The sequence below is a fragment of the Phyllobates terribilis genome, unplaced genomic scaffold (assembly GCF_046119375.1).
Source record: "Phyllobates terribilis strain yellow unplaced genomic scaffold, ASM4611937v1 Scaffold_10__3_contigs__length_209671492, whole genome shotgun sequence".
NCBI lineage: Eukaryota > Metazoa > Chordata > Amphibia > Anura > Dendrobatidae > Phyllobates > Phyllobates terribilis.
This window is the reverse complement of record NW_027362770.1, coordinates 193,358,687-193,502,865: the sequence shown is the minus strand read 5'-3', so window position 1 is coordinate 193,502,865 and position 144,179 is coordinate 193,358,687. Positions and strand designations below refer to the sequence as shown.

The 144,179-nt window shown below is 41.4% G+C and overlaps 3 protein-coding genes and 1 long non-coding RNA gene across 5 annotated transcripts; 2 read left to right on the top strand and 2 right to left on the bottom strand.

Moving 5' to 3' along the window:
* The first annotated feature begins 5,739 nt into the window (after positions 1 to 5,739).
* On the top strand, positions 5,740 to 10,896 carry ATP6V1E1 (ATPase H+ transporting V1 subunit E1). Its single transcript, XM_073650413.1, has 9 exons — positions 5,740 to 5,920; positions 8,602 to 8,667; positions 8,873 to 8,982; positions 9,255 to 9,321; positions 9,393 to 9,482; positions 9,560 to 9,628; positions 10,093 to 10,187; positions 10,255 to 10,342; positions 10,513 to 10,896. Exons 1-9 carry the CDS (start codon positions 5,888 to 5,890, stop codon positions 10,573 to 10,575), a joined length of 681 nt encoding a protein of 226 aa, XP_073506514.1. The 5' UTR covers positions 5,740 to 5,887; the 3' UTR covers positions 10,576 to 10,896.
* Positions 10,897 to 11,038: 142 nt separating this feature from the next.
* SLC25A18 (solute carrier family 25 member 18) lies at positions 11,039 to 27,494 on the bottom strand. The gene is made up of 11 exons (XM_073650412.1): positions 27,344 to 27,494; positions 27,142 to 27,205; positions 22,995 to 23,037; positions 22,781 to 22,903; positions 21,920 to 21,975; positions 19,452 to 19,542; positions 19,055 to 19,173; positions 12,694 to 12,823; positions 12,451 to 12,605; positions 12,223 to 12,298; positions 11,039 to 12,137 (listed from the first exon to the last, which is right to left on the bottom strand). The coding sequence occupies exons 3-11, from the start codon at positions 23,009 to 23,011 to the stop codon at positions 11,996 to 11,998; spliced, it is 909 nt and encodes a 302-aa protein (XP_073506513.1). The 5' UTR covers positions 23,012 to 23,037; positions 27,142 to 27,205; positions 27,344 to 27,494; the 3' UTR covers positions 11,039 to 11,995.
* Positions 27,495 to 33,884: 6,390 nt separating this feature from the next.
* Positions 33,885 to 95,133, bottom strand: CECR2 (CECR2 histone acetyl-lysine reader). Its single transcript, XM_073650410.1, has 19 exons — positions 94,941 to 95,133; positions 83,699 to 83,793; positions 83,434 to 83,617; positions 83,218 to 83,351; positions 46,873 to 46,959; positions 46,690 to 46,742; positions 46,002 to 46,168; positions 45,713 to 45,796; positions 45,116 to 45,242; positions 44,775 to 44,904; positions 44,645 to 44,688; positions 44,343 to 44,434; positions 44,105 to 44,231; positions 43,678 to 44,027; positions 40,626 to 40,751; positions 39,923 to 40,547; positions 38,377 to 39,370; positions 38,028 to 38,124; positions 33,885 to 34,972 (listed from the first exon to the last, which is right to left on the bottom strand). The coding sequence occupies exons 1-19, from the start codon at positions 95,052 to 95,054 to the stop codon at positions 34,967 to 34,969; spliced, it is 3,636 nt and encodes a 1,211-aa protein (XP_073506511.1). The 5' UTR covers positions 95,055 to 95,133; the 3' UTR covers positions 33,885 to 34,966.
* Positions 45,222 to 46,457, top strand: LOC141164822 (uncharacterized). 2 transcript variants are annotated; one of them, XR_012250948.1, is made up of 3 exons: positions 45,222 to 45,338; positions 45,438 to 45,512; positions 45,695 to 46,457. It is a non-coding gene; the product is annotated as an uncharacterized lncRNA (long non-coding RNA). The 2 variants fall into 2 exon arrangements; XR_012250949.1 differs by having other exon boundaries at positions 45,435 to 45,512.
* Positions 95,134 to 144,179: the final 49,046 nt, after the last annotated feature.

Here is a 144,179-nt window from a genome sequence, read left to right as displayed (position 1 = left end):
ACACAGGTGATAGATGTATATGGGGCTCCTCCTCTTATAAGGACACAGGTGATAGATGTATATGGGGCTCCTCCTCCTATAAGGACACAGGTGATAGATGTATATGGGGCTCCTCCTCCTATAAGGACACAGGTGATAGATGTATATGGGGCTCCTCCTCTTATAAGGACACAGGTGATAGATGTATATGGGGCTCCTCCTCCTATAAGGACACAGGTGATAGATGTATATGGGGCTCCTCCTCCTATAAGGACACAGGTGATAGATGTATATGAGGCTCCTCCTACTATAAGGATACAGGTGATAGATGTATATGGGGCTCCTCCTCCTATAAGGACACAGGTGATAGATGTATATGGGGCCCCTCCTCCTATAAGGACACAGGTGATAGATGTATATGGGGCTCCTCCTCCTATAAGGACACAGGTGATAGATGTATATGGGGCCCCTCCTCCTATAAGGACACAGGTGATAGATGTATATGGGGCTCCTCCTCTTATAAGGACACAGGTGATAGATGTATATGGGGCTCCTCCTCCTATAAGGACACAGGTGATAGATGTATATGGGGCTCCTCCTCCTATAAGAACACAGGTGATAGATGTATATGGGGCTTCTCCTCCTATAAGGACACAGGTGATAGATATATATGGGGCCTCCTATAAGGACACAGGTGATAGATGTATATGGAGCTCCTCCTCCTATAAGGACACAGGTGATAGATGTATATGGGGCTCCTCCTCCTATAAGGACACAGGTGATAGATGTATATGGGGCCTCCTATAAGGACACAGGTGATAGATGTATATGGAGCTCCTCCTCCTATAAGGACACAGGTGATAGATGTATATGGAGCTCCTCCTCCTATAAGGACACAGGTGATAGATGTATATGGGGCTCCTCCTCCTATAAGGACACAGGTGATAGATGTATATGGGGCCTCCTATAAGGACACAGGTGATAGATGTATATGGGGCTCCTCCTCCTATAAGGACACAGGTGATAGATGTATATGGGGCTCCTCCTCCTATAAGGACACAGGTGATAGATGTATATGGGGCCTCCTATAAGGACACAGGTGATAGATGTATATTGGAGCTCCTCCTCCTATAAGGACACAGTTGATAGATGTATATGAGGCTCCTCCTCTTATAAGGACACAGGTGATAGATGTATATGGGGCCTCCTATAAGGACACAGGTGATAGATGTATATGGGGCTCCTCCTCCTATAAGGACACAGGTGATAGATGTATATGGGGCTCCCCCTCCTATAAGGACACAGGTGATAGATGTATATGGGGCTCCTCCTCCTATAAGGGCACAGGTGATAGATGTATATGGGGCTCCTCCTCCTATAAGGACACAGGTGATAGATGTATATGGGGCTCCTCCTCCTATAAGGGCACAGGTGATAGATGTATATGGGGCTCCTCCTCCTATAAGGGCACAGGTGATAGATGTATATGGGGCTCCTCCTCCTATAAGGACACAGGTGATAGATGTATATGGGGCTCCTCCTCCTATAAGGATACAGGTGATAGATGTATATGGGGCTCCTCCTCCTATAAGGGCACAGGTGATAGATGTATATGGGGCTCCCCCTCCTATAAGGACACAGGTGATAGATGTATATGGGGCTCCCCCTCCTATAAGGACACAGGTGATAGATGTATATGGGGCTCCTCATCCTATAAGGACACAGGTGATAGATGTATATGGGGCTCCTCCTCCTATAAGGACACAGGTGATAGATGTATATGGGGCTCCTCATCCTATAAGGATACAGGTGATAGATGTATATGAGGCTCCTCCTCCTATAAGGACACAGGTGATAGATGTATATGGGGCTCCTCCTCCTATAAGGACACAGGTGATAGATGTATATGAGGCTCCTCCTCCTATAAGGACACAGGTGATAGATGTATATGGGGCTCCTCCTCCTATAAGGATACAGGTGATAGATGTATATGAGGCTCCTCCTCCTATAAGGACACAGGTGATAGATGTATATGGGGCTCCTCCTCCTATAAGGATACAGGTGATAGATGTATATGAGGCTCCTCCTCCTATAAGGACACAGGTGATAGATGTATATGGGGCTCCTCCTCCTATAAGGACACAGGTGATAGATGTATATGGGGCTCCTCCTCCTATAAGGATACAGGTGATAGATGTATATGGGGCTCCTCATCCTATAAGGACACAGGTGATAGATGTATATGGGGCTCCTCATCCTATAAGGACACAGGTGATAGATGTATATGGGGCTCCTCCTCCTATAAGGATACAGGTGATAGATGTATATGAGGCTCCTCCTCCTATAAGGACACAGGTGATAGATGTATATGGGGCTCCTCATCCTATAAGGACACAGGTGATAGATGTATATGGGGCTCCTCCTCCTATAAGTATACAGGTGATAGATGTATATGGGGCTCCTCCTCCTATAAGGATACAGGTGATAGATGTATATGGGGCTCCTCCTCCTATAAGGACACAGGTGATAGATGTATATGGGGCTCCTCCTCCTATAAGGACACAGGTGATAGATGTATATGAGGCTCCTCCTCCTATAAGGATACAGGTGATAGATGTATATGGGGCTCCTCCTGCTATAAGGATACAGGTGATAGATGTATATGGGGCTCCTCCTCCTATAAGGACACAGGTGATAGATGTATATGGGGCTCCTCCTCCTATAAGGATACAGGTGATAGATGTATATGAGGCTCCTCCTCCTATAAGGACACAGGTGATAGATGTATATGAGGCTCCTCCTCCTATAAGGACACAGGTGATAGATGTATATGGGGCTCCTCCTCCTATAAGGACACAGGTGATAGATGTATATGGGGCTCCTCCTCCTATAAGGACACAGGTGATAGATGTATATGGGGCTCCTCCTCCTATAAGGACACAGGTGATAGATGTATATGGGGCTCCTCCTCCTATAAGGACACAGGTGATAGATGTATATGGGGCTCCTCCTCCTATAAGGACACAGGTGATAGATGTATATGGGGCTCCTCCTCCTATAAGGATACAGGTGATAGATGTATATGAGGCTCCTCCTCCTATAAGGACACAGGTGATAGATGTATATGGGGCTCCTCATCCTATAAGGACACAGGTGATAGATGTATATGAGGCTCCTCCTCCTATAAGGACACAGGTGATAGATGTATATGAGGCTCCTCCTCCTTTAAGGACACAGGTGATAGATGTATATGGGGCTCCTCCTCCTATAAGGACACAGGTGATAGATGTATATGGGGCTCCTCCTCCTATAAGGACACAGGTGATAGATGTATATGGGGCTCCTCCTCCTATAAGGACACAGGTGATAGATGTATATGGGGCTCCTCCTCCTATAAGGACACAGGTGATAGATGTATATGGGGCTCCTCCTCCTATAAGGACACAGGTGATAGATGTATATGGGGCTCCTCCTCCTATAAGGATACAGGTGATAGATGTATATGAGGCTCCTCCTCCTATAAGGACACAGGTGATAGATGTATATGAGGCTCCTCCTCCTATAAGGACACAGGTGATAGATGTATATGGGGCTCCCCCTCCTATAAGGACACAGGTGATAGATGTATATGGGGCTCCTCATCCTATAAGGACACAGGTGATAGATGTATATGAGGCTCCTCCTCCTATAAGGACACAGGTGATAGATGTATATGAGGCTCCTCCTCCTATAAGGACACAGGTGATAGATGTATATGGGGCTCCCCCTCCTATAAGGACACAGGTGATAGATGTATATGGGGCTCCCCCTCCTATAAGGACACAGGTGATAGATGTATATGGGGCTCCTCCTCCTATAAGGACACAGGTGATAGATGTATATGGGGCTCCTCCTCCTATAAGGACACAGGTGATAGATGTATATGAGGCTCCTCCTCCTATAAGGATACAGGTGATAGATGTATATGGGGCTCCTCCTGCTATAAGGATACAGGTGATAGATGTATATGGGGCTCCTCCTCCTATAAGGACACAGGTGATAGATGTATATGGGGCTCCTCCTCCTTTAAGGATACAGGTGATAGATGTATATGAGGCTCCTCCTCCTATAAGGACACAGGTGATAGATGTATATGAGGCTCCTCCTCCTATAAGGACACAGGTGATAGATGTATATGGGGCTCCTCCTCCTATAAGGACACAGGTGATAGATGTATATGGGGCTCCTCCTCCTATAAGGACACAGGTGATAGATGTATATGGGGTTCCCCCTCCTATAAGGACACAGGTGATAGATGTATATGAGGCTCCTCCTCCTATAAGGACACAGGTGATAGATGTATATGGGGCTCCTCATCCTATAAGGACACAGGTGATAGATGTATATGAGGCTCCTCCTCCTATAAGGACACAGGTGATAGATGTATATGAGGCTCCTCCTCCTATAAGGACACAGGTGATAGATGTATATGGGGCTCCTCCTCCTATAAGGACACAGGTGATAGATGTATATGGGGCTCCTCCTCCTATAAGGACACAGGTGATAGATGTATATGGGGCTCCTCCTCCTATAAGGACACAGGTGATAGATGTATATGGGGCTCCTCCTCCTATAAGGACACAGGTGATAGATGTATATGGGGCTCCTCCTCCTATAAGGACACAGGTGATAGATGTATATGGGGCTCCTCCTCCTATAAGGATACAGGTGATAGATGTATATGAGGCTCCTCCTCCTATAAGGACACAGGTGATAGATGTATATGAGGCTCCTCCTCCTATAAGGACACAGGTGATAGATGTATATGGGGCTCCTCATCCTATAAGGACACAGGTGATAGATGTATATGGGGCTCCTCATCCTATAAGGACACAGGTGATAGATGTATATGAGGCTCCTCCTCCTATAAGGACACAGGTGATAGATGTATATGGGGCTCCTCCTCCTATAAGGACACAGGTGATAGATGTATATGGGGCTCCTCCTCCTATAAGGACACAGGTGATAGATGTATATGGGGCTCCTCATCCTATAAGGACACAGGTGATAGATGTATATGGGGCTCCTCCTCCTATAAGGGCACAGGTGATAGATGTATATGAGGCTCCTCCTCCTATAAGGATACAGGTGATAGATGTATATGAGGCTCCTCCTCCTATAAGGGCACAGGTGATAGATGTATATGAGGCTCCTCCTCCTATAAGGACACAGGTGATAGATGTATATGGGGCTCCTCCTCCTATAAGGGCACAGGTGATAGATGTATATGGGGCTCCTCCTCCTATAAGGACACAGGTGATAGATGTATATGGGGCTCCTCCTCCTATAAGGGCACAGGTGATAGATGTATATGGGGCTCCTCCTCCTATAAGGACACAGGTGATAGATGTATATGAGGCTCCTCCTCCTATAAGGATACAGGTGATAGATGTATATGGGGCTCCTCCTCCTATAAGGACACAGGTGATAGATGTATATGAGGCTCCTCCTCCTATAAGGATACAGGTGATAGATGTATATGGGGCTCCTCCTCCTATAAGGACACAGGTGATAGATGTATATGGGGCTCCTCCTCCTATAAGGACACAGGTGATAGATGTATATGGGGCTCCTCATCCTATAAGGACACAGGTGATAGATGTATATGGGGCTCCTCCTCCTATAAGGACACAGGTGATAGATGTAGTGATGTGTGAGGTGGGGCGTGGTTTCCGTACAGGGGGCGTGGTTTCTAGTATTTTGGGCGTGTTTATCCCCTGAGCAACCGGTCAGCTGACACGGAAGTGGGCGGGGCGCTGCTGTAGTCAGGTGACCGCCGTATAAGAGGAAGCCGTCGGTGATCGCTGTCATTGTCGTCTCCTATCTTCAGTCTCTTCTTCTTCGGCTGCGGCACTAATATCCCGGCACTATGGCCCTGAGCGACGCCGACGTCCAGAAGCAGGTGAGCGGGCTCTGGGCTGCGGCGCTGGAGGATGGGGGTAGTTGTTCCTGTGGGGCTGTGTGCAGACAGGGGGGTCGTTGCGTCCTGTGGTGCGGTCCCGGGGGCGGAGGCCTCAGTGTCATCAGGGGGTGCGAGTGTTGCGTCCTGGCTCCGGGGGGCTCTTCTCTTCTTTGGGGCGGAGTCTCCGGTTTAGGTGGGTATTTCTTGTCTGCTGGTTATAGGGACCGGACTCCTTGTTGTTGGGGGTCTTATATTGACCCCGTGACCTGTTTCTGCAGGGTCAGTCTTCTGTGTTTTGGGGGGTGGCATTGGTGGGGGTCTCTCCTCCTTATTGTGGGAGTCTTCTTTCATCCTGGGGGTCTTTCCTCATCCTGGGGGGGGTCTCCTTTTTTGGGGGGGCTTCTCCTCCATAGTGTTTGTGTTGGGGGTGTTTCTCCTTATTGGTGTGTGTGGCCTTTTCTCCTCTTTATTGTGGGGGTCTTCTCTCATCCTGGGGGTCTTTTCTTTATTGTGGGGGGGTGTCTCTTCTTTATTGTGGGGGGGCTTCTCCTCCATAGTATGTGTGTGGTGGTGGGGGGGGGTCTTTTCTCCTCTTTATTGTGGGGGTCTTCCCTGTCCTTGGGGTCCTCCCTCATTGTGTTCCCCGGCTCCTGTTCTCTGGGGGCTGCGGCCCCCCATCTGTGGTAGGTCTCTGCCCCCGCGCTGATGAATGGGCGCCTTCTTCTTTCTGAGTCACCTGATGTCTCGATCACATGATGATCGGCTGCAATTACAGGAACTACAACCCCCATCGCCCTGTGTCCGCCGCTGTGTGGAAATCCTGAGTGCAGATCACATCGGGGACCCTCCCCTGTGATACACACATTCAGGAGTTGTAGGGATAATGATCTCGTTGTTGGGGTACAGAGAGACCCGCCCCCCTCACTGTGTCTCCCCACCGGACCCCCGGTGGCCGCGGTTTTCTCCGTCACTTGGAGTCGACGTCGGATCAGGACGAGTCAAGGACGGCGGCTGTTTACTGTAAACGGTGATGGCGGCCGGTGCAGGAAACTGCAGGATCGGACCGACCGTCTGTTTACATGAAAACGCTTCGTCTGCGGATCCCCTCCCCCACCAGGACACGGCTGTGCACCAGGCGGCTCTGGATGAGCAGATGATGGGAGGACGTGACATTTCTTATTTATCTGTGATTGTTCCTGTGTAGAAGAACTCGCGCGACTACAGCGGCCATTACATGATAAATTCCTCCGCTTAATATGGGGGGGGCAGGTTAGATGCTGGGGTGATACATTCCTCCGCTCGGTATGGGGGGGGGGGGGCAGGTTAGATGCTGGGGTGATACATTCCTCCGCTCGGTATGGGGGGGGGGGCAGGTTAGATGCAGCGGTGATACATTCCTCCGCTCGGTATGGGGTGGGGGGGAGGCAGGTTAGATGCAGGGGTGGTACATTCCTCCGCTCGGTATGGGGTGGGGGGGAGGCAGGTTAGATGCAGGGGTGGTACATTCCTCCGCTCGGTATGGGGTGGGGGGGGGGCAGGTTAGATGCAGGGGTGGTACATTCCTCCGCTCGGTATGGGGTGGGGGGGGGCAGGTTAGATGCAGGGGTGATGCATTCCTCCGCTCGGTATGGGGTGGGGGGGGGCAGGTTAGATGCAGGGGTGATGCATTCCTCCGCTCGGTATGGGGTGGGGGGGGGCAGGTTAGATGCAGGGGTGATGCATTCCTCCGCTCGGTATGGGGTGGGGGGGGGCAGGTTAGATGCAGGGGTGATGCATTCCTCCGCTCGGTATGGGGTGGGGGGGGGGGGGGCAGGTTAGATGCAGGGGTGGTACATTCCTCCGCTCGGTATGGGGGGGGGGCAGGTTAGATGCAGGGGTGATGCATTCCTCCGCTCGGTATGGGGGGGAGGGGGGCTGGTTAGATGCAGGGGTGGTACATTCCTCCGCTCGGTATGGGGGGGGGGGCTGGTTAGATGCAGGGGTGATACATTCCTCCGCTCGGTATGGGGGGGGGGGCAGGTTAGATGCAGCGGTGATACATTCCTCCGCTCGGTATGGGGGGGGGGGGCAGGTTAGATGCAGCGGTGATACATTCCTCCGCTCGGTATGGGGGGGAGGGGGGCTGGTTAGATGCAGGGGTGGTACATTCCTCCGCTCGGTATGGGGGGGAGGGGGGCTGGTTAGATGCAGGGGTGGTACATTCCTCCGCTCGGTATGGGGGGGGGGGGCTGGTTAGATGCAGGGGTGATACATTCCTCCGCTCGGTATGGGGGGGGGGGGGGCTGGTTAGATGCAGGGGTGATGCATTCCTCTGCTCGGTATGGGGGGGGCAGGTTAGATGCAGCGGTGATACATTCCTCCGCTCGGTATGGGGGGGAGGGGGGCTGGTTAGATGCAGGGGTGATGCATTCCTCCGCTCGGTATGGGGGGGGGGGCAGGTTAGATGCAGGGGTGATACATTCCTCCGCTCGGTATGGGGTGGGGGGCTGGTTAGATGCAGGGGTGATGCATTCCTCCGCTCGCTATGGGGGGGGAGAATGACCTATCTGGGGGTCTTCATAGAGATGGAGAAGAAGATGGAAATGTTCTTTTTGAGATTGTCCTCATTCACTGCCACTAGTGCTGCTGTCACACGGGGGACGTTGTGCCGTCTCTTCTCACCGCCGTCTTCTGTCCCGCAGATTAAGCACATGATGGCGTTCATCGAGCAAGAAGCCAACGAGAAAGCCGAGGAGATCGACGCCAAGGTAACAGGAGCGAGATGGTGGCAGGTCGTGCGCCCCCTATTGTCCACCGGATGCACTTAAAGGAGGACTCCACTTTCTAGTATATAAGCTACACTCATTGTTATCTGACTGTAGACAGATTAAATGCATAAACGTGGAGTTCCCCTTAAAGCCTCCCTTTTTCAGGTTTGCTCTGAGACCCTCATTTTGTCTGTTCTCCCGTCAGGCGGAGGAGGAGTTCAACATCGAGAAGGGTCGTCTGGTGCAGACGCAGAGGCTGAAGATCATGGAGTACTACGAGAAGAAGGAGAAGCAGATCGAGCAGCAGAAGAAGATGTAAGGGTGGGCTGTGGCTGGCGGGTGCACCGGCCGTGGCTGGCGGGTGCACCGGCCGTGGCTGGCGGGTGCACCGGCCGTGGCTGGCGGGTGCACCGGCCGTGGCTGGCGGGTGCACCGGCCGGGGCGGCCCGGCCGTGGCTGGCGGGTGCACCGGCCGGGGTGGCCCGGCCGTGGCTGGCGGGTGCACCGGCCGGGGCGGCCCGGCTGTGGCTGGCGGGTGCACCGGCCGGGGCGAGCTCTCTGATCCCTGCTTATTTTGCCCCCTACAGTCAGATGTCCAACCTGATGAATCAGGCCCGGCTAAAGGTCCTGAAGGCCCGGGACGACCTCATCTCTGTGAGTATCTGACCTGGCGGTGGGGGGCGCACTGTTTGGGGGTCTCCACTGATTATTTTCTCCTCTTTTAGGATTTACTGAACGAGGCAAAGCAGAGGTTGGCGCGTGTGGTGAAGGACACGGCGCGGTACCAGGCGCTGCTGGACGGCCTCATCCTGCAGGTGGGGATTATTGTCCGGATACACGGTAACGCCTCGGCCTGCCATCTTCTGATCGCCGTGTTCCCTTCACCCCACAGGGTTTCTACCAACTGCTGGAAGCAAAAGTCCTGATCCGATGTCGTAAGCAGGACCTGCCCCTCGTCAAGGTAAGGACCGCATCCTAAAAGACCCCTCATCTGTAGAGACGACATAGTGCTGGTACAAAGCTCCAAAGCCTCTGCATAGTCCTAGAGGTAATAACGTAACTACCGGTAGCCGCCACCAGGAGAAGCTCGCTGCACGGATGTTCTGATGTCAGTGGCAGCTGCAGAATCTTATCATGTATCTCTGTATACAGGGAGCTCCCCCTAGTGGTGGCTGCAGACAGGATCTTATCATGTATCTCTGTATACAGGGAGCTCCCCCTAGTGGTGGCTGCAGACAAATACAGTAGTGAGAATGTGTATTTTTCTTCTTAATAGTGAAGTGTTTGTTCTCTTTTCTCCCCTCCTGTGATGTACCGTAACACTCGCTCATCTTGTGCCTTTTCCTGTTCTGTGACGTTCCTGGGTTTGGCCGCCGTTGTTATTACATACCCATGATTGTTGGTTTCTGCTTCCCTTTATTCCAGGCCTCGGTACAGAAGAGCATCCCCATCTACAAGGCGGCCACAAAGCGAGAGATCGAGGTGATCATCGACCAGGACACCCACCTCGCCCCGGAGATGTAAGTGACGCTGCTTCTGCCCCTTCCTTGCAGTGAGCACAGTAATGACGGTTTCCTCCTCTCTCAGCGCCGGAGGCATCGAGCTCTATAACGGGGACGGGAAGATCAAGGTCGCAAATACTCTGGAGAGTAGACTGGACCTGATGGCTCAGCAGGTGAGGAGTGGGGGGCTCAGAGAGGAGCCATTACTGTCTATCCTGCCTGCAGCGTTACTGCCGTCTGCTCCCTACTATACAGGGAAAGTGTCTGCCCTGCTGCCCCCTGTGGTGGATTTGTAGAACTGCTGTGCCACTAATACCGTATATTATATGTTGTCCCCCTACAGATGATGCCTGAGATTCGAGTCGCTTTATTTGGGGCCAACACAAACCGCAAGTTCCTGGACTGAGCGGAGCGCGGCCGTCCCGCTGTACAGAGATCATGTCCTGAATGTTTTCCCATGTGTCGCCTTCTTTACGTGCTAGATGTGAGGCCGCCGGGGTCAGGGGTGGTGATGGAGGGGCAGCCGCCGCCGGGTTCAGGGGTGGTGATGAAGACGGAGGGGCAGCCGCCGCCGGGCCCATCTGATTTTACCACGACAGTAGACCAGGCCCCAATGTGCATCACCCACCACTACCCCCATCATCCTGCCCGGTACGAGTCTCCTGTATACTGATGGCAGCCATTGTGATGTTGGCTTTTATTTATTATAATTAAACCTGTGAATCTCGCCTGTTTCTTCTTGATTATGAAGTGGGATCAGGGTAAGATTCTCATCTGAGTCACAAACAGTATGGCTGACACAAATCAGAGCGGGGGAAGGGAGGGGAGCGGGTGCCTTTCCCTGGGCATACGAGGAGCCGGCTCATGGGAAGAGTTGTAAGTGATTTATTAACCTTTATCTGAGATTTACATCATTAATGGACAGTGTTCACACCAAATCAACACCTATACAGCTTCACTCCAGATTATTAAAGGCTTTGGGAGAACTACAAGTCCCAGCTGTGGGCAGATCAGATAGACATTATAGTCTCCACTCATCATTGCAGTTTCTGCACTTATACACCTCTCGTAAGGTTTTTTTTTTCTGCCACCAAATGGTGGTGCTGTACCTGCAACTAAACACCTGCTGTACCTTCTCTCTACCACCAGATGGTGCTGCAACCGCAATTATAGACCTTCAGTAACTTTTTTCTGTCACTAGATGGTGCTGTTGTAACTGCAATTATAAACCTGCAGTAACCACTATCTGCCACCAGATGGTGCTGCAGTACCTGCAACTATAAACCTGCCATAATTCTCTCTGCCACCAGATGGCGCCTGTGTCCCACATGTACATTTTACTGCACAGGAAGGGGCAGTTCTGCTTGGTAAATCTTAATTACAATAATCTCCATCTGGAGGAGGCAGAAACCGCAGGATGATCAGAACAATCTCATATTACTAGTGTTCGCTCATCGTTCTTGTCTGTTTTCTCATTAACAGAAGCTAAAGAACTAGAACTTCTTCCATTAGACACTTTTTTTCCCCAAAAAAAAATAATGTATAAAAACATGATGGGAATAAGTCACTTTTTGTAAAAATATCTAAAAAAAAAATTAAAATACTCCACATCAAGAGCTGCACCCACAATTCTGCTTTGCTCCCAATATGGCCGCCATACCCGCGCTATCACTGGTTGTCACTCATCTTTCCCAAGTAGAAACACTTCTATTCTCATGACTTCCACCATTATCCGTTTTGGGGGGGGTTACGGTTCCTTTGCTCGGGATAGTTTCCGCATAGTCAGGTGCTGGGGGTCTTCAGACTATTTGTCACCCCCCCTGTAATTAATGGAGATACCCGAGGACGTATTCTCCGATGCCGATGAAATACACAACTTGAGCAATTCCAAAGAGCGGAGCGATGACCAGCGCCCGACACCAGGCCCCCTTCATGAACGCCGCCGGACCCTCATTCCGCCAAATCTTCCTGTTTCAATAAGCAAAAAAGAAAAGCGAGCGGTCAGCGCAGGGTCCGTGCTCGAGTATTGGGGGCACCGGTCGTTACGGCTCACCTGGCGCAGTCTACGATCCCACTGTACGTGTCTTCCCCGTGTCCCTTCTTCAGGGTCTGGATCCTCGTCTTCAGCACTAAATGAGACGCAGAGTTAAGGGGGTGGTCCGACAGGATTAGTCAGTCCTGGACCATCCCTTTAAGCAACTTTTACTAAAAGAATACCAGAACTGGACCCTTTAAGACAAATCCTCTTTTTTTTAATGCTGCGGAGGTTGTAAAGTCTCACCGTCCAGAGGTGTCACAGCGACGGCCGCCACCGAGCCGGCGACGCATCCGGCAATGAACGAATGGTAAAATGGCGCCTTCTCCCGCCGAGACTTCTGTCCGAGTTTGTTAATGTTGGCGAAGAGGGGGAAATAGATGATGGAGAAAGGAACGTCCCTGCGGAGGAGAGAAAAGCCGGCAGCCATGCCTGCTAATCTGGCTGGGAGTTTTTCCTTCATGAATAATGGACGCTTTCCCTTCTTACCTGAGCAGCGTGGCCCCCAGACCCTTATAGACCCCTGATATTCCCTGGGTCTGGAGCAGATCTCCCGCGATCAGCAGGGCGGAGGGTCTCTGAGGCCTGGCGACGGCTGCTGCTCCATCCTTCTGTTTCGCTAAAGACAAAAAAAAAAAAAAAAGAATCAAAACCAAAATCATTTAAATTCTCCAATTCATTTAGTAGGTGCATGGCTCTGAAAAGGGGCTGTGTACACAAAACGGTGAGGAAGCAAGGCTAACTAATGTGTAAAAGTTGTTGCATTTATATAAAAAAAGGAACAGAATTACCAGCAAGTCGAATTGTATTTTTTTTTTTTTAAGCTTCATCTTTTCTAATAACCCTCCATGACAGGATCACAGGAGAATGTCACCCCAACCTCATAGAGACCGGAATCACAAAGAGGTCAAATAGACCCTCTCCTGTGTTATTATAAAGGACCACAAGAGTGTTTATTATCATCCGATACAGAGGGCATGGAAGTACCCGTGCTGTCGCAGAGGGTTCTTGGAAACAGAGTTACTGGTAAGTCTAATGCTATTTTCTCCAATAACCCTCCACAACAGCATCACAGGAGGAATATACCAAAGACTAAGGTTTAGGGAAGGGCAATAGCCTGGAGAACTTTTTTCCCAAAGGCCAAATCTTTAATAGACATTAAAGGGGTATTCCCATCTCCAAGATCCTATCCCAATATGTAGTAGGCGAAATAATAATAATATTAGCAAATGCCTCCAATTAGAAATGTAATATAGTATTTTTTGATTCACTATCTCTCTTTCCTCATGTGCCGGCATCGCAGGACCTTAGGAACTCTTCCTTTTTCTTATTTGCCGGATTTCGGCAGGAGGGAAGAATTATTCCCTGTGACCTATGGAACTCGGAGACCACCTTGGGTAAAGTCGAAGAACAAGTCTGTCATCCAGGGCTCTCAAATATGGTTCATTGAGAGGGCTTGAAGTTCACAAACCCTCCTGACTGTAGTAATCACTACCAGGAAGGCTGTTTTCCAAGATAGTTTTGTCCAGTTCTATTGAAAATAAAGGTTCAAAAGGTGGTAATGTCAGACCCTTAAGGACGACATTAAGGTCTCAGGAGGGGACTAGGTTGATCGACGTAGGACGAAGACGGGAAGCTGCAGTCATGAACCTCTTTACCCAGTGATGGTCATCTAGGCTCCGGTCAAAACATGAACTTAATGATGCAACCTAAACCTTGAGGGTGTTGGGTCTCAGGTCCTTTTCCATACCTTCTTGCAAGAAGTTTAGTATCTGAGTGACACCCAGGTGATGGGGGTCTGGAGAATTAGGCGCACAGCACGACACATATTTTATGATATATGGTATTTGTCACCTGCTTTCTACTTTTCTGGAGGGTCCAAATGACTATCTGAGAGGACTTTAGTTTTTGAAATTATGAACTCAGAAGCCAGGCAGCCAGACACAGGCTTCCAGGGTCTGGGTGGTACATTGGACCCTGGTGGAGGAGGTTTCTGATTGGTGGGCGAATCAGGGCACCTTCTATGCTCAAGTTGTTGAAGGTGCCAAACCAGCTTCTCTTTGGCCAGAGAGGTGCTATTAGGATTGCTTTGACCTTTTCGGTTCTTATCCTCTGTAGTGCTCTTGGTAGGACGGAATGGGAGGAAAGGCGTATGCAACTTTGAATTTCCATGGGTGGGCAAATGCGTCCACGCCTAGACAGGCATCGTTTGGGTTCAGGGAAAAGTACTGATCCACTTTTGCATTTTGGCGTCCTGCAAAAAGATCTGCTTCTGGATAACCCAACCTTCTGGATAACCCAACCTTCTGGTTAACCCAACCTTCTGGATAACCCAACCTTCTGGATAACCCAACCTTCTGGTTAACCCAACCTTCTGGTTAACCCAACCTTCTGGATAACCCAACCTTCTGGTTAGCATCTGGAAGAATTCTGAATATAAATCCCATTCGCCTGGATGAATCTCTCCTGCTCAGGAAATCGGCTTGGATGTTGACTGAGCCTCTTATGTGGAGAGCGGATAGTGAGAGAAGATGTTCTTCTGCCCAAGAGAATATTCTTGCCGAGATTGTTTTCAGGTCTTCGTGCTTCCCTGATGGCAAAGGTGAGTGAACGTAGCCATGCTGTCCGAGTAGACCCTCACGTGAGTGCCCAGAATCATTGATGTTGCCGATTTGAGTACTTCCTCTACCGCCTTCAGCTCCCTGAAATTGGAGGATTGCTGGCTGATTTCTCTTGTCTAGAGCCCTTGGAAGAAAGTTTGGGAGACCATAGCCCCCCTCATCCTCTTCTGCTGGCATCTACTGTTATAGTTACAAGAGGGTTCTGGATCCAGGGGACTCTTCTCTTTAGGTTCCCTGGACTGAGCCACCAGGTGAGAGGTTTTTACCCGAGCAGGTTCTGGAATTTTTCTGTTCAGGGATTCTGGGGATCTGCCCCAATTTGCAAGAATATAGGTTTGCAAAACCCTGGTATGTGCTTGGGCCCAGGTTACCATGTGGATGCATGATGTCATGGAGCCGAGGACTGACATGGCGAATCTTAATTTTTGGCTTCGCAGGAAGGCGATTCTGGATCTTAATTGGATCTATTTTTCTTTTGGAAAGAAGGATATTTGTTTGGAGAGAATCTAGTAGAACATCTAGGAACGTTGTTGTTGTCGTGGAGAGAACCATCTCCGATTGTTCTTCAGCCATCCTAGGGATGTTAGAATCCGGATTGTTGTTCGCAGATGTTCTCTGAGTAACGGTACGGATGGAGCCGCAAGTAAAAAAGCCGTCAAGATACGGGATTATATCAATATTTTTTTCTCCTGAAGGCAGCTAGGACTTCTGCCATGATCTTTGTGAAGATTCAGGGTTCTTATGATATTCCGAATGGTAAGACGTTGAATTACTTGGGAGGACCGTTGACTTGATGGACTCCATCTTGAATCTCCTGTATAAGATGCATCGGTTCAGAGGTTTCAAGCTGATTATAATTCTGTGAATGCCGCTTGTTTTTTTTTTTTATAAGGAAAGTAGTGACCCCCTGCTTCTGGAACTGGGCAGATTACTCCCGAAGATAGTAAGCCTTTCAGACCGGACATCAGCGCGTCTTGTAGCTTTGTAGAAGAGAGGTGAGATATTTTCAACCTCTGTGGACGATAGGAGGAAAATTCCATTTTTACTCCATCTTGGACCGCTTTCAGGATCCATGGGTTTGAGCAAGTTATTCGCCACTGAGGGAGGAATTCTGAAATGCGACCCCCCTACTATTCTGGAGTCATGGCTTGTTTCCTCTCCCACTTAGGGGGTTGTTCTTGAGGAGGCCAAAAGGATTTCTCTTTCTGAAGCTTTTTGGCTCGGACAGAGAATTTTTCTTGCCTGAGGTCTTCTCCAAGAGACCAGTCCAAAAATGCATTATCCCCGGAAGAGAATGGAACAGAGGTCTACCTTAGAAGTTACATCTAATTTTAGCCAGAGTGCACCTCTTACAGAGTTAGACAGAACTAACACTCTTTCCGCCACCCTCACCGATTCTGCCGATGTGCCTGCCAGAAAACCTTCAGGAGGAGAGGTAAGGAAGCCAGTATATCCTCTCTGGGAGTGCCCATACTAAGGAGTTCTTCCAACTGATCAAGCCACCGGGACATAGATCGTGCAACACACGTGGAGACATTTGTCTTCAGTAGGGCCGCTGAAGTCTCCCAGGGCTTCCTTCTTACTGTCCATCTTGCGTCCCAGAGGATCCTTAAGCGGAGAGAAATCTTCGAATGGTGACGTTGTCTTCTTAGCCACTCTCGCTACCTGAATGTCAATCTTATGTATTTCAGACCAACATTTTGAAGTTTCCTCATCCACTGGGAACCTGTTTTTTAGTTCGGCGGGAATACTCTGCCGCTTCTCGGGGGATTCCCAATCATCCAAAATTAAGTTTGGGATGTTTTTTGTGTATGGGAAATACCATCTTATTTTTTGACCGGAGGCCACCAAACATCTCTTCCTGAACCGTTCGGGTAGTCTTCTCTTTTTCCACTTCCATGGTTTTTCTTACCACAGTAAGGAGTTCCTCCATATTCTCAGAGAAAAAAATATTATTTTTTATTCTCTTGGACTACTTCTGGGGCTGGGCTTGGTTCACCCTCTTCCAGTAGTTCTTCCGGTATAGACATCTTGGGAGTCTTGAGTCTATTTCTTCCTCTAGTCTAATCTTCCTTTTCTTAGCCTTTGAAGGGATACTGGGTGTGGACTGCAAGAAATCGGCCAGGGAAGATTGGATTTCTTGGTGAACCATCACCTTGATTTCTTCCATTAAGGAAGGCTGCTTTTCCTTAATAATTTTTTTCAGTGCATCCTTGGCATAGTGGTTTTCTATGGGAGGATGACCGTTTTTTAGCGCATTTGCGGCTTGATATTTCGGTTTTACTCCATGGAGCACGATACTTGTCCCACTGAAAGAGAGGGTGTCAGGGAAATATTAAGAACATATTAACAAATTCTCCCAAACCCCTTTTCCCTCTCACTCCTCCCTTATTCCCTTATCCACCATTTGTCACAAGAGAAGAGCTGACAATCTAAAGGGCGATATCCTATGGAAACACACACAGCAGGAGTGACTCAATCATATGCTGGCCCAAGAGAGGTGCTACCAAGCCCATTTAAAACGCAAGGGTGTTGTCTTCTAACACAGACCTGCGACAATTTACCTCCAGCTGAGGAAGCTTGACTCCCGAGCTTCAAAAGGAAATCATAGTCAGGCCGGCACTGATATGGAATATGGAATATCTCAAGTTCCATACGTCCGATAAAAACGGGGCCTATATTTTTAGTGGCAAGGTCAGCCAAGGAACAATACGCTTATTTTTCCATAGCTGTGAGCCCCTCCGGGGAGCGGTAATGCAAAAGTACCAGAATAACGGATCGCAGCTACGCCATGCGTGGTCTCTAAAGAAAGGTAAATTCATAACGGAAAATATGATGTCGCTTGCAAGCTTCTGTGAGCAACCAGGGATAAGTTATTGCAGAAGTTAGATATTTTAATAAAAACAAAGGGTTGAGCCCAAGCCCACATGATGTCATCACAGGGGTGTGTGGGCCGATCTCCCCCTTCGGCATAAAAGAGCAAACTGAAGATTGATCCATATTCATTGCTAGGGGAGTATAGATACTATAAGCAACGGATCACGTTCGATAACACTCAAATCAAATCGGGGGGGGGGGGGGGGGGCCCTCCTCCGGCAATATTGATTCGCCTCCGTGAACTGTATAGTAAGCTTCTTCTGTAATCCTATTTATTTTATGTAACTGTCTATTCTGTACTGTAAATGTCCATTCGTAAAATCTTTGCAGATTTTTCCTAAACACTGCCTCCTTTTGGATTAAATATAAGATTTAATAGCCGTTTCTTTTGCTCTGTAATCGTTCCCTCCCCTGAAGCCATATACGCTATCAGAAAGCAGGCGACCGGCCAGGTCAGTATTATAGTTCAAACGCGGCCGGTGGAGGAAGCAAATAATATTAATTGGGCTATCGTGAAGCCGGCAATAACCATATGGGGCGTATACACATATTCCACGCGTTGGAATCCGGAGGTGTGACGCCATATGCTTTCTGCTCGCTTGCCGATAGCGAAGTATTGAGTAATCCCTGCTCAATCCTGTGAATAATTGACAGAGTGACGGCAGCGGCGAGATATTGTGTGATCTCCCTGTGCATCCCTTACAGAGGGGAATAACGCTAGAAAATACAATACCCTGCACCACGGAGAAGGACCCCCAATGCCAGGAAACTTACTGGGACTGGATCAGCGTTGGGCTCTGCAGATGCTACCTCTGGTCGCAAAGGTCGGAGGGAGAGGAGATAGGCTGGAAAGCTCAGGGAGACCTCCAGCCTAACACCCACCATACATTACCAGCAGGCACAGACTGGATGGGAAGTCCTGAGTCCGAGGAGACAGGAGCAGCATTGGATCGGTGAGGTATGAGCAATCGATCTCGGTGCCGCTATCCAGGTATTCTAAAACAGCGTCAGCCGCCGGCACAGAGCACATCTTCATCCCAATAAGGACAGGAAAAACCCTAGAGAGAGGATGAGGGAGGGGCTATTTGATCTGTGTTTCTTGACCCTATTAGGGTGGGGTGACATCCTCCTGTGTGCTGTCGTGGAGGGTTTTTGGAAAAAAAAGTAACGATGAGGAAGGATTCTTTACAGTATGAGCATTAAAAGAGTTAAATCCTCTTTTAATCGGGGAAAAAAAATGGTAAAATCCATGCAGGAAATATCACAACTGACCACCAGGGGGCGAGAGATAGATGACAGTGCAGCCACCTAGAGGCATTGTGTGCAGGTGCAGTCTAACTGCTGATTAGTACCCAAGCGTCCGGCGTCCTGCAGCTGGATTTTCAGCATCTCCATGGGCGAAGTTACCACCACCTGGCAGGTCCCCGCACCGCAGCCGGCCAACATCTCCCGCACCAACGTCAGCTCCTTCCTGCAACCAAAACAGGAAACGTCACCGAGCGACCAGAGCCGGCTGCACCACATCAAAGTTATTGTGACCCTTTGCTCTTCTCTTCGAGCCATTATTCACTTCCACAGGAGAGTTGGGAAAATCAGACTTCGACAGATCCCCATTATCTCAACAAAAAAGGTCGTCCACTCACTTATATTTTATTTAGTTCCTTTTGTCTACTTGGAATTTTAAGTAAAAAAATTAATAAAGAAAAGTTTATAATTGGAAAGGACGATGATTTATCAAATAAAACGTACCCCTCCTGGGACAAAATATTCCGGAAAAAATCATTGGCTGCTAGTTTGATGGCCTTCTCTGGAGTCACCAGGGTGAGATTCACAGCGGCCCCTGTACAGGTGGAGAAATAGATAGGATTATACTGCCCCCCTATGGACAAGAATATAACTACTATAATACTGCCCCCTATGTACAAGAATATAACTACTATAATACTGCCCCCTATGTACAAGAATATAACTACTATAATACTGCTCCTATGTACAAGAATATAACTACTATAATACTGCCCCCTATGTACAAGAATATAACTACTATAATACTGCCCCCTATGTACAAGAATATAACTACTATAATACTGCCCCCTATGTACAAGAATATAACTACTATAATACTGCCCCCTATGTACAAGAATATAACTACTATAATACTGCCCCCTATGTAGTAGAATATAACTACTGTAATACTGCCCCCTATGTAGTAGAATATAACTACTGTAATACTGCCCCCTATGTAGTAGAATATAACTACTGTAATACTGCCCCCTATGTACAAGAATATAACTACTGTAATACTGCCCCTATGTACAAGAATATAACTACTATAATACTGCCCCTATGTACAAGAATATAACTACTATAATACTGCCCCCCATGTACAAGAATATAACTACTATAATACTGCCCCTATGTACAAGAATATAACTACTATAATACTGCCCCTATGTACAAGAATATAACTACTATAATACTGCTTCTATGTACAAGAATATAACTACTATAATACTGCCCCCTATGTAGTAGAATATAACTACTGTAATACCGCCCCCTATGTAGTAGAAAATAACTACTGTAATACTGCCCCCTATGTAGTAGAATATAACTACTATAATACTGCTCCGGTGTACAAGAATATAACTACTATAATACTGCCCCCTATATACAAGAATATAACTACTATAATACTGCTCCTATGTACAAGAATATAACTACTATAATACTGCCCCCTATGTACAAGAATATAACTACTATAATACTGCCCCCTATGTACAAAAATATAACTAATATACTGCCCCCTATGTACAAGAATATAACTACTATAATACTGCCCCTATGTACAAGAATATAACTACTATAATACTGCCCCCTATGTACAAAAATATAACTAATATACTGCCCCCTATGTACAAGAATATAACTACTATAATACTGCCCCCTATATACAAGAATATAACTACTATAATACTGCCCCTATGTACAAGAATATAACTACTATAATACTGCCCCCTATGTACAAGAATATAACTACTATAATACTGCTCCTATGTACAGGAATATAACTACTATAGTACTGCCCCCTATGTATAAGAATATAACTACTATAATACTGCCCCCTATGTACAAGAATATAACTACTATAATACTGCTCCTATGTACAGGAATATAACTACTATAATACTGCTCCTTATGTACAAGAATATAACTACTATAATACTGCTCCTATGTACAAGAATATAACTACTATAATACTGCCCCCTATGTACAAGAATATAACTACTATAATACTGCTCCTATGTACAAGAATATAACTACTATAATACTGCTCCTATGTACAAGAATATAACTACTATAATACTGCCCCCTATGTACAAGAATATAACTACTATAATACTGCTCCTATGTACAGGAATATAACTACTATAATACTGCTCCTTATGTACAAGAATATAACTACTATAATACTGCTCCTATGTACAAGAATATAGCTACTATAATACTGCTCCTATGTACAATAATATAACTACTATAATACTGCCCCCTATGTACAGGAATATAACTACTATAATACTGCTCCTTATGTACAAGAATATAACTACTATAGTACTGCCCCCTATGTACAAGAATATAACTACTATAATACTGCCCCCTATGTACAAGAATATAACTACTATAATACTGCCCCCAATGTACAGGAATGTAACTACTATAATACTGCCCCCTATGTACAACAATATATCTACTATAATACTACCCCCTATGTACAAGAATATAACTACTATAATACTGCCCCCAATGTACAGGAATGTAACTACTATAATACTGCTCCTATGTACAAGAATATAACTACTATAATACTGCCCCCAATGTACAGGAATATAACTACTATAATACTGCTCCTATGTACAAGAATATAACTACTATAATACTGCCCCCAATGTACAGGAATATAACTACTATAATACTGCTCCTATGTACAAGAATATAACTACTATAATACTGCCCCCTATGTACAAGAATATAACTACTATAATACTGCCCCCAATGTACAGGAATATAACTACTATAATACTGCTCCTATGTACAAGAATATAACTACTATAATACTGCCCCCTATGTACAAGAATATAACTACTATAATACTGCCCCCAATGTACAGGAATGTAACTACTCTCCTTGCTGGTATTTTGGGGCAGTTTCTCAGTTCTCACCTCTGTACATTCCAAAAAATCCTTCTGATCTCACCGTCTTTATCAGGCAGTCATACCTGTGGATTAGTATATAGCGGTGTTAGATCAATGCACAATCCTGCGTGTTCTTTGAGGCACTAAAGATTGGGGTCACATTTCACCTACTGGATCGGCTCATCCTGATCTTCTAGGTTCACGTAGAGTGAGCTGTGTACAGTCTGGTGGAATATAATAACGCAAGGCGATGGTGGTCACGGACGCTGTAATGGCGGTATTTATAATGACGGCTCCCGTGATCTCGCATTCTTCCCATATCTCACGCTTTGCCTTGTGGACATGGTTTAACCCTGCGATGGTCCGTTCCTGGCGTCGTGGCTGTAGGTGACAGGTGCACTGTATATACCCTTTAATGACGTCATACAGCGGACATCTCGGTATCTGGCGTCGGCCCCTCTCGTTATCCTCTGCAGCCCCTCTCATTACCCCTCTGAACCTCCATTGTTGCCCAGACTCCTCCTGTGCTGCACCTTTCCCCTGGATTGCTCTTCCCCTGGGTTTCAGGGACATGGCTGCTCCCTGGTACAGAGGAGACCCTGGGGAGTGTTGGCAGAGCGCTGCCGGGGTGCGGTTAATAATAACAGATTCTGTAACATCTTGGATGTGGCGGAGCGTGAGTCATCCTCGGGGAGGACGGGCAGACGCCATTAAAGGGAATGTTTGTGCGCCAGCCTGAGAGTCGGGACCTGACGCCAACCTTTACGGCACAACGTTTTTGGTCACGGGGCTCTTAAAGGGGCAGTTATAAAACCTGGAGATTGAGGGCTGAGTTAAAGGGATGTGTTGCCTCATGTGTACGGCGGTCACCAGGGCGGCGCCACTTACATGCCCCTGTAGATCCCCTGCCCCTGCTGGTTCTGTAGTCGCGTCTTGGCCAGGTCGATGGGAAAGACACAGGTGACGCCCACCAGTCCGGCAATTCCGCCATTGATCAGTTTTGCGGGTAAGCTGTAATATAGAGGTCCGGATGTCACCAGATATAAGACGCCCCTCCCCCGTATAGGGCTCAGAGTATCGGACATGTCGCCTGCACGCTCACCTGATCTTCTCAGCCATATTTCCCTTCTGTGGTTGTCCTTGGCCTATAGGGGGAGACAGGGAGTCAGGGATAAATGCATCATTTCTTGGTGACTTCCCACTTTCCTGGGGTGCAGTACTCCACCACTGCTGCAGGTGGCACTATTTACATTGGGCTTTTACAACACTGACACCTGCAGGTAGTTATGGGTATTACACTATTTTGCATTCTGATATTCTCCAGCTGTTGTGACACTACAACTCCCAGCATGCAATGCAACTGGAAGTTTCCCAATGTTTACCCAGGAGTCACCACATGTGACCTCCGCACACAGCGCTGAGCACACACCGCGGCCCCTTCATCCCTGCACCCGGGGCGGCGACTACAGAGGCAGCGGACCTGCCAAATACCCACTACTGCCCCCCACAGGTGACCTCTGACCCTGAACCTGTACATAAGAGGTCAGGTGACCACCCTGCAGGTGAAGGTGCATCTACACACAGTGTATCACACAGGAGAGGATTAGATACACGGCTCAGCAGACAGTATCACACAGGAGAGGATTAGATACACGGCTCAGCAGACAGTATCACACAGGACAGGATTAGATACACGGCTCAGCAGACAGTATCACACAGGAGAGGATTAGATACACGGCTCAGCAGACACTATCACACAGGAGAGGATTAGATACACGGCTCAGCAGATTGTATCACACAGGAGAGGATTAGATACACGGCTCAGCAGACAGTATCACACAGGACAGGATTAGATACACGGCTCAGCAGACAGTATCACACAGGAGAGGATTAGATACACGGCTCAGCTGACAGTATCACACAGGAGAGGATTAGATACACGGCTCAGCTGACAGTATCACACAGGAGAGGATTAGATACACGGCTCAGCAGACAGTATCACACAGGAGAGGATTAGATACACGGCTCAGCAGACAGTATCACACAGGAGAGGATTAGATACACGGCTCAGCAGTCAGTATCACACTGGAGAGGATTAGATACACGGCTCAGCAGACAGTATCACACAGGAGAGGATTAGATACACGGCTCAGCAGACAATATCACACAGGAGAGGATTAGATACACGGCTCAGCAGATTGTATCACACAGGAGAGGATTAGATACATGGCTCAGCAGACTGCATCACACAGGAGAGGATTAGATACACGGCTCAGCAGACAGTATCACACAGGAGAGGATTAGATACACGGCTCAGCAGACAGTATCACACAGGAGAGGATTAGATACACGGCTCAGCAGACAGTATCACACTGGAGAGGATTAGATACATGGCTCAGCAGACTGCATCACACAGGAGAGGATTAGATACACGGCTCAGCAGACTGCATCACACAGGAGAGGATTAGATACACGGCTCAGCAGACAGTATCACACAGGATAGGATTAGATACACGGCTCAGCAGACAGTATCACACTGGAGAGGATTAGATACACGGCTCAGCAGACAGTATCACACTGGAGAGGATTAGATACATGGCTCAGCAGACTGCATCACACAGGAGAGGATTAGATACACGGCTCAGCAGACAGTATCACACAGGAGAGGATTAGATACACGGCTCAGCAGACAATATCACACAGGAGAGGATTAGATACACGGCTCAGCAGACTGCATCACACAGGAGAGGATTAGATACACGGCTCAGCAGACAGTATCACACTGGAGAGGATTAGATACACGGCTCAGCAGACAGTATCACACAGGAGAGGATTAGATACACGGCTCAGCAGACAGTATCACACTGGAGAGGATTAGATACACGGCTCAGCAGACAGTATCACACAGGATAGGATTAGATACACGGCTCAGCAGACAGTATCACACAGGATAGGATTAGATACACGGCTCAGCAGACAGTATCACACAGGATAGGATTAGATACACGGCTCAGCAGACAGTATCACACAGGATAGGATTAGATACACGGCTCAGCAGACAGTATCACACAGGAGAGGATTAGATACAGGGCTCAGCAGACAGTATCACAGGATAGGATTAGATACACGGCTCAGCAGACAGTATCACACAGGATAGGATTAGATACACGGCTCAGCAGACAGTATCACACAGGAGAGGATTAGATACACGGCTCAGCAGACAGTATCACACAGGATAGGATTAGATACACGGCTCAGCAGACAGTATCACACAGGAGAGGATTAGATACACGGCTCAGCAGACAGTATCACACAGGAGAGGATTAGATACACGGCTCAGCAGACAGTATCACACAGGAGAGGGTTAGATACAGGGCTCAGCAGACAGTATCACAGGAGAGGATTAGATACACGGCTCAGCAGACCGTATCACACAGGAGAAGAGGAGATACACGGCTCAGCAGACAGTATCACACAGGAGAGGATGAGATACACGGCTCAGCAGACAGTATCACACAGGAGAGGATTAGATACACGGCTCAGCAGACAGTATCACACAGGATAGGATTAGATACACGGCTCAGCAGACAGTATCACACAGGAGATGATTAGATACACGGCTCAGCTGACAGTATCACACAGGATAGGATTAGATACACGGCTCAGCAGACAGTATCACACAGGAGACGATGAGATACACGGCTCAGCGGACAGTATCACACAGGAGAGGATTAGATACACAGCTCAGCAGACAGTATCACACAGGAGAGGATTAGATACACGGCTCAGCAGACAGTATCACACAGGAAGGGATTAGATACACGGCTCAGCAGACAGTATCACACAGGAGAGGATTAGATACACGGCTCAGCAGACAGTATCACACAGGAGAGGATTAGATACACGGCTCAGCAGACAGTATCACACAGGAGAGGATTAGATACACGGCTGAGCAGATGAAGGTAAAGGAGGAATGAAGTTTATTACAATCTCCCAGGACTTCCTCTTGTATAATTTCTCTTTGCGCCGCGGTTCCTACATGAAGGGGTTAACGTGCCGTGTCCCCCACTACTGCGCCCCCATTTGATGCTCCGGGTGCATTACAATTCCTGCTACCATGGCGACCTTTGATGCGCTGCCCATCGCCATGGAGACAATTTGGCAGCAGTGTGAAGCTAAATCTAGGCCAGGCCTGAGGCCTTTGTGACTAATGAGTCAATAGCGGCTGAGACCTGCAAAGCTTAACCCCGTCATGGCCGCGTGACACAGAGACAGGAGGTCCGGGAGCAGGTGATGGCGGTGCTCTGCCGGTCGTCTCCTCCTTGTTCAATGTCGTGGTTCAGGTCATGGCCGTCTCCGCTGGCAACGATCCCCTCATTAATGATTACACAGCCGCTTCTAACTGACCCGACACCACCAGTGGGCGCCACGTAATACTGCTATAATACGCCCACTCCCGACAATAAGGGCGAGCAGTGCCGCCATATTGCGAGTTGTGTCCGTAGGGTCACAGAGTGGAGAAGCGGTGCAGGCCCAAAGCCTGAGGCTGCACTACTGAGACTGACAGCTCTCTCCGTCCTCGTCTGTCATGGTCGCAGTTGGCGCCCACCTCAGTTTTTACCCCGATTATTGACACAGATGGCCATTAGATCTAGGTGTTGTCTCAGTAGTGCAGCCTCAGGGCTGGGCCTGGCAGACATTACTGTGGCCCAAGGGGCCTTTTTGACAAACTATAAGGAAATTTGGAGATTTTACATTGTGGTCGACCATCATGGGTCCTTAGTAATGGTCTCATCATATGGGTCCTATGGGGCCCCTCCAAGGTTCCAGGGCGCAACTCTTACACCCACTATAGTTATGCCCCTCTGGAAACTTTGTGAGAGGTGGGCAAACAGAACAGCCAGATCCCTCCAGTCCATCCCATCGTGGAGGTCCAGATGCCACCTACAATGGTACGGTGTGAAGACCGGGAGACCCCCCGACCGCCAAACTGGAAGGTTCACCATACATTCACCGATCAGGAGACTTTTGCTTTCTCTTTAAAGGGAGTCTCCCCCCAAAAAAAGAGCAAAACAGAGCAAAGAATCGACAGCGCAGCGGTGAATGTCGTTCGTCCTTACGTCAAGATTCACCACAAGTGAAAACAAATGTTAAAGAAAAATTCCAAAAATTCCATTACAAAAAGCGACGGATCGTCTCTGCCAGGTCCGGAGTTACGGAAGTTTTAAACAAAGTTCTGACTTTCTTACCCTCGTCTCCGCAGCGGTGGATCCTCACGCATCAAAGACAAAATCACGTTTTCCTCAATAATTTCTGAAAAAGAAGAAAAAAAAAAGTTAAAAAGGAAATGCAAACTTCGTGTAGGGCAGAACGCCCGGCGAGTGCGCTGCTGCCCAAGGGGCGTTAGGAGATGTAGCAGAGCTGGGTACAGACCAGTCTAAGGACACTCACCAGGTTCTACACCGCACACCGATCGCCCCCGCTATCTGCTCCTGTTCCCAAGTGCAGGATCCAGGGCTTGGTCTCTGGGAGGGACAGGAAGAGCAGGAGGAGGAGAGACTGCAAAACCAGAGCTCCAAAGTGCAAGTCAGAAACTACAAGCCGGTGTGGAGGTGAAGGCGCAATCCAGGGATGGAAGAATGTCCAAAATCCTTCACAGAACTGTCCAATACGCAGAGCGAAGACACAGGCGAGGAGATACTGCAGCCGGGCAGAGACGACCACCAGTCCATATAGAGATCTAACCGGCCCAAAGCCACAGCGGAAGACATAATACTACCCCCTATGTACAGGAATATAACTACTATAATACTGCTCCTATATACAAGAATATAACTACTATAATACTGCCCCTATGTACAAGAATATAACTACTATAATACTGCCCATGTGCAAGACTATAGCTACTATAATACTGCCCCCTATGTACAAGAATATAACTACTATAATACTGCCCCTATGTACAAGAATATAACTACTATAATACTGCCCCTATGTACAAGAATATACCTACTATAATACTGCCCTCTATGTACAAGAATATAACTATTATAATACTGCCCCTATGTACAAGAATATAACTACTATAATACTGCCCCTATGTACAAGAATATACCTACTATAATACTGCCCATGTGCAAGACTATAGCTACTATAATACTACCCCCTATGTACAAGAATATAACTACTATAATACTGCCCCTATGTACAAGAATATAACTACTATAATACTGCCCCTATGTACAAGAATATACCTACTATAATACTGCCCTCTATGTACAAGAATATAACTATTATAATACTGCCCCTATGTACAAGAATATACCTACTATATTACTGCCCCCTATGTACAAGAATATAACTACTATAATACTGCCCCCTATGTACAAGAATATAACTACTATAATACTGCCCCTATGTACAAGAATATAACTACTATAATACTGCCCCTATGTACAAGAATATAACTACTATAATACTGCCCCCAATGTACAAGAATATAACTACTATAATACTGCCCACTATGTACAAGAATATAACTACTATAATACTGCCCCCTATGTATAAGAATATAACTACTATAATACTGCTCCTATGTACAAGAATATAACTACTATAATACTGCTCCTATGTACAAGAATATAACTACTATAATACTGCCCCCTATGTACAAGAATATAACTACTATAATACTGCTCCTATGTACAAGAATATAACTACTATAATACTGCCCCTATGTACAAGAATATAACTACTATAATACTGCCCCTATGTACAAGAATATAACTACTATAATACTGCCCCCTATGTACAAGAATATAACTAATATAATACTGCTCCTATGTACAAGAATATAACTACTATAATACTGCCCCTATGTACAAGAATATAACTACTATAATACTGCCCCTATGTACAAGAATATAACTACTATAATACTGCCCCCTATGTACAAGAATATAACTAATATAATACTGCTCCTATGTACAAGAATATAACTACTATAATACTGCTCCTATATACAAGAATATAACTACTATAATACTGCCCCTATGTACAAGAATATAACTACTATAATACTGCCCATGTGCAAGACTATAGCTACTATAATACTACCCCCTATGTACAAGAATATACCTACTATAATACTGCCCTCTATGTACAAGAATATACCTACTATAATACTGCCCCTATGTACAAGAATATACCTACTATAATACTGCCCTCTATGTACAAGAATATACCTATTATAATACTGCCCCTATGTACAAGAATATACCTACTATATTACTGCCCCCTATGTACAAGAATATAACTACTATAATACTGCCCCCTATGTACAAGAATATAACTACTATAATACTGCCCCTATGTACAAGAATATAACTACTATAATACTGCCCCTATGTACAAGAATATAACTACTATAATACTGCCCCCTACGTACAAGAATATAACTACTATAATACTGATCCCTACGTACAAGAATATAACTACTATAATACTGCCCCCTACGTACAAGAATATAACTACTATAATACTGCCCCCTACGTACAAGAATATAACTACAATACTGCCCTCTATGTACAAGAATATAACTACTATAATGCTGCCCTCTATGTACAAGAATATAACTACTATAATGCTGCCCCCTATGTACAAGAATATAACTACTATAATACTGCTCCCTATGTACAGGAATATAACTACTATAATACTGCCCCCTATGTACAAGAATATAACTACTATAATACTGCCCCCTATGTACAAGAATATAACTACTATAATACTGCCCCCTATATACAAGAATATAACTACTATAATACTGCCCTCTATGTACAAGAATATAACTACTATAATACTGCCCTCTATGTACAAGAATATAACTACTATAATACTGCTCCCTATGTACAGGAATATATCTACTATAATACTGCCCCCTATGTACAAGAATATAACTACTATAATACTGCCCCCTATATACAAGAATATAACTACTATAATACTGCCCCCTATATACAAGAATATAACTACTATAATACTGCCCCCTATGTACAAGAATATAACTACTATAATACTGCTCCTATGTACAAGAATATAACTACTATAATACTGCTCCTATGTACAAGAATATAACTACTATAATACTGCCCCCTATATACAAGAATATAACTACTATAATACTGCCCCCTATGTGCAAGAATATAACTACTATAATACTGCCCCCTATGTGCAAGAATATAACTACTATAATACTGCTCCCTATGTACAAGAATATAACTACTATAATACTGCCCCCTATGTACAAGAATATAACTACTATAATACTGCCCCTATGTACAAGAATATAACTACTATAATACTGCCCCTATGTACAAGAATATAACTACTATAATACTGCTCCCTATGTACAAGAATATAACTGCTATAATACTGCCCCCTATGTACAAGAATATAACTACTATAATACTGCTCCCTATGTACAAGAATATAACTACTATAATACTGCTCCTATATACAAGAATAAAACTACAACTAGATGGTGGCCCGATTCTAACGCATCGGGTATTCTAGAATATGTATGCGGCAGACCGGGCGCAATCAGCAGAACGTTGTTTAAATTTGGCGCCAAAATCGCTGATTGGTCGCGGCTGGCAACCGCAACTAATCAGCAAAACGGTGTTTAAATTTGGCGGCAATATCGGTGATTGGTCACGGGTGGCGGCCGTGACCAATCAGCGAACTGTGTTAGTGAGGACCGGAGAGCTTGTTTAAATTTGGCAATAAAATCGACCAATCAGCAGAGCGTTGCTTAAATTTGGCGGCAATCTCGCTGATTGGTCGCGGTCGGCCGACCGCGACCAATCAGCAGAGCGGTGTTTAAATCAGCGTCGTATTAGTGTGGGCCCGGGAGCGGCGCTGCTTGTGCGGCTCCGTATTAGCGAGGACTGGGGAGCGGCGCTGCTTGTGCGGCTCCTTCTGCTGCGAGAAGCCTGGAGATGAGCGGCTGCTCACAGCAGAAGCATCCCGACCGGCGGCGCCGCTCCCCTGTCCTCCGTTCACACTTGCTGTCGGGAGATCAGTGGGCCAAGCCGCTGATCTTTCGACGTTAGCCGCATGGAGGTCAGCGGCGCCGGTCGGGGTAGTTGTGCTGCTAGCGCCGCTCATCTCCCCACTGCATCGCCGCTGACCTCCGTCCGCCAGATGAGCCGCTAACGGCCGCCATCTTTTTTCAGAAATCCCGCGGCGCTGATTGGCCGCTGCCGGACCAATGAGCGACGCGGGATTTCCAGGACAGACAGACGGGATAAGACGATTATATATATAGATACTGATCGAAGATTAAAAGGAGTCTTACCACCTGCAAAAAACAAACCTGTGTCACCTTTAACAACATGGTAAAAGGGGTTAATATTTCTGGATGAGTTTTACTCAGTATAACTGAGCAGCATAAGGTAAACATCACTGAGCGGTGTAGTGGGGGGAGAGGTGGGGGGGCGTCATCACATCTACAGAACAGACCTCACACTCTACCAATATAACTCTCACAGTCACGTGTACAGGGGGCAAGAAATGAAATGAATTATCTGCATGTAAAAGTATGTGAACCCCAAGAATTCCTCACACTCCACAGACCTCTGAATGGTACAGATACAGTCATGACCGAAAGTGTTGGCACCCTTGCAATTGGTTCAGAAAATGCAGTATTTTTCCCAGAAAATGACTGTAAAGACACACATTTCCTTTTTGTGTACTGGAACACAACAAAAAAAAAAAACAAATAACTGAAAAAAGGCCACTTCAGAACTCTCCAGCGTTTTGTTTCCATCCATTTCTGGGGACTTCTTGAAGTATGTTTGGGGTCATTGTCCTGCTGGAAGACCCATGACCTAGGCCGCACATCCAGCTTTCTGACACTGGGCGCTATATTGCCACCCAAAATCCTCTGGTAAACTTCAGATTTCATGATGCCTTGCCCACAGTGAAGGCTCCCAGTGCCAGAGGCAGTAAAACTCCAAAACATCTGTGACCCTCCACCATATCTGACTGTAGGTACTGTGTTATTTTCTTTGTAGGCCTCATTCCGTTTTCGGTAAACAGTAGAATGATGTGCTTTACCATAAAACTCTATCTTGGTCTCATCTGTCCACAAGACGCTTTTCCCAGGATTTTGGTTTACTCCCGTACATTTTGGCAAACTGCAGTCTATCTTTTTTATGTCTCTGTGTCAGCAGTGGGGTCCTCCGGGATCTCCTGCCATAGCGTTTCATTTCATTCACATGTGGACGGACACTTCGCGCTGACACTGATTAACCCTGAGCCTGCAGGACAGCTTGGATTTCTTCGGACCTTGATTGGGGCTTATCCATCATCTGGACTGTCCCGTGCTGCAATACTTCATCAATTTTTCTCTGCTGTCCACATCCAGGGAGATTAGCTAGAGTGCCATGGGTTGTAAACTTCTTGATTATGTTGCGCACCGTGGACAAAGGAACAGCATGATCTCTGAAGATGGCCTTGCAACCTTCAGATTGTTGATATTTTTCAACAATTTTGGTTCTCAAGTCCTCAGACAGTTCTCTGCTCCTCTTTCTGTTCTCCATTGTGTGTCTGTGTGTGCCACACTAAGCATGCAAAGATGGAGGTAACTTCTCCCCTTTTTATCTGGTGTCAGGTGTGATTTTCATGTTGCCCACACCTGTTACTTGCCACAGGTGAGTGTGAACGAGCATCACATGCTGGAAACAAAGTTGTTTACACACAATTTTGTCCTGCTCATTTTTAGGGTTTTGTGTAAAATTATGTCCAATTTGCCTGTTTTTATTGTGTTGTTCCAATACACACAAAGGAAATAAACCTGTGTATAACAAAACGAGTGGAATTGCAATAACTTTCTTCATTTTCTGGAACATTTTCAGCCATGACTGTAGATGTAGAATGTCTTTACATAGGGGGTCGGTTCGGACATGACGGAACAGATGATAAACAATGGCGACTTTGCTTCTTCCATTCCTCTGTTATTCTTCCTGGATATGAACGTGGCCATTGTAGGGACCATTGTAGGGACACAAGTCACTGACCGGACAGGTAAAAACAAGCAAAAGACGACAATAGATCCGATTGAAGCCACCTAACGTGTTTATTCTAATAACGGGTCTGTACAGAGTGAAGTGACGCGGACCCCGATCTCTGTCATTCCTCCTTCCCTTTCCATAGAATAAAATAATAATAATCAAAAAAAAAAAAAAAAAAAAAATCACTTAAATCAGGAACGCTGGACTCTACCGATATGACTTCTCCCGCTCGGGGCGGCGGCTGAGGTAACTGGAGGTTGTGTTGAGCAAAGCACCAAAAAAAATTCATACATATACATATATATATACACAGACAATAAAATAGTACAAAAAATAAATACAATTCACATTCTGTGGGAGAATACTGGCAGACAAGGGGGCGGGGCAACAAAAACCAACTGCGGCTGGAGCGGGCCGCCACGATGGTCCGAAACGCGTGAAAGCGGATAACGCAAGGCAAATTCCTAAGTTTAGTGGCAGCGCCGCCATAGCAGAGGCCTGGGGGTGGGAGAGATGAAGATGAGCAACTGCAACTCTGCTGGTCTACAACCCGCGGCTCCGCAGCTGGGGAAAGACTACAACACCCAGCATGCTGAGAGTTGGAGTTTTGTAACAGCTGAGACATGTAGCTTTAGCAATAGTTGATAGATTAGGGCATGCTGGTACTTGTAGTTTTGCAACAGCTAATACAAGACTAACTCCCAGCATGCCTTGACAGTACAGCTAATGCAAGACTACAAGTACCAGCATGCCCTGATACTGCAAATGTTGCAAAACTTAACATCTTCCAGCATGCACTGGCTTTAGCTGTTGCAAAACTACAACTCCCAGCATGCCCTGACGGTACAGCTGAAGCCAGAGCATGCTGGAAAATGTAGGTTTTGCAATACTTGATTACCAGGGCATGCTGGTACTTGTAGTCTTGCATTAGCTGTAAGGTCAGGGCATGCTGGTACTAATAGTACTGCATTAGCTGTACTGCCAAGGCATGCTGGGAGTTGTAGTTTTGCAACAGCTAATGCAAGACTACAACTGCCAGCATGCACTGATATTTCAAGTGTTGTAAAACCTATATCTGTCAGCATGATCTGGCCTCAGCTGCACCGTCAGGGCATGCTGGTACTGGTGGTCTTGCATTAGCTGCACCGTCAGGGCATGCTGGTACTGGTGGTCTTGCATTAGCTGCACCGTCAGGGCATGCTGGTACTGGTGGTCTTGCATTAGCTGCACCGTCAGGGCATGCTGGTACTGGTGGTCTTGCATTAGCTGCACCGTCAGGGCATGCTGGTACTGGTGGTCTTGCATTAGCTGCACAGTCAGGGCATGCTGGGAGCTGTAGTTTTGCAACAGTCAGGGATCTACAGATTAAATATCATTGATCTGCGCAATTTTAGAAAAAAAAAAAGTATTTTTTTTTCTTTTGCACGATTTGTGCCCAAGGATAATTTAAAGGGACGGTAAATCCAAGGAGCCGGTCCTGTGCGGCGCCCTCTGTCTTCACTCCAATATTAATTCATGGTTAAATCTATCAATCTGTTGCAGGGCTCCACCTGGTGGGCAGCAGCAGTTACTGCAGAGAAAACGGCCCTTTTACTAGACACGTTTGTGATGCACAAAACTTCCAAAAAAAATGCACTTTGCTCATCTCGCTCTTTACCATCCGCCTCACGTTGGGTTTCACTGTTCTTCGTTACTTTCTTCTGCCGTCAGCCCCCCCCCCCCAATGTGACACCCAGAAAATGACAAAACAATAATAATTATCAGTCCCCAAAAAATAACAAATGTTGAAGGCAGCAATCACTGGTGTGTAAACAGAGCGCCAGGCGCCCGCGGGCACCGAGTGCGGGAATTCCTGAGAACGTCGAGTCCATGAACCTCGCCAGGAGGAGACACTCGGCACGGAGGGGCGCGGAGAGGCGGCCCCCCCAGAAGGCACGGACCCTTGGAGGGCAGCGATCACAGTGCTGAGATGGAGGAGTCGTCCCGAATGTCACCGGTGTTATGTCTGCGGGAAGAACGGAGGAGATTAAACAGGGAGGACACAAGTCTTCACCTTTTCTTACAGTGGGGAAATAAGTATTTGATACGCTGCTGATTTTGCAGGTTTTCCCACCTACAAAGTATGGAGAGTTCTGTAATTTTTATCGCAGGTCACTTCACCTGTGAGAGACAGAATCTAAAAATACAAACCAGAAAATCACATTGTAAGATTTTTACATACTTATTTCCTGTAATAAAATGCAAATTAATTATTTGATCATCGACCAAAGAGCAAGAATTCTGCCTCTCACAGACCTGTTAGTTTTCCTTTAAGAAGCCCTCCTACTCTGCACTCATTACCTGTATTCATTGCACCTGTTTGAACTCGTTACCTGTATAATAGACACCTGTCCACACACTCAGTCACACTCCAACCTCTCCACCATGGCCAAGACCAAACAGCTGTGTAAGGACACCAGGGACAAAATTGTAGACCTGCACAAGGCTGGGATTGGCTGCTGGACAATAGGCAGCAGCTTGGTGAGAAGCAACAACTGTTGGCACAATTATTGGAAAATGGAAGAAACACAAGATGACTGTCAATCTTCCTCGGTCCAGGCTCCATGAAAGAGCTCGCCTCGTGGGGTAAGGATGATTCTGAGAAAGGTCAGGAATCAGCCCAGAACTACATGGGAGGACCTGGTCAATGACCTGAAGGGAGCTGGGACCACAGTCTCACACATTACTGTTAGTAACACACTACGCCATCATTGAAAAAATGACCAAGTATGGAATGGACCAGGCAACTGTTAGGTGGATTCATAACTGGCTTAGTGATCGGACTCAAAGGGTGGTTGTAAATGGCTTCACATCCAGCTGGATGAATGTCTCAAGTGGGGTACCACAGGGCTCCGTCCTGGGACCTGTATTGTTCAACATCTTTATCAATGATTTAGATGAAGGAATTGAGGGTAAACTGATTAAATTTGCTGATGACACAAAGCTAGGAGGGATAGCTAATACTAGAGAAGAGAGAGAGAGGATTCAAAAAGACCTAAATAAACTGGAGCAGTGGGCAGCAACCAACAGAATGGTTTATAACAGGGAAAAATGAAAAGTACTACATCTGGGCAATAAAAATGAAAAAAGCATATACAGAATGGGAGGAATAGAGCTAAGCAACAGTACATGTGAAAAAGACTTAGGTATACTAATAGATCATAGACTGAACATGAGTCAACAGTGTGATGCAGCAGCAAAAAAGGCAAATACAATTCTGGGATGTATTAACAGAAGCATACAGTCTAGATCACGTGAAGTCATTATCGGACTTTACTCCTCTTTGGTCAGACCTCATCTGGAATACTGTGTACAGTTTTGGGCACCACATTTTAAAAAAAGACATCGACAAACTGGAGCAAGTTCAGAGAAGAGCGACCAGAATGGTGACTGGTCTGCAAACCATGTCCTATGAGGAACGGTTGCAGGATTTGGGAATGTTTAGCTTGCAAAAAAGAAGACTGAGAGGAGACTTAATAGCTGTCTACAAATATGTCAAGGGCTGTCACATTGTAGAAGGATCATCTTTATTCTCATTTGCACAAGGAAAGACTAGAAGCAATGGGATGAAGCTAAATGGGAGGAGACACAGATTAGATATTAGAAAAAACTTTTTGACAGTTAGGGTGATTAATGAGTGGAACAGGCGGCCACGAGAGGTGGTGAGTTCCTCTTCAATGGACGTCTTCAAACAGAGGCTGGACAGACATCTGTCTGAGATGATCTAGTGAATCCTGCTTTGAGCAGGGGGTTGGACCAGATGACCCAGGAGGTCCCTTCCAACTCTACCATTCTATGATTCTATGGATTAAAATCCTGCAGGGCACACAAGGTCCCCCTGCTCACGCCAGCACATGTCCAGACCCGTTTGAAGTTCACCAATGACCTTCTGGATGATCCAGAGGAGGCATGGAAGAAGGTCATGTGGTCATATAAGACCAAAACAGAACTTTTTGGTATCAACTCCACTCACCATGTTCGGAGGAAGAAGGAGTAAAACCTCAAGAACACAGTCCCAATCGTGAAGCATGATGGAGGAAACATCATACTTTGGGGGTGATTTTCTGCAAAGGACGACTGCACGATACTGAAGAGAGTTTGGATGGGGTCATGTATCGCCAGATTTTGGCCAACCATCTTCTTCCCTCAGTAAGAGCATTGAAGATGGGTCGTGTCCGAGTCTTCCAGTATGACAATAACCCGAAACACACAGCCAGGGCAACTAAGGAGTGGCTCCATAAGAAGCATTTCAAGGTCCTGGAGTGGCCTAGCCAGTCTCCAGCCCTGAACCCAATAGAAAATCTTTGGAGGAAGCTGAAACTCAATGTTACCCAGCGACAGCCCCGAAACCTGAAGGATCTGGAGAAGATCTGTATGGAGGAGGGGGCCAAAATCCCTACTGCAGTGTGTGCAAACCTGGTGAAGATCTACAGGAAACCTCTGACCTCTGTAACAAAGGTTTCTGGACCAAATATTAAGTTCTGTTTTTCCATTGTATCAAATACTTATTTCATGTAATAAAAAGCAAATTAATTATGTAAAAATCTTACAATGTGATTTTCTGGGTTTTACTTTTAGATTCTGTCTCTCACAGGTGAAGTGACCTACGATAAAAATTACCGACCTCTCCATTCTCTGTAGGTGGGAAAACTTGTAAAATCATCAGGGTATCAAATACTTATTTCCCCACTGTAGATCTCTATTATCCCCACATTTTCATAGTTGGGGGGGGTCTTGAACCTGAGATCGTCTGCATCATGTCTACAGTGCACTGTAATACTCCGGTTAGCGGGGTATCATCAATTTACAGACCCCCCCTTTATATACAAAGGGCTTCAAAAAATTACCCAGATGGCAGCGATCTGAGCCAACTCCGGTCTCTGCTGTCCGAGGTCGGCGAACGCAAAATGTAAAGTCCCCGATTGTTGCAGTAAAGAATTAGCCCCCCCATACTCGCATCACATTGATGAAAAAAACATTAGATGTAGTGGTCAATAACTGGTTAAACAACGGACCCTCACCTGATCCAGTGGTAACATGGGGGGTCTCTCCATCATCTCCCCCTGCAGTGGACCTCTGCCTTTGGGAAAAGATGGCAGCTGCATTTGTGGGGGCATCCTAAAATGTCAAAAAAGGGAATCAGCAAAGAAGGCAGGTGACAAGGTGACACAGGGGGTCTCTTAAAGGGGTGTGTTTCGGGAGGGGTGGCTAGGACCCCCACTGATCACCAGAACCCGTAGGAGTCTGACTAGAGCAGTGTCGCCCCCAGACTGGAGGATTGGGGTCCCTGCTCCAGCAATCAGTGGGCGTCCAAGCTGCCATCTAGTGGTGCCTCCTGGTTACTGCATTTTTCCCAAAGGCCATACGCACCTTTGTGGCCGGTACAAGTCAGTAAAGGGCTGCTCTATCACGGCAGCATGAAAGTGTCCCCTACTGTCCATCGGGGGGTAGCCAGAGCCCATTTGGAGGTGTCCGTTGGTCTGTCCAGGCACAGGGTGGCGTTGCTGGGGCATAGGCGGGTGCAGGTACCCTCGGGGTTGGTACTGCTGATGGGCAGGGAAGTGCGATTGAGGCATCATATGGGACAGGGGTCGGTAGTTGGGACTGGCCCAGCCAGGTGCCCGTCCGTAGCCGTAGGGGGCGCTCTGCCTCTTGTGACTGTCCAGATCCAGGAACTGTTTGGGGCTCTCCGGACGGCTGGAGGGGTCGTCGTCCTTCTCGGGTTTCTCCTCCATGTTGTCGCCTGGCACGGCGCGGGGTTGTCCTTCCAGCAGAGGGGACATGAGGAGGCGCCGCAGCTCCTCCATATTTTGTGCACTCCTGTCCGGTCGTATGTAACCTCCTGGGCGCTGGGGGGTTTGTGGTCCATTGTGCGGCCAACGCTGGAACTCCTCAGGGTAGAAGGGAGGCCGCTGGTAAGGCTGGTACAGAGGCTGTTGGTAAGAGTAGGCCTCACCCTGATACCGGGGGAATGGACCAACGTGAGGACGCGGGGATCTGTTTCCGAATGTCTGGGGGGGCTGCGGTGGTCCTGGCGGCTGACAGGTGACGGCTCGGGTGCCAGAAGCTGGAATCACGGAGGCAAAGTCATTTCCATGTTCTCGTCCCGTCACATCTACAAGAGGCAACGGGCGAGGAACCTCCTGGTGAATGACTGTCGCAAGTTCTGTGCCTTGTGCTGTGTCCAATCCATTCTGAGGGCTCACACGGGACCCCGAGACCTGAAGGGTCTCCTCATCTGGGACATCGCAGGGAACCAGATTACTCCGACCGTCCGAGCTCAGAGCAGCGGGCACCGGAGCTGCGATCATGGGCAACTCAGGAGGAGAGTGATCCAGCGATGGCGCCGGAGAGGAAGAGACTTCTAGAATAACAAAATGGCACAAGAATAAGACAAGAGACAAAAGAACGTAGAAAACCCTATAGGATCTGCATTACTTATTGTGTTATCCACCAGAGCTGCACTCACTGTGTACATACATTCCAATACTGATCCTGAGTTACCTCCTGTATTATACTCCAGAGCTGCACTCACTATTTTGCTGGTGTAGTCACTGTGTACGTACATTACATTACTGATCCTGAGTTACATCCTGTATTATACCCCAGAGCTGCACTCACTATTCTGCTGGTGCAGTCACTGTGTACATACATTACATTACTGATCCTGAGTTACCTCCTGTATTATACTCCAGAGCTGCACTCACTATTCTCCTGGTGCAGTCACTGTGTACATACATTACATTACTGATCCTGAGTTACCTCCTGTATTATACTCCAGAGCTGCACTCACTATTCTCCTGGTGCAGTCACTGTGTACATACATTACATTACTGATCCTGAGTTACCTCCTGTATTATACCCCAGAGCTGCACTCACTATTCTGCTGGTGCAGTCAGTGCATATACACTATTACCTTTTACTTCTGTGGCTCCGTCCGTCGGTCGGTCAGGGGTGGGTGAAGGGTCGGGTCCATCATTCCCAGTGACATCACTGGGCTGGGCTGGCGTGGTTGACGGCTGACATTGGTCAGGGGTGAAGGACGCCGGGGACGGGTAATGGGTTGTGGGTGGGGGAGGCGGTGATGAGAAGGGGGTTGAGGACCCCTGGGTTATGGAGCGTGCCGCTGGTGCACAGACAAAGGACGTTAGCCTCTGCATCGCGATCATCTCAGGACTGTCCATCATGGGATTTCCAGAAGAACCTAATGAATGTCTGACACCGGGGTTGGGTCCTGGAAATCTAAATCGAGGGTCTAACGGATGGGAGTAGGGTGGAGGGTCTCCTCTCGGACCTGGGTTCTGGGGGTCATTTCCATTCCACATGCCTGGCTGAAGTCCATGTCTGTAGGCGGGATTAGAGGTGCCAGAGGGGGGCGATTTTCCGTCAGGTGCAGGAAGTCTCAATGGTGCTATATACCCAGCAGGATACTGAGGTTGCGGATGTCGGCCCCATTCTTGGACAGATGTTCTCCTGGGAAACCCGGGATCAGATCCCTCAGACGATCGCTGAGCTCGGAAATCCGGACGTTTATCATCAGCCTGCAAGAAAGATGGGCTACATGGTGGGCACGAGATAAAGGATGGGGGATAACACCCAATGTACACAATGCCACATACCTGAGCGCCGAACTTCTGCCCACCATGAATGGGATCACCTGGGAGCGGCTCTGGAAATCTCAGGGGTCCAAAGCCAAGGCCGGGGTACGTATCCCGAAGAGGCGCGAGCATCAACTGTGCAGACGGCTGAAGAAAGGAAGACGAGAAAAGTACATAAAGATTGAAAGCCCGTCATTTTATAATATAGCTTATATTATAGCAGTTATATTCCTGTACATAGGGGGCGGTATTATAGCAGTTATATTCCTGTACATAGGAGCAGTATTATAGTAGTTATATTCTTGTTCATAGGGAGCAGTATTATAGTAGTTATATTCTTGTACATAGGGGCAGTATTATAGTAGTTATATTCTTGTACATAGGGAGCAGTATTATAGTAGTTATATTCTTGTACATAGGAGCAGTATTATAGTAGTTATATTCTTGTACATAGGGGCAGTATTATAGTAGTTATATTCTTGTACATAGGGGGCAGTATTATAGTAGTTATATTCTTGTACATAGGGGGCAGTATTATAGTAGTTATATTCTTGTACATAGGGGGCAGTATTATAGTAGTTATATTCTTGTACATAGGGGCAGTATTATAGTAGTTATATTCTTGTACATAGGAGGCAGTATTATAGTAGTTATATTCTTGTACATAGGTGGCAGTATTATAGTAGTTATATTCTTGTACATAGGGGGCAGTATTATAGTAGTTATATTCTTGTACATAGGGGGCAGTATTATAGTAGTTATATTCTTGTACATAGGGGACAGTATTATAGTAGTTATATTCTTGTACATAGGGGGCAGTATTATAGTAGTTATATTCTTGTACATAGGAGCAGTATTATAGTAGTTATATTCTTGTACATAGGGGGCAGTATTATAGTAGTTATATTCTTGTACATAGGGGGCAGTATTACAGTAGTTATATTCTTGTACATAGGAGCAGTATTACAGTAGTTATATTCTTGTACATAGGGGCAGTATTATAGTAGTTATATTCTTGTACATAGGGGGCAGTATTATAGTAGTTATATTCTTGTACATAGGGGGCAGTATTATAGTAGTTATATTCTTGTACATAGGGGGCAGTATTATAGTAGTTATATTCTTGTACATAGGGGGCAGTATTATAGTAGTTATATTCTTGTACATAGGGGGCAGTATTATAGTAGTTATATTCTTGTACATAGGGGGCAGTATTATAGTAGTTATATTCTTGTACATAGGGGGCAGTATTATAGTAGTTATATTCTTGTACATAGGGGGCAGTATTATAGTAGTTATATTCTTGTACATAGGGGGCAGTATTATAGTAGTTATATTCTTGTACATAGGGAGCAGTATTATAGCAGTTATATTCTTGTACATAGGAGCAGTATTATAGTAGTTATATTCTTGTATATAGGGGGCAGTATTATAGTAGTTATATTCTTGTATATAGGGGGCAGTATTATAGTAGTTATATTCTTGTATATAGGGGGCAGTATTATAGTAGTTATATTCTTGTATATAGGGGGCAGTATTATAGTAGTTATATTCTTGTATATAGGGGCAGTATTATAGTAGTTATATTCTTGTACATAGGGGGCAGTATTATAGTAGTTATATTCTTGTACATAGGGGCAGTATTATAGTAGTTATACTCTTGTACATAGGAGCAGTATTATAGTAGTTATATTCTTGTACATAGGAGCAGTATTATAGTAGTTATATTCTTGTACATAGGAGCAGTATTATAGTAGTTATATTCTTGTACATAGGAGCAGTATTATAGTAGTTATAATCTTGTACATAGGGAGCAGTATTATAGTAGTTATATTCTTGTACATAGGGGGCAGTATTATAGTAGTTATATTCTTGTACATAGGGGGCAGTATTATAGTAGTTATATTCTTGTACATAGGAGCAGTATTATAGTAGTTATATTCTTGTACATAGGGAGCAGTATTATAGTAGTTATATTCTTGTACATAGGGGCAGTATTATAGTAGTTATATTCTTGTACATAGGAGCAGTATTATAGTAGTTATATTCTTGTACATAGGGAGCAGTATTATAGTAGTTATATTCTTGTACATAGGGGCAGTATTATAGTAGTTATATTCTTGTACATAGGGGCAGTATTATAGTAGTTATATTCTTGTACATAGGGAGCAGTATTATAGTAGTTATATTCTTGTACATAGGGGCAGTATTATAGTAGTTATATTCTTGTACATAGGAGCAGTATTATAGTAGTTATATTCTTTTACATAGGGAGCAGTATTATAGTAGTTATATTCTTGTACATAGGAGCAGTATTATAGTAGTTATATTCTTGTACATAGGGAGCAGTATTATAGTAGTTATATTCTTGTACATAGGGAGCAGTATTATAGTAGTTATATTCTTGTACATAGGGGCAGTATTATAGTAGTTATATTCTTGTACATAGGGGCAGTATTATAGTAGTTATATTCTTGTACATAGGAGCAGTATTATAGTAGTTATATTCTTGTACATAGGGGCAGTATTATAGTAGTTATATTCTTGTACATAGGGGGCAGTATTATAGTAGCTATATTCTTGTATATAGGGGGCAGTATTATAGTAGTTATATTCTTGTACATAGGGGCCAGTATTATAGTAGTTATATTCTTGTACATAGGGGGCAGTATTATAGTAGTTATATTCTTGTACATAGGAGCAGTATTATAGTAGTTATATTCTTGTACATAGGAGGCAGTATTATAGTAGTTATATTCTTGTACATAGGAGGCAGTATTATAGTAGTTATATTCTTGTACATAGGGGGCAGTATTATAGTAGTTATATTCTTGTACATAGGAGCAGTATTATAGTAGTTATATTCTTGTACATAGGGGACAGTATTATAATAGTTATATTCTTGTACATAGGGGGCAGTATTATAGTAGTTATATTCTTGTACATAGGAGCAGTATTATAGTAGTTATATTCTTGTATATAGGGGGAGTATTATAATAGTTATATTCTTGTACATAGGGAGCAGTATTATAGTAGTTATATTCTTGTACATAGGAGCAGTATTATTACTTACCATGTCCCCGGGGTGGCAGGCGCTCCTGGTTGTGAGGGGGTGAGGGTACGCTGGTCCTTTGGGAGTTCTGCTCACCGCCGGCTGCAGCCGCTCGTCTCCCTCCTCACTGGGTGATGACTGGTGGATCATGCTGCTCTCTGAACTCTGCCGCTTTCTGCCCCCCTCCTCTTTACTCTTCCTCCAGCCCCCGGGCCTGGAGCGTCTCCGTTGGCTCCGCCTCTTCGAGGGTTTCTCCTTTTCGTCATAGCGGATCCAGGTGTCCCCATCGGACTCTGCATCATCATCCGGGAGGTGCTTGAGTAAAGCCTTCTTAAAGCAGCGCTCCAGGCTGTCGGCCATCTCGGTGTATTCTGCGAGGAGGTGATGATAATGAGGAGACAGTACTGATAATAACATAACGTCGCCACTTTCTGCAATGTGAACTCACCGCTATCGAGTCCATTGTACTTGATGCAGTTTTTAAAAATGGTTCTCACGTCCTTGACAAACTGATCCTTAGTGAGGTAATAGCCGGAGCCGAGCCGCTGCTCCACCTTGGAAATATCCATGGGGCACTGGGGAACGAAGCAGGCGATCAATGGGGGGAGAGGAGAGGAGCAGCCGCTGGAGGCGCTCCGACAGCCGCTTATCTCCCAAGAGAACAGAAAGGATCGCCGGCGACCTACCGTGATGATATCGTAATAATTGGGGGCGTAGGACTCGTCCACCGGCTCCAGGAACGGCCAGGAGTCCTTGTGAGCCTTCAATGCCTCGAGAACTGGAAGAGAAGAGGCGTTATCGAAATTACGTACGACCCAACGTCGGCCCTGAATGCTGGCGGGAGCCATTGTTAAAGGGATATTCTCAGGCCTAAGGCAAATCCACAGGAGCCGAGCCTCAGAGTAAGGAGGAGGAGGAGGAGGCCGAATGTGCACCGCAGGCTCCATCACTTCTCCGGGAGCTACAGAAGCAGGTGGGACGCACTCACCTTTATACATGGCCGTGTAGTGATCGTCCAGGTCAATCCCCAGCCTGGAAGGGAAAGAGAAAAAAAGCAAAGTTATGAGCCTGTCGTATACGGTTACACACCATACCCCCCCGTATGCAGTAACACTCACAGATCCGGCACTCGGTAATCGCCCTGGATGGGCGAGGTGGGTTCTAGGTGGCATAATTCTGGGGGTAACTCTTTGCCCTGGGACAGCAGCCAGGCGCGCTCCTCCCTCAGCTTCCTCCTCCGGGCCCGATCTGTCATTAATGGAGCAGAGACAAAGTGTGTGACGTAGGAGAACGCGGACCCGAGGAGCAGAGTGACGCCAGCGCGGGGCGCAGAGTGACGCCAGCGCGGGGCGCAGAGTGACGCCAGCGCGGGGCGCAGAGTGACGCCAGCGCGGGGCGCAGAGTGACGCCAGCGCGGGGCGCAGAGTGACGCCAGCGCTGCACCAGATCTCCACCTTACCTTCCACCGATCGGACTTTCTCGGCCATCACTCGCTTCCTCTCCTCCTTCTGGAGGAGCTCATGTTCCTTTCTCTGCATCATCAGCAGCAGCTGCCGCTCCTCCTCTTCCTCCTGAGCTCCGGGGTCCTGCAGGACACAAAAACACAGTGTCAGCCATTAAGTATGCCGATACTTAAAGGGGGTGTCTGATGGGGCGACGGCCTCGGAGTGCGATACCGGAAGGTACGTGCAGACATTTAAAAACTTGGTGGCCCCATTAATAGACTTGATAATGTCGCTGCTTATTTGCTTTGACGTGTAGTTTCTTACTTCTACCAGCAGGGGGCGCACGAAAAACACCAAAAACAAAATCCATTACTTCCAAAAACAAAAGATGGAGGCGATCACATGGGAAAGGTAAAAGTCTCGGCCAGTTCTATTTTACCTTCTATGCTGCGAGTCCTGATGTCAAAATGATGCGTAAAATGGCAGAATTAATGAGCGCTGCTGGTGACGTGGCCAACCGGATACACGCTATTAGCAATCCCCATGTGCAATATGAATTACCTTTTTTTTATTTTTATTATTATTTTTTGCAGAATATTTTTTATGCTCACCTCCTGCTGGAAAGATGTGAAGGCAGAATGGTTGGAGAGCCTTTTGGAGGTGAAACGCGTCTGTTCGTTCTGAATTTTGGTTTCCTGCAGATAAAAAATAAATAAGACACGGCAGCTCATCTCTGGTGAGAATACAGGATGGGACATGCTGAAACCGGACATGCCCGATCCGTCACTAACATCTGCTATAGGAGCAGATTTCGGACCCCTCGTACACCTTGGATAGACCACCGGCTCTGGCTGACATTTATCTCCTGGGTATGGACACCGTTCTGCGCAGCACACCCACCTTCTGCGAGATCATATTGCAGATTTCCGGCAGGAATTCGTCGCTCAGGATCTTATAAAGATGGCGGTCCTTGTGAGACGTCTTGTCCCGGAAGCTCTCAGTCACCTCTCGCCATTCCTGCTCCGTCTGGCAGAGGAGACACCAAGATCCCTCCCCGGGAGAACTAGCTGAGGAAATAAGGACACCGGTCGTGACTCCAGCACCACATTCACTGTCCTAATAAATGAGCACTGGCCCATTAAGAATTAAAGGGGAGCTCCACCATAACGCCTGTAAAGTACCTCTAATCCACAATCTGCGATACCCCAGTTCCTGCCCAGCACGGCTCAGTTTAATACAGCAATGTCAAGACAAGGGAAAAATGTGGGGGACAAAGCCCCCATGACCCCCAGGGACCAAGCCCCCATGACCCCCAGGGACCAAGCCCCCATGACCCCCAGGGACCAAGCCCCCATGACCCCCAGGGACCAAGCCCCCATGACCCCCAGGGACCAAGCCCCCATGACCCCCAGGGACCAAGCCCCCATGACCCCCAGGGACCAAGCCCCCATGACCCCCAGGGACCAAGCCCCCATGACCCCCAGGGACCAAGCCCCCATGACCCCAGGGACCAAGCCCCCATGACCCCAGGGACCATCTGCAGAATAGCGGAAGTTTCCAGGCATAATGACGGCATTATAGCTCGTACCGTTCTTCTTTTTCAGTTCCTCGATCATTGATGGCGTCATCTCCAATTTCTCACTGTAGAAAAATAAAAATAATAAAACACAAGGGATTAAAAAGGAGTCTGCGGTGATTAATGCGGCTGCAGCAGTGACGGATGTATCCTGGATAGAAATAGGACGCTGCTCTCTGAGGAACAGTCACTCACCTGATCACCGGCTCCTCCGGTAATTTCTTCTTCTTGGGAGGTCGTCCTCGCTTCCTTACGGGCTTCTCCAGCGCAGCGGCGGCAGCTCTGAAATCACCAGGAAAATGAGAAAAAAAGGCTAGCTACACTGAGGAGAAATCAGAGATCCGATGCACCAGAGCTGCATTCAAAATTCTACAGTCAGCAGCAGAGTAGTGAGCGCAGCGCTGGAGTATAATACAGGTAATGTATGTACACAGTGACTGCACCAGCAGAATAGTGAGTGCAGCTCTGGAGTATAATACAGGATGTAACTCAGGATCAGTAATGTAATGTATGTACACAGTGACTGCACCAGCAGAATAGTGAGTGCAGCTCTGGAGTATAATACAGGATGTAACTCAGGATCAGTAATGTAATGTATGTACACAGTGACTGCACCAGCAGAATAGTGAGTGCAGCTCTGGAGCATAATACAGGATGTAACTCAGGATCAGTAATGTAATGTATGTACACAGTGACTGCACCAGCAGAATAGTGAGTGCAGCTCTGGAGTATAATACAGGATGTAACTCAGGATCAGTAATGTAATGTATGTACACAGTGACTGCACCAGCAGAATAGTGAGTGCAGCTCTGGAGTATAATACAGGATGTAACTCAGGATCTGTAATGTATGTACACAGTGACTGCACCAGCAGAATAGCGAGTGCAGCTCTGGAGTATAATACAGGATGTAACTCAGGATCTGTAATGTATGTACACAGTGACTGCACCAGCAGAATAGTGAGTGCAGCTCTGGGGTATAATACAGGATGTAACTCAGGATCAGTAATGTAATGTATGTACACAGTGACTGCACCAGCAGAATAGTGAGTGCAGCTCTGGAGTATAATACAGGATGTAACTCAGGATCAGTAATGTAATGTATGTACACAGTGACTGCACCAGCAGAATAGTGAGTGCAGCTCTGGAGGATAATACAGGATGTATCTCAGGATCAGTAATGTAATGTATGTACACAGTGACTGCACCAGCAGAATAGTGAGTGCAGCTCAGGGGTATAATACAGGATGTAACTCCGGATCAGTAATGTAATGTATGTACACAGTGACTGCACCAGCAGAATAGTGAGTGCCGCTCTGAAGTATAATACATGATGTAACTCAGGATCAGTAATGTAATGTATGTACACAGTGACTGCACCAGCAGAATAGTGAGTGCAGCTCTGGAGTATAATACAGGATGTAACTCAGGATCAGTAATGTAATGTATGTACACAGTGACTGCACCAGCAGAATAGTGAGTGCAGCTCTGGGGTATAATACAGGATGTAACTCAGGATCAGTAATGTAATGTATGTACACAGTGACTGCACCAGCAGAATAGTGAGTGCAGCTCTGGAGTATAATACAGGATGTAACTCAGGATCAGTAATGTAATGTATGTACACAGTGACTGCACCAGCAGAATAGTGAGTGCAGCTCTGGAGGATAATACAGGATGTATCTCAGGATCAGTAATGTAATGTATGTACACAGTGACTGCACCAGCAGAATAGTGAGTGCAGCTCAGGGGTATAATACAGGATGTAACTCCGGATCAGTAATGTAATGTATGTACACAGTGACTGCACCAGCAGAATAGTGAGTGCAGCTCTGGAGTATAATACAGGATGTAACTCAGGATCAGTAATGTAATGTATGTACACAGTGACTGCACCAGCAGAATAGTGAGTGCAGCTCTGGAGTATAATACAGGATGTAAATCAGGATCAGTAATGTAATGTATGTACACAGTGACTGCACCAGCAGAATAGTGAGTGCAGCTCTGGAGTATAATACAGGATGTAACTCAGGATCAGTAATGTAATGTATGTACACAGTGACTGCACCAGCAGAATAGTGAGTGCAGCTCTGGAGCATAATACAGGATGTAACTCAGGATCAGTAATGTAATGTATGTACACAGTGACTGCACCAGCAGAATAGTGAGTGCAGCTCTGGAGTATAATACAGGATGTAACTCAGGATCAGTAATGTAATGTATGTACACAGTGACTGCACCAGCAGAATAGTGAGGGCAGCTCTGGAGTATAATACAGGAGGTAACTCAGGATCAGTAATGTAATGTATGTACACAGTGACTGCACCAGCAGAATAGTGAGTGCAGCTCTGGAGTATAATACAGGAGGTAACTCAGGATCAGTAATGTAATGTACGTACACAGTGACTGCACCAGCAGAATAGTGAGTGCAGCTCTGGAGTATAATACAGGAGGTAACTCAGGATCAGTAATGTAATGTATGTACACAGTGACTGCACCAGCAGAATAGTGAGTGCAGCTCTGGAGTATAATACAGGATGTAACTCAGGATCAGTAATGTAATGTAAGTACACAGTGACTGCACCAGCAGAATAGTGAGTGCAGCTCTGGAGTATAATACAGGATGTAACTCAGGATCTGTAATGTAATGTACGTACACAGTGACTGCACCAGCAGAATAGTGAGTGCAGCTCTGGAGTATAATACAGGAGGTAACTCAGGATCAGTAATGTAATGTACGTACACAGTGACTGCACCAGCAGAATAGTGAGTGCCGCTCTGAAGTATAATACAGGATGTAACTCAGGATCAGTAATGTAATGTATGTACACAGTGACTGCACCAGCAGAATAGTGAGTGCAGCTCTGGAGTATAATACAGGATGTAACTCAGGATCAGTAATGTAATGTATGTACACAGTGACTGCACCAGCAGAATAGTGAGTGCAGCTCTGGGGTATAATACAGGATGTAACTCAGGATCAGTAATGTAATGTATGTACACAGTGACTGCACCAGCAGAATAGTGAGTGCAGCTCTGGAGTATAATACAGGATGTAACTCAGGATCAGTAATGTAATGTATGTACACAGTGACTGCACCAGCAGAATAGTGAGTGCAGCTCTGGAGTATAATACAGGATGTAACTCAGGATCAGTAATGTAATGTATGTACACAGTGACTGCACCAGCAGAATAGTGAGGGCAGCTCTGGAGTATAATACAGGAGGTAACTCAGGATCAGTAATGTAATGTATGTACACAGTGACTGCACCAGCAGAATAGTGAGTGCAGCTCTGGAGTATAATACAGGAGGTAACTCAGGATCAGTAATGTAATGTACGTACACAGTGACTGCACCAGCAGAATAGTGAGTGCAGCTCTGGAGTATAATACAGGAGGTAACTCAGGATCAGTAATGTAATGTATGTACACAGTGACTGCACCAGCAGAATAGTGAGTGCAGCTCTGGAGTATAATACAGGATGTAACTCAGGATCAGTAATGTAATGTAAGTACACAGTGACTGCACCAGCAGAATAGTGAGTGCAGCTCTGGAGTATAATACAGGATGTAACTCAGGATCTGTAATGTAATGTACGTACACAGTGACTGCACCAGCAGAATAGTGAGTGCAGCTCTGGAGTATAATACAGGAGGTAACTCAGGATCAGTAATGTAATGTACGTACACAGTGACTGCACCAGCAGAATAGTGAGTGCCGCTCTGAAGTATAATACATGATGTAACTCAGGATCAGTAATGTAATGTATGTACACAGTGACTGCACCAGCAGAATAGTGAGTGCAGCTCTGGAGTATAATACAGGATGTAACTCAGGATCAGTAATGTAATGTATGTACACAGTGACTGCACCAGCAGAATAGTGAGTGCAGCTCTGGGGTATAATACAGGATGTAACTCAGGATCAGTAATGTAATGTATGTACACAGTGACTGCACCAGCAGAATAGTGAGTGCAGCTCTGGAGTATAATACAGGATGTAACTCAGGATCAGTAATGTAATGTATGTACACAGTGACTGCACCAGCAGAATAGTGAGTGCAGCTCTGGAGGATAATACAGGATGTATCTCAGGATCAGTAATGTAATGTATGTACACAGTGACTGCACCAGCAGAATAGTGAGTGCAGCTCAGGGGTATAATACAGGATGTAACTCCGGATCAGTAATGTAATGTATGTACACAGTGACTGCACCAGCAGAATAGTGAGTGCAGCTCAGGGGTATAATACAGGATGTAACTCCGGATCAGTAATGTAATGTATGTACACAGTGACTGCACCAGCAGAATAGTGAGTGCAGCTCTGGAGTATAATACAGGATGTAACTCAGGATCAGTAATGTAATGTATGTACACAGTGACTGCACCAGCAGAATAGTGAGTGCAGCTCTGGAGTATAATACAGGATGTAAATCAGGATCAGTAATGTAATGTATGTACACAGTGACTGCACCAGCAGAATAGTGAGTGCAGCTCTGGAGTATAATACAGGATGTAACTCAGGATCAGTAATGTAATGTATGTACACAGTGACTGCACCAGCAGAATAGTGAGTGCAGCTCTGGAGCATAATACAGGATGTAACTCAGGATCAGTAATGTAATGTATGTACACAGTGACTGCACCAGCAGAATAGTGAGTGCAGCTCTGGAGTATAATACAGGATGTAACTCAGGATCAGTAATGTAATGTATGTACACAGTGACTGCACCAGCAGAATAGTGAGTGCAGCTCTGGAGTATAATACAGGAGGTAACTCAGGATCAGTAATGTAATGTATGTACACAGTGACTGCACCAGCAGAATAGTGAGTGCAGCTCTGGAGTATAATACAGGAGGTAACTCAGGATCAGTAATGTAATGTACGTACACAGTGACTGCACCAGCAGAATAGTGAGTGCAGCTCTGGAGTATAATACAGGATGTAACTCAGGATCTGTAATGTAATGTATGTACACAGTGACTGCACCAGCAGAATAGTGAGTGCAGCTCTGGAGTATAATACAGGAGGTAACTCAGGATCAGTAATGTAATGTACGTACACAGTGACTGCACCAGCAGAATAGTGAGTGCAGCTCTGGAGCATAATACAGGATGTAACTCAGGATCAGTAATGTAATGTATGTACACAGTGACTGCACCAGCAGAATAGTGAGTGCAGCTCTGGAGTATAATACAGGATGTAACTCAGGATCAGTAATGTATGTACACAGTGACTGCACCAGCAGAATAGTGAGTGCAGCTCTGGAGTATAATACAGGATGTAACTCAGGATCAGTAATGTAATGTACGTACACAGTGACTGCACCAGCAGAATAGTGAGTGCAGCTCTGGAGTATAATACAGGATGTAACTCAGGATCAGTAATGTATGTACACAGTGACTGCACCAGCAGAATAGTGAGTGCAGCTCTGGAGTATAATACAGGATGTAACTCAGGATCAGTAATGTAATGTATGTACACAGTGACTGCACCAGCAGAATAGTGAGTGCAGCTCTGGAGTATAATACAGGATGTAACTCAGGATCAGTAATGTAATGTATGTACACAGTGACTGCACCAGCAGAATAGTGAGTGCAGCTCTGGAGTATAATACAGGATGTAACTCAGGATCAGTAATGTATGTACACAGTGACTGCACCAGCAGAATAGTGAGTGCAGCTCTGGAGTATAATACAGGATGTAACTCAGGATCAGTAATGTAATGTATGTACACAGTGACTGCACCAGCAGAATAGTGAGTGCAGCTCTGGAGTATAATACAGGAGGTAACTCAGGATCAGTAATGTAATGTATGTACACAGTGACTGCACCAGAAGAATAGTGAGTGCAGCTCTGGAGTATAATACAGGATGTAACTCAGGATCAGTAATGTAATGTATGTACACAGTGACTGCACCAGAAGAATAGTGAGTGCAGCTCTGGAGTATAATACAGGAGGTAACTCAGGATCAGTAATGTAATGTATGTACACAGTGACTGCACCAGCAGAATAGTGAGTGCAGCTCTGGAGTATAATACAGGAGGTAACTCAGGATCAGTAATGTAATGTACGTACACAGTGACTGCACCAGCAGAATAGTGAGTGCAGCTCTGGAGTATAATACAGGATGTAACTCAGGATCTGTAATGTATGTACACAGTGACTGCACCAGCAGAATAGTGAGTGCAGCTCTGGAGCATAATACAGGATGTAACTCAGGATCAGTAATGTAATGTATGTACACAGTGACTGCACCAGCAGAATAGTGAGTGCAGCTCTGGAGTATAATACAGGATGTAACTCAGGATCAGTAATGTATGTACACAGTGACTGCACCAGCAGAATAGTGAGTGCAGCTCTGGAGTATAATACAGGATGTAACTCAGGATCAGTAATGTAATGTACGTACACAGTGACTGCACCAGCAGAATAGTGAGTGCAGCTCTGGAGTATAATACAGGATGTAACTCAGGATCAGTAATGTAATGTACGTACACAGTGACTGCACCAGCAGAATAGTGAGTGCAGCTCTGGAGTATAATACAGGATGTAACTCAGGATCAGTAATGTAATGTATGTACACAGTGACTGCACCAGCAGAATAGTGAGTGCAGCTCTGGAGTATAATACAGGATGTAACTCAGGATCAGTAATGTAATGTATGTACACAGTGACTGCACCAGCAGAATAGTGAGTGCAGCTCTGGAGTATAATACAGGATTTAACTCAGGATCAGTAATGTAATGTATGTACACAGTGACTGCACCAGCAGAATAGCGAGTGCAGCTCTGGGGTATAATACAGGATGTAACTCAGGATCAGTAAAGTAATGTATGTACACAGTGACTGCACCAGCAGAATAGTGAGTGCAGCTCTGGAGTATAATACAGGATGTAACTCAGGATCAGTAATGTAATGTGTGTATACAGTGACTGCACCAGCAGAATAGTGAGTGCAGCTCTGGAGTATAATACAGGATGTAACTCAGGATCAGTAATGTAATGTATGTACACAGTGACTGCACCAGCAGAATAGTGAGTGCAGCTCTGGAGTATAATACAGGATGTAACTCAGGATCAGTAATGTAATGTATGTACACAGTGACTGCACCAGCAGAATAGTGAGTGCAGCCCTGGAGTATAATACAGGATATAACTCAGGATCAGTAATGTAATGTATGTACACAGTGACTGCACCAGCAGAATAGTGAGTGCAGCTCTGGAGTATAATACAGGAGGTAACTCAGGATCAGTAATGTAATGTATGTACACAGTGACTGCACCAGAAGAATAGTGAGTGCAGCTCTGGAGTATAATACAGGATGTAACTCAGGATCAGTAATGTAATGTATGTACACAGTGACTGCACCAGCAGAATAGTGAGTGCAGCTCTGGAGTATAATACAGGATGTAACTCAGGATCAGTAATGTAATGTATGTACACAGTGACTGCACCAGCAGAATAGTGAGTGCAGCTCTGGAGTATAATACAGGATGTAAATCAGGATCAGTAATGTAATGTATGTACACAGTGACTGCACCAGCAGAATAGTGAGTGCAGCTCTGGAGTATAATACAGGATGTAACTCAGGATCAGTAATGTAATGTATGTACACAGTGACTGCACCAGCAGAATAGTGAGTGCAGCTCTGGAGCATAATACAGGATGTAACTCAGGATCAGTAATGTAATGTATGTACACAGTGACTGCACCAGCAGAATAGTGAGTGCAGCTCTGGAGTATAATACAGGATGTAACTCAGGATCAGTAATGTAATGTATGTACACAGTGACTGCACCAGCAGAATAGTGAGTGCAGCTCTGGAGTATAATACAGGATGTAACTCAGGATCTGTAATGTATGTACACAGTGACTGCACCAGCAGAATAGCGAGTGCAGCTCTGGAGTATAATACAGGATGTAACTCAGGATCTGTAATGTATGTACACAGTGACTGCACCAGCAGAATAGTGAGTGCAGCTCTGGGGTATAATACAGGATGTAACTCAGGATCAGTAATGTAATGTATGTACACAGTGACTGCACCAGCAGAATAGTGAGTGCAGCTCTGGAGTATAATACAGGATGTAACTCAGGATCAGTAATGTAATGTATGTACACAGTGACTGCACCAGCAGAATAGTGAGTGCAGCTCTGGAGGATAATACAGGATGTATCTCAGGATCAGTAATGTAATGTATGTACACAGTGACTGCACCAGCAGAATAGTGAGTGCAGCTCTGGGGTATAATACAGGATGTAACTCAGGATCAGTAATGTAATGTATGTACACAGTGACTGCACCAGCAGAATAGTGAGTGCAGCTCTGGAGTATAATACAGGATGTAACTCAGGATCAGTAATGTAATGTATGTACACAGTGACTGCACCAGCAGAATAGTGAGTGCAGCTCTGGAGGATAATACAGGATGTATCTCAGGATCAGTAATGTAATGTATGTACACAGTGACTGCACCAGCAGAATAGTGAGTGCAGCTCAGGGGTATAATACAGGATGTAACTCCGGATCAGTAATGTAATGTATGTACACAGTGACTGCACCAGCAGAATAGTGAGTGCAGCTCTGGAGTATAATACAGGATGTAACTCAGGATCAGTAATGTAATGTATGTACACAGTGACTGCACCAGCAGAATAGTGAGTGCAGCTCTGGAGTATAATACAGGATGTAAATCAGGATCAGTAATGTAATGTATGTACACAGTGACTGCACCAGCAGAATAGTGAGTGCAGCTCTGGAGTATAATACAGGATGTAACTCAGGATCAGTAATGTAATGTATGTACACAGTGACTGCACCAGCAGAATAGTGAGTGCAGCTCTGGAGCATAATACAGGATGTAACTCAGGATCAGTAATGTAATGTATGTACACAGTGACTGCACCAGCAGAATAGTGAGTGCAGCTCTGGAGTATAATACAGGATGTAACTCAGGATCAGTAATGTAATGTATGTACACAGTGACTGCACCAGCAGAATAGTGAGGGCAGCTCTGGAGTATAATACAGGAGGTAACTCAGGATCAGTAATGTAATGTACGTACACAGTGACTGCACCAGCAGAATAGTGAGTGCAGCTCTGGAGTATAATACAGGAGGTAACTCAGGATCAGTAATGTAATGTACGTACACAGTGACTGCACCAGCAGAATAGTGAGTGCAGCTCTGGAGTATAATACAGGATGTAACTCCGGATCAGTAATGTAATGTATGTACACAGTGACTGCACCAGCAGAATAGTGAGTGCAGCTCTGGAGTATAATACAGGAGGTAACTCAGGATCAGTAATGTAATGTATGTACACAGTGACTGCACCAGCAGAATAGTGAGTGCAGCTCTGGAGCATAATACAGGATGTAACTCAGGATCAGTAATGTAATGTATGTACACAGTGACTGCACCAGCAGAATAGTGAGTGCAGCTCTGGAGTATAATACAGGATGTAACTCAGGATCAGTAATGTAATGTATGTACACAGTGACTGCACCAGCAGAATAGTGAGTGCAGCTCTGGAGGATAATACAGGATGTATCTCAGGATCAGTAATGTAATGTATGTACACAGTGACTGCACCAGCAGAATAGTGAGTGCAGCTCAGGGGTATAATACAGGATGTAACTCCGGATCAGTAATGTAATGTATGTACACAGTGACTGCACCAGCAGAATAGTGAGTGCAGCTCAGGGGTATAATACAGGATGTAACTCCGGATCAGTAATGTAATGTATGTACACAGTGACTGCACCAGCAGAATAGTGAGTGCAGCTCTGGAGTATAATACAGGATGTAACTCAGGATCAGTAATGTAATGTATGTACACAGTGACTGCACCAGCAGAATAGTGAGTGCAGCTCTGGAGTATAATACAGGATGTAAATCAGGATCAGTAATGTAATGTATGTACACAGTGACTGCACCAGCAGAATAGTGAGTGCAGCTCTGGAGTATAATACAGGATGTAACTCAGGATCAGTAATGTAATGTATGTACACAGTGACTGCACCAGCAGAATAGTGAGTGCAGCTCTGGAGCATAATACAGGATGTAACTCAGGATCAGTAATGTAATGTATGTACACAGTGACTGCACCAGCAGAATAGTGAGTGCAGCTCTGGAGTATAATACAGGATGTAACTCAGGATCAGTAATGTAATGTATGTACACAGTGACTGCACCAGCAGAATAGTGAGTGCAGCTCTGGAGTATAATACAGGAGGTAACTCAGGATCAGTAATGTAATGTATGTACACAGTGACTGCACCAGCAGAATAGTGAGTGCAGCTCTGGAGTATAATACAGGAGGTAACTCAGGATCAGTAATGTAATGTACGTACACAGTGACTGCACCAGCAGAATAGTGAGTGCAGCTCTGGAGTATAATACAGGATGTAACTCAGGATCTGTAATGTAATGTATGTACACAGTGACTGCACCAGCAGAATAGTGAGTGCAGCTCTGGAGTATAATACAGGAGGTAACTCAGGATCAGTAATGTAATGTACGTACACAGTGACTGCACCAGCAGAATAGTGAGTGCAGCTCTGGAGCATAATACAGGATGTAACTCAGGATCAGTAATGTAATGTATGTACACAGTGACTGCACCAGCAGAATAGTGAGTGCAGCTCTGGAGTATAATACAGGATGTAACTCAGGATCAGTAATGTATGTACACAGTGACTGCACCAGCAGAATAGTGAGTGCAGCTCTGGAGTATAATACAGGATGTAACTCAGGATCAGTAATGTAATGTACGTACACAGTGACTGCACCAGCAGAATAGTGAGTGCAGCTCTGGAGTATAATACAGGATGTAACTCAGGATCAGTAATGTATGTACACAGTGACTGCACCAGCAGAATAGTGAGTGCAGCTCTGGAGTATAATACAGGATGTAACTCAGGATCAGTAATGTAATGTATGTACACAGTGACTGCACCAGCAGAATAGTGAGTGCAGCTCTGGAGTATAATACAGGATGTAACTCAGGATCAGTAATGTAATGTATGTACACAGTGACTGCACCAGCAGAATAGTGAGTGCAGCTCTGGAGTATAATACAGGATGTAACTCAGGATCAGTAATGTATGTACACAGTGACTGCACCAGCAGAATAGTGAGTGCAGCTCTGGAGTATAATACAGGATGTAACTCAGGATCAGTAATGTAATGTATGTACACAGTGACTGCACCAGCAGAATAGTGAGTGCAGCTCTGGAGTATAATACAGGAGCTAACTCAGGATCAGTAATGTAATGTATGTACACAGTGACTGCACCAGAAGAATAGTGAGTGCAGCTCTGGAGTATAATACAGGAGCTAACTCAGGATCAGTAATGTAATGTATGTACACAGTGACTGCACCAGCAGAATAGTGAGTGCAGCTCTGGAGTATAATACAGGATGTAACTCAGGATCAGTAATGTAATGTATGTACACAGTGACTGCACCAGCAGAATAGTGAGTGCAGCCCTGGAGTATAATACAGGATATAACTCAGGATCAGTAATGTAATGTATGTACACAGTGACTGCACCAGCAGAATAGTGAGTGCAGCTCTGGAGTATAATACAGGAGGTAACTCAGGATCAGTAATGTAATGTATGTACACAGTGACTGCACCAGAAGAATAGTGAGTGCAGCTCTGGAGTATAATACAGGATGTAACTCAGGATCAGTAATGTAATGTATGTACACAGTGACTGCACCAGCAGAATAGTGAGTGCAGCTCTGGAGTATAATACAGGATGTAACTCAGGATCAGTAATGTAATGTATGTACACAGTGACTGCACCAGCAGAATAGTGAGTGCAGCTCTGGAGTATAATACAGGATGTAAATCAGGATCAGTAATGTAATGTATGTACACAGTGACTGCACCAGCAGAATAGTGAGTGCAGCTCTGGAGTATAATACAGGATGTAACTCAGGATCAGTAATGTAATGTATGTACACAGTGACTGCACCAGCAGAATAGTGAGTGCAGCTCTGGAGCATAATACAGGATGTAACTCAGGATCAGTAATGTAATGTATGTACACAGTGACTGCACCAGCAGAATAGTGAGTGCAGCTCTGGAGTATAATACAGGATGTAACTCAGGATCAGTAATGTAATGTATGTACACAGTGACTGCACCAGCAGAATAGTGAGTGCAGCTCTGGAGTATAATACAGGATGTAACTCAGGATCTGTAATGTATGTACACAGTGACTGCACCAGCAGAATAGCGAGTGCAGCTCTGGAGTATAATACAGGATGTAACTCAGGATCTGTAATGTATGTACACAGTGACTGCACCAGCAGAATAGTGAGTGCAGCTCTGGGGTATAATACAGGATGTAACTCAGGATCAGTAATGTAATGTATGTACACAGTGACTGCACCAGCAGAATAGTGAGTGCAGCTCTGGAGTATAATACAGGATGTAACTCAGGATCAGTAATGTAATGTATGTACACAGTGACTGCACCAGCAGAATAGTGAGTGCAGCTCTGGAGGATAATACAGGATGTATCTCAGGATCAGTAATGTAATGTATGTACACAGTGACTGCACCAGCAGAATAGTGAGTGCAGCTCAGGGGTATAATACAGGATGTAACTCCGGATCAGTAATGTAATGTATGTACACAGTGACTGCACCAGCAGAATAGTGAGTGCCGCTCTGAAGTATAATACATGATGTAACTCAGGATCAGTAATGTAATGTATGTACACAGTGACTGCACCAGCAGAATAGTGAGTGCAGCTCTGGAGTATAATACAGGATGTAACTCAGGATCAGTAATGTAATGTATGTACACAGTGACTGCACCAGCAGAATAGTGAGTGCAGCTCTGGGGTATAATACAGGATGTAACTCAGGATCAGTAATGTAATGTATGTACACAGTGACTGCACCAGCAGAATAGTGAGTGCAGCTCTGGAGTATAATACAGGATGTAACTCAGGATCAGTAATGTAATGTATGTACACAGTGACTGCACCAGCAGAATAGTGAGTGCAGCTCTGGAGGATAATACAGGATGTATCTCAGGATCAGTAATGTAATGTATGTACACAGTGACTGCACCAGCAGAATAGTGAGTGCAGCTCAGGGGTATAATACAGGATGTAACTCCGGATCAGTAATGTAATGTATGTACACAGTGACTGCACCAGCAGAATAGTGAGTGCAGCTCTGGAGTATAATACAGGATGTAACTCAGGATCAGTAATGTAATGTATGTACACAGTGACTGCACCAGCAGAATAGTGAGTGCAGCTCTGGAGTATAATACAGGATGTAAATCAGGATCAGTAATGTAATGTATGTACACAGTGACTGCACCAGCAGAATAGTGAGTGCAGCTCTGGAGTATAATACAGGATGTAACTCAGGATCAGTAATGTAATGTATGTACACAGTGACTGCACCAGCAGAATAGTGAGTGCAGCTCTGGAGCATAATACAGGATGTAACTCAGGATCAGTAATGTAATGTATGTACACAGTGACTGCACCAGCAGAATAGTGAGTGCAGCTCTGGAGTATAATACAGGATGTAACTCAGGATCAGTAATGTAATGTATGTACACAGTGACTGCACCAGCAGAATAGTGAGGGCAGCTCTGGAGTATAATACAGGAGGTAACTCAGGATCAGTAATGTAATGTACGTACACAGTGACTGCACCAGCAGAATAGTGAGTGCAGCTCTGGAGTATAATACAGGAGGTAACTCAGGATCAGTAATGTAATGTACGTACACAGTGACTGCACCAGCAGAATAGTGAGTGCAGCTCTGGAGTATAATACAGGATGTAACTCCGGATCAGTAATGTAATGTATGTACACAGTGACTGCACCAGCAGAATAGTGAGTGCAGCTCTGGAGTATAATACAGGAGGTAACTCAGGATCAGTAATGTAATGTATGTACACAGTGACTGCACCAGCAGAATAGTGAGTGCAGCTCTGGAGCATAATACAGGATGTAACTCAGGATCAGTAATGTAATGTATGTACACAGTGACTGCACCAGCAGAATAGTGAGTGCAGCTCTGGAGTATAATACAGGATGTAACTCAGGATCAGTAATGTAATGTATGTACACAGTGACTGCACCAGCAGAATAGTGAGTGCAGCTCTGGAGGATAATACAGGATGTATCTCAGGATCAGTAATGTAATGTATGTACACAGTGACTGCACCAGCAGAATAGTGAGTGCAGCTCAGGGGTATAATACAGGATGTAACTCCGGATCAGTAATGTAATGTATGTACACAGTGACTGCACCAGCAGAATAGTGAGTGCAGCTCAGGGGTATAATACAGGATGTAACTCCGGATCAGTAATGTAATGTATGTACACAGTGACTGCACCAGCAGAATAGTGAGTGCAGCTCTGGAGTATAATACAGGATGTAACTCAGGATCAGTAATGTAATGTATGTACACAGTGACTGCACCAGCAGAATAGTGAGTGCAGCTCTGGAGTATAATACAGGATGTAAATCAGGATCAGTAATGTAATGTATGTACACAGTGACTGCACCAGCAGAATAGTGAGTGCAGCTCTGGAGTATAATACAGGATGTAACTCAGGATCAGTAATGTAATGTATGTACACAGTGACTGCACCAGCAGAATAGTGAGTGCAGCTCTGGAGCATAATACAGGATGTAACTCAGGATCAGTAATGTAATGTATGTACACAGTGACTGCACCAGCAGAATAGTGAGTGCAGCTCTGGAGTATAATACAGGATGTAACTCAGGATCAGTAATGTAATGTATGTACACAGTGACTGCACCAGCAGAATAGTGAGTGCAGCTCTGGAGTATAATACAGGAGGTAACTCAGGATCAGTAATGTAATGTATGTACACAGTGACTGCACCAGCAGAATAGTGAGTGCAGCTCTGGAGTATAATACAGGAGGTAACTCAGGATCAGTAATGTAATGTACGTACACAGTGACTGCACCAGCAGAATAGTGAGTGCAGCTCTGGAGTATAATACAGGATGTAACTCAGGATCTGTAATGTAATGTATGTACACAGTGACTGCACCAGCAGAATAGTGAGTGCAGCTCTGGAGTATAATACAGGAGGTAACTCAGGATCAGTAATGTAATGTACGTACACAGTGACTGCACCAGCAGAATAGTGAGTGCAGCTCTGGAGCATAATACAGGATGTAACTCAGGATCAGTAATGTAATGTATGTACACAGTGACTGCACCAGCAGAATAGTGAGTGCAGCTCTGGAGTATAATACAGGATGTAACTCAGGATCAGTAATGTATGTACACAGTGACTGCACCAGCAGAATAGTGAGTGCAGCTCTGGAGTATAATACAGGATGTAACTCAGGATCAGTAATGTAATGTACGTACACAGTGACTGCACCAGCAGAATAGTGAGTGCAGCTCTGGAGTATAATACAGGATGTAACTCAGGATCAGTAATGTATGTACACAGTGACTGCACCAGCAGAATAGTGAGTGCAGCTCTGGAGTATAATACAGGATGTAACTCAGGATCAGTAATGTATGTACACAGTGACTGCACCAGCAGAATAGTGAGTGCAGCTCTGGAGTATAATACAGGATGTAACTCAGGATCAGTAATGTAATGTATGTACACAGTGACTGCACCAGCAGAATAGTGAGTGCAGCTCTGGAGTATAATACAGGATGTAACTCAGGATCAGTAATGTATGTACACAGTGACTGCACCAGCAGAATAGTGAGTGCAGCTCTGGAGTATAATACAGGATGTAACTCAGGATCAGTAATGTAATGTATGTACACAGTGACTGCACCAGCAGAATAGTGAGTGCAGCTCTGGAGTATAATACAGGAGCTAACTCAGGATCAGTAATGTAATGTATGTACACAGTGACTGCACCAGAAGAATAGTGAGTGCAGCTCTGGAGTATAATACAGGATGTAACTCAGGATCAGTAATGTAATGTATGTACACAGTGACTGCACCAGAAGAATAGTGAGTGCAGCTCTGGAGTATAATACAGGAGGTAACTCAGGATCAGTAATGTAATGTATGTACACAGTGACTGCACCAGCAGAATAGTGAGTGCAGCTCTGGAGTATAATACAGGAGGTAACTCAGGATCAGTAATGTAATGTACGTACACAGTGACTGCACCAGCAGAATAGTGAGTGCAGCTCTGGAGTATAATACAGGATGTAACTCAGGATCTGTAATGTATGTACACAGTGACTGCACCAGCAGAATAGTGAGTGCAGCTCTGGAGCATAATACAGGATGTAACTCAGGATCAGTAATGTAATGTATGTACACAGTGACTGCACCAGCAGAATAGTGAGTGCAGCTCTGGAGTATAATACAGGATGTAACTCAGGATCAGTAATGTATGTACACAGTGACTGCACCAGCAGAATAGTGAGTGCAGCTCTGGAGTATAATACAGGATGTAACTCAGGATCAGTAATGTAATGTACGTACACAGTGACTGCACCAGCAGAATAGTGAGTGCAGCTCTGGAGTATAATACAGGATGTAACTCAGGATCAGTAATGTAATGTACGTACACAGTGACTGCACCAGCAGAATAGTGAGTGCAGCTCTGGAGTATAATACAGGATGTAACTCAGGATCAGTAATGTAATGTATGTACACAGTGACTGCACCAGCAGAATAGTGAGTGCAGCTCTGGAGTATAATACAGGATGTAACTCAGGATCAGTAATGTAATGTATGTACACAGTGACTGCACCAGCAGAATAGTGAGTGCAGCTCTGGAGTATAATACAGGATTTAACTCAGGATCAGTAATGTAATGTATGTACACAGTGACTGCACCAGCAGAATAGCGAGTGCAGCTCTGGGGTATAATACAGGATGTAACTCAGGATCAGTAAAGTAATGTATGTACACAGTGACTGCACCAGCAGAATAGTGAGTGCAGCTCTGGAGTATAATACAGGATGTAACTCAGGATCAGTAATGTAATGTGTGTATACAGTGACTGCACCAGCAGAATAGTGAGTGCAGCTCTGGAGTATAATACAGGATGTAACTCAGGATCAGTAATGTAATGTATGTACACAGTGACTGCACCAGCAGAATAGTGAGTGCAGCTCTGGAGTATAATACAGGATGTAACTCAGGATCAGTAATGTAATGTATGTACACAGTGACTGCACCAGCAGAATAGTGAGTGCAGCCCTGGAGTATAATACAGGATATAACTCAGGATCAGTAATGTAATGTATGTACACAGTGACTGCACCAGCAGAATAGTGAGTGCAGCTCTGGAGTATAATACAGGAGGTAACTCAGGATCAGTAATGTAATGTATGTACACAGTGACTGCACCAGAAGAATAGTGAGTGCAGCTCTGGAGTATAATACAGGATGTAACTCAGGATCAGTAATGTAATGTATGTACACAGTGACTGCACCAGCAGAATAGTGAGTGCAGCTCTGGAGTATAATACAGGATGTAACTCAGGATCAGTAATGTAATGTATGTACACAGTGACTGCACCAGCAGAATAGTGAGTGCAGCTCTGGAGCATAATACAGGATGTAACTCAGGATCAGTAATGTAATGTATGTACACAGTGACTGCACCAGCAGAATAGTGAGTGCAGCTCTGGAGCATAATACAGGATGTAACTCAGGATCAGTAATGTAATGTATGTACACAGTGACTGCACCAGCAGAATAGTGAGTGCAGCTCTGGAGTATAATACAGGATGTAACTCAGGATCAGTAATGTAATGTATGTACACAGTGACTGCACCAGCAGAAAAGTGAGTGCAGCTCTGGAGCATAATACAGGATGTAACTCAGGATCAGTAATGTAATGTATGTACACAGTGACTGCACCAGCAGAATAGTGAGTGCAGCTCTGGAGCATAATACAGGATGTAACTCAGGATCAGTAATGTAATGTATGTACACAGTGACTGCGCCAGCAGAATAGTGAGTGCAGCTCTGGAGCATAATACAGGATGTAACTCAGGATCAGTAATGTAATGTATGTACACAGTGACTGCACCAGCAGAATAGTGAGTGCAGCTCTGGAGTATTATACAGGATGTAACTCAGGATCAGTAATGTAATGTATGTACACAGTGACTGCACCAGCAGAATAGTGAGTGCAGCTCTGGAGTATAATACAGGAGGTAACTCAGGATCAGTAATGTAATGTATGTACACAGTGACTGCACCAGCAGAATAGTGAGTGCAGCTCTGGAGTATAATACAGGATGTAACTCAGGATCAGTAATGTAATGTATGTACACAGTGACTGCACCAGCAGAATAGTGAGTGCAGCTCTGGAGTATAATACAGGAGGTAATTCAGGATCAGCAATGTAATGTATTTACACAGTGATTGCACCAGCAGAATAGTGAGTGCAGCTCTGGAGTATAATACAGGATGTAACTCAGGATCAGTAATGTAATGTATGTACACAGTGACTGCACCAGCAGAATAGTGAGTGCAGCTCTGGAGTATAATACAGGAGGTAACTCAGGATCAGTAATGTAATGTACGTACACAGTGACTGCACCAGCAGAATAGTGAGTGCAGCTCTGGAGTATAATACAGGATGTAACTCAGGATCTGTAATGTATGTACACAGTGACTGCACCAGCAGAATAGTGAGTGCAGCTCTGGAGTATAATACAGGATGTAACTCAGGATCAGTAATGTAATGTACGTACACAGTGACTGCACCAGCAGAATAGTGAGTGCAGCTCTGGAGTATAATACAGGATGTAACTCAGGATCAGTAATGTAATGTATGTACACAGTGACTGCACCAGCAGAATAGTGAGTGCAGCTCTGGAGTATAATACAGGAGGTAACTCAGGATCAGCAATGTAATGTATTTACACAGTGACTGCACCAGCAGAATAGTGAGTGCAGCTCTGGAGTATAATACAGGATGTAACTCAGGATCAGTAATGTAATGTATGTACACAGTGACTGCACCAGCAGAATAGTGAGTGCAGCTCTGGAGCATAATACAGGATGTAACTCAGGATCAGTAATGTAATGTATGTACACAGTGACTGCACTAGCAGAATAGTGAGTGCAGCTCTGGAGCATAATACAGGATGTAACTCAGGATCAGTAATGTAATGTATGTACATAGTGACTGCACCAGCAGAATAGTGAGTGCAGCTCTGGAGCATAATACAGGATGTAACTCAGGATCAGTAATGTAATGTATGTACACAGTGACTGCACCAGCAGAATAGTGAGTGCAGCTCTGGAGTATAATACAGGATGTAACTCAGGATCAGTAAGGTAATGTATGTACACAGTGACTGCACCAGCAGAATAGTGAGTGCAGCTCTGGAGTATAATACAGGATGTAACTCAGGATCAGTAATGTAATGTATGTACACAGTGACTGCACCAGCAGAATAGTGAGTGCAGCTCTGGAGTATAATACAGGAGGTAACTCAGGATCAGTAATGTAATGTATGTACACAGTGACTGCACCAGCAGAATAGTGAGTGCAGCTCTGGAGTATAATACAGGATGTAACTCAGGATCAGTAATGTAATGTATGTACACAGTGACTGCACCAGCAGAATAGTGAGTGCAGCTCTGGAGTATAATACAGGAGGTAATTCAGGATCAGCAATGTAATGTATTTACACAGTGATTGCACCAGCAGAATAGTGAGTGCAGCTCTGGAGTATAATACAGGATGTAACTCAGGATCAGTAATGTATGTACACAGTGACTGCACCAGCAGAATAGTGAGTGCAGCTCTGGAGTATAATACAGGAGGTAACTCAGGATCAGTAATGTAATGTACGTACACAGTGACTGCACCAGCAGAATAGTGAGTGCAGCTCTGGAGTATAATACAGGATGTAACTCAGGATCAGTAATGTAATGTATGTACACAGTGACTGCACCAGCAGAATAGTGAGTGCAGCTCTGGAGTATAATACAGGATGTAACTCAGGATCTGTAATGTATGTACACAGTGACTGCACCAGCAGAATAGTGAGTGCAGCTCTGGAGTATAATACAGGATGTAACTCAGGATCAGTAATGTAATGTACGTACACAGTGACTGCACCAGCAGAATAGTGAGTGCAGCTCTGGAGTATAATACAGGATGTAACTCAGGATCAGTAATGTAATGTATGTACACAGTGACTGCACCAGCAGAATAGTGAGTGCAGCTCTGGAGTATAATACAGGATGTAACTCAGGATCAGTAATGTAATGTATGTACACAGTGACTGCACCAGCAGAATAGCGAGTGCAGCTCTGGAGTATAATACAGGATGTAACTCAGGATCAGTAATGTAATGTATGTACACAGTGACTGCACCAGCAGAATAGCGAGTGCAGCTCTGGGGTATAATACAGGATGTAACTCAGGATCAGTAATGTAATGTATGTACACAGTGACTGCACCAGCAGAATAGCGAGTGCAGCTCTGGAGTATAATACAGGATGTAACACAGGATCAGTAATGTAATATATGTACACAGTGACTGCACCAGCAGAATAGTGAGTGCAGCTCTGGGGTATAATACAGGATGTAACTCAGGATCAGTAATGTAATGTATGTACACAGTGACTGCACCAGCAGAATAGCGAGTGCAGCTCTGGGGTATAATACAGGATGTAACTCAGGATCAGTAAAGTAATGTATGTACACAGTGACTGCACCAGCAGAATAGCGAGTGCAGCTCTGGGGTATAATACAGGATGTAACTCAGGATCAGTAAAGTAATGTATGTACACAGTGACTGCACCAGCAGAATAGTGAGTGCAGCTCTGGGGTATAATACAGGAGGTAACTCAGGATCAGTAATGTAATGTATGTACACAGTGACTGCACCAGCAGAATAGTGACTGCAGCTCTGGAGTATAATACATGATCAGTAATGTATGTACACAGTGACTGCACCAGCAGAATAGTGAGTGCAGCTCTGGAGTATAATACAGGATGTAACTCAGGATCAGTAATGTAATGTATGTACACAGTGACTGCAGCTCTGGAGTATAATACAGGATGTAACTCAGGATCAGTAATGTAATGTATGTACACAGTGACTGCACCAGCAGAATAGTGAGTGCAGCTCTGGAGTATAATACAGGATGTAACTCAGGATCAGTAATGTAATGTATGTACACAGTGACTGCACCAGCAGAATAGTGAGTGCAGCTCTGGAGTATAATACAGGATGTAACTCAGGATCAGTAATGTAATGTATGTACACAGTGACTACACCAGCAGAATAGTGAGTGCAGCTCTGGAGTATAATACAGGATGTAACTCAGGATCAGTAATGTAATGTATGTACACAGTGACTGCACCAGCAGAATAGTGAGTGCAGCTCTGGAGTATAATACAGGATGTAACTCAGGATCAGTAATGTAATGTATGTACACAGTGACTGCACCAGCAGAATAGTGAGTGCAGCTCTGGAGTATAATACAGGAGGTAACTCAGGATCAGTAATGTAATGTATGTACACAGTGACTGCACCAGAAGAATAGTGAGTGCAGCTCTGGAGTATAATACAGGATGTAACTCAGGATCAGTAATGTAATGTATGTACACAGTGACTGCACCAGCAGAATAGTGAGTGCAGCTCTGGAGTATAATACAGGATGTAACTCAGGATCAGTAATGTAATGTATGTACACAGTGACTGCACCAGCAGAATAGTGAGTGCAGCTCTGGAGCATAATACAGGATGTAACTCAGGATCAGTAATGTAATGTATGTACACAGTGACTGCACCAGCAGAATAGTGAGTGCAGCTCTGGAGCATAATACAGGATGTAACTCAGGATCAGTAATGTAATGTATGTACACAGTGACTGCACCAGCAGAATAGTGAGTGCAGCTCTGGAGTATAATACAGGATGTAACTCAGGATCAGTAATGTAATGTATGTACACAGTGACTGCACCAGCAGAAAAGTGAGTGCAGCTCTGGAGCATAATACAGGATGTAACTCAGGATCAGTAATGTAATGTATGTACACAGTGACTGCACCAGCAGAATAGTGAGTGCAGCTCTGGAGCATAATACAGGATGTAACTCAGGATCAGTAATGTAATGTATGTACACAGTGACTGCGCCAGCAGAATAGTGAGTGCAGCTCTGGAGCATAATACAGGATGTAACTCAGGATCAGTAATGTAATGTATGTACACAGTGACTGCACCAGCAGAATAGTGAGTGCAGCTCTGGAGTATTATACAGGATGTAACTCAGGATCAGTAATGTAATGTATGTACACAGTGACTGCACCAGCAGAATAGTGAGTGCAGCTCTGGAGTATAATACAGGAGGTAACTCAGGATCAGTAATGTAATGTATGTACACAGTGACTGCACCAGCAGAATAGTGAGTGCAGCTCTGGAGTATAATACAGGATGTAACTCAGGATCAGTAATGTAATGTATGTACACAGTGACTGCACCAGCAGAATAGTGAGTGCAGCTCTGGAGTATAATACAGGAGGTAATTCAGGATCAGCAATGTAATGTATTTACACAGTGATTGCACCAGCAGAATAGTGAGTGCAGCTCTGGAGTATAATACAGGATGTAACTCAGGATCAGTAATGTAATGTATGTACACAGTGACTGCACCAGCAGAATAGTGAGTGCAGCTCTGGAGTATAATACAGGAGGTAACTCAGGATCAGTAATGTAATGTACGTACACAGTGACTGCACCAGCAGAATAGTGAGTGCAGCTCTGGAGTATAATACAGGATGTAACTCAGGATCTGTAATGTATGTACACAGTGACTGCACCAGCAGAATAGTGAGTGCAGCTCTGGAGTATAATACAGGATGTAACTCAGGATCAGTAATGTAATGTACGTACACAGTGACTGCACCAGCAGAATAGTGAGTGCAGCTCTGGAGTATAATACAGGATGTAACTCAGGATCAGTAATGTAATGTATGTACACAGTGACTGCACCAGCAGAATAGTGAGTGCAGCTCTGGAGTATAATACAGGAGGTAACTCAGGATCAGCAATGTAATGTATTTACACAGTGACTGCACCAGCAGAATAGTGAGTGCAGCTCTGGAGTATAATACAGGATGTAACTCAGGATCAGTAATGTAATGTATGTACACAGTGACTGCACCAGCAGAATAGTGAGTGCAGCTCTGGAGCATAATACAGGATGTAACTCAGGATCAGTAATGTAATGTATGTACACAGTGACTGCACTAGCAGAATAGTGAGTGCAGCTCTGGAGCATAATACAGGATGTAACTCAGGATCAGTAATGTAATGTATGTACATAGTGACTGCACCAGCAGAATAGTGAGTGCAGCTCTGGAGCATAATACAGGATGTAACTCAGGATCAGTAATGTAATGTATGTACACAGTGACTGCACCAGCAGAATAGTGAGTGCAGCTCTGGAGTATAATACAGGATGTAACTCAGGATCAGTAAGGTAATGTATGTACACAGTGACTGCACCAGCAGAATAGTGAGTGCAGCTCTGGAGTATAATACAGGATGTAACTCAGGATCAGTAATGTAATGTATGTACACAGTGACTGCACCAGCAGAATAGTGAGTGCAGCTCTGGAGTATAATACAGGAGGTAACTCAGGATCAGTAATGTAATGTATGTACACAGTGACTGCACCAGCAGAATAGTGAGTGCAGCTCTGGAGTATAATACAGGATGTAACTCAGGATCAGTAATGTAATGTATGTACACAGTGACTGCACCAGCAGAATAGTGAGTGCAGCTCTGGAGTATAATACAGGAGGTAATTCAGGATCAGCAATGTAATGTATTTACACAGTGATTGCACCAGCAGAATAGTGAGTGCAGCTCTGGAGTATAATACAGGATGTAACTCAGGATCAGTAATGTATGTACACAGTGACTGCACCAGCAGAATAGTGAGTGCAGCTCTGGAGTATAATACAGGAGGTAACTCAGGATCAGTAATGTAATGTACGTACACAGTGACTGCACCAGCAGAATAGTGAGTGCAGCTCTGGAGTATAATACAGGATGTAACTCAGGATCAGTAATGTAATGTATGTACACAGTGACTGCACCAGCAGAATAGTGAGTGCAGCTCTGGAGTATAATACAGGATGTAACTCAGGATCTGTAATGTATGTACACAGTGACTGCACCAGCAGAATAGTGAGTGCAGCTCTGGAGTATAATACAGGATGTAACTCAGGATCAGTAATGTAATGTACGTACACAGTGACTGCACCAGCAGAATAGTGAGTGCAGCTCTGGAGTATAATACAGGATGTAACTCAGGATCAGTAATGTAATGTATGTACACAGTGACTGCACCAGCAGAATAGTGAGTGCAGCTCTGGAGTATAATACAGGATGTAACTCAGGATCAGTAATGTAATGTATGTACACAGTGACTGCACCAGCAGAATAGCGAGTGCAGCTCTGGAGTATAATACAGGATGTAACTCAGGATCAGTAATGTAATGTATGTACACAGTGACTGCACCAGCAGAATAGCGAGTGCAGCTCTGGGGTATAATACAGGATGTAACTCAGGATCAGTAATGTAATGTATGTACACAGTGACTGCACCAGCAGAATAGCGAGTGCAGCTCTGGAGTATAATACAGGATGTAACACAGGATCAGTAATGTAATATATGTACACAGTGACTGCACCAGCAGAATAGTGAGTGCAGCTCTGGGGTATAATACAGGATGTAACTCAGGATCAGTAATGTAATGTATGTACACAGTGACTGCACCAGCAGAATAGCGAGTGCAGCTCTGGGGTATAATACAGGATGTAACTCAGGATCAGTAAAGTAATGTATGTACACAGTGACTGCACCAGCAGAATAGCGAGTGCAGCTCTGGGGTATAATACAGGATGTAACTCAGGATCAGTAAAGTAATGTATGTACACAGTGACTGCACCAGCAGAATAGTGAGTGCAGCTCTGGGGTATAATACAGGAGGTAACTCAGGATCAGTAATGTAATGTATGTACACAGTGACTGCACCAGCAGAATAGTGACTGCAGCTCTGGAGTATAATACATGATCAGTAATGTATGTACACAGTGACTGCACCAGCAGAATAGTGAGTGCAGCTCTGGAGTATAATACAGGATGTAACTCAGGATCAGTAATGTAATGTATGTACACAGTGACTGCAGCTCTGGAGTATAATACAGGATGTAACTCAGGATCAGTAATGTAATGTATGTACACAGTGACTGCACCAGCAGAATAGTGAGTGCAGCTCTGGAGTATAATACAGGATGTAACTCAGGATCAGTAATGTAATGTATGTACACAGTGACTGCACCAGCAGAATAGTGAGTGCAGCTCTGGAGTATAATACAGGATGTAACTCAGGATCAGTAATGTAATGTATGTACACAGTGACTACACCAGCAGAATAGTGAGTGCAGCTCTGGAGTATAATACAGGATGTAACTCAGGATCAGTAATGTAATGTATGTACACAGTGACTGCACCAGCAGAATAGTGAGTGCAGCTCTGGAGTATAATACAGGATGTAACTCAGGATCAGTAATGTAATGTATGTACACAGTGACTGCACCAGCAGAATAGTGAGTGCAGCTCTGGAGTATAATACAGGATGTAACTCAGGATCAGTAATGTAATGTATGTACACAGTGACTGCACCAGCAGAATAGTGAGTGCAGCTCTGGAGTATAATACAGGATGTAACTCAGGATCAGTAATGTAATGTATGTACACAGTGACTGCACCAGCAGAATAGTGAGTGCAGCTCTGGAGTATAATACAGGATGTAACTCAGGATCAGTAATGTAATGTATGTACACAGTGACTGCACCAGCAGAATAGTGAGTGCAGCTCTGGAGTATAATACAGGATGTAACTCAGGATCAGTAATGTAATGTATGTACACAGTGACTGCACCAGCAGAATAGTGAGTGCAGCTCTGGAGTATAATACAGGATGTAACTCAGGATCAGTAATGTAATGTATGTACACAGTGACTGCACCAGCAGAATAGTGAGTGCAGCTCTGGAGTATAATACAGGATGTAACTCAGGATCAGTAATGTAATGTATGTACACAGTGACTGCACCAGCAGAATAGTGAGTGCAGCTCTGGGGTATAATACAGGATGTAACTCAGGATCAGTAATGTAATGTATGTACACAGTGACTGCACCAGCAGAATAGCGAGTGCAGCTCTGGGGTATAATACAGGATGTAACTCAGGATCAGTAAAGTAATGTATGTACACAGTGACTGCACCAGCAGAATAGCGAGTGCAGCTCTGGGGTATAATACAGGATGTAACTCAGGATCAGCAATGTAATGTATGTACACAGTGACTGCACCAGCAGAATAGTGAGTGCAGCTCTGGAGTATAATACAGGATGTAACTCAGGATCAGTAATGTAATGTATGTACACAGTGACTGCACCAGCAGAATAGTGAGTGCAGCTCTGGAGGATAATACAGGATGTAACTCAGGATCAGTAATGTAATGTATGTACACAGTGACTGCACCAGCAGAATAGTGAGTGCAGCTCTGGAGTATAATACAGGATGTAACTCAGGATCAGTAATGTAATGTATGTACACAGTGACTGCACCAGCAGAATAGCGAGTGCAGCTCTGGGGTATAATACAGGATGTAACTCAGGATCAGTAATGTAATGTATGTACACAGTGACTGCACCAGCAGAATAGTGAGTGCAGCTCTGGAGTATAATACAGGAGGTAACTCAGGATCAGTAATGTAATGTATGTACACAGTGACTGCAGCTCTGGAGTATAATACAGGATGTAACTCAGGATCAGTAATGTAATGTATGTACACAGTGACTGCACTAGCAGAATAGTGAGTGCAGCTCTGGAGTATAATACAGGAGGTAACTCAGGATCAGTAATGTAATGTATGTACACAGTGACTGCACAAGCAGAATAGTGAGTGCAGCTCTGGAGTATAATACAGGATGTAACTCAGGATCAGTAATGTAATGTATGTACACAGTCACTGCACCAGCAGAATAGTGAGTGCAGCTCTGGAGTATAATACAGGATGTAACTCAGGATCAGTAATGTAATGTATGTACACAGTGACTGCACCAGCAGAATAGTGAGTGCAGCTCTGGAGTATAATACAGGATGTAACTCAGGATCAGTAATGTAATGTATGTACACAGTGACTGCACCAGCAGAATAGTGAGTGCAGCTCTGGAGTATAATACAGGAGGTAACTCAGGATCAGTAATGTAATGTATGTACACAGTGACTGCAGCTCTGGAGTATAATACAGGATGTAACTCAGGATCAGTAATGTAATGTATGTACACAGTGACTGCAGCTCTGGAGTATAATACAGGAGGTAACTCAGGATCAGTAATGTAATGTATGTACACAGTGACTGCACAAGCAGAATAGTGAGTGCAGCTCTGGAGTATAATACAGGATGTAACTCAGGATCAGTAATGTAATGTATGTACACAGTCACTGCACCAGCAGAATAGTGAGTGCAGCTCTGGAGTATAATACAGGATGTAACTCAGGATCAGTAATGTAATGTATGTACACAGTGACTGCACCAGCAGAATAGTGAGTGCAGCTCTGGAGTATAATACAGGATGTAACTCAGGATCAGTAATGTAATGTATGTACACAGTGACTGCACCAGCAGAATAGTGAGTGCAGCTCTGGAGTATAATACAGGATGTAACTCAGGATCAGTAATGTAATGTATGTACACAGTGACTGCACCAGCAGAATAGTGAGTGCAGCTCTGGGGTATAATACAGGATGTAACTCAGGATCAGTAATGTAATGCATGTACACAGTGACTGCACCAGCAGAATAGTGAGTGCAGCTCTGGAGTACAATACAGGATGTAACTCAGGATCAGTAATGTAATGTATATACACAGTGACTGCACCAGCAGAATAGTGAGTGCAGCTATGGAGTATAATACAGGAGGTAACTCAGGATCAGTAATGTAATGTATGTACACAGTGACTGCACCAGCAGAATAGTGAGTGCAGCTCTGGAGTATAATACAGGATGTAACTCAGGATCAGTAATGTAATGTATGTACATAGTGACTGCACCAGCAGAATAGTGAGTGCAGCTCTGGAGTATAATACAGGATGTAACTCAGGATCAGTAATGTAATGTATGTACACAGTGACTGCAGCTCTGGAGTATAATACATGATCAGTAATGTATGTACACAGTGACTGCACCAGCAGAATAGTGAGTGCAGCTCTGGAGTATAATACAGGATGTAACTCAGGATCAGCAATGTAATGTATGTACACACTGACTCCACCTGCAGAATAGTGAGTGCAGCTCTGGAGTATAATACAGGATGTAACTCAGGATCAGTAATGTATTGTATGCACACAGTGACTGCACCAGCAGAATAGTGAGTGCAGCTCTGGAGTATAATACAGGAGGTAACTCAGGATCAGTAATGTAATGTATGTACACAGTGACTGCACCAGCAGAATAGTGAGTGCAGCTCTGGAGTATAATACAGGAGGTAACTCTGGATCAGTAATGTAATGTATGTACACAGTGACTGCAGCTCTGGAGTATAATACAGGATGTAACTCAGGGTCAGTAATGTAATGTATGTACATAGTGACTGCACCAGCAGAATAGTGAGTGCAGTTCTGGAGTATAATACAGGATGTAACTCAGGATCAGTAATGTAATGTATGTACACAGTGACTGCACCAGCAGAATAGTGAGTGCAGCTCTGGAGTATAATACAGGATCAGTAATGTATGTACACAGTGACTGCACCAGCAGAATAGTGAGTGCAGCTCTGGAGTATAATACAGGAGGTAACTCAGGATCAGTAATGTAATGTATGTACACAGTGACTGCACCAGCAGAATAGTGAGTGCAGCTCTGGAGTATAATACAGGATCAGTAATGTATGTACACAGTGACTGCACCAGCAGAATAGTGAGTGCAGCTCTGGAGTATAATACAGGAGGTAACTCAGGATCAGTAATGTAATGTATTTACACAGTGACTGCACCAGCAGAATAGTGAGTGCAGCTCTGGAGTATAATACAGGATGTAACTCAGGATCAGTAATGTAATGTATGTACACAGTGACTGCACCAGCAGAATAGTGAGTGCAGCTCTGGAGTATAATACAGGAGGTAACTCAGGATCAGTAATGTAATGTACGTACACAGTGACTGCACCAGCAGAATAGTGAGTGCAGCTCTGGAGTATAATACAGGATGTAACTCAGGATCTGTAATGTATGTACACAGTGACTGCACCAGCAGAATAGTGAGTGCAGCTCTGGAGTATAATAAAGGATGTAACTCAGGATCAGTAATGTAATGTACGTACACAGTGACTGCACCAGCAGAATAGTGAGTGCAGCTCTGGAGTATAATACAGGATGTAACTCAGGATCAGTAATGTAATGTATGTACACAGTGACTGCACCAGCAGAATAGTGAGTGCAGCTCTGGAGTATAATACAGGATGTAACTCAGGATCAGTAATGTAATGTATGTACACAGTGACTGCACCAGCAGAATAGCGAGTGCAGCTCTGGGGTATAATACAGGATGTAACTCAGGATCAGTAATGTAATGTATGTACACAGTGACTGCACCAGCAGAATAGCGAGTGCAGCTCTGGAGTATAATACAGGATGTAACTCAGGATCAGTAATGTAATGTATGTACACAGTGACTGCAGCTCTGGAGTATAATACAGGATGTAACTCAGGATCAGTAATGTAATGTATGTACACAGTGACTGCACCAGCAGAATAGTGAGTGCAGCTCTGGAGTATAATACAGGATGTAACTCAGGATCAGTAATGTAATGTATGTACACAGTGACTGCACCAGCAGAATAGTGAGTGCAGCTCTGGAGTATAATACAGGATGTAACTCAGGATCAGTAATGTAATGTATGTACACAGTGACTGCACCAGCAGAATAGTGAGTGCAGCTCTGGAGTATAATACAGGATGTAACTCAGGATCAGTAATGTAATGTAATGTATGTACACAGTGACTGCACCAGCAGAATAGCGAGTGCAGCTCTGGGGTATAATACAGGATATAACTCAGGATCAGTAATGTAATGTATGTACACAGTGACTGCACCAGCAGAATAGCGAGTGCAGCTCTGGGGTATAATACAGGATATAACTCAGGATCAGTAATGTAATGTATGTACACAGTGACTGCACCAGCAGAATAGTGAGTGCAGCTCTGGAGTATAATACAGGATGTAACTCAGGATCAGTAATGTAATGTATGTACACAGTGACTGCACCAGCAGAATAGTGAGTGCAGCTCTGGAGTATAATACAGGATGTAACTCAGGATCAGTAATGTAATGTATGTACACAGTGACTGCACCAGCAGAATAGTGAGTGCAGCTCTGGGGTATAATACAGGAGGTAACTCCGGATCAGTAATGTAATGTATGTACACAGTGACTGCACCAGCAGAATAGTGAGTGCAGCTCTGGAGTATAATACAGGATGTAACTCAGGATCAGTAATGTATTGTATGCACACAGTGACTGCACCAGCAGAATAGTGAGTGCAGCTCTGGAGTATAATACAGGATGTAACTCAGGGTCAGTAATGTAATGTATGTACATAGTGACTGCACCAGCAGAATAGTGAGTGCAGCTCTGGAGTATAATACAGGATGTAACACAGGATCAGTAATGTAATGTATGTACACAGTGACTGCACCAGCAGAATAGTGAGTGCAGCTCTGGAGTATAATACAGGATGTAACTCAGGATCAGTAATGTAATGTATGTACACAGTGACTGCACCAGCAGAATAGTGAGTGCAGCTCTGGAGTATAATACAGGATGTAACTCAGGATCAGTAATGTAATGTATGTACACAGTGACTGCAGCTCTGGAGTATAATACAGGATGTAACTCAGGATCAGTAATGTAATGTATGTACACAGTGACTGCACTAGCAGAATAGTGAGTGCAGCTCTGGAGTATAATACAGGAGGTAACTCAGGATCAGTAATGTAATGTATGTACACAGTGACTGCACCAGCAGAATAGTGAGTGCAGCTCTGGAGTATAATACAGGATGTAACTCAGGATCAGTAATGTAATGTATGTACACAGTGACTGCACCAGCATTATAGTGAGTGCAGCTCTGGAGTACAATACAGGATGTAACTCAGGATCAGTAATGTAATGTATATACACAGTGACTGCACCAGCAGAATAGTGAGTGCAGCTCTGGAGTATAATACAGGAGGTAACTCAGGATCAGTAATGTATGTACACAGTGACTGCACCAGCAGAATAGTGAGTGCAGCTCTGGAGTATAATACAGGATGTAACTCAGGATCAGTAATGTAATGTATGTACATAGTGACTGCAGCTCTGGAGTATAATACAGGCTCAGTAATGTATGTACACAGTGACTGCACCAGCAGAATAGTGAGTGCAGCTCTGGAGTATAATACAGGAGGTAACTCAGGATCAGTAATGTAATGTATGTACACAGTGACTGCACCAGCAGAATAGTGAGTGCAGCTCTGGAGTATAATACAGGATGTAACTCAGGATCAGCAATGTAATGTATGTACACACTGACTCCACCTGCAGAATAGTGAGTGCAGCTCTGGAGTATAATACAGGATGTAACTCAGGATCAGCAATGTAATGTATGTACACACTGACTCCACCTGCAGAATAGTGAGTGCAGCTCTGGAGTATAATACAGGATGTAACTCAGGATCAGTAATGTAATATATGTACACAGTGACTGTACCAAAAGCATAGTGAGTGCAGCTCTGGAGTATAATACAGGATGTAACTCAGGGTCAGTAATGTAATGTATGTACATAGTGACTGCACCAGCAGAATAGTGAGTGCAGCTCTGGAGTATAATACAGGATGTAACACAGGATCAGTAATGTAATGTATGTACACAGTGACTGCACCAGCAGAATAGTGAGTGCAGCTCTGGAGTATAATACAGGATGTAACTCAGGATCAGTAATGTAATGGATGTACACAGTGACTACACCAGCAGAATAGTGAGTGCAGCTCTGGAGTATAATACAGGATGTAACTCAGGATCAGTAATGTAATGTATGTACAGTGACTGCACCAGCAGAATAGTGAGTGCAGCTCTGGAGGATAATACAGGATGTAACTCAGGATCAGTAATGTAATGTATGTACACACTGACTCCACCTGCAGAATAGTGAGTGCAGCTCTGGAGTATAATACAGGATGTAACTCAGGATCAGCAATGTAATGTATGTACACACTGACTCCACCTGCAGAATAGTGAGTGCAGCTCTGGAGTATAATACAGGATGTAACTCAGGATCAGTAATGTAATATATGTACACAGTGACTGTACCAAAAGCATAGTGAGTGCAGCTCTGGAGTATAATACAGGATGTAACTCAGGGTCAGTAATGTAATGTATGTACATAGTGACTGCACCAGCAGAATAGTGAGTGCAGCTCTGGAGTATAATACAGGATGTAACACAGGATCAGTAATGTAATGTATGTACACAGTGACTGCACCAGCAGAATAGTGAGTGCAGCTCTGGAGTATAATACAGGATGTAACTCAGGATCAGTAATGTAATGGATGTACACAGTGACTACACCAGCAGAATAGTGAGTGCAGCTCTGGAGTATAATACAGGATGTAACTCAGGATCAGTAATGTAATGTATGTACACAGTGACTGCACCAGCAGAATAGTGAGTGCAGCTCTGGAGTACAATACAGGATGTAACTCAGGATCAGTAATGTAATGTATGTACACAGTGACTGCACTAGCAGAATAGTGAGTGCAGCTCTGGAGTATAATACAGGATGTAACTCAGGATCAGTAATGTAATGTATGTACACAGTGACTGCACCAGCAGAATAGTGAGTGCAGCTCTGGGGTATAATACAGGATGTAACTCAGGATCAGTAATGTAATGTATGTACACAGTGACTGCACCAGCAGAATAGTGAGTGCAGCTCTGGAGTACAATACAGGATGTAACTCAGGATCAGTAATGTAATGTATATACACAGTGACTGCACCAGCAGAATAGTGAGTGCAGCTCTGGAGTATAATACAGGAGGTAACTCAGGATCAGTAATGTAATGTATGTACACAGTGACTGCACCAGCAGAATAGTGAGTGCAGCTCTGGAGTATAATACAGGATGTAACTCAGGATCAGTAATGTAATATATGTACATAGTGACTGCACCAGCAGAATAGTGAGTGCAGCTCTGGAGTATAATACAGGATGTAACTCAGGATCAGTAATGTAATGTATGTACACAGTGACTGCAGCTCTGGAGTATAATACAGGATCAGTAATGTATGTACACAGTGACTGCACCAGCAGAATAGTGAGTGCAGCTCTGGAGTATAATACAGGAGGTAACTCAGGATCAGTAATGTAATGTATGTACACAGTGACTGCACCAGCAGAATAGCGAGTGCAGGTCTGGGGTATAATACAGGATGTAACTCAGGATCAGTAATGTAATGTATGTACACAGTGACTGCACTAGCAGAATAGTGAGTGCAGCTCTGGAGTATAATACAGGAGGTAACTCAGGATCAGTAATGTAATGTATGTACACAGTGACTGCACCAGCAGAATAGTGAGTGCAGCTCTGGAGTATAATACAGGATGTATCTCAGGATCAGTAATGTAATGTATGTACACAGTGACTGCACCAGCAGAATAGTGAGTGCAGCTCTGGAGTATAATACAGGATGTAACTCAGGATCAGCAATGTAATGTATGTACACACTGACTCCACCTGCAGAATAGTGAGTGCAGCTCTGGAGTATAATACAGGATGTAACTCAGGATCAGTAATGTAATATATGTACACAGTGACTGTACCAAAAGCATAGTGAGTGCAGCTCTGGAGTATAATACAGGATGTAACTCAGGGTCAGTAATGTAATGTATGTACATAGTGACTGCACCAGCAGAATAGTGAGTGCAGCTCTGGAGTATAATACAGGATGTAACACAGGATCAGTAATGTAATGTATGTACACAGTGACTGCACCAGCAGAATAGTGAGTGCAGCTCTGGAGTATAATACAGGATGTAACTCAGGATCAGTAATGTAATGGATGTACACAGTGACTACACCAGCAGAATAGTGAGTGCAGCTCTGGAGTATAATACAGGATGTAACTCAGGATCAGTAATGTAATGTATGTACACAGTGACTGCACCAGCAGAATAGTGAGTGCAGCTCTGGAGTATAATACAGGATGTAACTCAGGATCAGTAATGTAATGTATGTACACAGTGACTGCACTAGCAGAATAGTGAGTGCAGCTCTGGAGTATAATACAGGATGTAACTCAGGATCAGTAATGTAATGTATGTACACAGTGACTGCACCAGCAGAATAGTGAGTGCAGCTCTGGAGTATAATACAGGATGTAACTCAGGATCAGTAATGTAATGTATGTACACAGTGACTGCACCAGCAGAATAGTGAGTGCAGCTCTGGGGTATAATACAGGATGTAACTCAGGATCAGTAATGTAATGTATATACACAGTGACTGCACCAGCAGAATAGTGAGTGCAGCTCTGGAGTACAATACAGGATGTAACTCAGGATCAGTAATGTAATGTATATACACAGTGACTGCACCAGCAGAATAGTGAGTGCAGCTCTGGAGTATAATACAGGAGGTAACTCAGGATCAGTAATGTAATGTATGTACACAGTGACTGCACCAGCAGAATAGTGAGTGCAGCTCTGGAGTATAATACAGGATGTAACTCAGGATCAGTAATGTAATATATGTACATAGTGACTGCACCAGCAGAATAGTGAGTGCAGCTCTGGAGTATAATACAGGATGTAACTCAGGATCAGTAATGTAATGTATGTACACAGTGACTGCAGCTCTGGAGTATAATACAGGATCAGTAATGTATGTACACAGTGACTGCACCAGCAGAATAGTGAGTGCAGCTCTGGAGTAGAATACAGGAGGTAACTCAGGATCAGTAATGTAATGTATGTACACAGTGACTGCACCAGCAGAATAGTGAGTGCAGCTCTGGAGTATAATACAGGATGTAACTCAGGATCAGTAATGTAATGTATGTACACAGTGACTGCACCAGCAGAATAGCGAGTGCAGGTCTGGGGTATAATACAGGATGTAACTCAGGATCAGTAATGTAATGTATGTACACAGTGACTGCACCAGCAGAATAGTGAGTGCAGCTCTGGAGTATAATACAGGATGTAACTCAGGATCAGCAATGTAATGTATGTACACACTGACTCCACCTGCAGAATAGTGAGTGCAGCTCTGGAGTATAATACAGGATGTAACTCAGGATCAGTAATGTAATATATGTACACAGTGACTGTACCAAAAGCATAGTGAGTGCAGCTCTGGAGTATAATACAGGATGTAACTCAGGGTCAGTAATGTAATGTATGTACATAGTGACTGCACCAGCAGAATAGTGAGTGCAGCTCTGGAGTATAATACAGGATGTAACACAGGATCAGTAATGTAATGTATGTACACAGTGACTGCACCAGCAGAATAGTGAGTGCAGCTCTGGAGTATAATACAGGATGTAACTCAGGATCAGTAATGTAATGGATGTACACAGTGACTACACCAGCAGAATAGTGAGTGCAGCTCTGGAGTATAATACAGGATGTAACTCAGGATCAGTAATGTAATGTATGTACACAGTGACTGCACCAGCAGAATAGTGAGTGCAGCTCTGGAGTATAATACAGGATATAACTCTGGATCAGTAATGTAATGTATGTACACAGTGACTGCACCAGCAGAATAGTGAGTGCAGCTCTGGAGTATAATAAAGGATGTAACTCAGGATCAGTAATGTAATGTATGTACACAGTGACTGCACCAGCAGAATAGTGAGTGCAGCTCTGGAGTATAATACAGGAGGTAACTCAGGATCAGTAATGTAATGTGTGTACACAGTAACTGCACTAGCAGAATAGTGAGTGCAGCTCTGGAGTATAATACAGGATGTAACTCAGGATCAGTAATGTAATGTATGTACACAGTGACTGCACCAGCAGAATAGTGAGTGCAGCTCTGGAGTATAATACAGGATCAGTAATGTATGTACACAGTGACTGCACCAGCAGAATAGTGAGTGCAGCTCTGGAGTATAATACAGGAGGTAACTCAGGATCAGTAATGTAATGTATGTACACAGTGACTGCACCAGCAGAATAGCGAGTGCAGCTCTGGAGTATAATACAGGATCAGTAATGTATGTACACAGTGACTGCACCAGCAGAATAGTGAGTGCAGCTCTGGAGTATAATACAGGAGGTAACTCTGGATCAGTAATGTAATGTATGTACACAGTGACTGCACCAGCAGAATAGTGAGTGCAGCTCTGGAGTATAATACAGGTAATGTATGGACAGTATAGTTATACAGGGGTCTCATCAGTGGATATCCTCCTTACTCTTCCAGCGCCCGCTGTCTCTTCTCCCAGGACGGTTCTTCCTTGTAGAGTCGGGTCCCATAGAAATACCAGTACAAGTTCCCCCCAGAGTCCTCTCCCAGGGGCTCCACACGCAGACTGTCCCCGTCCAGACCCTGACGACACAATACAATAATAATTCTGCTTTTCGGTACTCTACATTTGCAGTTTATGGCCGGCGGGAGGAGGGGGACGAACCTTAAGAAGCTCGAAGACGTCGTCGGCGTCCAGCCGGTAGTCGCAGAGCCGGTGCAGGATCTCCAGGCGGCTGCACAGCGGTAGCTGGTGGTACGTCGCCCCCTTGAGCGGGTTGGGTTTCCCCTCTTCCAGCTCCCAGCGGTAACTAATGATGTCCTCCAGGTAAATGTGGAAGGTCTGAGGCCTGAGAGCGACAGAACATAGGGTGTTACATCGTGGGGGCAGCGAGGACGGATCCTCCGCCTTAAGGGGTCCCCGCACTCACGTGATGTCGTGCCGCTGATAGCAGCCCTGCAGCAGACAGACCAGCAGCTCGCCCAGGAACTCCACATCGTCGCGGTACAAGGCATCTTCCAACTCCTGGTGCAAAAACAAGAAAAGGAACGAGTGTGAAATATCAGCTCACTGCGTTCTATTGTCCTCATTTATCAGCCACCAATGCAGCCTTGCTTTCTGGCCTTTTCTTCTGCAGCAGAGAACGACCCCAAGAGATGCAGAATGGAAATGTCGCCAAAAAGCGCATCCCATAAAGGCTGGAGATGAGCTCAGGAGTCTCTCTGCAGCACTTAAGGGGTTAAAAGTCCCAGCTGTCACTGCAGCAGAGTCCCTTACTTCTGCGGTCCTGACTTTAGACAGACAGGGTGGCAGCAGGGGAGGGGCAGCGGGGGGACGTTTGAGTACCCCCCTAACCATTATGCACGCACATGCAGAAGCCCCTCACGCAGCAGAATTAAACAAACAGGGAATGAAAGGAAAAGAGCTGATAAAAGAAAAAGCCTTAAGAGCGGCCCAGGGCCCCGCCGAGCGCCGGAGACGTACAGAGTCTTCCTGGGGTGAGGAAGACAATGGGCGAGAGACAGGAGAAGAAGAAGGGCGATCTCGCCCCAGCGCCAACGTCAGACGCTGACACAACAGGTCATTAGTGACATCGCTCAAGACTGGCAGCCCCCTAAATCAGCGCGATCTGCAGCATCCAGGCACAGGAGCCGGCCCATCTGTCACCGGAGGGGCGGGGGGCACTAACGCCAACTTTTTCACCACTTGGTCAAAGACAGCGGATATAAACGTGACCGTCTGTACAGTATCGGTGATAAGTTCTGCCACCTGTTCCTGGCTCTTCATGGAATGTGCACATTGTAAATTCAGACTGAAGGCTGCAATATATATGGACTTGTGAAATTATTGTGACCATCGGGTGTGTTTTGCAAAGTCAGCGATGGTGCACATCTCCATACAGCACCAAGTCCTACGTCACAAGTGTCCTAAGCCAGAAAATGGCACGAAACACTCAACTAAGGAAAGAGAAACCAGAATCCATCATTACCGTAAGACATGAAGATCAGGAAAATTGCTAGAACCTTGAAGGTATCCTCAAGTGTAGTCATGAAAACCAGCAGACGATATCATGAAAATGACTCAAAGGAAAGTACGATCAAGAACGAGCTCTGCTGCAGGAGGAGAGGTTCATCAGAGTCCTGAGTCAAGGAATGAGCTCTGCTGCAGGAGGAGAGGTTCATCAGAGTCCTGAGTCAAGGAATGAGCTCTGCTGCAGGAGGAGAGGTTCATCAGAGTCCTGAGTCAAGGAATGAGCTCTGCTGCAGGAGGAGAGGTTCATCAGAGTCCTGAGTCAAGGAATGAGCTCTGCTGCAGGAGGAGAGGTTCATCAGAGTCCTGAGTCAAGGAATGAGCTCTGCTGCAGGAGGAGAGGTTCATCAGAGTCCTGAGTCAAGGAATGAGCTCTGCTGCAGGAGGAGAGGTTCATCAGAGTCCTGAGTCAAGGAATGAGCTCTGCTGCAGGAGGAGAGGTTCATCAGAGTCCTGAGTCAAGGAATGAGCTCTGCTGCAGGAGGAGAGGTTCATCAGAGTCCTGAGTCAAGGAATGAGCTCTGCTGCAGGAGGAGAGGTTCATCAGAGTCCTGAGTCAAGGAATGAGCTCTGCTGCAGGAGGACAGGTTCATCAGAGTCCTGAGTCAAGGAATGAGCTCTGCTGCAGGAGGACAAGTTCATCAGAGTCCTGAGTCAAGGAATGAGCTCTGCTGCAGGAGGACAAGTTCATCAGAGTCCTGAGTCAAGGAATGAGCTCTGCTGCAGGAGGACAAGTTCATCAGAGTCCTGAGTCAAGGAATGAGCTCTGCTGCAGGAGGACAAGTTCATCAGAGTCCTGAGTCAAGGAATGAGCTCTGCTGCAGGAGGACAAGTTCATCAGAGTCCTGAGTCAAGGAATGAGCTCTGCTGCAGGAGGACAAGTTCATCAGAGTCCTGAGTCAAGGAATGAGCTCTGCTGCAGGAGGACAAGTTCATCAGAGTCCTGAGTCAAGGAATGAGCTCTGCTGCAGGAGGACAAGTTCATCAGAGTCCTGAGTCAAGGAATGAGCTCTGCTGCAGGAGGACAAGTTCATCAGAGTCCTGAGTCAAGGAATGAGCTCTGCTGCAGGAGGACAAGTTCATCAGAGTCCTGAGTCAAGGAATGAGCTCTGCTGCAGGAGGACAAGTTCATCAGAGTCCTGAGTCAAGGAATGAGCTCTGCTGCAGGAGGACAATTTCATCAGAGTCCTGAGTCAAGGAATGAGCTCTGCTGCAGGAGGACAATTTCATCAGAGTCCTGAGTCAAGGAATGAGCTCTGCTGCAGGAGGACAAGTTCATCAGAGTCCTGAGTCAAGGAATGAGCTCTGCTGCAGAGGACAAGTTCATCAGAGGCATGAGTCAAGGAATGAGCTCTGCTGCAGAGGACAAGTTCATCAGAGGCATGAGTCAAGGAATGAGCTCTGCTGCAGAGGAGAGGTTCATCAGAGGCATGAGTCAAGGAATGAGCTCTGCTGCAGGAGGAGAGGTTCATCAGAGTCCTGAGTCAAGGAATGAGCTCTGCTGCAGGAGGAGAGGTTCATCAGAGTCCTGAGTCAAGGAATGAGCTCTGCTGCAGAGGAGAGGTTCATCAGAGTCTTCCGACAAGGAAATTGAAAAATCGACAGTTCCTCAGATAACAGCCTTCATAAACAATGGACCCACTTCAAAAAGCAGAGATGGCCTTTATTATCGAAGTTCTGCGAAGAAACCACCACTGAGGACCGCAAACCATAAGAAGAGACTTGTTTGGGCAAAGCAACATAAGGACTGGACAAGTAGAATCTGTGCTGGGGTCTGAAGAGTCAATATTAGTTTTTTTTGCATCAACCGACACAAAAAGGGCGAGTGAATAGTTTCTACGTGTGTCGCGCCCACCGTAAAGTCTAGAGGAAGGTGTGATGTTTGCTGGTTAAACCCCCGTCAGAGGCCTCTCATCCAGCCAAATAACCTCTTGTTTTGCACGGATGAAGGGCAAACACCCGTCTGCAAAAAGAAGCAACCGACAAAAAAAAAAACCTACTAGTTTCCTGGTTCGTCTTCTTCTTGAAAAACTCAGCTGGCTCTCCTGAGTATAAAAGGCGTTGTGTGCACATGGCCTTACCCAGCGTGGCCACCACAGCAGCCGCCGTCCCATCTGGTCTCCACTTAGTGGGACCATCACTTGTGTTACAGACAGGATAATGACACCAAACCCCTCCAGGCGATCGTGTTTCCATTTATGTCCCTTCCTGGTTTTGCTGCCTTCGTTCTGAATCTACACGTGCACATTGGAGCAAGAACAAGGAAAACCCATTACATGAACAAGCGAGTGCAGATTTTTCACCGATACTGTGGCAGATCTCCACTAGGCGGCACCGCCAAAGAGGAGCAAGGCATGTGTTGAGATAAGATAACCTCTTTCAGATGGGTGGTGTTTTTTTTTTACGTGTCCTTCCTCGCACCGGTCATCAGAACAGAGTACGGTCGGGTTCAGACGCTGCGATGAGCAGATGTCACGTTCTGTCTCAGCCGGGAGAGTCTCTTAGCTCTTTCCTCCAGCTTAGAAAAATCATGACTGCAGCAGCCGCTGATTGGCTGCAGTGGTCACCTGATGACCCCGCCGACAAAGGAAGCCAAGGAGACCATCAATGAACACTGGCAGCAGTATGGGGGCGCAGCGGGGGTCCGGTAGACAGGGGGATGTTAGGAAATTATGCATAAAGGCTAGTGCACACGTTGCAGTATATTTTTACTTTTTAAATTGGGGGCTAAATTCATGGATTTTGCAAAAATTGCAGAAAAAACAAGAAATGAAAAATGTGAGAGCAGGGTCAGATGACAATGGCGGCAGCTCTGGTGTCTGACCACTGTTTCTGTCCTCTATAGGAAGGGGGTGGGGGAGGTTTAGCCTGCGGACCCTCCTGTATGGGAATTTACATCACATCCCCCCTCCCTGGTGCTGATGTCCTGCTGAACTTTTAACCTGGCCGAAAACAGATTCCCACAATACTTTGCTCTTGGGGATAAAACTCCAGGATTCAGATATTTTTGGGACTCTTAAAGGGACGTACACAGCAAAATATCTGCATTGATTGTCTCATAGGAAACTGTTAAAACTTTTTATTTTTTGCTCTTTTAAAAAGTTTTGCAGTCGGTTCAGACGGCGGAAGCAACGCGATCACTACAAGGACCTAACGGCAGCCGTGCAGTCCGGTTGCCCCCATAGATGGGTCCCGTTCGGCCGCTATCCCCCACGGTCCTGCGGCTTTCTACCTGCAGTTTTGGTTACAGGAGGAATGAAAAGGTTAAACCCGGCTCCATGAAAGAACCTAATTGACATATCAAAAGCAAATGGCCTGGAGGGGCTGGGGTGTTTACAACCCTGCAAACCCACCCCCTGCCGGGCATCCTCCCCCATAACAAAGCCTGGGACATGGAGACCTGAGGACCTGCAGCTGAGCAGCCCACCAAACACTTATAGTAGAATCACAGGGAGCTGGGAAAGTATGTGAACCCCAAGACGGGCCGTGTCTGTGGTCCACCAGGGACATACGAGCCCATAGTAGCAATTCCAGAGATGGGGCAGGTCGATTTCAACATGCCCAATCCTTTAGCCATGCTCCCGCACCAAAAATTAATGGTTGAATCTGATTGGTCGAAGCCGGCGTATTACATCAAACCACGTAAAGTCTTATCAATGATCTTGATGGATTGATAACGTGCTTCTCCGGACATGCTGGGAGTTGTAGTGTAGGAGCGACCCCTGCACCTGCTGGTTGCAAGGGGTGACAGCGGCGGGGGACGGGCGGTTGTTTTCTCGCTCGCCTCCTCCAGGACCCATGTGACAGGACTGCTGATGAGAGAATTCAGAGGGTCTGGGGCCGCTTTACAGGTCCCATCTCGCCCCTATAATCAGCCCTGCAGCTGCCGCGCTGCACCTGGGATCTCCCAGTTGGCCGCCTGGTAACGAGCGCAGAGAGGGGAGATTACACGGGCGGGCGGCAGGGAGGGCGGCACGCCAGATGATGGAATACGCCAGCAATACCCCAGGTGGGCACAGACTAGCAGCACACGTGCGATCGTCACGGCTCGTATCTGCGCCGCGGCATAGGGTGGTGCTATATAAACAATAATGACTCCTGCAGCAACAGAACAGCTCCCCTAGTGGCCAGTAAAAAAAATAACATAATAGCAAAATTTAAAGGGGCCCCCGACAATAAGCTGATCTCCATAAATAAGTGCTCAATGCCTCCACAGTGCCACCGCAGGTGAGAGAAGGAATTACACTGATCACATTGATATCAATGATAGCTGATAAATGAGAGTCCTAACTAGATAATCACACAACCCCCCCCCCACCCCCGTAACAAGGGAGGCATTCTCTCCAACTAATAAAAGTAAGTACACCTCTGTCCGACAACTCAACCCTTGTGTATACTTGCATCGCCGCCCCGCCCAAGAGGTCACGTAATTGAGAGAGGGGGCATAAGCGGCTACCAGAATCCTCAGGCGGCAGCTTATCTCCCTGGATAAGGAAGGATTGGGCATGCTGAAAGTCGAGAGGCCTGATCTTTCTTCCATACACATTATATGGTGGGGGCTGGGGACGTTACATGTCACCGGCAGCAGGGGGGAGGCACCCAAGTAGGTCTAGAGTGAAATCCTACAGACACAGTAGGATCACCCCATAAAACCGGCGCACATGCGTCAGGGCGGCGTCAGCAGGGGGCGAGGATGGGCGATGGGCGTCTCTGATCCACAAGAAAGAGCCAGAGTCGTCCCCTCATCTCCACCATAACACAAAGCCACGTGTGTGAAGCATCAGCGGAGGACGGGGGGAGCAAAACAGGGGGGACACAGGCTGCCCTGCCCCCAATACTGGCCATACACACAGCAGAGCATAGGGAGACTGGATCACAAGCTCTTGAGACCACTTAAAGGGCCGGTAACCATAAAGTCTGCACTGTTATAAAGTCCCGTGTGCCCTGAAGTCGTGCAACAGTTGCATCCGTGGAGGTCAAGTCTGCGGCGCCAGCTGACGGCAAGTTTGGCGCAACAATGGCCCCGGACCAGCTGCACTGCAACAAAGGCGACCATGGCTCCCAGTGGTCACATGACTTGCCCCATTCACTTCTAGGGAAAAAAATAAAAGTGAATTATGCAAAATCCGCAGGGTCCCATGACTAAGGCTGTGCAGAAAGTGCCAGCAAGTGAGGGGTTAATCCCCCCCACCCTATAGGTGAGTCACTTATCAGACCCCAAACTTCATTTACACTACAAACAGCTTCACATTGTCCTGCAAAGTGACAGGAGGGGGATAGAGACAAAGGAGGGGAGGCAGCTGGCCCCTCACAGGCTGCACCTTCAATTAACCCCTTCAGGAACAAGGTGCGAACTAGTAGAGGCAGCAACACTGGGGGGTGGGGAGACGTGTCCTACATCCCTCCCTGGGAAAGCTGGGTGATACCCAAATGGGGACAGAGCAATGCAGACGTGAAGGAGTTAACAGACATATGCCGGCAGCACAGCCCCGCTCCCCTCCCTCAGGGTATTGTCCCCTCTAGATGCCATGCTGCCCCTGGAAGACCCAGAACAAAACAGACAGAGGGGTTTCCCCGGAGTGAGACCCCCGAGCCCCCCCGCCCAACAGCCAGAACAAAACCCCTCCATTATATCCAGCAGACTGCATCCCAAAAGGCAGAGGGTAGAGAAGCAGCCCCCTCCCCAGCCACAGCTGAAGCCTCCACACAGCAAGGGTTAAGTCAACACTAGAGTGTCAGCTTCTGGGACCAAGGCTAAGAGGCAGCGGCAGGTGGGCCGCAGAGCTGACACTCCAGTGAGCGAGTCCTGGCACGTAACCGGTTAATCGCAGACCGAGGAGTGTAAAAAATAAGAAAAGTTTACAGCCACAACAGCGGCCCATGCTGGGGAGGGGCGTCTCCTGGAGTGACCCCACTGACAGAGGGGGTCACACTGATCCCCCCCACAATACTGCCCTCGCAGTGACCCCAATATTAATGCTGCCAGCACAGGGCGCCCCCTCCCACTGTCAGTATTAGGGGTGTGGGGCTCACCCAAACACTGACCGTACTACGGCCCCCCACACTCCACAGGACCCCCAGAATCAAACACTTTCTGAACCTGTCACCCAGGAGGAGTCGGCAGAACAAGATGCAAATACTACAGCCGTGACCCCATAATAATCACCTGCCCCCAATACTCAGGACCCCACAATACTAATCCCCCAATAATCAGTGATGACAGGGACTGAGGCGTCACTACTCAGAGGTGCAGTACCCTCCCCTGGGCGCTACTGGGGGCTGCTCAGTATCATGGGGGGCTGAGTATAATACGGGTCTGCTCAGTATTATGGGGGGCTGAGTATAATACGGGTCTGCTCAGTATTATGGGGGGCTGCGAATAATACGGGTCTGCTCAGTATTATGGGGGGCTGCGAATAATACGGGTCTGCTCAGTATTATGGGGGGCTGCGAATAATACGGGTCTGCTCAGTATTATGGGGGCTGAGTATAATACGGGTCTGCTCAGTATTATGGGGGGCTGAGTATAATACGGGTCTGCTCAGTATTATGGGGGGCTGAGTATAATACGGGTCTGCTCAGTATTATGGGGGGCTGAGTATAATACGGGTCTGCTCAGTATTATGGGGGGCTGAGTATAATACGGGTCTGCTCAGTATTATGGGGGGCTGCGAATAATACGGGTCTGCTCAGTATTATGGGGGCTGAGTATAATACGGGTCTGCTCAGTATTATGGGGGGCTGAGTATAATACGGGTCTGCTCAGTATTATGGGGGGCTGAGTATAATACGGGTCTGCTCAGTATTATGGGGGGCTGAGTATAATACGGGTCTGCTCAGTATTATGGGGGGCTGAGTATAATACGGGTCTGCTCAGTATTATGGGGGGCTGAGTATAATACGGGTCTGCTCAGTATTATGGGGGGCTGAGTATAATACGGGTCTGCTCAGTATTATGGGGGGCTGAGTATAATACGGGTCTGCTCAGTATTATGGGGGGCTGAGTATAATACGGGTCTGCTCAGTATTATGGGGGGCTGAGTATAATACGGGTCTGCTCAGTATTATGGGGGGCTGAGTATAATACGGGTCTGCTCAGTATTATGGGGGGCTGAGTATAATACGGGTCTGCTCAGTATTATGGGGGGCTGAGTATAATACGGGTCTGCTCAGTATTATGGGGGGCTGAGTATAATACGGGTCTGCTCAGTATTATGGGGGGCTGAGTATAATACGGGTCTGCTCAGTATTATGGGGGGCTGCGAATAATACGGGTCTGCTCAGTATTATGGGGGGCTGTGTATAATAAGTATAATAGGGGGCTGCTCAGTATTATGGGGGGCTGAGTATAATAGGGGGCTGCTCAGTATTATGGGGGGCTGAGTACAATAGGGGGCTGCTCAGTATAATAAGTATAATAGGGGTCTGCTCAGTATTATGGGGGGCTGAGTACAATAGGGGGCTGCTCAGTATTATGGGGGCTGAGTATAATAAGTATAATAGGGGGCTGCTCAGTATTATGGGGGGCTGAGTATAATAGGGGTCTGCTCAGTATAATAAGTATAATAGGGGTCTGCTCAGTATTATGGGGGGCTGAGTACAATAGGGGGCTGCTCAGTATTATGGGGGGCGGAGTACAATAGGGGGCTGCTCAGTATTATGGGGGGCTGAGTACAATAGGGGGCTGCTCCGTATTATGGGGGGCTGCTCAGTATTATGGGGGACTGAGTGTAATAGGGGGCTGCTCAGTATTATGGGGGACTGAGTGTAATAGGGGGCTGCTCAGTATTATGGGGGGCTGAGTATAATACGGGTCTGCTCAGTATTATGGGGGGCTGAGTATAATACGGGTCTGCTCAGTATTATGGGGGGCTGAGTATAATACGGGTCTGCTCAGTATTATGGGGGGCTGAGTATAATACGGGTCTGCTCAGTATTATGGGGGGCTGCGAATAATACGGGTCTGCTCAGTATTATGGGGGGCTGTGTATAATAAGTATAATAGGGGGCTGCTCAGTATTATGGGGGGCTGAGTATAATAGGGGTCTGCTCAGTATAATAAGTATAATAGGGGTCTGCTCAGTATTATGGGGGGCTGAGTACAATAGGGGGCTGCTCAGTATTATGGGGGGCGGAGTACAATAGGGGGCTGCTCAGTATTATGGGGGGCTGAGTACAATAGGGGGCTGCTCCGTATTATGGGGGGCTGCTCAGTATTATGGGGGACTGAGTGTAATAGGGGGCTGCTCAGTATTATGGGGGACTGAGTGTAATAGGGGGCTGCTCAGTATTATGGGGGGCTGAGTATAATACGGGTCTGCTCAGTATTATGGGGGGCTGAGTATAATACGGGTCTGCTCAGTATTATGGGGGGCTGAGTATAATACGGGTCTGCTCAGTATTATGGGGGGCTGCGAATAATACGGGTCTGCTCAGTATTATGGGGGGCTGCGAATAATACGGGTCTGCTCAGTATTATGGGGGGCTGTGTATAATAAGTATAATAGGGGGCTGCTCAGTATTATGGGGGGCTGAGTATAATAGGGGGCTGCTCAGTATTATGGGGGGCTGAGTACAATAGGGGGCTGCTCAGTATAATAAGTATAATAGGGGTCTGCTCAGTATTATGGGGGGCTGAGTACAATAGGGGGCTGCTCAGTATTATGGGGGGCGGAGTACAATAGGGGGCTGCTCAGTATTATGGGGGGCAGAGTACAATAGGGGGCTGCTCAGTATTATGGGGGGCTGAGTACAATAGGGGGCTGCTCAGTATTATGGGGGGCTGAGTACAATAGGGGGCTGCTCCGTATTATGGGGGGCTGCTCAGTATTATGGGGGACTGAGTGTAATAGGGGGCTGCTCAGTATTATGGGGGACTGAGTGTAATAGGGGGCTGCTCAGTATTATGGGGGACTGAGTGTAATAGGGGGCTGCTCAGTATTATGGGGGACTGAGTGTAATAGGGGGCTGCTCAGTATTATGGGGGACTGAGTGTAATAGGGGGCTGCTCAGTATTATGGGGGACTGAGTGTAATAGGGGGCTGCTCAGTATTATGGGGGACTGAGTGTAATAGGGGGCTGCTCAGTATTATGGGGGACTGAGTGTAATAGGGGGCTGCTCAGTATTATGGGGGGGCTAAATATAATAGGGGGCTGCGTATAATAGGGGGGCTGCGGCTGGGATCACAGGATTGTATAAATAATCGGTCCCGTTCTCAGCAGATATGAACCATTTCCATCCCCACCTTACAGAGCTGTGGTGTCAGGGACTCTGGGATTCTCTGTAGGACGTGAGATTATTTTCTCGTCAGATCTCGGAGTGAAATCGCAGCTGAACACAGCGGAGAAAGAATCTGCAGATCGGCACCGACCCAGAGAATAGCTGGAGTGAGCACTCGTCCCATCCATACCCAAGTGTGAGCGAGGCCTTATACCCAGCATTAGGGGGACAGAGGATAACTGAGGCTCAGTAATACAGGGGGCTAATGCTACCCAGTATTAGGGGGCAGACACTCAGTATGGAGGGGCTCAGTATTAAAGTGGTGGGGGGCTCTGCATTGTGGGGGATGTGGGGTGCTTAGTATTAGGGGGGAGGTCAGTATTAGAGTGGTGGGGGGCTCAGTATTAGGGGGATGTCAGTATTATAGAGGTGGGGGGCTCAGTATTAGGTGGATGTGGGGGCTCAGTATTAGGTGGATGTCAGTATCAGAGTGGTGGGGGACTCAGTATTAGGGGGATGTGGGGGCTCAGTATTAGGGGGATGTGGGGGCTCAGTATTAGAGTGGTGGGGGGCTCAGTATTAGGGGGATGTCAGTATTAAAGAGGTGGGGGGCTCTGTATTAGGGGGATGTGGGGGCTCAGTATTAGAGTGGTGGAGGGGCTCTGTATTAGGGGGATGTCAGTATTATAGAGGTGGGGGGGCTCTGTATTAGGGGGATGTCAGTATTATAGAGGTGGGGGGCTCAGTATTAGGGGGATGTCAGTATTAGAGTGGTGGGGGCTCAGTATTAGAGTGGTGGGGGGCTCCGCGATACTCCCATCATCCTCGGTGGCTCCGGAGCACTTTCCCCGTCGGTGGCGGTCGGTGCTCGGGCGCCTCCATCCCCCGGACACCGCGCTCAGGCTGCTGCCTCCGGACTCACCTCGATCTCGAAGTCGGGCAGCTGGAAGGCGGTGCGGAACAGGGAGCAGAAGTGCGCGATGGCCGGGACCCGCCAGCAGGAGCGGAGCTCTGCCAGGGCAGCGTCCGGGGGCATCCCGAGCCCAGCACCCCGAGCCCGGACACAGCGTGCGGGAGAGCGGCCACAATGTGAGCCCCGGCCGGGGAGGAACAGATGGGATGGGGGCGGGGCCAGAGCGTGACACCGCCCACTGCAAGAGGAACACCACGCCCCCCGACCGAGCACAGAGGGAACAGACCGAGAGTAACACCATAATAATGACGTCATAACGGAAAGTAACAAGAGTAATAGTGACATCATCACTGATAGCAACAAGAGTAATAGTGACATCATCACTGATAGCAACAAGAGTAATAGTGACATCATCACTGATAGTAACAAGAGTAATAGTGACATCATCACTGATAGTAACAAGAGTAATAGTGACATCATCACTTATAGTAACAAGAGTAATAGAGACATCATCACTGATAGTAACAAAAGTAATAGTGACATCATCACTGATAGTAACAAGAGTAATAGTGACATCATCACTGATAGTAACAAGAGTAATAGAGACATCATCACTGATAGTAACAAGAGTAATAGTGACATCATCACTTATAGTAACAAGAGTAATAGTGACATCATCACTGATAGCAACAAGAGTAATAGTGACATCATCACTGATAGTAACAATAGTAATAGTGACATCATCACTGATAGTAACAAGAGTAATAGTGACATCATCACTTATAGTAACAAGAGTAATAGTGACATCATCACTGATAGTAACAAGAGTAATAGAGACATCATCACTGATAGTAACAATAGTAACAGTGACATCATCACTGATAGTAACAAGAGTAATAGTGACATCATCACTTATAGCAACAAGAGTAATAGTGACATCATCACTTATAGTAACAATAGTAATAGTGACATCATCACTGATGGTAACACGAGTAATAGTGACATCATCACTGATAGTAACAAGAGTAATAGTGACATCATTATTGATGGTAAGTGTAATAGTGACATCATCACTGATAGTAACAAGAGTAATAGTGACATCATCACTGATGGTAACAAAAGTAATAGTGACATCATCACTTATAGTAAAAAGATTAATAGTGACATGATCACTTATAGTAACAAGGGTAATAGTGACATCATCACTTATAGTAACAAAAGTAATAGTGACATCATCACTTATAGTAAAAAGAGTAATAGTGACATCATCACTGATAGCAAAAAGAGTAATAGTGACATCATCACTGATAGTAACAAGAGTAATAGTGACATCATCACTTATAGTAACAAGAGTAATAGTGACATCATCACTGATAGTAACAAGAGTAATAGTGACATCATCACTTATAGTAACAAGAGTAATAGTGACATCATCACTTATAGTAACAAAAGTAATAGTGACATCATCAATTATAGTAAAAAGAGTAATAGTGACATCATCACTGATAGCAAAAAGAGTAATAGTGACATCATCACTGATAGTAACAAGAGTAATAGTGACATCATCACTTATAGTAACAAGAGTAATAGTGACATCATCACTTATAGTAAAAAGAGTAATAGTGACATCATCACTGATAGCAACAAGAGTAATAGTGACATCATCACTGATAGTAAAGAGTAATAGTGACATCATCACTTATAGTAACAAGAGTAATAGTGACATCATCACTTATAGTAAAAAGAGTAATAGTGACATCATCACTGAGAGCAACAAGAGTAACAGTGACATCATCACTGATAGTAAAAAGAGTAATAGTGACATCATCAATTATAGTAACAAGAGTAATAGTGACATCATCACTTATAGTAACAAGACTAATAGTCACTGATAGTAACAAGAGTAATAGTGACATCATCACTGACAGTAACAAAAATAATAGTAACTTCATCACTGATTGTAACAAGAGGAATAGTGACATCATCACTTATAGTAACAAGGATAATAGTGACATCACCACTGATGGTAACAAGAGTAATAGTGACATCATCACTGATAGTAACAAGAGTAATAGTGACATCGTCACTTATAGTAACAAGAGTAATAGTGACATCATCACTTATAATAACAATAGTAATAGTGACATCATCACTTATAGTAACAAGAGAAATAGTGACATCATCACTTATAGTAACAAGAGTAATAGTGACATCATCACTTATAGTAACAATAGTAATAGTGACATCATCACTTATAGTAACAAGAGTAATAGTGACATCATCACTTATAGTAACAAAAGTAATAGTGACATCATCACTTATAGTAAAAAGATTAATAGTGACATCATCACTTATAGTAACAAGGGTAATAGTGACATCATCACTTATAGTAACAAAAGTAATAGTGACATCATCACTTATAGTAAAAAGAGTAATAGTGACATCATCACTGATAGCAACAAGAGTAATAGTGACATCATCACTGATAGTAACAAGAGTAATAGTGACATCACACTTATAGTAACAAGAGTAATAGTGACATCATCACTTATAGTAACAAAAGTAATAGTGACATCATCACTTATAGTAAAAAGAGTAATAGTGACATCATCACTGATAGCAACAAGAGTAATAGTGACATCATCACTGATAGTAACAAGAGTAATAGTGACATCATCACTTATAGTAACAAGAGTAATAGTGACATCATCACTTATAGTAAAAAGAGTAATAGTGACATCATCACTGATAGCAACAAGAGTAATAGTGACATCATCACTGATAGTAACAAGAGTAATAATGACATCATCACTTATAGTAACAAGAGTAATAGTGACATCATCACTTATAGTAACAAAAGTAATAGTGACATCATCACTTATAGTAAAAAGAGTAATAGTGACATCATCACTGAGAGCAACAAGAGTAACAGTGACATCATCACTGATAGTAACAAGAGTAATAGTGACATCATCACTTCTAGTAACAAGAGTAATAGTGACATCATCACTTATAGTAACAAGACTAATAGTCACTGATAGTAACAAGAGTAATAGTGACATCATCACTGACAGTAACAAAAATAATAGTAACATCATCACTGATTGTAACAAGAGGAATAGTGACATCATCACTTATAGTAACAAGGATAATAGTGACATCACCACTGATGGTAACAAGAGTAATAGTGACATCATCACTGATAGTAACAAGAGTAATAGTGACATCGTCACTTATAGTAACAAGAGTAATAGTGACATCATAACTTATAATAACAATAGTAATAGTGACATCATCACTTATAGTAACAAGAGAAATAGTGACATCATCACTTATAGTAACAAGAGTAATAGTGACATCATCACTTATAGTAACAATAGCAATAGTGACATCATCACTTATAGTAACAAGAGTAATAGTGACATCATCACGTATAGTAACAAGAGTAATAGTGACATCATCACTTATAATAACAATAGTAATAGTGACATCATCACTTATAATAACAATAGTAATAGTGACATCATCACTTATCGTAACAAGAGTAATAGTGACATCATCACTTATAGTAACAATAGTAATAGTGACATCATCACTTATAGTAAGAAGAGTAATAGTGACATCATCACTTATAGTAACAAGAGTAATAGTGACATCATCACTTATAATAACAATAGTAATAGTGACATCATCACTTATAGTAACAAGAGTAATAGTGACATCATCACTTATAGTAACACGAGTAATAGTGACATCATCACTTATAGTAACAAGAGTAATAGTGACATCATCACTTATAGTAACAATAGTAATAGTGACATCATCACTTATAGTAACAAGGGTAATAGTGACATCATCACTTATAGTAACAAGAGTAATAGTGACATCATCACTTATAGTAACAATAGTAATAGTGACATCATCACTTATAGTAACAATAGTAATAGTGACATCATCACTGATAGTAACAAGGTTAATAGTGACATCATCACTTATAGTAACAAGGGTAATAGTGACATCATCACTTATAGTAAAAAGATTAATAGTGACATCATCACTGATAGTAACAAGAGTAATAGTGACATCATCACTTATAGTAACAAGAGTAATAGTGACACCATCACTTATAGTAACAATAGTAATAGTGACATCATCACTTATAGTAACAAGAGTAATAGTGACATCATCACTTATAGTAACAATAGTAATAGTGACATCATCACTTATAGTAACAAGGGTAATAGTGACATCATCACTTATAGTAACAAAAGTAATAGTGACATCATCACTTATAGTAAAAAGAGTAATAGTGACATCATCACTGATAGTAACAAGAGTAATAGTGACATCATCACTTATAGTAACAATAGTAATAGTGACACCATCACTTATAGTAACAATAGTAATAGTGACATCATCACTTATAGTAACAAGAGTAATAGTGACATCATCACTTATAGTAACAAGAGTAATAGTGTCATCATCACTTATAGTAACAAGAGTAATAGTGACATCATCACTGATAGTAACAATAGTAATAGTGACATCATCACTTATAGTAACAATAGTAATAGTGACATCATCACTTATAGTAGCAAAAGTAATAGTGACATCATCACTTATAGTAACAAAAGTAATAGTGACATCATCACTTATAGTAGCAAAAGTAATAGTGACATCATCACTTATAGTAACAAAAGTTATAGTGACATCATCACTTATAGTAAAAAGATTAATAGTGACATCATCACTTATAGTAACAAGAGTAATAGTGACATCATCACTTATTGTAACAATAGTAATAGTGACATCATCACTTATAGTAACAAGAGAAATAGTGACATCATCACTTATAGTAACAAGAGTAATAGTGACATCATCACTTATAGTAACAATAGCAATAGTGACATCATCACTTATAGTAACAAGAGTAATAGTGACATCATCACGTATAGTAACAAGAGTAATAGTGACATCATCACTTATAATAACAATAGTAATAGTGACATCATCACTTATAATAACAATAGTAATAGTGACATCATCACTTATCGTAACAAGAGTAATAGTGACATCATCACTTATAGTAACAATAGTAATAGTGACATCATCACTTATAGTAAGAAGAGTAATAGTGACATCATCACTTATAGTAACAATAGTAATAGTGACATCATCACTTATAATAACAATAGTAATAGTGACATCATCACTTATAGTAACAAGAGTAATAGTGACATCATCACTTATAGTAACACAAGTAATAGTGACATCATCACTTATAGTAACAAGAGTAATAGTGACATCATCACTTATAGTAACAATAGTAATAGTGACATCATCACTTATAGTAACAAGGGTAATAGTGACATCATCACTTATAGTAACAAGAGTAATAGTGACATCATCACTTATAGTAACAATAGTAATAGTGACATCATCACTTATAGTAACAATAGTAATAGTGACATCATCACTGATAGTAACAAGGTTAATAGTGACATCATCACTTATCGTAACAAAAGTAATAGTGACATCATCACTTATAGTAAAAAGAGTAATAGTGACATCATCACTGATAGTAACAAGAGTAATAGTGACATCATCACTGATGGTAACAAGAGTAATAGTGACATCATCACTTATAGTAACAAGAGTAACAGTGACATCATCACTTATAGAAATAAGAGGAATTGTGACATCATCACTCAAAGTAACAATAGTAATGATGACATCATCACTGATAGTAACAAGAGTAATAGTGACATCATCACTTATAGTAACAAGAGTAATAGTGACATCATCACTGATAGTAACAAGAGTAATAGTAACATCATCACTGATAGTAACAAGAGTAGTAGAGACATCATCACTGATAGTAACAATAGTAATAGTGACATCATCACTGATAGTAAGAAGAGTAATAGTGACATCATCACTAATAGTAACAAGAGTAATAGTGACATCATCACTGAAAGTAACAAGAGTAATAGTGACATCATCACTGACGGTAACAAGAGTAATAGAGACATCATCACTGATAGTAACGATAGTAATAGTGACATCATCACTGATAGTAACAAGTGTAATAGTGACATCATCACTTATAGCAACAATAGTAATAGTGACATCATCACTTATAGTAACAATAGTAATAGTGACATCATCACTGATGGTAACACGAGTAATAGTGACATCATCACTGATAGTAACAAGAGTAATAGTGACATCATCACTGATGGTAACAAATGTAATAGTGACATCATCACTGATAGTAACAAGAGTAAAAGTGACATCATCACTAATGGTAACAAGAGTAATAGTGGCATCATCACTGAGAGTAACAAGAGTAATAGTGACATCATCACTTATAGTAACAATAGTAATAGTGACATCATCACTTAAAGTAACAATAGTAATAGTGACATCATCACTTATATTAACAAGAGTAATAGTGACATCATCACTGATGGTAACAAGAGTAATAGTGACATCATCACTTATAGTAAAAAGAGTAATAGTGACATCATCACTTATAGTAATAAGAGGAATAGTGACATCATCACTTAAAGTAACAAGGTTAATAGTGACATCAGCACTTATAGTAACAAGAGTAATAGTGACATCATCACTTATAGTAATAAGAGGAATAGTGACATCATCACTGAGAGTAACAAGAGTCATAGTAACATCATCACTGACAGTAACAAGAGTAATCGTGACATCATCACTTATAGTAACAATAGTAATAGTGACACCATCACTTATAGTACCAAGAGTAATAGTGACATCATCACTTATAGTAACAATAGTAATAGTGACACCATCACTTATAGTAACAAGAGTAATAGTGACATCATCACTTATAGTAACAAGGGTAATAGTGACATCATCACTTATAGTAAAAAGATTAATAGTGACATCATCACTGAGAGTAACAAGAGTAATAGTGACATCATCACTTATAGTAACAAAAGTAATAGTGACATCATCACTTATAGTAAAAAGAGTAATAGTGACATCATCACTGATAGTAACAAGAGTAATAGTGACATCATCACTTATAGTAACAATAGTAATAGTGACACCATCACTTATAGTAACAATAGTAATAGTGACATCATCACTTATAGTAGCAAAAGTAATAGTGACATCATCACTTATAGTAACAAAAGTAATAGTGACATCATCACTTATAGTAAAAAGATTAATAGTGACATCATCACTTATAGTAACAAGGGTAATAGTGACATCATCACTTATAGTAACAAGAGTAATAGTGACATCATCACTTATAGTAAAAAGGGTAATAGTGACATCATCACTGATAGCAACAAGAGTAATAGTGACATCATCACTGATAGTAACAAGAGTAATAGTGACATCATCACTTATAGTAACAAGAGTAATAGTGACATCATCACTTATAGTAACAAGGGTAATAGTGACATCATCACTTATAGTAAAAAGATTAATAGTGACATCATCACTGATAGTAACAAGAGTAATAGTGACATCATCACTTATAGTAACAAGAGTAATAGTGACACCATCACTTATAGTAACAATAGTAATAGTGACATCATCACTTATAGTAACAAGAGTAATAGTGACATCATCACTTATAGTAACAATAGTAATAGTGACATCATCACTTATAGTAACAAGGGTAATAGTGACATCATCACTTATAGTAACAAAAGTAATAGTGACATCATCACTTATAGTAAAAAGAGTAATAGTGACATCATCACTGATAGTAACAAGAGTAATAGTGACATCATCACTTATAGTAACAATAGTAATAGTGACACCATCACTTATAGTAACAATAGTAATAGTGACATCATCACTTATAGTAACAAGAGTAATAGTGACATCATCACTTATAGTAACAAGAGTAATAGTGTCATCATCACTTATAGTAACAAGAGTAATAGTGACATCATCACTGATAGTAACAATAGTAATAGTGACATCATCACTTATAGTAACAATAGTAATAGTGACATCATCACTTATAGTAGCAAAAGTAATAGTGACATCATCACTTATAGTAACAAAAGTAATAGTGACATCATCACTTATAGTAGCAAAAGTAATAGTGACATCATCACTTATAGTTACAAAAGTTATAGTGACATCATCACTTATAGTAAAAAGATTAATAGTGACATCATCACTTATAGTAACAAGAGTAATAGTGACATCATCACTTATTGTAACAATAGTAATAGTGACATCATCACTTATAGTAACAAGAGAAATAGTGACATCATCACTTATAGTAACAAGAGTAATAGTGACATCATCACTTATAGTAACAATAGCAATAGTGACATCATCACTTATAGTAACAAGAGTAATAGTGACATCATCACGTATAGTAACAAGAGTAATAGTGACATCATCACTTATAATAACAATAGTAATAGTGACATCATCACTTATAATAACAATAGTAATAGTGACATCATCACTTATCGTAACAAGAGTAATAGTGACATCATCACTTATAGTAACAATAGTAATAGTGACATCATCACTTATAGTAAGAAGAGTAATAGTGACATCATCACTTATAGTAACAATAGTAATAGTGACATCATCACTTATAATAACAATAGTAATAGTGACATCATCACTTATAGTAACAAGAGTAATAGTGACATCATCACTTATAGTAACACAAGTAATAGTGACATCATCACTTATAGTAACAAGAGTAATAGTGACATCATCACTTATAGTAACAATAGTAATAGTGACATCATCACTTATAGTAACAAGGGTAATAGTGACATCATCACTTATAGTAACAAGAGTAATAGTGACATCATCACTTATAGTAACAATAGTAATAGTGACATCATCACTTATAGTAACAATAGTAATAGTGACATCATCACTGATAGTAACAAGGTTAATAGTGACATCATCACTTATCGTAACAAAAGTAATAGTGACATCATCACTTATAGTAAAAAGAGTAATAGTGACATCATCACTGATAGTAACAAGAGTAATAGTGACATCATCACTGATGGTAACAAGAGTAATAGTGACATCATCACTTATAGTAACAAGAGTAACAGTGACATCAACACTTATAGAAATAAGAGGAATAGTGACATCATCACTCAAAGTAACAATAGTAATGATGACATCATCACTGATAGTAACAAGAGTAATAGTGACATCATCACTTATAGTAACAAGAGTAATAGTGACATCATCACTGATAGTAACAAGAGTAATAGTAACATCATCACTGATAGTAACAAGAGTAGTAGAGACATCATCACTGATAGTAACAATAGTAATAGTGACATCATCACTGATAGTAAGAAGAGTAATAGTGACATCATCACTTATAGTAACAAGAGTAATAGTGACATCATCACTGAAAGTAACAAGAGTAATAGTGACATCATCACTGACGGTAACAAGAGTAATAGAGACATCATCACTGATAGTAACGATAGTAATAGTGACATCATCACTGATAGTAACAAGTGTAATAGTGACATCATCACTTATAGCAACAATAGTAATAGTGACATCATCACTTATAGTAACAATAGTAATAGTGACATCATCACTGATGGTAACACGAGTAATAGTGACATCATCACTGATAGTAACAAGAGTAATAGTGACATCATCACTGATGGTAACAAATGTAATAGTGACATCATCACTGATAGTAACAAGAGTAAAAGTGACATCATCACTAATGGTAACAAGAGTAATAGTGGCATCATCACTGAGAGTAACAAGAGTAATAGTGACATCATCACTTATAGTAACAATAGTAATAGTGACATCATCACTTAAAGTAACAATAGTAATAGTGACATCATCACTTATATTAACAAGAGTAATAGTGACATCATCACTGATGGTAACAAGAGTAATAGTGACATCATGACTTATAGTAAAAAGAGTAATAGTGACATCATCACTTATAGTAATAAGAGGAATAGTGACATCATCACTTAAAGTAACAAGGTTAATAGTGACATCAGCACTTATAGTAACAAGAGTAATAGTGACATCATCACTTATAGTAATAAGAGGAATAGTGACATCATCACTGAGAGTAACAAGAGTCATAGTAACATCATCACTGACAGTAACAAGAGTAATCGTGACATCATCACTTATAGTAACAATAGTAATAGTGACACCATCACTTATAGTACCAAGAGTAATAGTGACATCATCACTTATAGTAACAATAGTAATAGTGACACCATCACTTATAGTAACAAGAGTAATAGTGACATCATCACTTATAGTAACAAGGGTAATAGTGACATCATCACTTATAGTAAAAAGATTAATAGTGACATCATCACTGAGAGTAACAAGAGTAATAGTGACATCATCACTTATAGTAACAAAAGTAATAGTGACATCATCACTTATAGTAAAAAGAGTAATAGTGACATCATCACTGATAGTAACAAGAGTAATAGTGACATCATCACTTATAGTAACAATAGTAATAGTGACACCATCACTTATAGTAACAATAGTAATAGTGACATCATCACTTATAGTAGCAAAAGTAATAGTGACATCATCACTTATAGTAACAAAAGTAATAGTGACATCATCACTTATAGTAAAAAGATTAATAGTGACATCATCACTTATAGTAACAAGGGTAATAGTGACATCATCACTTATAGTAACAAGAGTAATAGTGACATAATCACTTATAGTAAAAAGGGTAATAGTGACATCATCACTGATAGCAACAAGAGTAATAGTGACATCATCACTGATAGTAACAAGAGTAATAGTGACATCATCACTTATAGTAACAAGAGTAATAGTGACATCATCACTTATAGTAACAAAAGTAATAGTGACATCATCACTTATAGTAAAAAGAGTAATAGTGACATCATCACTGATAGCAACAAGAGTAATAGTGACATCATCTCTGATAGTAACAAGAGTAATAGTGACATCATCACTTATAGTAACAAGAGTAATAGTGACATCATCACTTATAGTAAAAAGAGTAATAGTGACATCATCACTGATAGCAACAAGAGTAATAGTGACATCATCACTGATAGTAACAAGAGTAATAGTGACATCATCACTTATAGTAACAAGAGTAATAGTGACATCATCACTTATAGTAACAAAAGTAATAGTGACATCATCACTTATAGTAAAAAGAGTAATAGTGACATCATCACTTATAGCAACAAGAGTAATAGTGACATCATCACTGATAGTAACAAGAGTAATAGTGACATCATCACTTATAGTAACAAGAGTAATAGTGACATCATCACTTATAGTAACAAGACTATTAGTCACTGATAGTAACAAGAGTAATAGTGACATCATCACTGACAGTAACAAAAATAATAGTAACATCATCAATGATTGTAACAAGAGGAATAGTGACATCATCACTTATAGTAACAAGGATAATAGTGACATCACCACTGATGGTAACAAGAGTAATAGTGACATCATCACTGATAGTAACAAGAGTAATAGTGACATCGTCACTTATAGTAACAAGAGTAATAGTGACATCATCACTTATAATAACAATAGTAATAGTGACATCATCACTTATAGTAACAAGAGAAATAGTGACATCATCACTTATAGTAACAAGAGTAATAGTGACATCATCACTGATAGTAACAATAGTAATAGTGACATCATCACTTATAGTAACAAGAGTAATAGTGACATCATCACTTATAATAACAATAGTAATAGTGACATCATCACTTATGATAACAATAGTAATAGAGACATCATCACTGATAGCAACAAGAGTAATAGTGACATCGTCACTTATAGTAACAAGAGTAATAGTGACATCATCACTTATAATAACAATAGTAATAGTGACATCATCACTTATAGTAACAAGAGAAATAGTGACATCATAACTTATAGTAACAAGAGTAATAGTGACATCATCACTTATAGTAACAATAGTAATAGTGACATCATCACTTATAGTAACAAGAGTAATAGTGACATCATCACTTATAATAACAAGAGTAATAGTGACATCATCACTTATAGTAACAAGAGTAATAGTAACATCATCACTTATAGTAACAATAGTAATAGTGACATCATCACTTATAGTAACAAGAGTAATAGTGACATCATCACTTATAGTAACAATAGTAATAGTGACATCATCACTTATAATAACAATAGCAATAGTGACATCATCACTTATAATAACAATAGTAATAGTGACATCATCACTTATAGTAACAAGAGTAATAGTGACATCATCACTTATAGTAACAATAGTAATAGTGACATCATCACTTATAGTAACAAGAGTAATAGTGACATAATCACTTATAGTAACAAGAGTAATAGTGACATCATCACTTATAGTAACAAGAGTAATAGTGACATCATCACTTATAGTAACAAGGGTAATAGTGACATCATCACTTATAGTAACAAGGGTAATAGTGACATCATCACTTATAGTAACAATAGTAATAGTGACATCATCACTTATAGTAACAATAGTAATAGTGACATCATCACTGATAGTAACAAGGTTAATAGTGACATCATTACTTATAGTAACAAAAGTAATAGTGACATCATCACTTATAGTAAAAAGAGTAATAGTGACATCATCACTGATAGTAACAAGAGTAATAGTGACATCATCACTGATGGTAATAAGAGTAATAGTGACATCATCACTTATAGTAACAAGAGTAATAGTGACATCATCACTGATAGTAACAATAGTAATACTAACATCATCACTGATAGTAACAAGGGTAATAGTGACATCATCACATAGTAACAAGAGTAATAGTGACATCATCACTTATAGTAACAAGACTAATAATGACATCATCACTGATAGTAACAAGAGTAATACTAACATCATCACTGATAGTAACAAGGGTAATAGTGACATCATCACATAGTAACAAGAGTAATAGTGACATCATCACTTATAGTAACAAGACTAATAATGACATCATCACTGATAGTAACAAGAGTAATAGTGACATCATCACTGATAGTAACAAGAGTAATAGTGACATCATCACTGATGGTAACAAGAGTAACAGTGACATCATCACTTATAGTAACAAGAGTAATAGTGACATCATCACTTATAGAAATAAGAGGAATAGTGACATCATCACTTAAAGTAACAATAGTAATGATGACATCATCACTGATAGTAACAAGAGTAATAGTGACATCATCACTTATAGTAACCAGAGTAATAGTGACATCATCACTGATAGTAACAATAGTAATACTAACATCATCACTGATAGTAACAAGGGTAATAGTGACATCATCACATAGTAACAAGAGTAATAGTGACATCATCACTTATAGTAACAAGACTAATAATGACATCATCACTGATAGTAACAAGAGTAATAGTGACATCATCACTGATAGTAACAAGAGTAATAGTGACATCATCACTGATGGTAACAAGAGTAACAGTGACATCATCACTTATAGTAACAAGAGTAATAGTGACATCATCACTTATAGAAATAAGAGGAATAGTGACATCATCACTTAAAGTAACAATAGTAATGATGACATCATCACTGATAGTAACAAGAGTAATAGTGACATCATCACTTATAGTAACAAGAGTAATAGTGACATCATCACTGATAGTAACAATAGTAATAGTGACATCATCACTGATAGTAACAAGAGTAATAGTGACATCATCACTTATAGTAACAAGAGTAATAGTGACATCATCACTGAAAGTATCAAGAGTAATAGTGACATCATCACTGATGGTAACAAGAGTAATAGAGACATCATCACTGATAGTAACAATAGTAATAGTGACATCATCACTGATAGTAACAAGTGTAATAGTGACATCATCACTTATAGCAACAATAGTAATAGTGACATCATCACTTATAGTAACAATAGTAATAGTGACATCATCACTGATGGTAACACGAGTAATAGTGACATCATCACTGATAGTAGCAAGAGTAATAGTGACATCATCACTGATGGTAACAAGTGTAATAGTGACATCATCACTGATAGTAACAAGAGTAATAGTGACATAATCACTTATAGTAACAAGAGTAATAGTGACATCATCACTTATAGTAACAATAGTAATAGTGACATCATCACTTATAGTAACAAGGGTAATAGTGACATCATCACTTATAGTAACAAGAGTAATAGTGACATCATCACTTATAGTAACAATAGTAATAGTGACATCATCACTTATAGTAAAAATAGAAATAGTGACATCATCACTTATAGTAACAATAGTAATAGTGACATCATCACTGATAGTAACAAGGTTAATAGTGACATCATCACTTATAGTAACAAAAGTAATAGTGACATCATCACTTATAGTAAAAAGAGTAATAGTGACATCATCACTGATAGTAACAAGAGTAATAGTGACATCATCACTGATGGTAACAAGAGTAATAGTGACATCATCACTTATAGTAACAAGAGTAATAGTGACATCATCACTTATAGAAATAAGAGGAATAGTGACATCATCACTTAAAGTAACAATAGTAAAGATGACATCATCACTGATAGTAACAAGAGTAATAGTGAAATCATCACTTATAGTAACAAGAGTAATAGTGACATCATCACTGATAGTAACAAGAGTAATACTAACATCATCACTGATAGTAACAAGGGTAATAGTGACATCATCACATAGTAACAAGAGTAATAGTGACATCATCACTTATAGTAACAAGACTAATAATGACATCATCACTGATAGTAACAAGAGTAATAGTGACATCATCACTGATAGTAACAAGAGTAATAGTGACATCATCACTGATGGTAACAAGAGTAATAGTGACATCATCACTTATAGTAACAAGAGTAATAGTGACATCATCACTTATAGAAATAAGAGGAATAGTGACATCATCACTTAAAGTAACAATAGTAATGATGACATCATCACTGATAGTAACAAGAGTAATAGTGACATCATCACTTATAGTAACAAGAGTAATAGTGACATCATCACTGATAGTAACAATAGTAATAGTGATATCATCACTGATAGTAACAAGAGTAATAGTGACATCATCACTTATAGTAACAAGAGTAATAGTGACATCATCACTGAAAGTATCAAGAGTAATAGTGACATCATCACTGATGGTAACAAGAGTAATAGAGACATCATCACTGATAGTAACAATAGTAATAGTGACATCATCACTGATAGTAACAAGAGTAATAGTGACATCATCACTTATAGCAACAATAGTAATAGTGACATCATCACTTATAGTAACAATAGTAATAGTGACATCATCACTGATGGTAACACGAGTAATAGTGACATCATCACTGATAGTAACAAGAGTAATAGTGACATCATCACTGATGGTAACAAGTGTAATAGTGACATCATCACTGATAGCAACAACAGTAATAGTGACATCATCACTGATGGTAACAAGAGTAATAGTGGCATCATCACTGAGAGTAACAAGAGTAATAGTGACATCATCACTTATAGTAATAAGAGGAATAGTGACATCATCACTTAAAGTAACAAGGTTAATAGTGACATCAGCACTTATAGTAACAAGAGTAATAGTGACATCATCACTTATAGTAATAAGAGGAATAGTGACATCATCACTGAGAGTAACAAGAGTCATAGTAACATCATCACTTACAGTAACAAGAGTAATCGTGACATCATCACTTATAGTAACAAGAGTAATAGTGACATAATCACTTATAGTAACAAGAGTAATAGTGACATCATCACTTATAGTAACAAGGGTAACAGTGACATCATCACTTATAGTAACAAGAGTAATAGTGACATCATCACTTATAGTAACAAGGGTAATAGTGACATCATCACTTATAGTAAAAAGATTAATAGTGACATCATCACTGATAGTAACAAGAGTAATAGTGACATCATCACTTATAGTAACAAGAGTAATAGTGACACCATCACTTATAGTAACAATAGTAATAGTGACATCATCACTTATAGTAACAAGAGTAATAGTGACATCATCACTTATAGTAACAATAGTAATAGTGACATCATCACTTATAGTAACAAGGGTAATAGTGACATCATCACTTATAGTAACAAAAGTAATAGTGACATCATCACTTATAGTAAAAAGAGTAATAGTGACATCATCACTGATAGTAACAAGAGTAATAGTGACATCATCACTTATAGTAACAATAGTAATAGTGACACCATCACTTATAGTAACAATAGTAATAGTGACATCATCACTTATAGTAACAAGAGTAATAGTGACATCATCACTTATAGTAACAAGAGTAATAGTGTCATCATCACTTATAGTAACAAGAGTAATAGTGACATCATCACTGATAGTAACAATAGTAATAGTGACATCATCACTGATAGTAACAATAGTAATAGTGACATCATCACTTATAGTAGCAAAAGTAATAGTGACATCATCACTTATAGTAACAAAAGTAATAGTGACATCATCACTTATAGTAGCAAAAGTAATAGTGACATCATCACTTATAGTAACAAAAGTTATAGTGACATCATCACTTATAGTAAAAAGATTAATAGTGACATCATCACTTATAGTAACAAGAGTAATAGTGACATCATCACTTATAGTAACAATAGTAATAGTGACATCATCACTTATAGTAACAAGAGTAATAGTGACATAATCACTTATAGTAACAATAGTAATAGTGACATCATCAATTATAGTAACAATAGTAATAGTGACATCATCACTTATAGTAACAAGAGTAATAGTGACATCATCACTTATAGTAACAATAGTAATAGTGACATCATCACTGATAGTAACAATAGTAATAGTGACATCAACACTTAAAGTAACAAAAGTAATAGTGACATCATCACTTATAGTAACAATAGTAATAGTGACACCATCACTTATAGTAATAATAGTAATAGTGACATTATCACTTATAGTAACAAGGGTAATAGTGACATCATCACTTATAGTAACAAAAGTAATAGTGACATCATCACTTATAGTAAAAAGAGTAATAGTGACATCAACACTTATAGTAACAAGAGTAATAGTGACATCATCACTTATAGAAACAATAGTAAAAGTGACATCATCACTTATAGTAACAAGAGTAATAGTGACATCATCACTGATGGTAACAAGAGTAATAGTGACATCATCACTTATAGTAACAAGAGTAATAGTGACATCATCACTTATAGTAACAAAAGTAATAGTGACATCATCACTTATAGTAATAAGAGGAATAGTGACATCATCACTTAAAGTAACAATAGTAATAGTGACATTATCACTGATAGTAACAAGAGTAATAGTGAGATCATCACTTATAGTAACAAGAGTAATAGTGACATCATCACTGATAGTAACAAGAGTAATGGAGACATCATCACTGATAGTAACACGAGTAATAGTGACATCATCACTTATAGTAACAAGAATAATAGTGACATCATCACTTATAGCAACAATAGTAATAGTGACATCATCACTTATAGTAACAATAGTAATAGTGACATCATCACTGATGGTAACAAGAGTAATAGTGACATCATCACTGGTAGTAACAAGAGTAATAGTGACATCATCACTGATGGTAACAAGAGTAATAGTGGCATCATCACTTATAGTAACAATAGTAATAGTGACATCATCCCTTATAGTAACAATAGTAATATGGACATCATCACTTATAGTAACAATAGTAATAGTGACATCATCAATGATGGTAACAAGAGTAATAGTGACATCATTACTTATAGTAACAATAGTAATAGTGACATCATCACTTATAGTAAAAAGAGTAATAGTGACATCATCACTCATAGTAACAATAGTAATAGTGACATCATCACTGATAGTAACAAGCGTATTAGTGACATCATCACTGATAGTAACAAGAGTAATAGTGACATCATCACTGATAGTAACAAGAGTAATAGTAACATCATCACTGATAGTAACAAGAGTAATAGTGACATCATCACATAGTAACAAGAGTAATAGTGACATCATCACTTATAGTAACAAGACTAATAATGATATCATCACTGATAGTAACAAGAGTAATAGTGACATCATCACATAGTAACAAGAGTAATAGTGACATCATCACTTATAGTAACAAGAGTAATAATGACATAATCACTTATAGTAACAATAGTAATAGTGACATCATCACTTATAGTAACAAGAGTAATAATGACATCATCACTGATAGTAACAAGAGTAATAGTGACATCATCACTGATAGTAAGAAGAGTAATAGTGACATCATCACTGATGGTAACAAGAGTAATAGTGACATCATCACTGATGGAAGCAAGAGTAATAGTGACATCATCACTGATAGTAACAAGAGTAATAGTGACATCATCACTGATAGTAACAAGAGTAATAATGACATAATCACTGATGGTTACAAGAGTAATAATGACATCATCACTGATAGTAACAAGAGTAATAGTGACATCATCACTGAAAGTAACAAGAGTAATAGTGACATCATCACTGATGGTAACAAGAGTAATAGTGGCATCATCACTGATGAAAACAAAAGTAATAGTGACATCCTCACTGATAGTAGCAAGAGTAATAGTGACGTCATCACTGAGAGTAACAAGAGTAATAGTGACATCATCATTGACAGTAACAAAAGTAATAGTGACATCATCACTGATGAAAACAAAAGTAATAGTGACATCCTCACTGATAGCAGCAAGAGTAATAGTGATGTCATCACTGAGAGTAACAAGAGTAATAGTGACATCATCATTGACAGTAACAAAAGTAATAGTGACCTCATCACTGATGGTAACAAGAGTAATAATGACATCATCACTGATAGTAACAAGAGTAATAATGACATCATCACTGATAGTATCAAGAGTAATAGTGACATCATCACTGATGGTAACAAGAGTAATAGTGACATCACTGATGGTAACAAGAGTAATAGTGACATCAGCACTTATAGTAACAATAGTAATAGTGACATCATCAATTATAGTAACAATAGTAATAGTGACATAATCACTGATGGTAAAAAGAGTAATAGTGACATGATCATTGATAGTAACAAGAGTAATAGTGACGTCATCACTTATAGTAACAAGAGTAATAGTGACATCATCACTGACAGTAACAAAAGTAATAGTGACGTCATCACTGATGGTAGCAAGAGTAATAATGACATCATCACTGATAGTAACAAGAGTAATAATTACATCATTACTGATCGCAACGAGAGTAATAGTGACATCATCACTGATAGTAACAATAGTAATAGTGACATCATTACTGAAGGTAAAAAGAGCAATAGTGACATCATCACTGATAGTAACAAGAGTAATAGTAACGTCATCACTTATAGTAACAAGAGTAATAGTGACATCATCACTTATAGTAACAAGAGTAATAGTGACATCATTGACAGTAACAAAAGTAATAGTAACCACATCAATGATGGTAACAAGAGTAATAATGACATCATCACTGATAGTAACAAGAGTAATATTGACATCATCACTGATAGTAACAAGACTAATAGTGACATCATCACTGATGGTAACAAGAGTAATAGTGACATCATCACTGATGGTAACAAGAGTAATAGTGACCTCATCGCTGATGGTAACAAGAGTAATAGTGACCTCATCACTGATGGTAACAAGAGTAATAGTGACATCATCACTTACAGTAACAATAGTGACATCAACACTGTGACATCAACACTGATTGTAAAAAGAGTAATACTGACATCATCACTTATAGTAACAAGAGTAATAGTGACATCATCACTGATGGTAACAAGAGTAATAGTGACATCATCACTGATGGTAACAAGAGTAAGAGTGACCTCATCACTGATGGTAACAAGAGTAATAGTGACATCATCACTTACAGTAACAATAGTAATAGTGACATCATCACTGATGGTAAAAAGAGTAATAGTGACATCATAACTGAAAGAAACAAGAGTAATAGTGACGTCATCACTTATAGTAACAAGAGTAATAGTGACATCATCACTGACAGTAACAAAAGTAATAGTGACCTCATCACTGATGGTAACAAGAGTAATAGTGACATCATCACTGATAGAAACAAGAGTAATAGTGACGTCATCACTGATAGTAACAAGAGTAATAATGACATCATCACTGATAATAACAAGAGTAATAATGACATCACTGATAGTAACAAGAGTAATAATGACATCATCATTGATGGTAACAAGAGTAATAGTGACATCATCACTGATAGTAACAAGAGTAATAGTGACGTCATCACTTATAGTAACAAGAGTAATAGTGACATCATCACTGGTAGTAACAAGAGTAATAATGCCATCATCACTGATGGTAACAAGAGTAAAAGTGACGTCATCACTGACAGTAACAAGAGTAATAGTTACTTCATCACTGATGGTAAGAAGAGTAATAGTGACATCATCACTGATGTTAACAAGAGTAATAGTGACATCATCACTGATGTTAACAAGAGTAATAGTGACGTCATCACTGATGGTAACAAGAGTAATAGTGACCTCATCACTGATGGTAACAAGAGTAATAGTGACATCATCACTGATGTTAACAAGAGTAATAGTGACGTCATCACTGATAGTAACAAGAGTAATAGTGACATCATCATTGATACTAACAAGAGTAATAGTGACAGCATCACTCATAGTAACAAGAGTAATAGTGACATCACCACTTATAGTAACAAGAGTAATAGTGACATCATCACTGATAGTAACAAGGGTAATAGTGACATCATCACTGATAGTAACAAGAGTAATAGTGACATCATCACTGATAGTAGCAAGGGTCATAGTGACATTATCACTGATAGTAAAAAGGGAAATAGTGACATCATCACTGAGAGTAACAAGAGTAATAGTGACATCATCACAGATAGTAACAAAAGTAATAGTGACATAATCATTGATAGTAACAGGAGTATTAGTGACATCATCACTGATAGTAACAAGAGTAACAGTGACATCATCACTGACAGTAATTAGAGAAATAGTGACATCACTGATGGTAAAAAGAGTAATAGTGACATCATCACTGATAGCAACAAGAGTAATAGTAACATCATCACTGATAGTAACAATAGTAATAGTGACATCATCATTGATACTAACAAGAGTAAAAGTGACATCATCACTCATAATAACAAGAGTAATACTGACATCATCGCTCAAAGTAACAAGAGTAATAGTGACATCATCACTGATAGTAAAAAGAGTAATAGTGACATCATCAATGATAGTTTCAAGGGTAATAGTGACATCATCACTGATAGTAACAAGGATAAAAGAGACATCATCACTGATAGTAACAAGAGTAATAGTGACATCATCACTGATAGTAACAAGAGTAATAGCGACATCATCACTGATAGTAACAAGTGTTTTAGTGACATCAGTAGTGAGAATAACAATAAGAATAGTGACATCATCACTGAGAGTAACAAGAGTAATAGTGACATCACTGATAGTATCAAGAGTAATAGTGACATCATCACTGAAAGTAACAAGAGTAATAGTGACATCATCACTTATAGTAACAAGGGTAATAGTGACATCATTACTGATGGTAACAAGAGTAATAGTGACATAATCACTGATAGTACCAAGAGTAATAGCGACATCATCACTTATAGTAACAAGAGTAATAGTGACATCATCAGTGATAGTAACAAGAGTAATAGTGAAATACCTGACGGTAACAAGAGCAATAGTGACAACACTGATCGTAACAAGAGTAATAGTGCCATCATCGCTCATAGTAACAAGAGTAATAGTGACATCATCACTGATAGCAAAAAGGATAATAGTGACATCATCACTGATAGTAACAAGGGTAATAGTGACATCATCACTGATAGTAACAAGGATAATAGTGACATCATCACTGATAGTAACAATGGTAATAGTGACATCATCACTGATTGCAGCAAGAGTAATAGTGACATCAGCACTTAGAGTAACAAGAGTAATAGTGACATCATCACTGATGGTAAAAAGGTAATACTGACATCATCACTGATAGTAACAAGATAAATGATGACATCAGCACTGATAGTAATAAGGGTAATAGTGACATCATCACTGATAGTAACAAGGGTAATAGTGACATCATCACTGATAGTAACAAGAGCAAAAGCGACATCATCACTTATAGTAACAAGAGTATTAGTGACATCAGCACTGATAGTAACAAGGGTAATAATGACATCATCACTGATAGTAACAAGAGTTTTAGTGACATCAGCACTGAGAATATCAAGAGGAATAGTGACATCATCACTGAGAGTAACACGAGTAATAGTGAAATAACGGATAGTAACAAGAGTAATAGTGACATCATCAGAGATAGAAACAAGAGAAATAGTGACATCATTACTGATAGTAACAAAAGTAAAAGTAAAATCATCATTGATGATAACTAGAGTAATAATGACATCATCGCTCATAGTAACAAGAGTAACAGTGACATCATCACTGATAGCAACAAGGTTAATATTGACATCATCACTGATAGTAACAAGGGTAATAGTGACATCATCACTGATAGTAACAAGGGTAATAGTGACTTTATCACTGATAGTAACAAGAGTAATAGTGACATCATCACTGATAGTAACAAGGGTAATAGTGACTTTATCACTGATAGTAACAAGAGTAATAGTGACATCAGCACTGATAGTAACAAGAGTTTTATTGACATCAGTAGTGAGAACAACAAGAGGAATAGTGACATCATCACTGAGAGTAACAAGAGTAATAGTAAAATAGCTGATAGTAACAAGAGTAATAGTGACATCATCACAGATAGAAACAAGAGTAATAGTGACATCATCACTGATAGTAACCAGAGTAAAAGTGACATCATCATTGATAGTAACAAGAGTAATAGTGACGTCATCACTTATAGTAACAAGAGTAATAGTGACATCATCAATGACAGTAACAAAAGTAATAGTGAACTCATCACTGATGGTAACAAGAGTAATAATGACATCATCACTGATAGTAACAAGAGTAATAATGACATCATCACTGAGAGTAAAAAGGTAATACTGACATCAACACTGATAGTAACAAGAGTAATAATGACATCAGCACTGATAGTAACAAGGGTAAGAGTGACATCATCACTTATAGTAACAAGGGTAATAGTGACATCATCACTGATAGTAACAAGAGTAATAGTGACATCACTGATAGTACGAAGAGTAATAGTGACATCATCACTTATAGTAACAAGAGTAGAAGTGACATCAGCACTGATAGTAACAAGGGTAATAGTGACACAATCACTGATGGTAACAAGAGTTATAGTGACATCATCACTGATAGTAACAAGAGTAATAGTGACACAATCACTGATGGTAACAAGAGTTATAGTGACATCATCACTGATAGTAACAAGAGTACTAGTGACACAATCACTGATGGTAACAAGAGTTATAGTGACATCATCACTGATAGTAACAAGAGTAATAGTGAAATACCTGATGGAAACAAGAGCAATAGTGACATCACTGATGGTAACAAGAGTAATAGTGCCATCATCGCTCATAGTAACAAGAGTAATAGTGACATCATCACTGATAGTAATAAGGATAATAGTGACATCATCACTGATAATAACAAGGGTAATAGTGACATCATCACTGATTGTAGCAAGAGTAATAATGACATCAACACTTAGAGTAACAAGAGTAATAGTGACATCATCACTGATAGTAACAAGAGTAATAGAGACATCATCACTGATAGTAACAAGAGTAATAGTGAAATACCTGACAGTAACAAGAGCAATAGTGACATCACTGATGGTAACAAGAGTAATAGTTCCATCATCGCTCATAGTAACAAGAGTAATAGTGACATCATCACTGATAGTAACAAGGATAATAGTGACATCACTGATAGTAACAAGGGTAATAGTGACATCATCACTGATTGTAGCAAGAGTAATAGTGACATCAGCACTTATAGTAACAAGAGTAATAATAACATCAGCACTCATAGTAACAAGGTAATAGTGACATCATCATTGAGAGTAACAAGGGTAATAGTGACATCATCACTGATAGTAACCAGAGTAATAGCGACAGCTTCACTTATAGTAACAAGAGTAATAGTGACATCATCACTGAGAGTAACAAGAGTTTTAGTGACATCAGCACTGAGAATATCAAGAGGAATAGTGACATCATCACTGAGTAACAAGAGTAACAGAGACATCATCACAGAGTAACAAGAGTAATAGTGACATCATCACTGATTGTAACAAGAGTAATAATGACATCATCACAGAGTAACAAGAGTAATAGTGACATCATCACTGATTGTAACAAGAATAATAATGACATCAGCACTTATAGTAACAAGAGTAATAGTGACATCAGCACTGAGAGGAACAAGAGGAATAGTGACATCATCACTTATAGTAGCAAGGGTAATAGTGACATCATCACTGATAGTAACAAGAGTAATAGTCACATAATCACTGAGAGTAACTAGAGTAATAGTGACATCATCACTGATTATAACAAGAGTAATAGTGACATCAGCACTTATAGTAACAAGACTAATAGTGACATCATCAATGAAAGTAACAAGAGTAATAGTGACATCATCACTGATAGTAACAAGAGTAATAGAGACATCAACACTGATGGTAACAAGAGTAATAGTGACATCATGATCGAGCGTAAGAAGAGTAATAGTGACATCATCACTGATTGTAACAAGAGTAATAGTGACATCAGTACTTATAGTAACAAGAGTAGTAGTGACATAAGCACTGAGAGGAACAAGAGGAATAGTGACATCATCACTTATAGTAACAAGGGTAATAGTGACATCATCACTGATTGTAACAAGAGTAATAGTGACATCAGCACTTATAGTAACAAGAGTAATAGTTACATCATCACTGGTAGTAACAAGGGTAATAGTGACATCATCACTTATAGTAACAAGGGTAATAGTGACATCATCACTGGTGGTATCAAGAGTATTAGTGACATCATCACTTATTGTGAGAAGAGTAAAAGTAATATCATCACTGACAGTAATAGGAGCAATAGTGACATCATCACTGAGAGTAACAAGAGTAATAGTGACATCACTGAGAGTAACAAGAGTATTAGTGACATCATCACTGATAGTAAGGAGAGTAATAGTAACATCATCACTGATTGTAACAAGAGTAATAGTGACATTAGCACTGAGAGGAACAAGAGGAATAATGACATCATCACTTATAGTAACAAGGGTAATAGTGACATCATCACTGATGGTAACAAGAATAATAGTGACATCAGTAATGAGAAGAAATAGAGGAATAATGACACCATCACTTATTGTAACAAGGGTAATAGTGATGTCATCACTGATAGTAACAAGACTAATAGTGACATCATCGCAGATAGTAACAGAAGTAATAGTGACATCATCACTGAGAGTAACAAGAGTAATAGTGACATCATCACTGATAGTAACAAGAGTAATAGTGACATCATCACTGAGAGTAACAAGAGTAATAGTGACATCATCACTGATGGTAAATAGAGTAATAGTGACATCATCACTGATAGTAACAAGAATAATAGTGACATCATCATTGATAGTAACAAAGGTAATAGTGACATCATCACATATAGTAACAAGGGAAATAGTGACATCATCACTGATGGTAACAAGAGTAATAGTGACATCATCACTTATAGTAACAAGAGTAATAGTGACATCATCACTTATAGTAACAAGGGTAATAGTGACATCATCACTGATAGTAACAAAAGTAATAGTGACATCATCACTGATAGAAACAAGAGTAATAGTGACATCATCACTTATAGTAACAAGAGTAATAGTGACATCATCACTGATGGTAAGAAGAGTAATAGTGATGTCATCACTTAGAGTAACAAGAGTAATAATGACATCATCGCTGATGGTAACAAGAGTAATAGTGATAGCATCACTTATAGTAACAAGAGTAATAGTGACAGCATCACTTATAGTAACAATAGTAATAGTGACATCATCACTGATAATAACAAGAGTAATAGTGACATCATCACTGATAGTAACAAGAGTAATAGTGACATCATCACTGATAGTAACAAGAGTAATAGTGACATCATCACAGATAGTAACAAGAGTAATAGTTACATCATCACTGATAGTAACAAGAGTAATAGTGACATCATCACTGATAGTAGCAAGAATAATAGTGACATCATCACTTATAGTAACAAGAGTAATAGTGAAATAACTGATAGTAACAAGAGTAATAGTGACATCATCACAGATAGAAACAAGAGTAATAGTGACATCATCACAGACAGAAACAAGAGTAATAGTGAAATCATCACTGATAGTAACAATGGTAATAATGACATCATCACTGATAGTAACAAGATTAATAGTGACATAATCACTGATGGTAGCAAGAGTAATAGTGACATCATCACTGATAGTAACAAGAGTAATAGTAACATCATCACTGACAGTAACAAGAGTAATAGTGGCATCATCACTGATAGTAACAAGGGTAATAATGACATCATCAGTGATAGTAACAAGAGTAATAGTGACATAATCATTTATAGTAACAAGAGCAATAGTGACATCATCACTGATAGTAACAAGAGTAATAGTGACACCATCACTTACAGTAAGAAGGGTATTAGTGACATCATCACTGATGGTAAAAAGAGTAATAGTGACATCATCACTGATAGTAACACTAATAATAGTGACATCCTCACTTATAGCAACAAGAGTAATAGTGACATCATCACTTATAGTAACAAGGGTAATAGTGACATCATCACTGATAGTAACAAGAATAATAGTGACATCATCACTTATAGTAACAATAGGAATAGTGACATCATCACTGATAGTAACAAGAGTAATAGTGGCATCATCACTGATAGTAACAAGGGTAATAATGACATCATCACTGATAGTAACTAGATTAATAGTGACATAATCACTGATAGTAGCAAGAGTAATAGTAACATTATCACTGACAGTAACAAGAGTATTAGTGGCATCATCACTGATAGTAACAAGGGTAATAATGACCTCATCACTGATAGTAACAAGAGTAATAGTGACATCATCACTTATAGTAACAAGAGTAATAGTCACACCATCACTTACAGTAACAAGGGTAATAGTGACATCATCACTGATAGTAACAAGAGTAATAGTGACATAATCACTGATAGTAACAAGAGTTATAGTCACACCATCACTTACAGTAACAAGGGTAATAGTGACATCATCACTGATGGTAAAAAGAGTAATATTGACATCATCACTGATAGTAGCAAGAATAATAGTGACATCATCACTTATAGTAACAAGAGTAATAGTGTCATCATCACTTATAGTTACAAGGGAAATAGTGACATCATCACTGATGGTAACAAGAGTAATAGTGACATCATCACTTATAGTAACAAGGTAATAGTGACATCATCACTGATAGTAACAAGAGTAATAGTGACATCATCACTGATAGAAACAAGAGTAATAGTGACATCATCACTTATAGTAACAAGAGTAATAGTGACATCACTGAGAGTAACAAGAGTAATAGTGACATCATCACTGATGGTAACAAGAGTAATAGTGATGTCATCACTTAGAGTAACAAGAGTAATAATGACATCATCTCTGATGGTAACAAGAGTAATAGTGATATCATCACTTATAGTAACAAGAGTAATAGTGACATCATCACTTGTAGTAACAATAGTAATAGTGACATAATCACTGATAGTAACAAGAGTAATAGTGACATCATCACTGATAGTAACAAGAGTAATAGTGACATCATCACACATAGTAACAAGAGTAATACTTACATCATCACTGATAGTAACAAGAGTAATAGTGACATCATCACTTATAGTAACAAGGGTAATAGTGACATCATCACTGATAGTAACAAGCGTAATAATGACATCATCACTGAGAGTAACAAGAGTAATAGTGAAATAACTGATAGTAACAAGAGTAATAGTGACATCATCACAGATAGAAACAGGAGTAATAGTGACATCATCACAGACAGAAACAAGAGTAATAGTGAAATCTTCACTGATAGTAACAAAAGTAAAAGTAAAATCATCACTTATAGTAAAAAGAGTAATAGTGATATCATCACTGATAGTAACAAGAGTAATAGTGACATCATCACTGATAGCAACAAGAGTAATAGTGACATCATCACTGATAGTAACAAGTGTAATAGTGACATCATCACTGATAGTAACAAGAGTAATAGTGACATCATCACTGATAGTAACAATAGTAATAGTGATATCATCACTTATTGTAACAAGAGTAATAGTGACATCATCACTGATAGTAACAAGGGTAATAATGACATCATCACTGATAGTAACAAGAGTAATAGTGACATCATCACTGACAATAACAAGAGTAATAGTGGCATCATCACTGATAGTAGCAAGAGTAATAGAGATATCATCACTTAGTAACAAGAGTAATAGTGACATCATCACTTATAGTAACAATAGTAATAGTGACATAATCACTGATAGTAACAAGAGTAATAGTGACATCATCACTGACAGTAACAAGAGTAATAGTGGCATCATCACTGACAGTAACAAGGGTAATAATGACATCATCACTGATAGTAACAATAGTAATAGTGACATCATCACTGATAGCAACAAGAGTAATAGTGGCATCATCACTGATAGTAACAAGGGTAATAATGACATCATCACTGATAGTAACAAGAGTAATAGTGACATAATCACTTATAGTAACAAGGGTAATAGTGACATCATCACTGATAGTAAGAAGAGTAATAGTGACATCATCACTTATAGTAACAAGAGTAATGGTGACATCATCACTTATAGTAACATTAGTATAAGTGACATCATCACTTATAGTAACAAGGGTAATAGTGACATCATCACTGATAGTAACAAGAGTAATAGTGACATCATCACTTATAGTAACAATAGTAATAGTGACATCATCACTGAGAGTAACAAAAGTAACAGAGACATCATCACTGATAGTAACAACAGTAATAGTGACATCATCACTGATAGTAACAAGAGTAATAGTGACATCATCACTGATGGTAGCAAGAGGAATAGTGAAGTCATCGCTGATGGTAATAAGAGTAATAGTGACATCATCACTGACAGCAACAAGAGTAATAGTGACACCGTCACTGATAGTAACAAGAGTAATAGTGACATCATCACTGATAGTAACAAGAGTAATAGTGACATCATCACTGATAGTAACAAGAGTAATTGTGACATCATCACTGATGGTAAAAAGAGTAATAGTGACATCATCACTGATAGTAGCAAGACTAATAGTGACATCATCACTGATGGTAACAAGAGTAATAGTGACATCATCACTGATAGTAATAAGAATAATAGTGACATCATCACGGATGGTAACAAGAGTAATAGTGACATCATCACTGATAGTAATAAGAATAATAGTGACATCATCCCTGATGGTAACAAGAGTAATAGTGACATCATCATTGATAGTAACAAGAGTAACAGTGACATCATCCCTGATGATAACAAGGGTAATAGTGACATCATCACTGATAGTAGCAAGAGTGATAGTGACATCATCACTGATAGTAGCAAGAGTGATAGTGACATCATCACTGATAGTAACAAGAGTAATAGTGACATCATCACTTATAGTAAAAAGGGTAATAGTGACATCAACACTGATGGTAACAAGAGTAATAGTGACATCATCACTGATAGTAACAAGAGTAATAGTGACATCATCACTTATAGTAACAAGAGTAATAGTGACATCATCACTTATAGTAACAATAGTAATAGTGACGTCATCACTGATATTAAGAAAAGTAACAGAGACATCATCGCTGATATTAACAAGAGTAATAGTGACATCATCACTGATGGTAAGAAGAGTAATAGTGACATCATCACTGATGGTAACAATAGTAATAGTGACATCATCACTGATAGTAACAAGAGTAATAGTGACATCATCACTGATTGTAACAAGAGTAATAGTGACATCATCACTGATGGTAACAAGAGTAATAGTGACATCATCACTGATAGTAACAAGAGTAATAGTGACATCATCACTGATGGTAACAAGAGTAATAGTGACATCATCACTGATAGTAATAAGAGTAATAGTGACATCATTACTGATGGAAACAAGAGTAATAGTGACATCATCACTGATAGTAGCAAGACTAATAGTGACATCATCACTGATGGTAAAAAGAGTAATAGTGACATCATCACTGATAATAACAAGAGTAATAGTGACATCATCACTTATGGTAACAAGAGTAATAATGGCATCATCACTGAGAGTAACAAGAGTAATAGTGACATCATCACTGAGAGTAACAAGAGTAATAATGACATCATCAGTGATAGTAACAAGAGTAATAGTGACATCATCACTGATGGTAACAAGTGTAATAGGGACATCATCACTGATAGTATCAAGAGTAATAGTGACATCATCACTGACAGTAACAAGAGTAATAGTGACATCATCACTGACAGTAACAAGAGTAATAATGGCATCATCACTGATAGTAACAAGGGTAATAATGACATCATCACTGATAGTAACAATAGTAATAGTGACATCATCACTGATAGTAACAAGAGTAATAGTGACATCATCACTGACAGTAACAAGAGTAATAGTGGCATCATCACTGATAGTAACAAGGGTAATAATGACATCATCACTGATAGTAACAAGAGTAATAGTGACATCATCACTAATAATAACAAGAGTAATAGTGACATCATCACTTATGGTAACAAGAGTAATAGTGGCATCATCACTGAGAGTAACAAGAGTAATAGTGACATCATCACTGAGAGTAACAAGAGTAATAATGACATCATCAGTGATAGTAACAAGAGTAATAGTGACATCATCACTGATGGTAACAAGTGTAATAGGGACATCATCACTGATAGTATCAAGAGTAATAGTGACATCATCACTGACAGTAACAAGAGTAATAGTGACATCATCACTGACAGTAACAAGAGTAATAATGGCATCATCACTGTTAGTAACAAGGGTAATAATGACATCATCACTGATAGTAACAATAGTAATAGTGACATCATCACTGATAGTAACAAGAGTAATAGTGACATCATCACTGACAGTAACAAGAGTAATAGTGGCATCATCACTGATAGTAACAAGGGTAATAATGACATCATCACTGATAGTAACAAGAGTAATAGTGACATAATCACTTATAGTAACAAGGGTAATAGTGACATCATCACTGATAGTAAGAAGAGTAATAGTGACATCATCATTTATAGTAACAAGAGTAATAGTGACATCATCACTTATAGTAAGAATAGTATAAGTGACATCATCACTTATAGTAACAAGGGTAATAGTGACATCATCACTCATGGTAACAAGAGTAATAGTGACATCATCACTGATAGTAACAAGAGTAATAGTGACATCATCACTTATAGTAACAATAGTAATAGTGACATCATCACTGAGAGTAACAAAAGTAACAGAGACATCATCACCGATAGTAACAACAGTAATAGTGACATCATTACTGATGGAAACAAGAGTAATAGTGACATCATCACTGATAGTAGCAAGACTAATAGTGACATCATCACTGATGGTAAAAAGAGTAATAGTGACATCATCACTGATAATAACAAGAGTAATAGTGACATCATCACTTATGGTAACAAGAGTAATAATGGCATCATCACTGAGAGTAACAAGAGTAATAGTGACATCATCACTGAGAGTAACAAGAGTAATAATGACATCATCAGTGATAGTAACAAGAGTAATAGTGACATCATCACTGATGGTAACAAGTGTAATAGGGACATCATCACTGATAGTATCAAGAGTAATAGTGACATCATCACTGACAGTAACAAGAGTAATAGTGACATCATCACTGACAGTAACAAGAGTAATAATGGCATCATCACTGATAGTAACAAGGGTAATAATGACATCATCACTGATAGTAACAATAGTAATAGTGACATCATCACTGATAGTAACAAGAGTAATAGTGACATCATCACTGACAGTAACAAGAGTAATAGTGGCATCATCACTGATAGTAACAAGGGTAATAATGACATCATCACTGATAGTAACAAGAGTAATAGTGACATCATCACTGATAATAACAAGAGTAATAGTGACATCATCACTTATGGTAACAAGAGTAATAGTGGCATCATCACTGAGAGTAACAAGAGTAATAGTGACATCATCACTGAGAGTAACAAGAGTAATAATGACATCATCAGTGATAGTAACAAGAGTAATAGTGACATCATCACTGATGGTAACAAGTGTAATAGGGACATCATCACTGATAGTATCAAGAGTAATAGTGACATCATCACTGACAGTAACAAGAGTAATAGTGACATCATCACTGACAGTAACAAGAGTAATAATGGCATCATCACTGTTAGTAACAAGGGTAATAATGACATCATCACTGATAGTAACAATAGTAATAGTGACATCATCACTGATAGTAACAAGAGTAATAGTGACATCATCACTGACAGTAACAAGAGTAATAGTGGAATCATCACTGATAGTAACAAGGGTAATAATGACATCATCACTGATAGTAACAAGAGTAATAGTGACATAATCACTTATAGTAACAAGGGTAATAGTGACATCATCACTGATAGTAAGAAGAGTAATAGTGACATCATCACTTATAGTAACAAGAGTAATAGTGACATCATCACTTATAGTAAGAATAGTATAAGTGACATCATCACTTATAGTAACAAGGGTAATAGTGACATCATCACTGATGGTAACAAGAGTAATAGTGACATCATCACTGATAGTAACAAGAGTAATAGTGACATCATCACTTATAGTAACAATAGTAATAGTGACATCATCACTGAGAGTAACAAAAGTAACAGAGACATCATCACTGATAGTAACAACAGTAATAGTGACATCATCACTGATAGTAACAAGAGTAATAGTGAAATCATCACTGATGGTAACAAGAGTAATAGTGAAGTCATCACTGATGGTAATAAGAGTAATAGTGACATCATCACTGACAGCAACAAGAGTAATAGTGACACCGTCACTGATAGTAACAAGAGTAATAGTGACATCATCACTGATGGTAACAAGAGTAATAACGACATCATCACTGATAGTAACAAGAGTAATAGTGACATCATCACTGATGGTAACAAGAGTAATAGTGACATCATCACTGATAGTATCAAGAGTAATAGTGACATCATGACTGATAGTAACAAGAGTAATAGTGACATCATCACTGATAGTAACAAGAGTAATTGTGACATCATCACTGATGGTAAAAAGAGTAATAGTGACATCATCACTGATAGTAGCAAGACTAAAAGTGACATCATCACTGATGGTAACAAGAGTAATAGTGACATCATCACTGATAGTAATAAGAGTAATAGTGACATCATCATGGATGGTAACAAGAGTAATAGTGACATCATCACTGATAGTAACAAGAGTAATAGTGACATCATCCCTGATGGTAACAAGAGTAATAGTGACATCATCACTGATAGTAACAAGAGTAATAGTGACATCATCCCTGATGGTAACAAGAGTAATAGTGACATCATCACTGATAGTAACAAGAGTAATAGTGACATCATCCCTGATGTTAACAAGAGTAATAGTGACATCATCACTGATAGTAGCAATAGTGATAGTGACATCATCACTGATAGTAGCAAGAGTGATAGTGACATCATCACTGATAGTAACAAGAGTAATAGTGACTTCATCACTTATAGTAAAAAGGGTAATAGTGACATCAACACTGATGGTAACAAGAGTAATAGTGACATCATCACTGATAGTAACAAGAGTAATAGTGACATCATCACTTATAGTAACAAGAGTAATAGTGACATCATCACTTATAGTAACAATAGTAATAGTGACGTCATCACTGATATTAACAAAAGTAACAGAGACATCATCGCTGATAGTGACAAGAGTAATAGTGACATCATCACTGATGGTAACAAGAGTAATAGTGACATCATCACTGATGGTAACAAGAGTAATAGTGACATCATCACTGATAGTAACAAGAGTAATAGTGACATCATCACTGTTTGTAACAAGAGTAATAGTGACATCATCACTGATGGTAACAAGAGTAATAGTGACATCATCACTGATTGTAACAAGAGTAATAGTGACATCATCACTGATGGTAACAAGAGTAATAGTGACATCATCACTGATAGTAACAAGAGTAATAGTGACATCATCACTGATGGTAACAAGAGTAATAGTGACATCATCACTGATAGTAACAAGAGTAATAGTGACATCATTACTGATGGAAACAAGAGTAATAGTGACATCATCACTGATAGTAGCAAGACTAATAGTGACATCATCACTGATGGTAAAAAGAGTAATAGTGACATCATCACTGATAATAACAAGAGTAATAGTGACATCATCACTTATGGTAACAAGAGTAATAATGGCATCATCACTGAGAGTAACAAGAGTAATAGTGACATCATCACTGAGAGTAACAAGAGTAATAATGACATCATCAGTGATAGTAACAAGAGTAATAGTGACATCATCACTGATGGTAACAAGTGTAATAGGGACATCATCACTGATAGTATCAAGAGTAATAGTGACATCATCACTGACAGTAACAAGAGTAATAGTGACATCATCACTGACAGTAACAAGAGTAATAATGGCATCATCACTGATAGTAACAAGGGTAATAATGACATCATCACTGATAGTAACAATAGTAATAGTGACATCATCACTGATATTAACAAGAGTAATAGTGACATCATCACTGACAGTAACAAGAGTAATAGTGGCATCATCACTGATAGTAACAAGGGTAATAATGACATCATCACTGATAGTAACAATAGAAATAGTGACATCATCACTGATAATAACAAGAGTAATAGTGACATCATCACTTATGGTAACAAGAGTAATAGTGGCATCATCACTGAGAGTAACAAGAGTAATAGTGACATCATCACTGAGAGTAACAAGAGTAATAATGACATCATCAGTGATAGTAACAAGAGTAATAGTGACATCATCACTGATGGTAACAAGTGTAATAGGGACATCATCACTGATAGTATCAAGAGTAATAGTGACATCATCACTGACAGTAACAAGAGTAATAGTGACATCATCACTGACAGTAACAAGAGTAATAATGGCATCATCACTGTTAGTAACAAGGGTAATAATGACATCATCACTGATAGTAACAATAGTAATAGTGACATCATCACTGATAGTAACAAGAGTAATAGTGACATCATCACTGACAGTAACAAGAGTAATAGTGGCATCATCACTGTTAGTAACAAGGGTAATAATGACATCATCTCTGATAGTAACAAGAGTAATAGTGACATAATCACTTATAGTAACAAGGGTAATAGTGACATCATCACTGATAGTAAGAAGAGTAATAGTGACATCATCACTTATAGTAACAAGAGTAATAGTGACATCATCACTTATAGTAAGAATAGTATAAGTGACATCATCACTTATAGTAACAAGGGTAATAGTGACATCATCACTGATGGTAACAAGAGTAATAGTGACATCATCACTGATAGTAACAAGAGTAATAGTGACATCATCACTTATAGTAACAATAGTAATAGTGACATCATCACTGAGAGTAACAAAAGTAACAGAGACATCATCACTGATAGTAACAACAGTAATAGTGACATCATCACTGATAGTAACAAGAGTAATAGTGAAATCATCACTGATGGTAACAAGAGTAATAGTGAAGTCATCACTGATGGTAATAAGAGTAATAGTGACATCATCACTGACAGCAACAAGAGTAATAGTGACACCGTCACTGATAGTAACAAGAGTAATAGTGACATCATCACTGATGGTAACAAGAGTAATAACGACATCATCACTGATAGTAACAAGAGTAATAGTGACATCATCACTGATGGTAACAAGAGTAATAGTGACATCATCACTGATAGTATCAAGAGTAATAGTGACATCATGACTGATAGTAACAAGAGTAATAGTGACATCATCACTGATAGTAACAAGAGTAATTGTGACATCATCACTGATGGTAAAAAGAGTAATAGTGACATCATCACTGATAGTAGCAAGACTAAAAGTGACATCATCACTGATGGTAACAAGAGTAATAGTGACATCATCACTGATAGTAATAAGAGTAATAGTGACATCATCATGGATGGTAACAAGAGTAATAGTGACATCATCACTGATAGTAACAAGAGTAATAGTGACATCATCCCTGATGGTAACAAGAGTAATAGTGACATCATCACTGATAGTAACAAGAGTAATAGTGACATCATCCCTGATGGTAACAAGAGTAATAGTGACATCATCACTGATAGTAACAAGAGTAATAGTGACATCATCCCTGATGTTAACAAGAGTAATAGTGACATCATCACTGATAGTAGCAATAGTGATAGTGACATCATCACTGATAGTAGCAAGAGTGATAGTGACATCATCACTGATAGTAACAAGAGTAATAGTGACTTCATCACTTATAGTAAAAAGGGTAATAGTGACATCAACACTGATGGTAACAAGAGTAATAGTGACATCATCACTGATAGTAACAAGAGTAATAGTGACATCATCACTTATAGTAACAAGAGTAATAGTGACATCATCACTTATAGTAACAATAGTAATAGTGACGTCATCACTGATATTAACAAAAGTAACAGAGACATCATCGCTGATAGTGACAAGAGTAATAGTGACATCATCACTGATGGTAACAAGAGTAATAGTGACATCATCACTGATGGTAACAAGAGTAATAGTGACATCATCACTGATAGTAACAAGAGTAATAGTGACATCATCACTGTTTGTAACAAGAGTAATAGTGACATCATCACTGATGGTAACAAGAGTAATAGTGACATCATCACTGATTGTAACAAGAGTAATAGTGACATCATCACTGATGGTAACAAGAGTAATAGTGACATCATCACTGATAGTAACAAGAGTAATAGTGACATCATCACTGATGGTAACAAGAGTAATAGTGACATCATCACTGATAGTAACAAGAGTAATAGTGACATCATTACTGATGGAAACAAGAGTAATAGTGACATCATCACTGATAGTAGCAAGACTAATAGTGACATCATCACTGATGGTAAAAAGAGTAATAGTGACATCATCACTGATAATAACAAGAGTAATAGTGACATCATCACTTATGGTAACAAGAGTAATAATGGCATCATCACTGAGAGTAACAAGAGTAATAGTGACATCATCACTGAGAGTAACAAGAGTAATAATGACATCATCAGTGATAGTAACAAGAGTAATAGTGACATCATCACTGATGGTAACAAGTGTAATAGGGACATCATCACTGATAGTATCAAGAGTAATAGTGACATCATCACTGACAGTAACAAGAGTAATAGTGACATCATCACTGACAGTAACAAGAGTAATAATGGCATAATCACTGATAGTAACAAGGGTAATAATGACATCATCACTGATAGTAACAAGAGTAATAGTGACATCATCACTGATAGTAACAAGAGTAATAGTGACATCATCACTGACAGTAACAAGAGTAATAGTGGCATCATCACTGATAGTAACAAGGGTAATAATGACATCATCACTGATAGTAACAAGAGTAATAGTGACATCATCACTGATAATAACAAGAGTAATAGTGACATCATCACTTATGGTAACAAGAGTAATAGTGGCATCATCACTGAGAGTAACAAGAGTAATAGTGACATCATCACTGAGAGTAACAAGAGTAATAATGACATCATCAGTGATAGTAACAAGAGTAATAGTGACATCATCACTGATGGTAACAAGTGTAATAGGGACATCATCACTGATAGTATCAAGAGTAATAGTGACATCATCACTGACAGTAAGAAGAGTAATAATGGCATCATCACTGTTAGTAACAAGGGTAATAATGACATCATCACTGATAGTAACAATAGTAATAGTGACATCATCACTGATAGTAACAAGAGTAATAGTGACATCATCACTGACAGTAACAAGAGTAATAGTGGCATCATCACTGATAGTAACAAGGGTAATAATGACATCATCACTGATAGTAACAAGAGTAATAGTGACATAATCACTTATAGTAACAAGGGTAATAGTGACATCATCACTGATAGTAAGAAGAGTAATAGTGACATCATCACTTATAGTAACAAGAGTAATAGTGACATCATCACTTATAGTAAGAATAGTATAAGTGACATCATCACTTTTAGTAACAAGGGTAATAGTGACATCATCACTGATGGTAACAAGAGTAATAGTGACATTATCACTGATAGTAACAAGAGTAATAGTGACATCATCACTTATAGTAACAATAGTAATAGTGACATCATCACTGAGAGTAACAAAAGTAACAGAGACATCATCACTGATAGTAACAACAGTAATAGTGACATCATCACTGATAGTAACAAGAGTAATAGTGAAATCATCACTGATGGTAACAAGAGTAATAGTGAAGTCATCACTGATGGTAATAAGAGTAATAGTGACATCATCACTGACAGCAACAAGAGTAATAGTGACACCGTCACTGATAGTAACAAGAGTAATAGTGACATCATCACTGATGGTAACAAGAGTAATAACGACATCATCACTGATAGTAACAAGAGTAATAGTGACATCATCACTGATGGTAACAAGAGTAATAGTGACATCATCACTGATAGTATCAAGAGTAATAGTGACATCATGACTGATAGTAACAAGAGTAATAGTGACATCATCACTGATAGTAACAAGAGTAATTGTGACATCATCACTGATGGTAAAAAGAGTAATAGTGACATCATCACTGATAGTAGCAAGACTAAAAGTGACATCATCACTGATGGTAACAAGAGTAATAGTGACATCATCACTGATAGTAATAAGAGTAATAGTGACATCATCATGGATGGTAACAAGAGTAATAGTGACATCATCACTGATAGTAACAAGAGTAATAGTGACATCATCCCTGATGGTAACAAGAGTAATAGTGACATCATCACTGATAGTAAAAAGAGTAATAGTGACATCATCCCTGATGGTAACAAGAGTAATAGTGACATCATCACTGATAGTAACAAGAGTAATAGTGACATCATCCCTGATGTTAACAAGAGTAATAGTGACATCATCACTGATAGTAGCAATAGTGATAGTGACATCATCACTGATAGTAGCAAGAGTGATAGTGACATCATCACTGATAGTAACAAGAGTAATAGTGACTTCATCACTTATAGTAAAAAGGGTAATAGTGATATCAACACTGATGGTAACAAGAGTAATAGTGACATCATCACTGATAGTAACAAGAGTAATAGTGACATCATCACTTATAGTAACAAGAGTAATAGTGACATCATCACTTATAGTAACAATAGTAATAGTGACGTCATCACTGATATTAACAAAAGTAACAGAGACATCATCGCTGATAGTAACAAGAGTAATAGTGACATCATCACTGATGGTAACAAGAGTAATAGTAACATCATCACTGATGGTAACAAGAGTAATAGTGACATCATCACTGATAGTAACAAGAGAAATAGTGACATCATCACTGTTTGTAACAAGAGTAATAGTGACATCATCACTGATGGTAACAAGAGTAATAGTGACATCATCACTGATAGTAACAAGAGTAATAGTGACATCATCACTGATGGTAACAAGAGTAATAGTGACATCATCACTGATAGTAACAAGAGTAATAGTGACATCATCACTGATGGTAACAAGAGTAATAGTGACATCATCACTGATGGTAACAAGAGTAATAGTGACATCATCACTGATGGTAACAAGAGTAATAGTGACATCATTACTGATGGTAACAAGAGTAATAGTGACATCATCACTGATAGTAGCAAGACTAATAGTGACATCATCACTGATGGTAACAAGAGTAATAGTGGCATCATCACTGAGAGGAACAAGAGTAATAGTGACATCATCACTGAGAGTAACAAGAGTAATAATGACATCATCAGTGATAGTAACAAGAGTAATAAAGACATCATCACTGATGGTAACAAGAGTAATAGGGACATCATCACTGATAGTATCAAGAGTAATAGTGACATCATCACTGATGGTAACAAGAGTAATAGTGACATCATCACTGATAGTAACAAGAGTAATAGTGACATCATCACTGACAGTAACAAGAGTAATAATGGCATCATCACTGATAGTAACAAGGGTAATAATGACATCATCACTGATAGTAACAACAGTAATAGTGACATCATCACTGATAGTAACAAGAGTAATAGTGACATCATCACTGACAGCAACAAGAGTAATAGTGGCATCACCACTGATAGTAACAAGGGTAATAATGACATCATCACTGATAGTAACAAGAATAATAGTGACATCATCACTGATAATAACAAGAGTAATAGTGACATCATCACTTATGGTAACAAGAGTAATAGTGGCATCATCACTGAGAGTAACAAGAGTAATAGTGACATCATCACTGAGAGTAACAAGAGTAATAATGACATCATCAGTGATAGTAACAAGAGTAATAGTGACATCATCACTGATGGTAACAAGTGTAATAGGGACATCATCACTGATAGTATCAAGAGTAATAGTGACATCATCACTGACAGTAACAAGAGTAATAGTGACATCATCACTGACAGTAACAAGAGTAATAATGGCATCATCACTGTTAGTAACAAGGGTAATAATGACATCATCACTGATAGTAACAATAGTAATAGTGACATCATCACTGATAGTAACAAGAGTAATAGTGACATCATCACTGACAGTAACAAGAGTAATAGTGGCATCATCACTGATAGTAACAAGGGTAATAATGACATCATTACTGATAGTAACAAGAGTAATAGTGACATAATCACTTATAGTAACAAGGGTAATAGTGACATCATCACTGATAGTAAGAAGAGTAATAATGACATCATCACTTATAGTAACAAGAGTAATAGTGACATCATCACTTATAGTAAGAATAGTATAAGTGACATCATCACTTATAGTAACAAGGGTAATAGTGACATCATCACTGATGGTAACAAGAGTAATAGTGACATCATCACTGATAGTAACAAGAGTAATAGTGACATCATCACTTATAGTAACAATAGTAATAGTGACATCATCACTGAGAGTAACAAAAGTAACAGAGACATCATCACTGATAGTAACAACAGTAATAGTGACATCATCACTGATAGTAACAAGAGTAATAGTGAAATCATCACTGATGGTAACAAGAGTAATAGTGAAGTCATCACTGATGGTAATAAGAGTAATAGTGACATCATCACTGACAGCAACAAGAGTAATAGTGACACCGTCACTGATAGTAACAAGAGTAATAGTGACATCATCACTGATGGTAACAAGAGTAATAACGACATCATCACTGATAGTAACAAGAGTAATAGTGACATCATCACTGATGGTAACAAGAGTAATAGTGACATCATCACTGATAGTATCAAGAGTAATAGTGACATCATCACTGATAGTAACAAGAGTAATAGTGACATCATCACTGATAGTAACAAGAGTAATTGTGACATCATCACTGATGGTAAAAAGAGTAATAGTGACATCATCACTGATAGTAGCAAGACTAAAAGTGACATCATCACTGATGGTAACAAGAGTAATAGTGACATCATCACTGATAGTAATAAGAGTAATAGTGACATCATCATGGATGGTAACAAGAGTAATAGTGACATCATCACTGATAGTAACAAGAGTAATAGTGACATCATCCCTGATGGTAACAAGAGTAATAGTGACATCATCACTGATAGTAACAAGAGTAATAGTGACATCATCCCTGATGGTAACAAGAGTAATAGTGACATCATCACTGATAGTAACAAGAGTAATAGTGACATCATCCCTGATGTTAACAAGAGTAATAGTGACATCATCACTGATAGTAGCAATAGTGATAGTGACATCATCACTGATAGTAGCAAGAGTGATAGTGACATCATCACTGATAGTAACAAGAGTAATAGTGACTTCATCACTTATAGTAAAAAGGGTAATAGTGACATCAACACTGATGGTAACAAGAGTAATAGTGACATCATCACTGATAGTAACAAGAGTTATAGTGACATCATCACTTATAGTAACAAGAGTAATAGTGACATCATCACTTATAGTAACAATAGTAATCGTGACGTCATCACTGATATTAACAAAAGTAACAGAGACATCATCGCTGATAGTGACAAGAGTAATAGTGACATCATCACTGATGGTAACAAGAGTAATAGTGACATCATCACTGATGGTAACAAGAGTAATAGTGACATCATCACTGATAGTAACAAGAGTAATAGTGACATCATCACTGTTTGTAACAAGAGTAATAGTGACATCATCACTGATGGTAACAAGAGTAATAGTGACATCATCACTGATAGTAACAAGAGTAATAGTGACATCATCACTGATGGTAACAAGAGTAATAGTGACATCATCACTGATAGTAACAAGAGTAATAGTGACATCATCACTGATGGTAACAAGAGTAATAGTGACATCATTACTGATGGTAACAAGAGTAATAGTGACATCATCACTGATGGTAACAAGAGTAATAGTGACATCATTACTGATGGTAACAAGAGTAATAGTGACATCATCACTGATAGTAGCAAGACTAATAGTGACATCATCACTGATGGTAACAAGAGTAATAGTGGCATCATCACTGAGAGTAACAAGAGTAATAGTGACATCATCACTGAGAGTAACAAGAGTAATAATGACATCATCAGTGATAGTAACAAGAGTAATAAAGACATCATCACTGATGGTAACAAGAGTAATAGGGACATCATCACTGATAGTATCAAGAGTAATAGTGACATCATCACTGATGGTAACAAGAGTAATAGTGACATCATCACTGATAGTAACAAGAGTAATAGTGACATCATCACTGATGGTAACAAGAGTAATAGTGACATCATTACTGATGGTAACAAGAGTAATAGTGACATCATCACTGATGGTAACAAGAGTAATAGTGACATCATTACTGATGGTAACAAGAGTAATAGTGACATCATCACTGATAGTAGCAAGACTAATAGTGACATCATCACTGATGGTAACAAGAGTAATAGTGGCATCATCACTGAGAGTAACAAGAGTAATAGTGACATCATCACTGAGAGTAACAAGAGTAATAATGACATCATCAGTGATAGTAACAAGAGTAATAAAGACATCATCACTGATGGTAACAAGAGTAATAGGGACATCATCACTGATAGTATCAAGAGTAATAGTGACATCATCACTGATGGCAGCAAGAGTAATAGTGACATCATCACTGATAGTAACAAGAGTAATAGTGACATCATCACTTATAGTAACAAGGGAAATAGTGACATCATCACTGATGGTAACAAGAGTAATAGTGACATCACTTATAGTAACACGAGTAATAGTGACATCACTGAGAGTAACAAGAGTAATAGAGACATCAACACTGATGGTAACAAGAGTAATAGTGATGTCATCACTTATAGTAACAAGAGTAATAATGACATCATCACTGATGGTAACAAGAGTAATAGTGACATCATCACTGATAGTAACAAGAGTAATAGTGATATCATCACTTATAGTAACAAGAGTAATCGTGACATCATCACTTATAGTAACAAGAGTAATCGTGATTTCATCACTTATAGTAACAAGAGTAATAGTGACATCATCACTGATAGTAACTAGGGTAATAATGACATCACCACTGATAGTAACAAGAGTAATAGTGACATCATCACTGACGGTAACAAGAGTAATAGTGGCATCATCACTGATAGTAGCAAGAGTAATAGTGATATCATCACTTAGTAACAAGAGTAATAGTGACATCATCACTTATAGTAACAATAGTAATAGTGACATCATCACTGATGGGAACAAGAGTAATAGTGACATCATCACTGATAATAACAAGAGTAATAGTGACATCATCACTGATAATAACAAGAGTAATAGTGGCATCATCACTGAGAGTAACAAGAGTAATAGTGACATAATCACTGAGAGTAACAAGAGTAATAATGACATCATCAGTGATAGTAACAAGAGTAATAGTGACATCATCACTGATGGTAACAAGAGTAATAGGGACATCATCACTTATAGTAAAAAGGGTAATAGTGACATCATCACTGATGGTAACAAGAGTAATAGTGACATCATCACTGATAATAACAAGAGTAATAGTGACATCATCACTGATAATAACAAGAGTAATAGTGGCATCATCACTGAGAGTAACAAGAGTAATAGTGACATAATCACTGAGCGTAACAAGAGTAATAATGACATCATCAGTGATAGTAACAAGAGTAATAGTGACATCATCACTGATGGTAACAAGAGTAATAGGGACATCATCACTGATAGTATCAAGAGTAATAGTGACATCATCACTGATGGTAACAAGAGTAATAGTGACATCATCACTGATAGTAACAAGAGTAATAGTGACATCTTCACTTATAGTAACAAGGGAAATAGTGACATCATCACTGATGGCAACAAGAGTAATAGTGACATCATCACTTATAGTAACACTAGTAATAGTGACATCACTGAGAGTAACAAGAGTAATAGAGACATCAACACTGATGGTAACAAGAGTAATAGTGATGTCATCACTTATGGTAACAAGAGTAATAATGACATCATCACTGATGGTAACAAGAGTAATAGTGACATCATCACTGATAGTAACAAGAGTAATAGTGATATCATCACTTATAGTAACAAGAGTAATAGTGACATCATCACTCATAGTAAAAATAGTAATAGTGATTTCATCACTTATAGTAACAAGAGTAATAGTGACATCATCACTGATAGTAACAAGGGTAATAATGACATCATCACTGATAGTAACAAGAGTAATAGTGACATCATCACTGACAGTAACAAGAGTAATAGTGGCATAATCACTGATAGTATCAAGAGTAATAGTGATATCATCACTGATAGTAACAAGAGTAACAGTGACATCGTCACTGATAGTAACAAGAGTAATAGTGACATCATCACTGATGGTAACAAAAGTAATAATGACATCATCACTGATGGTAACAAGAGTAATAGTGACATCATCACTGATAGTAACAAGAGTAATAGTGACATCATCACTGATAGTAGCAAGAGTAATAGTTACATCATCACTGATAGTAACAAGAGTAATAGTGACATCATCACTGATAGAAACAAGAGTAATAGTGACATCATCACTGATAGTAACAAGGGTAATAATGACATCATCACTGATTGTAACAAGAGTAATAGTGACATCATCACTGATAGCAACAAGAGTAATAGTGACATCATCACTTATAGTAAAAAGGGTAATAGTGACATCATCACTGATGGTAACAAGAGTAATAGTGACATCATCACTGATGGTAACAAGAGTAATAGTGACATCATCACTGATAATAACAAGAGTAATAGTGACATCATCACTGATAATAACAAGAGTAATAGTGGCATCATCACTGAGAGTAACAAAAGTAATAGTGACATCATCACTGAGAGTAACAAGAGTAATAATGACATCATCAGTGATAGTAACAAGAGTAATAATGACATCATCAGTGATAGTAACAAGAGTAATAGTGACATCATCACTGATGGTAACAAGAGTAATAGGGACATCATCACTGATAGTATCAAGAGTAATAGTGACATCATCACTGATGGTAACAAGAGTAATAGTGACATCATCACTGATAGTAACAAGAGTAATAGTGACATCATCACTTATAGTAACAAGGGAAATAATGACATCATCACTGATGGCAACAAGAGTAATAGTGACATCATCACTTATAGTAACACGAGTAATAGTGACATCACTGAGAGTAACAAGAGTAATAGAGACATCAACACTGATGGTAACAAGAGTAATAGTGATGTCATCACATATGGTAACAAGAGTAATAATGACATCATCACTGATGGTAACAAGAGTAATAGTGTCATCATCACTGATAGTAACAAGAGTAATAGTGATATCATCACTTATAGTAACAAGAGTAATAGTGACATCATCACTCATAGTAACAATAGTAATAGTGATTTCATCACTTATAGTAACAAGAGTAATAGTGACATCATCACTGATAGTAACAAGGGTAATAGTGACATCATCACTGATAGTAACAAGAGTAATAGTGACATCATCACTGACAGTAACAAGAGTAATAGTGGCATCATCACTGATAGTAACAAGGGTAATAATGACATCATCACTGATAGTAACAAGAGTAATAGTGACATAATCACTGATGGTGGCAAAAGTAATAGTGACATCATCACTGATAGTAACAAGAGTAATAGTAACATCATCACTGACAGCAACAAGAGTAATAGTGGCATCATCACTGATAGTAACAAGGGTAATAATGACATCATCACTGATAGTAACAAGAGTAATAGTGACATAATCACTTATAGTAACAAGGGTAATAGTGACATCATCACTGATAGTAACAAGAGTAATAGTGACATCATCACTTATAGTAACAAGAGTAATAGTGACATCATCACTTATAGTAACAATAGTATAAGTGACATCATCACTTATAGTAACAAGGGTAATAGTGACATCATCACTGATGGTAACAAGAGTAATGGTGACATCATCACTTATAGTAACAAGAGTAATAGTGACATCATCACTCATAGTAACAAGAGTAATAGTGACATCATCACTGATGGTAACAAGAGTAATAGTGACATCATCACTGATAGTAACAAGAGTAATAGTGACATCATCACTGATGGTAACAAGAGTAATAGTGACATAATCACTGATAGTAGCAAGACTAATAGTGACATCATCACTGATGGTAACAAGAGTAATAGTGACATCATCACTGATAGTAACAAGAGTAATAGTGACATCATCACTGATGGTAACAAGATTAATAGTGACATCATCACTGAGGGTAACAAGAGTAATAGTGACATCATCACTGAGAGTAACAAGAGTAATAGTGACATCATCACTGATGGTAACAAGAGTAATAATGACATCATCACTGATAGTAACAAGAGTAATAGTGACATCATCACTGATGGTAACACGAGTAATAGTGACATCATCACTGATAGTAACAAGAGTAATAGTGACATCATCACTGATAGTATCAAGAGTAATAGTGACATCATCACTGATAGTAACAAGAGTAATAGTGACATCATCACTTATATTAAAAAGGTTAATAGTGACATCATCACTGATGGTAACAAGAGTAATAGTGACATCATCACTGATAGTAACAAGAGTAATAGTGACATCATCACTTATAGTAAAAAGAGTAATAGTGACATCATCACTGATAGTAACAAAAGTAACAGAGACATCATCACTGATCGTAACAGCTGTAATAGTGACATCATCACTGATGGTAACAAGAGTAATAGTGACATCATCACTGATGATAACAAGAGTAATAGTGACATCATCACTAATAGTAACAAGAGTAATAGTGACATCGTCACTGATAGTAACAAGAGTAATAGTGACATCATCACTGATGGTAACAAGAGTAATAATGACATCATCACTGATGGTAACAAGAGTAATAGTGACATCATCACTGATGGTAACAAGAGTAATAGTGACATCATCACTGATAGTAACAAGAGTAATAGTGACATCATCACGGATAGTAGCAAGAGTAATAGTTACATCATCACTGATAGTAACAAGAGTAATTGTGACATCATCACTGATAGTAACAAGAGTAATAGTGACATCATCACTGATTGTAACAAGAGTAATAGTGACATCATCACTGATGGTAACAAGAGTAATAGTGACATCATCACTGATAGTAACAAGAGTAATAGTGACATCATCACTGATAGTAACAAGAGTAATAGTGACATCATCACTTATAGTAACAAGGGAAATAGTGACATCATCACTGATGGTAACAAGAGTAATAGTGACATAATCACTGATGGTAACAAGAGTAATAGTGACATAATCACTGATGGTAACAAGAGTAATAGTGACATCATCACTGATAGTAACAAGAGTAATAGTGACATCATCACGGATAGTAGCAAGAGTAACAGTGACATCATCACTTATAGTAAAAAGAGTAATAGTGACATCATCATTGATAGTAACAAAAGTAACAGAGACATCATCACTGATCGTAACAGCTGTAATAGTGACATCATCACTGATGGTAACAAGAGTAATAGTGACATCATCACTGATGGTAACAAGAGTAATAGTGACATCATCACTGATAGTAACAAGAGTAATAGTGACATCATCACTGATAGTAACAAGAGTAATAGTGACATCATCACTTATAGTAAAAAGAGTAATAGTGACATCATCATTGATAGTAACAAAAGTAACAGAGACATCATCACTGATCGTAACAGCTGTAATAGTGACATCATCACTGATGGTAACAAGAGTAATAGTGACATCATCACTGATGGTAACAAGAGTAATAGTGACATCATCACTAATAGTAACAAGAGTAATAGTGACATCGTCACTGATAGTAACAAGAGTAATAGTGACATCATCACTGATGGTAACAAGAGTAATAATGACATCATCACTGTTGGTAACAAGAGTAATAGTGACATCATCACTGATGGTAACAAGAGTAATAGTGACATCATCACTGATAGTAACAAGAGTAATAGTGACATCATCACGGATAGTAGCAAGAGTAATAGTGACATCATCACTGATAGTAACAAGAGTAATTGTGACATCATCACTGATAGTGACAAGAGTAATAGTGACATCATCACTGATTGTAACAAGAGTAATAGTGACATCATCACTGATGGTAA

What these genes read in the sequence shown, in the direction of transcription:
- ATP6V1E1 (XM_073650413.1), top strand. Translation starts at nt 5,888, where the DNA reads ATGGCCCTGAGCGACGCCGACGTCCAGAAGCAG. An exon ending in CCGAGGAGATCGACGCCAAG is followed by an intron (nt 8,668 to 8,872) that starts GTAACAGGAGCG and finishes TTCTCCCGTCAG; the next exon opens with GCGGAGGAGGAGTTCAACAT. An exon ending in ATCGAGCAGCAGAAGAAGAT is followed by an intron (nt 8,983 to 9,254) that starts GTAAGGGTGGGC and finishes TGCCCCCTACAG; the next exon opens with TCAGATGTCCAACCTGATGA.
- SLC25A18 (XM_073650412.1), bottom strand. An exon ending in CAGGGGATCTACAGGGGCAT is followed by an intron (nt 21,976 to 22,780) that starts GTAAGTGGCGCC and finishes ACTAATCCACAG; the next exon opens with GTATGACTGCCTGATAAAGA. An exon ending in GCAGGACGCCGGACGCTTGG is followed by an intron (nt 12,824 to 19,054) that starts GTACTAATCAGC and finishes TTTTGTCTTTAG; the next exon opens with CGAAACAGAAGGATGGAGCA.
- CECR2 (XM_073650410.1), bottom strand. Translation starts at nt 95,054, where the DNA reads ATGCCCCCGGACGCTGCCCTGGCAGAGCTCCGCTCCTGCTGGCGGGTC. An exon ending in AGACAGCGGGCGCTGGAAGA is followed by an intron (nt 46,960 to 83,217) that starts GTAAGGAGGATA and finishes TGGTGATTTCAG; the next exon opens with AGCTGCCGCCGCTGCGCTGG. An exon ending in CCGGAGGAGCCGGTGATCAG is followed by an intron (nt 46,743 to 46,872) that starts GTGAGTGACTGT and finishes ATTTTTCTACAG; the next exon opens with TGAGAAATTGGAGATGACGC.